At 43.9% G+C, this 144,179-nt stretch overlaps 3 protein-coding genes across 5 annotated transcripts; 1 reads left to right on the top strand and 2 right to left on the bottom strand.

Moving 5' to 3' along the window:
* Positions 1–27,318: 27,318 nt before the first annotated feature.
* Positions 27,319–29,627, top strand: LOC119727942 (tripartite motif-containing protein 45-like). The gene is made up of 2 exons (XM_038200021.1): positions 27,319–28,776; positions 29,607–29,627. The coding sequence occupies exons 1-2, from the start codon at positions 27,319–27,321 to the stop codon at positions 29,625–29,627; spliced, it is 1,479 nt and encodes a 492-aa protein (XP_038055949.1).
* Positions 29,628–32,073: 2,446 nt separating this feature from the next.
* Positions 32,074–34,281, bottom strand: LOC119727943 (retinol dehydrogenase 13-like). The gene is made up of 2 exons (XM_038200023.1): positions 33,876–34,281; positions 32,074–32,333 (listed from the first exon to the last, which is right to left on the bottom strand). The coding sequence occupies exons 1-2, from the start codon at positions 34,159–34,161 to the stop codon at positions 32,074–32,076; spliced, it is 546 nt and encodes a 181-aa protein (XP_038055951.1). The 5' UTR covers positions 34,162–34,281.
* Positions 34,282–40,196: 5,915 nt separating this feature from the next.
* LOC119728379 lies at positions 40,197–74,441 on the bottom strand. Of its 3 annotated transcripts, none has more exons than XM_038200597.1 (12): positions 74,387–74,441; positions 62,087–62,263; positions 60,384–60,653; positions 59,311–59,437; positions 56,378–56,514; positions 54,569–54,756; positions 50,545–50,719; positions 48,523–48,614; positions 46,496–46,601; positions 44,552–44,650; positions 43,247–43,395; positions 40,197–42,417 (listed from the first exon to the last, which is right to left on the bottom strand). In XM_038200597.1, the coding sequence occupies exons 2-12, from the start codon at positions 62,226–62,228 to the stop codon at positions 40,609–40,611; spliced, it is 3,294 nt and encodes a 1,097-aa protein (XP_038056525.1). In that variant the 5' UTR covers positions 62,229–62,263; positions 74,387–74,441; the 3' UTR covers positions 40,197–40,608. The 3 variants fall into 3 exon arrangements, with proteins under 3 accessions (XP_038056525.1, XP_038056524.1, XP_038056523.1); XM_038200596.1 differs by having other exon boundaries at positions 74,383–74,441; XM_038200595.1 differs by lacking the exon at positions 74,387–74,441 and adding an exon at positions 67,611–67,693.
* Positions 74,442–144,179: the final 69,738 nt, after the last annotated feature.

Here is a 144,179-nt window from a genome sequence, read left to right on the forward strand (position 1 = left end):
TCGTGTATGCTTGAGGTCAGAGGTGTCTCATGAAAAGCTATTCGTAAAAACCTGGGAGTTTCCCATATGAGAAATTGTGTTCATGAGGAGACAGTTCAACTGTGACGTCGCAATGATAGCTGTTGCAACTCAGTAACTGTGAACTTGACTGTGGTAGTGAGGCACTATACAACGGGTACAGCACGTACAGTACAGCAGTGAGCACTAGCGTAGTACATGTAGCAGTACATGTAGGGTGTGGCTGATTCTGCTGAAAGACTGTATGCGAGAAAAACTTTCAAACTGTACCCATAAAACGGCTACATTGTAGGTAAGTGGAGGATGATAATCAAGCTAGCACAGGAGAAATACAGCACCATGGGACCCTAATGGCATAAGTAATTAGCTTTTGGGGGTCTGTATCCCAGATGAAATTGATTTTTCTTTGATTCTTTCTGACTGTCCTTTCTCTATCTTCAGGCAAACTTAAATCTTTGATCCTGATTCATGGCCAAACAGTGTGGTATTATCCCATACAACATATGATCCCTATCGCACTGCACATATTGCGATATTCTACGATGCGCGCACCATTCCTGCCACAGCGCACGAACGAGTGATATGATTTACATACAACTGCTCAAGGTTCATGCTTGTAAAGTTGTACATGTATGTATGGTGAGTGTTCCAACATTACTGTGCATTAAGTTTGCTTGAAGATAACTTTGTTATTGCACTCGCGGAACACAGAAAATGCGTCTGTGTTCCCTATGCCACTATGGTCTCGAGGCGAATACAGAGGCACTACTATATTGTGTGTCTTACTCACGCCTGTTGAGTTGCATGTTGTTGATTTCTTCTGAATGGATTAAAAATTGAACATTGAAGTGAGTTGAATAAAGTGTTCATGTGCATGTAAACTGTTATAGTGGACTCACTGAACATGAGTCAATCTACATGTACATGTACATGTACATGTACTGTATGTTCACATGCATAATCCTTCAAATATTTATTTTTCATTCTTATACAGGACAACTGAGCAAGATGGCAGAGGGGGGTGTGACCGATCTAGTCTTGGATGAGACTCAGAAGGAACTTCAAGAATGTCCCATCTGTTACACTGAGTACAAGGATCCTAGGATGCTAGACTGCTCACACAGCTTCTGCCTGAAATGTCTCCAAGAACTCAAACTGACACAAAATAAGGACAACAAGAATATTGTCTGTCCGTTGTGTCGCAAGGAAACTGCCCTGACTGAAGCTGGCGTGGACATGCTACCTGGAGGATCAAAGGATGTCAATCAACAGGAACAGACTGAAGGACAGGGGTTAAAAGTCATGTGTCAAGTATGCGATGAGTTGGAGAACAAAGCTATTTCTCGATGCATGAATTGCAAGCATTATCTCTGTCAAGAATGCCAGAAAGCACACAATCGATTTGCAGCACTGAAGAGTCACAAGATTGTTGCTTTGACAGAGCTAAATGTTGAGTCAGTAGAAATAACAGAGGACACTGAACTCAAGAAAGTTCCCAAGTGTCGCAAGCATACAGGTCATGATCTCTGTCTATATTGTGACACATGTAAAGTCCTCATATGCAATGAATGCACAAACTTCGATCACAGAAAATCCATGCATTCACAGATCAGTGTTGAAGAGGCTTTTAACAAATGTAAACAAGAAGTAAAGGAATCTGTATCAAAAACAGAAAAGTACATTAAAGCATTCATTTCTGCCAACCCTGTTTCAGTAGATCATTCACGTTACAGACTTGACATGATGCTGGCAAAAACGTACAATCAAATTTCACACAAAGCAGAAAAGGAAATTGCCAAAATCAGAGAGAAAGAAAAACGCCTTAAAAAAGAGGCCAGGGACATTGCCACTAAACGAGATACAGAGTTTGCATATGCAGCAACACCACAGCAGACTGTGAGTGAAGTTAATGAAGTGATGACTACAGCAACGTGCTTTGAGATCCTGGAGTCCAAGAAGAAAATGCTGCAGGATTTGAATGAGCAGGTGGAGGTACATAAGAGTTTGGATATCAAGCATGGGAAGTCATTCCTTGGCTTTAAGGAGAGTGAAGAGGATGGTCAGCTTGGGACTCTGCTATTGGAGGAGAAATGGGAGAGAGATGAAACCTTTGCAAATATGTACAGCAGCGGCCAACTTGCAGCGTACTCCACAAGTGAAATGGTTGTGGCAGACAGTTACCGGTATTGTCTGCTCACAGTCGATCCAGAGGGGAAGGTGATATCTAGAAAGACCTACAAACCCGACCCTGATGAACCAATCAAACCAAACGAACCAAACGAACCCCATGACCCTAATGACATACAGAATGCAACAGCTCTAGCCATCAACAAGGATGATCAACTTCTGATCCTAGACAATCCTGCAGTCAAGATCTTCAATAAGGAATACCAGCTCCTTCATCAATTCCTACCGGGTAAAGAGGCCGGCGTGGACGGCATGCTGACGTGCCTGGCAGTGGACAGCAGCAATCTGATAGCAGTGGGTTACAAGGACAAGGAACAGATATCTCTACACAACCCAGATGGTTCCCTCATCAGAACACTGCCTGCTCCAAAGATTGATAGGCATTTGATCTTCAGCAACAAGCGACTTATTTACACAAACAACAAGGAGGGTTTGCTGATGGCTGTTGACTTACATGGCAACAAACTGTTTAACCACAGTTGTAGGTATCCTCATGGGCTGTGTTGTGATGATGCAGGTGATATTTACCTTCTAGGTGCCCAAGCATGCACAATTTGCCATTTCAGTGCAGATGGCAACTTGTGCACTGACTCATGGAAATATGATTCTCCTAACTACACGTATATCCCAGTATACATCACATACACACCTGCACATAAATTAGTACTTGCACCTAGGACTGGGATGTTGAGAATGTACCACTTGGTTTAGAGACATCAACCAACATAAAATTGCAAATTCAGGCCAACAAAATATTAGGCAGGCAATACAAAAGGCATTTACATGTAGGCCTATTTAATTACAAACTTAAAAGCAAAATGATTATCAACGTACACGTAGAAGTACAGTATAGATGCTCCATATGAAAATATATATACACGTACATTCATGTACAGGATGTCCGCCAAAAAAAGTAACGCACACAAACAGGGGCTAATTGGAAGAGGTTATAAATTTAGTGGCCATTATCATGATTTTACCACAAAATAGGGGCAGTTAGCTTTCCATTGATATCTTGGATGCATTCCTCTGGTCATGCATCACTGAGTTCCATTGTTTTAAAAGTTAGAATAGTAACTCTGTGTATTTGTTTTGTTATTGTTTGTAGAAATGTATAGATCTCCGAACATATCCAATAGGTTGCATTATTAGGTGTCCACAACATTGCAGCAATGTTCACAGAGTGGTAGAAACGTGTGAAAAGGTAGCAAAAACCTGTCGACTAAGTTGCAGTAATGGGTCCATAAAGTTGTAGAAATGTGCCTTTAATTAAAGTTGCAGTAACGATCCCATAAAGTTGCAATTACATGCCCACAAAGTTGCAGCAATAGGCAATTATACTACCCACAAAGTTGCAGCAACATGTCTATAGTATTACATTGTAAATTGCAATTACGTGCCCACTAAGTTGCAATTACATTCCCAGTGTAGTAACGTACCCGTAAAATAGTGAAGGGTACAACGGAAAGTGGCAAGCGTATGGTGTCATGGGGCCATGCGTGTCATTTTGATATCACATACACACCTGTACATCAATTAGTCTTCACAACAAAGCTCATACAGTGGGAGGGCATGTTCATGTATAAGGGTCATTCCATAAATAAGGGGTCCAAAGCGGGACATTGTTACGTCTGGTTGCAAAATATATTCTTTATAATATAAATTGTTCATCTTCCGACTTGATTTTCTTCTTTACATGACGCAAAACATGGTTTACCGTGTAACAGGGACACCAACATGTTACATGTAAACTTTGTGACTTATTTGTGCCATACTTCTGTTGGTTTTCATTAAAAATGTCTAAAATCATATGCAGTAAAGATACTTGTATCTGTTACATTTGACTTTTTAATGACAGGCTTACCCTTAAGAAATAGAGCGCAAATAAGTTGCTAATGTCACAAGTAACAGGGACACCATGGTGTCCCCCCAAATGTCCATTACAGTGTGAAGCAAAATTTGGCTTTCTTTGAAAATTTCTGAATTGCATTCATTTCATAAGTTAATAAATGACAGTTATTAAAACTCAGACATTTTCAGATGGATATATTGCACAAAATAGTGACTATTTCCATATTTAGAGGTCGGTGTCCCCACATGTGAAACCATGTAACTTTTATGAACCATACAATATATCTTACGCTTACATATTTCATTCAAAATGTCTGAATTTCTTTTAGAATGTAATCATACAGTGTACGTTATGAAATAAATGAATTCCAGACTTTTTTTATTGTAATCATGCAGATATATGTATTTATGACAAAACAAGACAGTGATTTAACGAGGACACCAAATTTGGTGTCCCCGTTACACATGAAACAAAGTTTGTCATCATGTTTGAAGAAGACAAATTTAATTTGTTTGATTCATGTTTTGAGTGATAAGGACAAACCATTACCATATGGAAACTGGAGTGCAGAAAATACCTATGTACAAAGTTATAAGCAGACAAATTAAAAATCACAAACAACACAGAAAATTTGTGTGTCCACGCCTCAGCCAGAAGGTTTTTATTCAAAAAATGTCCAAGTTGTTTGTTCAGAGGCTGAGACAAAAGTGACTGGCCAGCAACTTTTCCATCCCGCCTAAACTTTCTACTTCTAGAATGTAAAGAACCAACCCTACGTCTCATTGGCCCATAGCCAGGCCTTGCCAAGTGTCACAGAACAAGAATTCTTATTGGTTGGTTGCCCCTCCAAGCCTTCTCAGCAATTGGTTAAAATTTGTGGCTGTTGATTGGCTCTTCTCCTGTTTACAGGATCTCACTTTTGTCACAAATTTGTCAATAGGGTTTCATGTACAAAGTTCTTCATACGAAAGTACAGTATGAAATGCATTCACAGTGATCGAGATGTGTGTGCATGGAGTTAGCCTACATTTTGCACAACACATATAATATAACCAACAGGAGAAGATCAATGGAAATTTTGCTGCTTATAAATAATTTGATCATTTAGTGATAAAATTGATTATGCATATAAGATGTATTGGCACCTTTATTTATACCGACATATATACAAACATGCAAGCAGGCGCGGATCCAGACGGGGGCACACCCGGCCCGTGCCCCCCCCTTTTCGCAACTGTTTTTTTTTTTTTTTACGAGTCGTCTTAGGGCTGGCGGGCATTAAATACATTCGTTTTTGAGGAGTCATTATGACGGGCGGACGGGCGGTCATCAAATCAATCGCTTTGAACATAACTATCATACATAATTATAAACAAAAATATACAATGTATAAGTTTTGAAGGTAGCCTGTCAATCATTGTCTCAAAATTTATTTCAAAGCAAGAATATATTTTTATAAGACACTTTTATTTCCCGGCTGGAATTGGGGGCACATTTAATACAGCACTTGCATTTAATGCTTCATGTCAAAATATATTCCAAAATATATTCTAGAGTAGAACATGTACCGGTACACGAAATAATGTAGGCCATGTGTTTTTTTTTTATAAATGAAGAATAAAATCGTCATCCCCTTTTTTATTTTCCCGACCTCAGAGAGAGATTTACGTCGGGTTCTCTAAATATTTTTTTAAAAGCAAAATGATTAAAAAAAACCTAGCCCGTTAAAGCTTGCACTCTAAGTTAATTCTTTTGTAGATTCCAGGGGAAATTTAATACGAATTATGCTCGGTTTTTCTTATTTTTAAATGAATATATCAGGATTAACAACATCCCTCAAATAATAGCGTCAAAATATATTCCAAAATATATTCTAGAGTAAAACATTTTCACAAACTAATGTAGGCCATGCGTTTAATTTTTAAATACACGAAGAATTAATCGTCATCCCTTTTATATTGTCCCGGCCTCAGATAGAGAGAGACATCAAATAAATAGGGGTTATTTTAATACGATTTAGTATGTCTTGTTCTCTCGATTTATTTTTAAAGTAAAACGATTTCAAACACCCTAGCCCATTAAGTTCTGAACTCTCAGTTAATTCTTTTGTAGATTCCAGGGGAAATTTTAATACGAATTATGCTTAGTTTTTCCTAATTTTAAAAGGATTACGAATAAGATCATCAACAGCCCTTTGACTTCAAACTTAATTTCAAAATGTATTCCGAAATAATTATATTCTAGAGTAACATTTACAAGAATAATGTAGGCCATGCAGTTTTATTTTTTAAATAAGCGAAGAATAAAATCGTACTACGAAAAAAAGACATCGGGAGCCCTACATTTAATGAATTATTTGGACTTGGAATATCATCCCCCAATCGTTTATCTATGTGCATGTACACAACACGGAGGTGAAATTTCACGTTCAATTCAGTTTCCCACATTTTTCGCATAAAGTTTTCCCCTGTCTCTGAGAAAAAAATGCCCAAATAAAATGTCAGCTCCGAAAAGCCTTTCCAGAGAATGATTGATAGCCGCATTGTTCAAATTGATACAATGCCACTCTTGTTCGTTACAAAGCATATACATTTGGGCTCAGCTGTAGGCCACCGAACTTTAAGGCCTTTGAGAACTTGCCGTCAGTAATTGGAAGATTCTTAGATTATAAACAGTGATGATAGTATCTCAGCCAATGAAATGAGCCGGTTCCCGGCAAATAAATATGCCATTGGTTGCTTTCATCACGGACCGTCTGCTTTCATGAATATGACTTCCTTCCACGCGCAACTGGAGTGATTAGCTATCTGAGCCACAGGTGCATGGCTGCATGCCCGTCACATTCCAACCTGGTTGCTTGGAAATACTGTTGCTAGGAGGCTCCCCTGTGATGCCTGGGACTGCCGGTTGCGTAGCCAGAAATCTTGTATGTGACTATTTTGAAACCTTGTATGTGAAAGCGGCAGCTCAGGAATGCTGCCGCTTTCGGGAAATTTGTGCTGGCAAAGTTTTTTATATTTTGGAAATTGGAATTTGGATGCAGTTTGCATTTCCGTTAAATAAAAGCTGTTTTTTTTTTTTTCTTTTTAAGAAAATCGGAGCCCCCCCCCCTCAAAAAAATTACAAATAAGGCCAAAAAAAAAAAAGGCTCCGGTTTCTGGTATGGAGCTTGCCCAAAAAGTGGTGCGGCGACGCGGCTTTTTTTTTTTTTTTACCTGATTTTTTTGCTTCATATGTGTGCTAATGACTGCAAATGGTGCCCGACTAAACTTAGTGCAAATATATGGGAGTGCAGATAGGCCACATAACAACCTCGTCCCCAGTGCTTACTTTATTTCCAACCGCGTTTCCAATAGTAAACCCTGGATAGGAAACTTTCTTCCTGTATCCTGATTGGATACCGCAATTGGCTAGTAATGGATTTTTATCGTGTACTTGGTGCTATATTATATATTCACAACGTGCAGTACGTGTTTTCGCGATCATTCGTCCATGCACGCCTTCTCGAAAATACTAATTTCCTTTCCAATTTGCTCATATTAATATGAAATATGATACTGCATGTTGTCTCGATAAGATCGTAACAGTTTGATTTCAAAAATCGTGTTTTCGTAACTCACGCCGTGCTCGCGCTGCTACGAATTGACTCTGTTTTTACCCCAGACACCGCATACAAAAACAAACGCTAATGTGTAACGCATATCCAGGCACCAGACTGTTCCTCATTTGCATACGTGTGCAAAAATCTTGCACATGCAAATGATCCAATACCAGGGTGAGAGAGCAGGTAGTGGTGGGCGCGTACTGCTCGACACCCTGAGGACGAGGTTGGCCACATAAAGCTTATTCTCAACCATAACCCAATCTAAAAACACGTTAAAATTATGCAGCAGCAGGATTCCAGTCAAACCAGTGAGTTTGGCGGTTTTGAGACATCATCTTTCATTGAAAAAAAAACTTTTTCATTTTGCCGACGCGCATGGCTACGGCGACGCGCGCGCATACCGGAGACTTTTTTTTTTTGGCCTAAACGATTTTCCTCAGGCCTTGACATTTCTTGAAGTGATTCGACAACACTTGCAGAATGCAGACGATTCATTTCGTCTTAAATTATTTAGCCTGCAGACTTCAAAAGAACATGGAAAAAATGGTGGTTAAAGTGTATGCAAGTGTATATACAAATTAAGTATATATGACCGCAGTTACCACACATTATACTGGGACTCAAAAGTGAAGCCAATCACATCCGCGCGAGCTCGATTTACACCATAAACAAACCCACACACACACACACACAAACGGGATGATAATGGAGAAAATACGAATTGAACTAAAATCACCAATTACATTACATGGTAAAAGAAAGAAAATACCAGGAGAGGGGCAAAACGAAAAGGATATTATTAATGATGATGGAAGCAAAAAAAAAACCAAAAAAAAAAATGAAACGACAATAACATCAACCAAAATGGGGTGGGGTGGTGGTAGGGGCTGCTTGGGGCCAAGGGCGGATCCGGGGGGGGGGGGGGGGGGGGCGGCAGAGGGGGCCATGCCCCCCCCCCAAAAAAAAAACGAAAGCAATTTTTTTTTTTATGACATCGCAAAAAAGGCAGGCAATGAGTACACCACCATTTGTTCCTCAAAAAAACATTGGTTAAAGTGGTCAGAAATTGCCTCAGATCGCACCACAGAGCATCTAGAATCCAAAATTTTTTTGACCCACTTCTTTGGAGGACCAAATTTGTTTTTGGCCCCCCCCCAAAAAAAAAACCAAATTGTGTTCTGGATCCGCCCTTGCTTGGGGCAGGCTGTCCCCTAATGAAATTCAATTTATTTTATTTTCTTTGTTTGCAAGGCAAATTTCTGGGTAGAAATGTATGTTTTAATAGTAAACATGACTTTTTTTGTCTCGCTCGCATTTCATTTTTTTTTCACCCGGGGGCTGTCATCAGCACCTTCTAATTTTGGGGTTCATTTTCAACTAACATCAACAGTGACTTTAAATTCTATATTTGATAGAAAAAAAAGTATTATTAAAATTAAAAAATAAACATTGTGAATTTTGCTCTTAATACCTTAAAATACTCATGATGTAGGAGAGAACATCTAAAATCGTAGAGCTTCCAGTGCCCTCAACCCTGCCTGCAAGGGATTTCGCGCTTCAGTCTCGTTATGTGTGCAACGTGCACAAAGTTTTTGTGCCCCCCCTTTTTGAAAATCCTGGATCCGCCCCTGCATGCAAGTGCAACCATATGCTGGTGCAGGCAGCAGCCTGTGATGTGAAGTGGCTAAAAGTTTAAACGTTTAAATTGTGCTTAAATAGGCATGATAGATTTGCTATATGTTTCCAATTTAAATGCCAATTCCCATCCATAGTGGGCGGTGCCAAATGGATCGGTCTAGTCATCAAGGGCCAGCTCCATAAGAATGTACACATGTACCACAATACCTTGGAATGTTACAAACGGTTAAATTTCTTTTGCAACCCATGAGATCAGCTCTTCATTCTATTGGAGATCGAGAAATACTTACTTTAACAAGTTAACTTTCCAACCAAGCCCTCTTTGTATCATGGTTTTGCACAATAGTATAAATTAAATGCCCCTTTTATCTGAACTATTGTACTGCTTTGTATTATGAACACATGCATGTAAAGGACCCTTTGGTTTTAGTGGTTTGGTCTTGGGTAGTTTACCAGGCATTCAATTTGATCAGGCAGAACAAACGATGATTCTCCATTTATTTACCCAAACAGTTTGACTATTTTCTTTCCTTCTTGCTGTAGTTTGTAAAACTTTTGAACCGGCCTGCATTCAAGGACAGCGTAACATGTTTTTTTACCACTGAACAAACCTCTCATTGGCAATGATTACCACTAAAAAAACTAGCACCATAAATGGGGCCCAGATACTAGACTGCCTCTTTAAACTGAATTGGGCCTCACCGCCGCCCATGGAAACATGTGTGGACAATTTGATCTCTTCTGGCTTTGATACACACTTTCTAATGCATTACAACTTTATGGAGTTTAAAGGCACGCTTTTAACACAAACTCTTTATACCATGTGAAAAATAAAGGTGGGCTTTTCAAGAAGTATATTGTCTAATTACTGGTACTCTACATGTGCATGTACACCTTATTTCCAAAAGAAAAGTTGGAAAGTGTGAACTCTGCACTAATTTAAAATTGTGATACTGATTGGTTTTTGGTGTCTAAACTGTTTCTTGACTAAATCTGGTTCATGATCTTTTTACACTAGCAAGATGCCGTGTGAAGAGCTAGTGGAGTTGTGGCACGCGCTATACCGTAGCTGGGTGGAATCCTTAAGTTAAAACTTGACAGATTTATCAATGATGACGAATTAGGCTAATCATCGTATAACGTTGTTGTGAATCTTATCGTACAAAGGATCAGTGCGCCCTCAATTGACGTATTTTTCAGAAGGGCTCATTATACATGTACGTGTATAGTCAGGTTTTGAATATTCATATCGTAAGAATTTTAACGATCGACGGAAAAAGGGTTATGTACTAATTTGTATAACTTTGACCTCAATTTTCATGTTGACCCCAAGTGGGCGTGGTAAACCTTGGTGAAGCAATGTTGTCACATTTTTCATCATCAACGATATATTTGGAATCATAGCGTTACGTTTTAAACTGTTTTCATAGCGATAATGTTGTAAAATTTAACTTTTCAAAGAAAACCTACTTGGTCAAAAGTCCTGAGTACTGAATGCACGCATACTACTGGTACATGTACCTGCGAACAAACGTGCTTCCACCTCAGTAATATGGTTTATTCTGGTCATAGACTATTATCATGTTGCGGCCATCGGGATTTTTTCCATTCAAATCAATGTAACCGAAGCGAGGCTGGAAGGAAAAATAGCTAGTCTGGTTCCTTTTTGCTCAAAAAATTATTATTCATTACTGTTATTGGATACTGGAGACATGACTAAAATGGTGGCAGCATGATAAAGATCTATAGGATAAGTCTGTAGGGGAATTTGTTTTGTTTCCCCATTTTTTTTTTAAAGAACTACCGGTACATGTATTTTCAAATCAATTTTTGTTACTGAATGGGTTTTGACCAGTGGATGATGAATGCAAGTGAATTTTAATTGTGGAAGAGGGATTACACTAAATGGTGAAATGATTATATAACATGCACCGCATTTAACGAAGGATTTTTGATAGATGAACAGTTTAAATGGCATAAATGGAATTTGCTTTAATGCAATCGTTGTTTTGGTGTCCCGTTTAAATTAACTTTTCAATCCTCATATTGCCATTTTTTAGTACAGTTTGGCGACTTTTTGGTTTTATGCTCCGGCCAATTTCATGAGCAAAACTGTGATGTCATTCAAGGCAGAAACTTTTGTGTCACATCTGCTTCTGCTTAACCCTCCGACGCAGAAAGCCCATTTACTAACACGCTTACAGTAAGGGGTCCCTCCGGGGACCCAAATATTTAGCGCCTTGGTTTGAGGCTACACAACACTGTATCTATATGTATACAATCTCGACATGTCTGTAGACTATAAATACGGAGGTCATTGACAGGAAACAGATGTTGTATACATAGTCTGTGGTCAAGTCCTGCTCTTGGCTACCCGCAAGTGACTTTGTTTTGTGCACGTGTATATGGGCAGCCCAGGTTGTCAGGCTCAGATATGCCTGACCCGGGGTCACACACTAAAGGTGACTGCATATATCCGTAGTGGGTGTCTCTGGCTAGGATTAGATGGAAGATCACCAGAATTGGTTGGAAATTTTTTTTTTATTGAGGTAATTAACCAAATTGGGTCCCCAAAAGGGCTAGTTTCTGCGTCGGAGGGATAAACAGTCACCAGAAGTATGGGGGTTGGCTGGGGTTACTATTCTGCTTTCAGTGATTCATTTGTTATTTCAGTACATGACAGCAAGACTTTGAGAAAGCTTTACATTGCAATCAGCACAAATGTGTTCAATAAGCAGATTTTTGGGTTTACAATTTGAAGAAAAACTCTGATCTGAAGGGTGTGGGCCTAAAGGTGACATCACAACAACTGTGCCCAAGCCTGCCAACTCTCATACATAATGGTGAGACTCCCGCATTTCAGGTTATTCACACTCTCTCGCGCAGTGGCGTAGCCAGGAATTTTTCAGTGGGGGGGCAAGGGGGGGGGGCTGGAACATTTCATGGGGGGGGGATATCATGTAGATCAATGATAATTTTTTTAGAAACTCAAAATTTCAGTGGGGGGCGACGGAGGGGGGGGGGGTGGGGGGGCGACAAGGTTTCATGGGGGGTGGGGGGGGGGGGCGACAAGGTTTCATGGGGGGGGGGGCTGTCGCCCCCACGCCCCCCTGGCTACGTTACTGCTCTCGCGCCCTCGCAGGATTTCTCGCGCTTAAAAAAAATCCCTGAAAATGATAATTATCTTTTTGCTAACAAAAATTGGTTTAAGTGGTCGGAAATTGCCTCAGATCGCACCACAGATCGTCTAGAATCCAATGTTTTTTGGGCCCCTTCAGCGGGCCCCATACCCACACGGTTAGGGCTTCACACTTCGCACTTGCGCCCTATGCGCCCTCTGTTGTCAGGAAAAGCATGATCACATTTTAAATTTAAAAAGTGCACTTTGTAAAATATATTACCAAAAAAAGAAGTCTCATAGTTTGTATACAATTTTAGAAGAATGTATAATTTCCTAAAATATGCTTCAGAGTAATAATCATTTCCTGGACCCTTCAATGTTTTTATATTTCTTGAAACATTAAATACTTGAGGTGGGCCTTATTCATCACCACTTTCTAGAAATGTTACCATCATAAAGTCTTGTTTCAATTTTTTTTAACTGTAGTACACAGACCCATACATCTACACGGACAACAACAGCTGGGTATATACATACATGTGTACATCTACAATGAACTTGAAATGGGCACACACCAACAAATGTAAAAGTATGTACGGTACATATGTATGCGAGGTCAGAGGTGTCCTATAAAAAGCTTTTCATTCAATACCGGGGAAATCCCAATGAGAAATTGTATTCATGAGAAATACAGCTCAACTGTGACGTCACAACGGAAGCTTTGCTAGGAAGTGTTGGTGCATCATAGAGCTGTATGAACATAGTACATGTACGTGAGCAGAAACGTACAGTAGTGCTGTACAAGTAGGGTGTGGCTGATAATCTGCTGACAGCTAGAGTGCATACAGGAAAAGACATTCAAACTGTACCTAGAAAACATCTACAATACGTTGTACAGGTGAGTGGATACAATTATACAGTATGCGGTAGAAGAAGAAAATAAAAAACAGCACCATGGAACCCCCATGGAAATGGGCTCTGTATCCAAAAAAACATTGACTAACTGTCCAATTGACTTACCGGGAGTATCTTTACCAGCTGTTACATGTTTGTATACGCAATACACATGATGTTGATTTCATCAGCATAAAATAGAATGAAATTGCATATTTTTTTTCTTCACACTTATTTATTTTCTGAAATCGTAACGTATGTAACATGGTGTCCTGTTTGTGCTATAAACAACATTTATGAGGTTGATAACTTGTGATAGTGAAATGCGTTGGCATTAGTCAGGGAGCCCAATACTTGAAATATCGACCTATGTGGACCAGGACTTTGGATTATAGAGAAATGGCCAGTTGATTAATGTACTGAAAGACGCTGTCACAAACGTTACACAAAATGTACAGAAAACACTTCAAATTTTGCTGTTGGTAAATTTTAGTTACTAAATGTTATATTATTACAATCAATTTGTCATTTGAAGTACAGAAATGTGCTATAATATTGTACATACCATGTTGGGAGATATTTATTAAACGTTAACGGGAAAATACAACATTTGCAAACATCAAAAAATAAAACTACCAAATCATTTTGAAATACCTTGCTGGACTGTTAGTGAATGACAGTGTAAAGCATCCTGTAAAATCATGGCACCTGGTATACTGTCATTTTCAAGAAAAAAGGTATTTTTGGATCAATTTCCAACGCTGATCGGCCGATCAGCGTTGGAAAAAACTGGCTTTTAAAAAAATATTGGCCCCAATTGACCATCGCACTTGTTTGCAATCGATTACAAACCTATGTACGAGCCAGCTAGACTGGTTCCCTGACCTTACAATTCCCCAATGTATGTAAACTGCTCTGTTTCTTCTTATATGGAGTCAGGGAACCAGACTACAGGAAAATGATTGTTTTTCTTGGTTTTTATAGCATTTTCGAACCCAAAAGCTCAAAAAAGTCAGTGCAACTATATTTGCTGTATATTAAACCCCCCAATTCCATCCATTTCTGAAAATTACAGCAAAAGCAAATGATGTATATTCCCTTTAATGTCAGAATATCTAACGTACGTAACAAAAGACACCAACATCCACAAAACATGTAAAACCGCATAAAACACAGTGACTTATGGAATAGGCTAAAAATGAACATTAAAATGAAGATTCTATACATTTGCTTATAACTTAGTAATCAAAATATGATGTAAAATGAAGCCTAATTAAAAAAAAATCCCATTTAGCTGTAACATATGCAACAAGTGTCAATTGTGTGGACACCAAAGTTCATCCATGCACCTATTCTTAATTTATATTTGAATGTTTTGAATTGTGAATCGTACAAGATGTATTCATGGGTACCTTCACTTCAAATATATTTTAAAGCGAATTGTTTCAATTTGCTTCACTCTATGTAGGAGGAAAAATGAAATGTTACGTATACATGTAACAGTTGGACACCAAAATGATTTGTGTTCTTAACGTGATTTTTTTTGTACATGGAAAGCACATGAAGACGATAATTTTTATTTAATAATATGTCATAACTTCTGATGGTTGTCAACGTTGTCCTAGAAACAGATCACTGAACGCTTCAGTAATTTAGAAGTATCTCGTGTCCGTATAGTCCGTGTGTATTGTCCGGGTCGTCTTATACGTTTTTGCATGTAGATTGTAAATACTAATAAATAATGCATGTTAGCTTGTAATATTCATGTTGCCATGGTCTGGTCTTTTATGTTGTTTGGGCGTTTTTAGGTTCTTTGTTTAGCCTGATACATGTAGTCATGTGACGCGAAAGCCCCGCGTTTTAAAAAACCAAGAAAAAGGAGAAGAGCTCCAACGCCGATCGCCATCAAAATTATGGCAAAATATTATTGCAAGCTTGCATGAAAATTAATAGATCCGCCGATGACCAGGTCTTGAACCTTCGGTGGACTCCTGGAGCTAATTCTGACATCTCTGCCAGCAGACCGTAAGTTTGAGCTTATTTGTAACTATTTTCTCTAACAAATTGCGTTTGGCTTACTTGTTAATTCAATGGCAGTTATCGTAATAATCATTGCTCCTTGATAAGGTACATGTACCTTGTTTTATATAATGTACCCACAACCTTGATTTAGCCTTAATTAAGTGATTACATGTATTATTATGGTAAGCTCTTCATAGCAATGGCAGGCAATCAATTATAATTTGATCTTTAGGGGTGCATCAACTCTTAAAAATTGCTATAAATATTACAGATGGCAACTTGGCCTTACTAGAAGCCATCCCTGACCGTCCAGGCTACGCGAGACAGACAGGTCCACGACAGGCCGTATCCCTATTTGGTGAGGAGACCGTCCGTCGTGCGAGGCAGACAGGCCCCTCGACAGTACAGCCAATAGTGCTGACAGAGCTACCGGTCTCCACAGAACCACACACCTACACAGAGGTTGCGCATAATACCGGTAGCTAGGACAACGACGGTCAAGTTCAAGTGAGGATATCACAGACACCCACATTTCAGGCGGGCCCATTTAATATATTGCCGGCTTAGTTTAGGATAATTTATTGTTTATTTTATTAATAAGTTACTATAAGTTGCCTTATTAGTATTACAATGTATTAAGATTTATTAGATTAGGATTAAGTTATCATTCGATAAATTATCTAATTCCTATAAGGCCAAAATATTCGGTCTCTGGTCAGACCAAAGTTCCGGAATTGACGCGGCCACGCGGCTTTTTTTTTTTTTTTGCTTTTTTTGTATTCTTCAAGCTGGGATTGTACAGACAAGGTGGGTACTATTTTGCTTTTTTGGTGTCCTCATGTACATTGGTGTCCTCCATAATTTGCCTTGGTGCTTTCGATCATTTGCCTTGGTGCAATTTCCAATTCCTTGGTGCTCTTTGGTAAAAAAAATTGAGGAGGTGCGGAAATAGAGGGCGCTGTTGGAACTACCGCGGAACATTTTGGAAAAAAAAGATCGACGCGCATGATTAAAATTGACGCGTGCACTGACCAGAGACCGACTTATTTTTTTTTTTTGGCCTAACGTATATCGTTTCATTAAGTTTTCGTGAATTAGAATTAATTTATTGTTCCACCAATTAACCAGTTAAATTATTGTTGAAATGCTTAGTATAGGATTTATTGTGAGATCTAAGTTCTGCTAATTGATTAACTTAATTCCAGTTTAAAGACTCCACCCACATATTAATTTAGAGTTATTCGTTCTGTACATATAATTATGTAAATACCAAACAATACGTGTAAATACTCAAGAGGAAGTTGTACATATTAAATAATTTGTAAATACTTAAGATAATTCTGGACATTTAATTCTTGAAGTATTTACGAAGTTTGCGGGTGGGAAAATCAATCCCGAAATTTATTAGCCGTTTTCTGGGGCAGTTGTGACGATGGTTCACAATCACTCCACTTTCAATCAGGACTTGTCTGTTTTCAGTTGTTGTTATGCCCATGTTACGTTTGTAACATATCGGACACCAAATGTTACAAACGTTAGAGTTTTCATATTTCCTCATTTTTATCAGAATTTTCAAGTATTTTCCATAGGAAAGTCTGGTATTTATAACAAGAACCATTTATGGGGGAAAAAAAATCGGTTGTCAAAAAGAAGTAAAATAGATAACAGTTTATCAGGAAATAGAAGAGTTCTAACCCCTTATGTTGCATGTCACATTTTTGGTGTCCATTTTGTGCCCTATTTTCACACTAAATAACTGATAAAAATTAATTCCCATGTCCAGTGGTCATAAAGTTATCTCCTTTATATCTCTCACTATACAGGTATCACAAGTCCTAAGTTCCCCCCAACATTATTCTTAATTAATGAAATAGAAATGCACGATTTCAACAATATCCCAAATGCAAATGACAGAGGGCACTCTTCTGCCCATTTTGTGAAAAAATGATAGAAATCCAATCACGCATACCAACACGAAGCTCATTTGAATGAAAAAAGTGCCAATAAAAAAAGTTGCAGTAAATAGCATTGCTCCAATGTACTGGTTTGAGTGATCCTGCAAGGCAGGGTAGACTTTCATTAATTAATAACTTTACCTTACAAAAGTTTCCTTGTTTAAAAGGATGTTTAACTAAAACAAGACACAATCTTGGTAATCTAACAGATAATTATAGATCTTTTAATGCAAAGATGACAAAGAAAATGCAAATTAAATGTAACATTTTTGAAATTGGTTTTCTTGTTCTTCCTCTTTCAAGTAGAGACTCCTGTTTTTACATGGGAAATTTCAAAAATGTTACATTAATTTGCATTTTCTTTGTCATCTTTGCATTAAAAGGTCTGCAATTATCTGTTAGATTTTTAAGATTGCGTCTTGTTTTAGTTAAACATCCTTTTAAACAAGGAAACTTTTGTAAGGTAAAGTTATTAATTAATGAAAGTCTACCCTGCCTTGCAGGATCACTCAAACCAGTACATTGGAGCAATGCTATTTACTGCAACTTTTTTATTGGCACTTTTTTATTCAAATGAGCTTCGTGTTGGTATGCGTGATTGGATTTCTATCATTTTCTCACAAGATGGGCAGAAGAGTGTCCTCTGTCATTTGCATTTGGGATATTGTTGAAATCGTGCATTTCTATTTCATTAATTAAGAATAATGTTGGGGGAACTTAGGACTTGTGATACCTGTATATGCACATGAGAAAACAATAAAAAGACCAAAAGGTAACAAGAAGGTTATTTTCTCACCCCAAAGTCTCTCCAGCATCAAATACTGTGGCGGATTGCTCCTGAACCCAGTTACTTCCTCGGACCGGAGACTGACGAGCAGCCTCAAGGCTAAGGGATGCAAGTTCGTTTTGGTGGAAATATACCGCCTAAGGAATTGATTGGCTAACTCTGCTCAATAAGTCAAATAAACACAACAGGACACCTGATTTCGGACCACAATGATTTAAATATGGTTTATTGAATCAACAATTGCCTTATGAATGATTGATAATTAAATGACTTGAGTGAACTTCTTGGACTTGGGGGAACCTTTTATTATTAATTAAACTTGCTGTATGGCTTACTACTCGATGTGCAAGGCTGACTACCTCGCTGTTTGGCTTACTACAAGGCTTACAAACTACAACAGACGTTAAGTTTATTATAGAGGTTCTGAGGTAACAACTTAAGCTGCGGACGATCAACGTGGCTTACAATAGCTGCTGGGGTCGCTAGTCAGCCACACAGGGAACGCAGCCGTATGAAAGCAAGGTCAGTACACGTTCACCGCTATTCACCGTATAGGTGTACACCACAGCAGGAACACCGACACCTCTCCCGATACTTGGCACGCTCAACCACCTTGGCTGATGCTACTCCCAACGCACGGCTTACTTATGTTCTCCGCTACAACGGGGAACTAAACGCTACCGGGATAAGTGCACGCAGCTCGCCGGCAACAACCTAGCGATCTCGGCTCCCTAGTAAGCGCTACCCACGGCACAAAGCCGATCCTAGTAAACCACACACAAACCACAAACTCTACAAAGTTCGCGCTTACCTCTCACTGTTGTCTCCTCGACCGCCATGAACGCACTGACCGTCTAACCACGTGTGTACGTCTCCACAGCACACAGAACAATGCTGGGCGACGCGCAGCCAATCACATCTCTGCGCGCAGTCACGTACACTAATGCTCCACCCCGTGACATTGCTCACTGGGGGGAAATCCCTAAATTGTGCTAGTCTCCTAACCAGCCTACATGTTTTGAACACTTTCGCCACACAGGACCGGGCAAAGCCTGGAACGTCCTCGTCCAGAAAAGCTTAACAAAAATAAAGAAAGTGTCTCTAAAACTTAACTGTTTCTATAAAATTCAATGTAAAACATAAGGTTTAACCTTTCTTTTATAATACAATACAAAACATAAGGGTCTTAACTTTTCCTTATACATCAATAAGAAAGTTAAGGGGGGGGGCTGATGTTGAAACTCATTAAATATGCACAGCATCTTGTACATAGAAAAAGGCGACTTTACTTCAAGTCTAAATTTATACAATCAAAAAGTTAGGTCTACATTTATACAATCAAAATACCTTCGTGTTACTGATGTGGACTTACACATATACACTGGTTTTTTTCTCTGTAAAATACACACTTCTTGAAAAATAGATAAACTTTTTTTTATACAAAAATAACGTTTTTCCAACCTTTTAACAATTATAAAGTGGTCTCTATAACAATGAAAAACAAGTATAAATAGGAAGAACAAGTATAAATATGAAAGAACAAGTATAAATATGAAAAACAAGTATAAATATGAAAGAACAAAATCACCCTGCAAATCAAGTCAACAATAAAACATAATCGAATGATTAAACTTAGCACACTTAGAACACAGCTGCTGCCCTAGTTGTTGACCGGACTTTCCCACACTGCGTCGATCTTCGCCTGGAAAGTTCGCCGTTTTTCTTCCTGTCTGACCATCTTGGCTCCGACCCATACCTCTCGGACTATGTGCTCTTTAATTGTAGCAAGCCTTCTCTTCAGCTTCGGCCGCCTGGTTGACGATTCTTCGGGTTGTCCGTCGGACATCTCCTCTAGTGATGGCATTGAGGATGCTGTTGACGCGACCGGTGATACTGACGGATGTCCTCCCATGAACATCGACCGGGGCTTTCCAGCCAAGGGACGGACTGGTGCCTGCTGCACTGGTGGAACTGGTGCCTGCTGCACTGGAGGAACTGGGGGAGGAGTCGCTGCTCGAGGGGACTCGCTCCTCACTAGGGGTGAGATTGGACAAGGGGATAGCGACAGCGCATCTGGATCTACTGCTGCGCCTTCCTGACCCTCTCCAGGAGGTGCTGGTGCGGCTGGAGCTTCGGCGGGCCCTGTCTGGCTCCACCCTGCGCTATCTAGCGCTCTGGTTTCGGTGTGAGGTCTATCTGGCCGTTCTACCTCTGGCCGGATGGAATCGCATTCCTGCACCCAACTTGGGTGAAATCCACCGTAGTGACGTCTCAGGGTGTCGCTACGTGTTGACCTGTAAGCGCATCTCCGGCAATAGAGATACATCACTGGGCCGTGTGACTCATGGACATGTCTCCACAAGCTTTGACGTTGCCAATACCAATTCAGGCACATTGTGCATTTGAACTTTCTTGGCTTCTTCTGTCGCCTCTGGGCTTCGTTCTTCTTCATCTTAGATCTGATGGAAAAACAAACCAAAACGACATGGTTAAAATTCATCTACACACTGGCTACATCAACTAGCAATTAGGCCTACTCTACATAACGAAGGGGAAGTCGCCTATTACGCCTTGGGTTGCGCCTTGGCATTTGTCCCTCGTCTTCCAAATTTGACCTTGGCTCTTCCTCTGGAGCCTCTATCAGCTTTTCTGCTGCAGTTTCTTCTGCTGCAGTTTCTTCTGCTGCAGTTTCTTCTGCTGCAGTTTCTTCTGCTGCAGTTTCTTCTGCTGCAGTTTCTTCTGCTGCAGTTTCTTCTGCTGCAGTTTCTTCTGCTTGAACCCCCTCACTAAGGTCCTGCCCCTTAATCTTGTACTCCCAGGGTACAAGGGGTTCACCCGTGTATGGTTTCAGCCTATCACTGTGTACCACACGCGGCTTGCTTCCTGGTCGCAACTGAATGCGAAATGTCACATCTGATAAGCGGCTAACGATTAGCCATGGCCCCTCCCACCTAAGCACCAACTTGGGGGACACGCCCTTCTTTCTTGCTGGATTGAAGAGCCAAACGAATTGACCTTCTTTGAAACCTCTATGAGCCGCCCGGCGGTCATAGTTTCGCTTCTGTCTCTGGGCATTCTTCCTGAAACACTCATGGGCCCTCTGGTGTGCAGCCTGCATTTTCTTACGCAAGTTCTCTGCAAAGTCTAGCCCATGGTCGTCATCTTCTACCTCTTGACACTCTGTCAGTAAGTCAATCGGCAAACTGACTTCTCTGCCTAGCATCATCATATTTGGTGATTCACCCGTAGAATCTTGGGGTGTACACCGATATGCGAATGTGGCATACGGGAGGAACTCATCCCAGTCCCGTTGTCGTCTCTTGGGATCAATCAACACCGAAACTATGTTCACAAGCGTTTTGTTAAAACGCTCGACCAACCCGTCAGACTTCGGATTGTAGGCGGTGGTACGAGTCTTAGTGATGCCTAAGATCCGCAATACCTCGCCAAAAACCTCCGACTCAAAGTTACTGCCTTGGTCCGAGTGCAGTTCCTGAGGAACCCCGAACCTGCAGATAAACTCGTTAACCAACTTGAGAGCAACTGTAGTGGCAGTGGCATCCGGAAGCGGATAGGCCTCCATCCATTTTGTACAGTAGTCAGCGACTACAAGGATCCACCGATTCCCACTATCGCTCTTGGGCAGTGGCCCGAGCAAATCGATTGCCACCCTCTCCATGGGCACACCAACCCTATATTGCTGTAAGGGTGCCTTACCCTTCTTGGCTGGCGATTTCCGCCTAGCACACATGTCACAACTACGAATAAACGACCTGATATCGGCCGCTACGCCTGGCCAGTAGTACCTCAGCCTCACCTTGGCCTCGGTCTTTCTAACCCCAAGGTGGCCGCTGAGCAGCCCTCCATGCAGCTCTGACAAGACCTCTTTCCGATGGTCTACTGGCAGCACCAACCGCCATCGTACCACCTTCCCATCATCAGACTCCCATCTCCGATAGAGAAGTCCATTTCTCACAACCAACTGGTCCCATAACGACCAAAGTGTCTTACTACCTGCTTGGGTGCGGGACACTTCCTGCCAAGCTGGGCGACTGTCACAACTCTCTTTGGCTCTGATGAGCCAACCCATGCAATTGTCGGCCAACTGGGCCTCCCTTAACACTTCATTTGTCAAAGCCGACTGAGCCTCTATGCCCCTAGCCAGTGCCTCCTCTGGCTTGGCCTGGCTCCCAAAATCCTCATTGACCTCAGCTTTCTCAGCAGTGTCCTCACTTAGGCCACACTGCCTACAGGGCCGTCGAGACAGCCCATCAGCATTACCGTGTTTCTTTCCTGGTCTATGCTGAATCTCTACGTCGTACGCAGAAATAATCTGGATCCATCGTGCCACCTGACCTTCGGGGTTCTTAAAGTTGAGTAACCACCGAAGTGCGGCATGGTCGGTCCTCAACTTCACTTTTTGGCCGTACAAATACTGCCGAAAGTGCTTAAGGTACACGACAACTGCCAACAACTCTCGTCGTGTCACGCAATAATTGCGTTCAGCCTTGCTCAGCTTACGGCTAGCGTAAGCTAGGACTTTTTCCTCTCCATCTTGTACTTGGGACAGGACCCCACCTATGCCGTCTCCACTGGCATCTGTGTCCAAGAGAAAATCGCCCTCCGGAATTGGATAGGACAATATCGGGGCAGACTGGAGCTTAGCCTTAAGCTCATCAAATGCCACCTGGCACGCCTCGCTCCAAACAAACTCCCTCGCCTTCTCTGTAAGGGCGTGGAGCGGACTCGCAATTTCTGCGAAACCCTTGATGTACTTCCTGTAATAGGATGTGAGGCCCAAGAAACTTCTCAAAACCCTTACACATCGAGGGACTGGCCAATCGGCAACGGCTTGGACCTTCTTGGGGTCTGTTGCCACCCCGTCTGCTGAGACAATATGGCCCAAATAACTCACTGACCGTTGAAATCAATGGCATTTGCTGGGCTTCAACTTGAGCCCAGCATCTCTCAACCTACCCAACACTATTCGGAGACGCTCTTGGGTCTCCTCAACCGTTCGACCAAACACAATGATGTCGTCTAGGTAAATCAATAAGATTTCCCACTGCAGGCCTCTCATGACCTGCTCCATAAGGCGCTCAAACGTGGCTGGAGCGTTGCATAACCCAAAGGGCATGCACTTCCAGCGGTAGAGACCATTCCTCACTACAAAGGATGACTTCTGGCTGGCGTCTTCATCGAGAGCTACCTGCCAGTACCCTGACGCTAAATCTAAGGTACAGAACCATTTCGCCCCATGCAACGCATCAAATGTCTCATCAATGCGTGGCACTGGGTAAGCGTCCTTGATGGTGACAGCGTTAAGCTTCCGGTAGTCCACACAGAACCGCTTTGTCCCATCTTTCTTACCAACCAGGACAACGTTCGCAGCCCAGGGGCTATCAGAAGGCTCTATGATGCCTCGCTTCTGGAGGTCAACAACTTGCCTCTGAATCTCCTCCTGGTAACTATATGGGTGACGCCTTGGCCGTTCCTTTACCGGCCTTGCATCTCCGGTATTGATGTGGTGTCGAACCACATCAGTCCGGCCAATGTCAAACTCACCCCTCGAAAAGACATCTTGAAATTCTCTCAAACACCCTTGGACCAACCCATGGTGTTCTACATCAACGTTGGCTTTACACCGTTCGAATAGATCGACTAAGTGTTCAGGTAACTCAGGCTCTGCGGAACAAGTAGCCACTTTGCCTACCTGAATTGCACTCGACTCGACCGCGGAGATAACTCCTGCGGTTGTCCCCTTTCTAGCTGTTCTGGTCTCACGACCAGGATTGAAAACTCTCAGCGGAACGTACTCAGTCCCTGCTTCTACCAATGATCGCCCTAGCGCTAAGCCTTTCGTGGCTAACTCGCCTCCTCCCTCAAGAGGTTCAACAATTGCTGGCCCAACCAGCCCGTGACGTTTCTCAGCCACTACTCCGGGCACGACAGCTTCGTGACCAGACGGTATCTCTGTGGTCTCTGCAACCAACACTCTACCGATGAACGGTTCACCTCCACCATCGGTACATTGGATGTTCTCACCATTGAGCATCCACCTCTTGCTTAGGAAGTCCAAGTTCCCACCTGTAGTCAACAAAAAATCCATACCCAAGATGCCAGCGCATCTTATCTCTGCAAAAACTGCCTTCACCGGGGAAATAGTACGACCAATCTGAATGTCTACCCATGCCGCTCCCAGCACTTCCAGTGGTTTACCATCAACCTGCTGGACGCTAACCTCATGTGCGAGCAAGGTAGGCCTTTGCTCTCTTGGCATCTGGTAGTAGATCCTACTGCTAATCAATGTATCAGTCGACCCAGTGTCTACTAAAAATCTGCATTTTGTCTTCCTGACAATTCCTTCCACAAATAAGCCATGCTTTGGGCTCTTGACCACACTTGGGGTCACAATAAATCTCTTGTCGCGGCTTGTCGCCTGCGAACCATTTTCCCCACCAAGCTTGGGGTGCTTTACTGTTGAGGACCCTTCGGAGTCTCCAGCCTGCCCGCGGGTCCTCCGTTTGGCTGGTCTCCGTTTCCCTGCTGGAACTTCGTTTCCTTGGGTGGCTTCTTGCAACTTCTTGCAAAATGGCCTTTCCCACCACAATTGAAACACGTCAACAATTTGGGATCCTTAGGAGGTACCTGCACCGAGGCACTTCCCCTTCTACCCAAATCTGACAATCTGGCCAAGATGGCATCCAACTTTTGGCCCTGTCCACTGAGCTCAGATTGTAACTTGCCAACTTCCGACTCGACTTTACAAAAAGCCTCAGACTGTTCACCCACGGTGACTTCGAGTTTCCCAACTCGGTCATCGGTTGCTGAATCGAGAGCCCTGACTAACTTGACTGGCTTTCCCTCAAGTGCCCTCTGTCTCTCGACCTTCTCGTAATTCTCAGTCTCTAATGCGGCCTGTATGGCCTCGTCCAAGTTCTTTGGACGCGCCCTATGAATCCCTTCACGTACCGTCTGACTCGTGACGGCATCGTGGAAATGATTCTTGGCAAGTCGATCTCGTGCGTCTTCCTTTAACTCAGGATATGCTTTTACTGTAAGCTCACGCACTGCTTGCCCTAACTCTTGCAAGGACTCCTTCGGCCCTTGCCGACGATGTCGCAATTCGACTAAGTAATTCTCAGCCTGCAAGCCGGAATCAAACCTCCTCTTCAACAACTTCACCATTTCCGCATAACTATACTCATGTCCACCTGCGGATCCTTCTCCCAGTACTCTGAGAGCATTTCCCTGAAGGCTTGCAGCGAGGAATGTAGCGGCTTCCTCATCATCCCAGTGGTTAGCCTTTTTACAAGACTCAAAATGTCTGTGGTACTCTCTCCACAAGACCTTACCACTATACCTATCGGGAATGATGTTTGGACGGTGCCGCTTCCGTTCCAACTGCTTCTTCAACTCACTCTCATTACCTACCCTTGGCTCACTTTTTAATGGCCAAGGGCCTACCGACGGGACAACTTCAACCTTTCCCGATCGGTCAACACTATCGCCTACTCGGGTAGCAAAACTCATTAGTTCTGCCCTCAATTTCTCAGGGGTCAAAACCTCCTGTCCCTCTGCAAAGGGATTATTCCGTGTCGAACTTTGACCTGGTCTTACGTTACTCAGACCATCTTCTTTATACGTACCAGGCATCTTAGCCACCGGTGTTTTACCCTCTACCGATAAGTCCAATGCAGGTTTCCTAAAGGGTGTGCTCTCCCTAAAGCTCACCTCTTTCCTGCCCTCATGGACTATCTCCGGCGACATGGCCACACTCGGCATCATCGCCTTTGCCCTGAACGACTCATAGCCAGTTTCGCTTGGGACTCGAAACTCAATTTCCGGGTCAACCCGAAACCGATACCTCTCTAGCTCAGTCTCTTTTGCAGACTTTTCTAGCTGCAACAACTGATGCTCCATCCGCAAGCGACTCAATTCCTCTTCGAGTGCCTGCTCTTTGCTTCCACCTGGCGAGGCAACCGCACCACTCTGCCTGCTCATGGCAACGATATCCGACAATGGACTCTTTTTAACAACACCAAACAATTTAGTAAGCTCTCCGAAAGCTTTCGACTTATTAGCGAATTTTACTCAATCAATTCCAATCCCACTTCTGACACCATTTTGTGGCGGATTGCTCCTGAACCCAGTTACTTCCTCGGACCGGAGACTGACGAGCAGCCTCAAGGCTAAGGGATGCAAGTTCGTTTTGGTGGAAATATACCGCCTAAGGAATTGATTGGCTAACTCTGCTCAATAAGTCAAATAAACACAACAGGACACCTGATTTCGGACCACAATGATTTAAATATGGTTTATTGAATCAACAATTGCCTTATGAATGATTGATAATTAAATGACTTGAGTGAACTTCTTGGACTTGGGGGAACCTTTTATTATTAATTAAACTTGCTGTATGGCTTACTACTCGATGTGCAAGGCTGACTACCTCGCTGTTTGGCTTACTACAAGGCTTACAAACTACAACAGACGTTAAGTTTATTATAGAGGTTCTGAGGTAACAACTTAAGCTGCGGACGATCAACGTGGCTTACAATAGCTGCTGGGGTCGCTAGTCAGCCACACAGGGAACGCAGCCGTATGAAAGCAAGGTCAGTACACGTTCACCGCTATTCACCGTATAGGTGTACACCACAGCAGGAACACCGACACCTCTCCCGATACTTGGCACGCTCAACCACCTTGGCTGATGCTACTCCCAACGCACGGCTTACTTATGTTCTCCGCTACAACGGGGAACTAAACGCTACCGGGATAAGTGCACGCAGCTCGCCGGCAACAACCTAGCGATCTCGGCTCCCTAGTAAGCGCTACCCACGGCACAAAGCCGATCCTAGTAAACCACACACAAACCACAAACTCTACAAAGTTCGCGCTTACCTCTCACTGTTGTCTCCTCGACCGCCATGAACGCACTGACCGTCTAACCACGTGTGTACGTCTCCACAGCACACAGAACAATGCTGGGCGACGCGCAGCCAATCACATCTCTGCGCGCAGTCACGTACACTAATGCTCCACCCCGTGACATTGCTCACTGGGGGGAAATCCCTAAATTGTGCTAGTCTCCTAACCAGCCTACATGTTTTGAACACTTTCGCCACAATACATATGTAAACTGTTAGTGGAGTAACTGAACATCAGCCACTCCAGACCAAGTTAACATGCAAGTTAACATTTAAAAATTTGCTTTCATTCTTATAGAGTACAACTGAGATGGCAGAGGGAGGTGTGACCGATCTAGTCTTGGATGAGACTCAGAAGGAACTTCAAGAATGTCCCATCTGTTACACTGAGTACAAGGATCCTAGGATGCTAGACTGCTCACACAGCTTCTGCCTGAAATGTCTGCAAGAACTCAAACTGACACAAAATAAGGACGACAAGAATATTGTCTGTCCGTTGTGTCGAAAGGAAACTGCCATGACTGAAGCTGGCGTGGACATGCTACCTGGAGGATCAAAGGATGTCAATCAACAGGAACAGACTGAAGGTCAGGGGTTAAAAGTCATGTGTCAGGTATGTGATGAGGAAAATGAAGCCATTTCTCGATGCATGGATTGCAAGCATTATCTCTGTCAAGAATGCCAGAAGGCACACAATCGAATGGCAGTTCTGATGATGAAGGATCACAAGATTGTGGCTTTGACAGAGCTAGATGTTGAGTCTGAAGAAATAACTGAGGATACTGAACTCAAAAAAGTCCCCAAGTGTTTCAAGCATCCAGATCAAGATCTCTGTCTGTATTGTAACTCATGTGAAGTCCTCATATGCAATGAATGCACAAACATTGATCACAAAGAATCCATACATTCTCACATCAGCATCGACCAGGCGGTCAGCAGATGTAAACAAGAAGTAAACGAATCCATATCTAAAACAGAAGAGTGCATTCAAAGATTCATTTCTGCCAACCCCTCTTCAGGTCATTCACGTTTCAGACTTGACAGGATGCTGGTAAAAACGTACTCTCAAATTTCACAGAAAGCAGAGAAGGAAATTGCCAAAATCAGAGATAAAGAAAAGCAACTCAAAACGGAAGCCAGGGACATTGCCATTAAACGAGATACAGAATTTGCATACGCAGAAATGTCTGAGCAGATTGTGGGTAAAGTGAATAAAGTGATGACTACAGCAACGTGCTATGAGATCCTGGAGTCCAAGAAGAAAATGCTGCGGGATTTGAATGAGCAGGTGGAGGTGCATAAGAGTTTGGATATCAAGCATGAGAAATCATTCTTTGGCTTTAAGGAGAGTGAAGAGGTTGGTCAGCTTGGGACTATGCTCTTGGAGGAGAAATGGGAGAAAGATGAGACCTTTTCAGAAGAGGTGTTTGGCAGAGACTATCTACATACAGCAGCATACTTCACAAATGAAATTGCTGTGGTATGCAGTGATAAACTGGTTACACTGGATCCAGAGGGGAAGGTGATTTCTACAAAGACCTACAAACCTGACCCTGATAAACCAAACGAACCCCATGACCCTAATGATGTACAGAAAGCAACAGCTCTAGCCATCAACAAGGATGATCAACTTCTGATCCTAGACAATCCTGCAGTCAAGATCTTCAACAAGGAATACCAGCTCCTTCATCAGTTCCTACCGGGTAAAGAGGCCGGCGTGGACGGCACACCAACGTGTCTGGCAGTGGACAGCAGCAATCTGATAGCAGTGGGTTACAAGGACAAGGAACAGATATCTCTACACAACCCAGATGGTTCCCTCGTCAAAACACTGCCTGCTCCAAAGATTGATGCACATTTGATCTTCAGCAACAAGCGACTTATTTACACCAACAACAATGAGGGTTTGCTGATGGCTGTTGACTTACTCAGCAACAAACTGTTTAATCAAAGTTGCTCTTCTCCTGGTGGGCTGTGTTGTGATGATGCAGGTGATATTTACCTTTGTGAGTCAGGTAACATTGGCCATTTCAGTGCAGATGGCAAGCGCATCGAGTCAGTGTCCAGGTACACTACTTTTGCTTGTTTTGCTGTTACATGTACATACACACCTGCACATAAATTAGTAGTCACAGTAAAGGATTCAGGGTTAGGCATGTTAGGGAATAAAGACAAACCATATGTCATGCATGTGTATCACTTGGTTTGATGACATTAACCAACATGAATTCAGGCAATTGACACATAACTAATAGGCAAGCAATCAAATATTTATTTTATTACAAAAGTGCTATCAGGATCATTACAATTATATAGTAAGCTTTTGAATGCAACTTCACGGACAGGACAGACTTAATCATTTTTGAACCAGATTTTTTTATTGGATTGTGAGAATATGTCTAGTATAGAGTTAGTATACATGTAAATCATACATAGCATTTTGTACCTGACTACATATGGAAACGCTTGTCCGGTTTTGTCTCCAAGGGGCCTACGATATAGTCACCAACTTTTTTGATAAGAACTTACTGTACAGTACAAGCAGCTGTTGCAGAAAGCTAATAACCCTGACCAAATTACTCGCATTTTATTGAACAGTGCACAATTTCTGATGAATGATTCTGCAATTTGAGGTTGGAAAAAACATACGGTCCCCACAGACCATTCCGAGCACTATCGCTGTACATGCATGCACACTGTACTGGTACATTCACAAAGGCCCTCTTTTATGGCAAACATGGCAAAAGCATTCAACAAAGCAATTGTCCCATGACTGATAACAGTGACATTCTGAACAATAGCTGGCATAATGCTTTTGCCATTGAAGGGGCCTCTGTGTTAAAGTGCACAGTGACTGCGTGCTCAGAATAGTTTTTCGTTTGGGGAAAAATGTTGCAACCTGACGCAACTTCAGCGGTTGTGTACAAAGTCTATGGAGAGTCAAGACAATTTTTAAAGTATTTCCTAACTAAATTGGAAATGTTTCTCAGTCCCAGATTCATGTCTTATCATCATTTTTGCAAAGACTGACCTTCATTAAGATGAAGACAAAAAGTGGCGTCAGGTTGCAACATTTTTTCCTTCATTTTTACTGAGCTGGGTTCACACAAACAAAATTGAAAAACTATTATGAAGAAAGATGTGTTTAAGATTAACGACTGATGTAGCGTGTGACATAATGTACAATGTTACATTGTACATTGGTAATTTTGAGTTTAGCATGTAAAAATTACTTTAAAATTTTGTATGCAAGTAATTTGTCTGTTTAACTCAATTGTACGTACACTCTAAATGTATGCCTCTAAAAATGCTGCCTGGTTGAAATAAAAATGTAGAAGACTAGTCTATTTACATGTACATGTATCTGCTCAGTGTTGCTGGACTTTAACATGTACCTATTCACTCAGAATTGGTGTAAATGCAAAACAAGTACATGTACAATTCGGGCGATTCACAATGCCGGGCGCCACCAATAGTTTGCCACGGAGAGTTATTTTTTCCCAGTGCATTGTGGGAGATGGTCGACAAATTCGCAGCGCGGGACATTTGAAATTGTTTGTTTTTTCCGGTCATTAGTTTCGTAAGCGTGTGATTCGAGTATATGTTTGCCCTATTCTTTTCTTTGTACATGTATCAATATGGTGATTTTTGGTAAGGCGGATGAACGCTCTGCCCAAATCTGTAACAAATTAGCTCAAGTGTCTACTGACACTCATTCAAATGGGCCATATTTTGACGACCGTAAACTTGAAAAGTTGACTGTCCATGGCAAACTCTTGGTGGCGCACTGCCTTGTGAATCGCCCGAATTACAAAAAAAAAAAAAATTTAAATGTGCCCATTTGCCAGTCAACCAAGTTTAATGCAACATGAGTAAGTTAATTCATTCCTTGTTTATAGTGGGGGAGTGTACGTGGCCTAGTAGTTAGGGTTCGTGACTATCATGATCAGAGGCTAGGAGTTCGAATCCAGCTGCTGGTCATAAGCTGTGTCCTTGGGCAAGCCACTTCACCCCCATGGGTACTCACATTATACATGTAGCTTGGGAGTAACCTGTGATGGACTCATCATGGACTACATGTAGCATCCCGTCCAGGGGGAGTAGAAATATTCTCAGTCGTTTCATGCTATATGCAACCGGAGATAAACGCCGGCCTGATGGGCCACATTGGCTCAAGACAGACTTTACTTTACTTATTTCTTAGTAAGCCCATATCCAGCAAGGGGGGGGGGGGGAGTATTTTTTTTTTTTTTTAAGGAAATGAATACACAGCATCCCACCCTGAACTGCATGTTATCTACATGTACCTGTAATCCTGTATGTTTGCAATTTTTATTAATTTTTTTTAAATGGAGCCATTTTTGTTGAAACTTTTTACATTTTGCCCCATTAATTGACCGAAAACCTGGACATATTGGGGAGGCCTGGTCGCCTGGACCAGTATGAATGTAGATGTTGAGTCCATTTGTAAATGTGAAGTTGTACTCAATAAATACACCTTAAGCTTTTGCTGGAAAGTGTATGGATTTCAGTTCCACAGCACTCTTCTCTTGAAGCTAAAGTCCATCATTTGCAGCTATCCGAAAAGTAACTGGCGTAATTATTGTTGAAAAACATACTTGGTTGAAAGATAGTAAGGGGACTAAACTCCCTGTGAAATTATTCTTTCTGACAAGCTGTCATTTTGAAGTAATCAACGAAAGAAGGCATTTCCAACGGCGATTCTTAAGAAGCACCGTAGGAAAATTTAAATTAGTAGTTCGTTTTGTTATTCAGCGCAGCGCGCACAAGTATTGGAACGACGCACACGCGCGCGCGGTTGTTGTAATTCGTCGGATCAGTGCGCGACGTTGCGTCTAGCTGCAATTCAAAACAATTCAAAACATGATTCAGTAACTTTTGATTTGAAATTGAAATCTTAGAATGCTGTTTTTCTCGGAATGTACAGCTGAAGCTTAGCTGAAACTTCATCAGGTTAGTTGTTCAGTATCCTTCATTAGATTTTGAACTCTTTTGTTGCTTCAAACGAACAAAATACTCAAATTACAAATGATGGACTGTAGCTTTAAATGTGCCTACCTGCATTATTGATCAAAGTATCAATGTGCGATTCCTCCCGGGTGATTTGCTCAGCACATTTCCGCACGGATTGCAGGCTTGCAAGGTCCAGGTGACGGTACAAGATCTCGGGTCCTTGAGGTACCTTCTGCTTGATCTCGCTGATGACTTGGGCCGTCTTTTCTTCGTTCCGGCAGGCGAGAATGAGACGCGCCCCTCGACGGGCCAGACCCAGGGCGGTGGCCTTACCAATGCCAGACGAGGCTCCTGCAAAATGGAAACGTGGGTTACACTGAACTAAAATGTTGATTAGATCAATTTATTAAATTTGTTATTAATGAACTCAATCATGTCTATGGAAACTTGTAAAAAAAGAGCACCTATCATTGACATTAAAAATTTTTTTTTTAATTTTTAGATAAAAACATGAAAAATCACCCCCAAAAGCTAGAAAAAAAGTTAGTTCAAGTAACTAGGACTCTATGAATCGCCTTTTTTGACATTTGAGGATGGTCGGACTATAGTGGGGTCCTACATGTTGGATCATAAAGTAGATGGCATTACCAATAACCTTTTTTGACCATTTTTATTGTACCCCCTATCAAAATCTTTAGATTTTACCCCAAACCCCTCAAACTGTTCACATACCTTTGAGAAGAGACAACTTTCACCTTCAAATTTTCCTGAATTCAAAATAAAAGCCTCAAACAAGGCATGAGCCACAAGGATATTTCCTGAATTGAAGGTGAAACTTCTCTTTTCTTCCCAAAGGTAGGGGCGCATCAGGCAGTTTGAGGACTGTTTTGGGGGTGAAATTTGAAGATTTTGATAGGGAGTACAAGTAAAAATGGTCAAAAAAGGTTATTGGTAACCTTGATCCTAGGACCCTACTTTCGCCCGACCATCTCCAAATGTTAAAAAGGCGATTCGTAGGCCGAGTTCGGGCGGTCTGTTTTTGACCCAGATATATTGTTCTGGCACTCGAACCGTGGGAACACGACCCACAAACACTGCACTCGGAACAGGATCACACACCACCTACATTTGTATACATTTGTATTTCAGGGTTTTGCAAGAACAATATATATACCCGCGTCAAGAACAGTCCGCCCGAACTCAGCCGTAGAGTCCTAGTTACTCGGACTCGGAAAAAGCCCAATGTAGGTTGATCCTAGACTCCTAGTCCGAGTAATTAGGACTCTACGGATTGCTTTTTTAATATTTGGAGATGGTCGGGCGATACTATCGCCCGACCATCTCCAAATGTTAAACAAGCGATCCGTAGAGTCCTAGTTACTCGGACTAGGTTGATCCCCAGAGTGGCTACACAGCCAAGGAGTGAAAGTGTGTCGGGGATGGCCAAAAGAGGTCTCCTTTTATGAAATTTTTTTCCAACACTAAACAGTCAAAACAGTGCAGATTTGAATGGGGACAATACTGGCACGACTGGGGAAGATAACATTTACAGCTGGAGTGAGAATTAAGGTTTTTATATTGAGGGTGATCAACCATAACTGTAGCTGGCTACGAGCGGCCGGGGTTTCTTCAAATTTGAGCCATTTTATTTTACTCACTGAAATGTAAATTATTAATTAAATATTAAAAAAGTATTAAATCTAGCCCAGTTTTGGGGGGGTCATTTGCAGGCAATATGGCTATAAAACGCAGCATGTTTTGGAGGCCTACAACAAGTTACTTTAATTTAAACATGTACTAGAAAAAAGTATATCAGGCTGTCAAATTTTACATTGTCAACTAAAGTTGTACTCCCTGAAATTACTTCTTTCTGCCAGGCCAGACTTGTCGTACCTGTTATAATTATTGTCTTGCCTTTCATTGACACACTGCTGGAAGCGACTCGGTACCGGAGAACGAACCAGTAATAAACAAAACTCAGTAGACACATCACGGCTAAGACCGAGCCGATGACAACCAGCGCGACTGCCCAATCTTCCAGCGCCATGATGATGCTGTCACCGTTAACATGTCCCGCGTCGTCTGCTCGACCTGTCGGTCCCGGGCACGAATCTCCACTTTCACCTGTGCCTTTGTAAGCTACTCCGTGGAGTGCTTCCCGATCCTCCACACATTCCATTATTGGACAATCGATATTGTAGTTGTACAGGTACTAAAAAAACTGCTGAACAACCTTCATCGCTGCACTGTTCATTTGACTTCGTTATGTAACTTTTCTGTGTGCCGCGCAGTATGCATAATAGGCCGCGCCATGCCACCAGGCACGTGTCCCAAAGAGCGCCCTCCTTCGTTCAAGTACGTACATATGGTGGGTGGGTGGGGAACAGGCCTCAACCTTGGGAGGGGGGGGGGGTGTCTACCCTTAGGTTCCTGCATACCCCTCCCCGCCCCGCCCCGACCAACACAACCCAATCCAAAGACAGTAACCCATACAGAGAATCAATAACATTTATTTTTATTCCTCAAAGGTACACCAACAACCACTCATCCACACAACCCACCCAAATGAACTTACAAATACTTAAACAAAAGAGAAATCAAGTCAAGTAAGTCCAAAAAATATGTAAAAACTGGGACCTTTGAAAAGTAAGTGTGTAAGCAACATCCTTGGGGTGGGGAGAGGGGTTGGGTTAGGGTGGGGTGGGGTTGGGTTGGGTTTGGGTGGGGTTGGGTGGGGCAGGATGGGGTTGGGTTGGGGCAGTTGGGGCAGGTTGGGGTGGAGTGGGGTTGGGGTTACAGAATTGTTGAATGAAGTATTCCACACACAACATATAGAGCCAAGGCCTTTACTTTTAATACACACACGTACATGAATAAGAACATTAATTTGTACACCCCAAGTAATAGATATGCTCCGATAGATATACTTTTTAGAATAACTTTTACATAAACACACTTAATATTAAACAATTGGCTGTAATTTTTTACAGTATGAAATAGAATTGATATCAGATAGAAAGAGTGATTCATTAAAATCATTAGAAAATAAAACATTTCAAACAGCTGCAAACACATGTCATTAGTACAATTTCAAACAATCGCGACACAAAAAATGGGGGAAAACAAAGAAGATATAATTTCAGCATTACAATTAACCATAGATTTTTACAAGACATCTTTCTCCAAGCAAATACGATAGACATTGATTTTTTTTTTATATAAATTTAAATATTTACATATTCACAACACAAAAAAGTACATTATATATTCTGTATTCATATAATACTGTTAGAAGAATAGACTGAATATACTCCATTGTTATTTTCAGTGAAATTTTTGAAGCCAGAATATTGGTTATAAACACTATTCACAATTGTGAAGCCACCATGACAACTGCTAATAATACTCTTCTTTTGTATAGCCATATCAAGGTTCATCTTATTTACAAATATTCAGAATTCCGCAAGCATGAATTATTCTACCACTTGTTACATACGTCACATTTTCACGACAAGAAATTCTTAGCAGAATCATTGAAACTGAATGATTTTTACCGTGGGTTCTTTCTTTTTTTATGGCAATAGTAGATCATTTGCAGCTACCAAAAAAGTAACTGATGAAATTGTTGTTAAAAAGCATTCTTGGTTTAAAGATAGTAATGGCGCTCCCTGTGAAATTGTTCTTTTTGACATGCTGTCCTTTTGAAGAAAACAATTATAAAGAAGGTAAATTTCCAAAGATGCATCTGAAGTTAAAACGCATTTTGTGAAATTTTCGTTAGTAGTTTGTTTTCAACCTGGCAAACCGTGAATGGGTGCACGCAAGCGTTGACATGATGCACACATGCACGGTTGTTATCAGTTCAGTGCGTGACATTGCGTAGCACTAGCTGCTATAGGCTGAATGAGAACGTGTCCCGGATGCTGATTCTGGGTGCAATTCAAAATGTGACTCGGCAACGAATTGAAATTGAGATCCTAGAATATTGTTTTCTCGGAATATACATGCACAGCATTCTCTGAGCTAAAACATACACCGGGTTAGTTGTTAACCATCCTTCCTTAGATTTTGAGCACTTTTGTTGCTTCAAAAGAAAGAAAAATGCACAACCTACAAATGATTTACTCTACCTTTAAGCATACCCACAATGATACAATTGACAGATTTTTTGGGGTCACTGTTGTTCTGTTACATTTTGGGAGCTCAATTTATCTAAAATTACTTCAAATGTGAAAGTGAAAGCATCCATTCCAAATAGCTTTCTCACTTTCTTTTCAATTAAAAAAAGGTGTTTTTTTTATGTAGCATATTTATTTTAATTTTGTGATAATCTGCTCTTACATGTAGGAATCTGTGGAATTTTTTTGAGGAAGGCCATCAACGACATTCTGATTGTGGATCAATGCCAAAGTTGAGTAGAACTTCTACACTTGTATACAATAGGATGGCGTGGACATCAAGGAACTTCTGAAATCTATAAATCTCATTCCCAGACCCATTTTCATAAAACTGAATGGTTCTCGAGTGGGGAGCCTGGAGCCGAAGGCAAAGGGTACTACACATGGCAACCGTTGAAAATGCATGTGTTATTGAAAAGATCTTTTCATTGGCTCGGCTACACCACCCTATTGAGGGAATTCTGGGTTTTGTAAAATTGCTCTCACAATTCTTGAACTGATTCTTATACTGCCTCACTGATCACCTAAGTACAAAAACCAGAGCAATTGTACTGGACAAATAATATACAAAATGTACAAACAAATGAACAAATTGATACGTGGTATCACTCTTCATGATTTTTACATCTGCACACTTTACAAGTATGCCACAATTTGGATTTTTTTACAATAAGATTTTTCATGTTCTTTTGTATACATGTACTCTTATTTAATATTTACAATGTACAAACAAAACATGGTTTGAGGGTGGATAGTCGATATTAGTATCCTGAGATATTGAAAGTTGACAGGCAAGTTCCCCAGGCAAAGCCGAGGGAGCTACTGGTTATCTGTCAACTTCCATTATCTTCAAGTAAACTTGAATCCTCGATCCTGATTGGTCGATCCATGGCAACAGGCCGTGCTACATATAACCATGTAGCACGGCCTCGGTTCATACCGCACTCCGCGTATTCCGCTTTTCTAAGATGCGAGCGCCATTCCGTACAACACGCACGTGCAATAGGATAACTGCTGAAAAGTGCTACAGCGTGCGTGTTCCATCTTTACTGTGCGTCAAGTTTGCTTGAAGATAAATTCGTTATCACGCTCGCGCTCGTGGAACACGGAAAATGTAGTGCGCCTGTGTCCCACAAACCACTCGGCCGTATGTGGGACACAGACGCACTATTTTATTCCGTGTTCCACTCGCGCTCGCGGGATAACTTATAATACCGAGAGGAGTTAATGTCGACTATCCAATTGAAATAAACCATATTTTACTTTACTACACCTCATACATATTCACCACAATTTTGTCGAGTAATGCATCACTGCATCAGTTTTCTTGGCAAAACATTGCTGTACGTGCGTGTGCCCCTATCTTTACACAGAGCTAGGGGGATGTTTGCACATGTGCACTTCCCCCATGCATTAGTTCCATGATTGCTTTGTAGAGCACATGCATAGTACACAAGCGCACGAGTACATGGAGTAGCCCGTTTGCTAGTGTACTTTAACCTGTGCGTGAAACCTAGTGGGCGCCATTGGTAAAGTGCAAAACTAGCTATTGAGAACACGTGATGGTGAATGGACCAATGGGAAATCAGCTCCCGATCATGAATATGTATGAGGTATAAGAATATGGAATAATCCAAGTTCGCCATTGCTATATTGATTTTGGCCGCTGTTGGGATGCTACAGTGTGCAGGGCAAATCACACACACACAACACAAAATCTACTCATCTTCAAAGACATGTTTTAAACCTGACAAAAAAAGGCACACGCGGTGTCAGTTTTCTGTGATGTGCACTTGAGCACAGGAGCATCCAAAAAGAGCATCCCAAAATGGTCCCAGTGTCCCAGCAATGGCAAAATTCCAGCAATGGGAAAATTGGGTTATTCTACAAACGTCTAAATGGAGATATCTTCACAAAGGATTGTCTGAAACATTGAGTTCAATAAAAAACCTACTTGAAGAGGACAATTAAAGGGCATATACAACATTTGCCAACATCAGAAAACAAAACTACCAAATTATCACAAAATACCTTACTGGACTGTTATGACATTCTAAAAGCATCCTGTAAAATCATGGCACCTGGTGTGCTGTCAGTTTCGAGAAAAGTGGTATTTTTGTATCAATTTCCAGCGCTGGTCGGCCAACCAGCGTTGGAAAAAACTGTTTTTTTTTTTCTCTAATACTGCCCCAAATTTACCATATTTAGTTAGTCCGCATTTTGTTTGCAATCAATTACACACCTACGGTACATGTATAAACGGGTACAAAACAGGTACATTGGTTCCCTGACCTTACAATTCCTGTATACTCCATTTCATCATACTTGGGGTCAGGGAACCAGACTACAGTAACAAGACTGTTTTCTTGATTTTTTCCAGCGTCTTCAAACACAAAACTTCAAACAAGTCAGGGTAACAATATTTGCTATAAAATACTAACCCCAAACCGATCCATTTTTTGAAAACTACAGCAAAAGCAAATGTTGTATAGTCACTTTAAGCATCACATATGCCTCTTCAGATTAAGTTTCACTGAGACAATACCGTACCTCAGCTAGTTATAAAAATAGTATCATAATACGTATTGTATCATTAAAATTGCTAAGTTTACATCCCCAATATTCATACTATGTACAATTGTGTGCGTAATTCAGTGAAGAACTCATTACTAGTTGAAAATGGAGATTTTATATCCAAAATGGCATTTTTCACTTCTTAGTTATGTTTAAAGGGAATGTACATCATTGGCTTTCGCTGCAATTTTCAGAAATGAACTATTTGGGGGTTAGTATAATCGATCAAATATTGTTACACTGACATGTTTGAAGTTTTGTGTTCGAAAATGCTGTAAAACCAAGAAAACCAAAAATGTTCAAGTAGTCTGGCTCCCTGACTCCACTATAGACGAAATGGATAAAAAATGCCGGACAATTGTAAGGTAAGGGAACCAGTCTAGCTGGCCGGCACCCGTTCATGAACATGCAACCAATAGAAAACAACATTTGGTCTGAAAAAAAAAAAACCCGGTAAATTTGGATGAGTAGTTGAAAAACAGTTAGGTTTTACAAAAGTACCATTTTTCTTGAGAATGACTTCACACCAGGTGCCCTAATTTTACAGGGTGCTTTAGACTGTCATTTACCAACATCCTAGTAAGGTATTTCGTAACAACTTGGTAGTTTTATTTTTCGATGTTTGCAAATGTTGTATTTTCCCTTTAAGTAAAGAAGCCGGCGAAATTGCTTTTGGGCAGCCAGAAGAGAGCAGGATTCTTAAAGGGAACAGAATGAAGTGTATCGCATTTTGGAAATAAACTCTTCTCAACTTTTTACTCAATACACAGGGAAACTCTTCATATATTTTTGGTCAATAGACAGGGTTTACCTGAACCGTGTGTATGCATACAACAACCACAATGACAACGTTACGGCCAAAAAGAAAAATACACTGTACATGTAGGCCACCACAGCACAATGTACATGTACACCCTGGTATCTGAAGAAAAAATGGTCGATATAGATTACCTATTTTTTTTTCAATTTAAAAGATAAAGGTACATCATATGTACAGTATGTACACGTGCCTACAAATCTTATATATATGTTTTAATCTTATATACACCTGTATATAATATATTAACACGTACACTAAGAAAATATTGTGTATGGTAAAGTGGGGTCCGCTCATAAGTCCGACGCCTCATAAGTCCGACAAAATCGTATCCCCCAACCAAATAAAGGCCCATAAGTCCGACGCCTCATAGGTCTGACACCTCATAAGTCCGACACCTCATAAGTCCGACGCCTCATAAGTCCGACGCCTCATAGCTCCGACACCTCATAGCCCCGACGCCTTGAATGCTTCGTTTTTCCGACGTCGGACTTATGGGGCGTCAGACCTATGAGGCGTCGGACCTATGAGGCGGAATAAATAAATTTTATGCCTCATAAGTCCGACGCCTCATAAGTCCGAAATTTTGGACTTATGAGGCGTCGGACCTATGAGGTGTCGGACTTATGATATGGACCAGATAAAGAAACAAAAAACTTTTGAATTAAAGATACTGTCTGTGCTTTCCAACAAATTTATTCTTTTCTATGAATGCCAAGTTTCATTTTCTATTTTGGTGTGTTTAATCCTCTGAATAAAGGCATTGACTTTAACACACTAACATACACACCTAAAACTAATCTGGCCCATACATTACCAATTCTGATGGGGATGAGGTAGGAACCACTCTAGCCTGCGAGAAATGATCACCCCAGGCCGAAAATAGTTCAATATATGTGAAGCGTTTATATTCACATCTACATGTGTGTGTACAAGTAGAGGTGCCAACTTTTTTGGTTTCACGTCTCACTCAAAGGTGAACAACTTTTGTATTGCTATCAAAATAGCAATTTCATCACAAAATTCACATTCCAAACCTTTCTGTAGCTGTTACTGTTCAAGGTGCGTCCTTCGTACTGCTTTTTATCATCTCTCGCAATTGTGCCTCGGTAACATAGTCACTGTTCGTATCATGTGAGGCATCGTTCTTCAATCCATTGCACTTTGTGTTTGCCGCTTTAGGCACAGCCCACTTGGCTACCTCATCTGGGCTGACGTAACTGCCCATTTCAGAATCTATTTCACCATTGCAACTGGTATCCCCAGTGCCAGAGTCGGCCGCGCTGCTAGCTTTGGTCAGGGATTGTAGCTGGTCTGGCGTGACGTAAGGACCATCATCCACAGTTGGATTAGCACATTTGTCGCCGTTTGCGGCACTGGCTGAGGCTGGTGGAGGCAGCTGACCCACGGTGATGTAGCCCCCTTCACCGTTAGCTGTGCTGGAACCAGTACCAGGCTCCCCACCAGCAACAGCCGCCTGATTTGCCCTGCCCTCTTCATCCGATGGAGAGGAGCGTTCAGAAACGTCACTGTCATTCAACATGAGAGGCGTGCTCTCACTCAACGAATCCCCATTGCTCAGTGAGACGGAGGAACTGCAGTCGCTATCTTGACTGGGATGACTCTCACACACAGGCTGAGGTGAGGCTGCATCTGGAAGTGGATTCGCCAGCAATGGCTCAGCACTACCAGACAGAACACAGGTGTTCAAGACATATGGCTGGATGTCATCCTGTGAACTGTCTGGCGAGTCCAACGAGCTTGGCGCTTCGACACTTTGGTTTGGAGGGGACAGAAGCCGGGAGTGGCCAGGCAAACCCTGCACTGGATTCTCAGTGGGATCTGTGTCACCCCTGGGTTGTGTGGGAGAACAAGATTCCAACAGTCTTGGAGTTGTCCTGCCAGAGGGGTTAGGTCTCGGAGATCCGGACCGAGAGGACGGAAGTTTGGGAGACGGAGACAGAAACAATCCCTGCTGGACGTAATTTCCAAGGGTATTGCAAGGGTCGTCCTGAGCAGCTTCAAGAGACTTGTCATCAACAGCACAAGGATGAGAGTCACTAAGAGATTTGGGGTCATGCTGACTACCTGGCAGGTTCTGACGAGGTTGGTCCCTTAATTCCTGGCTCTCTTTCCTTTTCATATCGATGTAAGAGGAACCATGGCCGTCATTTTCAGGAAAGCCAGGATGCTGGGACAGGTTCCCAGATCCTCCTTTGACATTGCCAATACCCATGACAGTGTAGGGACATTCAGAAACATCTCGAGGTAGCTGCTCCAGGTCTGGTCTGTTGGCACCATCTTGTGGTAATGATTCTGGCCTGGTTTCCTGTGCATCCCCTAATCTATCCTTCCCCACTCTTTGGCCGTCTTCGCTGATAGGGGTTAGCCCTCCATCTGTCATGTTGGAGTAGCTGGCAGCATCTTCCTCCCTCAGATGCATGTAGCTGCCACCGCTGCGGATACTTAAAGCACTGTCTTTCCAGCCACCATAGTGGTGGGAGTAATCTCCCGACGGCTCTTCGCACTTGTCAGGCTCCACCTCCGGCAGGAATGGGTCGTCGCTGAGAAGGGCCTCTTGCTCGGTCGGAGCCAGCGAGTAGTTCTCGTTGACCAAACTGTTGGTCCTCCTAGCGCTTAGCAGCGGGTGTTTGCGCCGGTTCTCCAGGGGCTCCAGAATGGGTTCTTTGCTCAGGCCCTTGTCAATGACAAAGCCATTGGTCATGACTCCATTGCAGCAGGGATCACAGCTGTCTGACTCTGGAGTCAGATCCACGAACAGGGTAGAGTTGATCAACTCATCGTAACTCTCTTTCTCACGGATGGGGCCCCGATGGGGACCTCCATATGTGTACAAGTTGTCCGTCTGTAAACAAAAAAAGAAATTTAAAAATGTACTTTACTTCTGAGGACCCTTATTTGATGTCTTCTTTTGTTCCAGTTGTTTGGACTTTTTTTCTTGACATCTCGCACAAGTTTGTACACAAATCCCTTCTGAGGACTTGGGCTCCTATTGTCCTTCCATAGTTTATACTCAAGTTTAAAGCTATAGTCCATCATTTGCAGCTATCCAAAAAGTAACTGGCGTAATTATTGTTGAAAAACATACTTGGTTGAAAGAAAATTAGGGGACTATACTCCCTGTGAAATTATTCTTTCTGGCAAGCTGTCATTTTGAAGTAATCACAGAAAGAAGGCCTTTCCAACGGTGCTTCTTAAGATGCACCGTAGGAAATTTAAATTAGTAGTTCATTTTGTTATTCGGCAAAGCGCGCGCAAGCATTGGCTTGACGCACACGCACGCGCGGTTGCTATAATTCGTCGGATCAGTGCGAGACATCGCGTAGCTGCAATCGACTCAGTGAGAAGCTGAGCTGAAACTTCATCAGGTTAGTTGTGCAGTACCCTTCTTTAGATTTTGAGCACTCTTGTTGCTTCAAACGAGCAAAATGCACAAATTACAAATGATGGACTATAGCTTTAAGTGAAGAACTCCCACATGTTTTGTATTTTGTTTACTGGAAAGGAGGTTTGCGGTAACACAATGTGGATGATTTCTCTTTGCGAGTTGTGTGGTTCTGAGAAGAACCAGTTGGATTAACTCTACATTTTGAATTTTGTTTTTGCACGTAGCCGCCTTCTAAAAAAACCCAAAAGTGCCATCTGCGGTTTCTGCACAGAGTTCATAACTTTACCTGGATGTAGTTTGGCAGTCTGATGTCTGGGATGTGAACCATGGACTTCTTGACTCTCTGCCAGGCATAGACCAGAACGATGATACAAACAATGAAGAGGAGTGTCGCCACTATTATGCCTGCAACCACTGGGGTGGAACTTTCAACAACTGGAGCAGAAAAAAAAAGAAAAAAAAGAAGAAAAATAAACCCCTATTTGTTTAGCAAATTGCAATATTGGGTTTTGCCTTTTACCAACATAATGCTTTTCAGCATCGCACTTCTTATGAGAGTTAGTGCAAGAAAATATTTCACAAGTTTACACGGGTAGGACTAGTAGAACCCATGACCTCTTGCTTCTCAGTGCAGAGTTCTTGCTGGATCGGGTCACATTAAACAATAAAAAAATACATTTTGGGGGTTAGTTGTCCTTACTCGCAGCAGGAGTTGAATTGCGAAGGATGCAGTTACAACGCAGTTCAGCTGTGGGGGGAGTGTGGGTTTGTGACTCATGATCAGAGGGTCATGAGTTCGACTCCAGCTGCTGGCCATACGTTGTGTCTTTGGGCAAGCCACTTCACCGACAAGGAGTATAAATGGGTACCGGCATTAGCTGGAGAGTAACCTGCGATGGACTAGCAATCCGTCCGGGGGTATAGAAATATTCTTAGTCATTTCATGGTACTGAATACGGAGATTAAAAAAACCAAACAGGCAAGTTGTGGTCACAGCTGTTTTATCACTCACCCAGAGTCAAAGCATAGCTATATCAAGTTACATAAAAAGTCCCAGCCAGTCAATCCTGCTTTACATGTAAGTTGGCTGGAAATTGTTAACTGTTGAAAACAGTCACTTGATTTTGACTGCAAGGACAACTTGGCACAAAAAAAGGACAAGTTTCCACAAAATAATAATGGGTATTCATAAAGCGCACATATCCACCATTATTGGTGCTCAAGGCGCTACATCATTATTACCCTGCTCATTGGGCCAATGAAACATTCCAAAGACCATCTCAGCTCCCTGGGCAGTATACAGCTCAATGCTGCCTTTTTGGCACAAAGCAGCTAAAATCAACCACAATAACCATCTTTGCCCTCACAGGTACCCACTTACTCCTGGGTGGAGAGAAGCAATGAGTGACAAAGTGCCTTGCCCAAGGGCACACACACCATAGCCACAGGCTAGACTCAAACCCTCAACCTGCAGAATTACCCGCAGACCACAAATTCAATGCTCCAGACCACTAGGCCACAGTACTCCACAGAATGTATGTTTGCATAGGAGGGTTAATGTCAAAGGATAGAAATATTCTAATAGCTTTACCTGCAGGCATGGGATGAACTTCACAAGTATCTTCGTCTGTGGCTCCAACAGAGTTGAACCCAACAATAGAAATTTGGTAGTACTCGTATGGGTTTAGACCTGTACCCAAAACAAAACAACAAAACAATTTAAAGGATTCATTATGAAAAGCTGGGGAAAAATGCTGAATTAAAATTTTGGATTTGTTTTACACTAGTTCGAAGCAACAATCACATCAAGTTCTTGCATTGCGCATGAATAAAGTCAAACTGAATGCGCACAACACACCTATGCACACTCTGTGCCCTTGTGCTAATACAGTGGAACGTCGCTATACCGAACACCGCTATACCGAACATTCGGCTATACCGAACATCGTCCTTGGCTCCTGATTTTTGTGTACAAAACATACCAAACATGTTGTTGAAAAATATCAACAGAAGAGCAACTAGTGGTATAATTTCCCCAAGGAATAGAAGGGGAAAGCCACCCATTGCTGTAGGAAGTAAGCTCAAAAACTGTGTAATTACATAATTCAATAGTCGACACGTAGTCAAAGTCATCTTTCAGTAACAGGGCGTGCACGGTGAAGTTCTGAAGGGCGCTATTTATTGAAAAGTCAGCTTCAAATTGCTGTAATTTCTGTGGATCCCATGATGTTCGTTATAATGGCATTTCACTGTATTTGTGGCACAGAAATGCAGGACATGGTGGAGCAAGCTGGAATGTTGCACAACCTCATGCATCCATTTAAAGTTATAGTTGCAAGAACTCTGTGCACAAGTACTCCCTCAACAATTTGGGCGATTCACATTGCAGTGCGCCACCAAGAGTTTGCCATGGAGAGTCCATTTTTCAAGTTTAAGGTCCACAAAACATGACCCATTTGAATGAGTGTCAGTAGACAACTTGAGCTAATTTGTTATAGACTTGGGCATTGCATTCTGCCACCTTACAAAAAACACCATTTAAGAAAACAAAAGGGCAAGCGTATATTGGAATCATACGCTTACGAAACTGCTGACCAGAAAAACTAACAATTTCAAATGTCCCGTGCTGGTTTTTGTCGACCATTTCCCATGAAGCACTGGGAAAAATGAACTCTCCGTGGCAAATTCTTGTTGGTGCACTGCATTGTGAATCGCCCGAATTAAAAGAGAATAAGCGAGTTTGGTATTCTCACCCAAAGACCACCCCCAACGCAAAAGGTATTTCCCAAACTGAAAAATTAGCTATTTGAAAAAGGATCCCTCCACAACATAGCTAAGCAGAGCCACTTTCAGACCCAATTGCATCCGAAATGCTCAGAATTAAACGCCCGAAGTCCAGGCCAGAGGTGCAGTACCATATGTCTTCAATCCCCCACTTCCATGGCTCAGAACTATAATAATAATAATAATAATAATAATAAACAGTTCTTATGTAGCGCATAATACATTAGGCATGTTAGGTCTCTATGCGCTTGTGCAAGTGAACAGGTGAGTTTTAACAAGTTGTTTGAATTGATCCAAGGTGGGACAGGTTTTGATATGGTTAGGGAGATCATTCCATAGTTTGGGAGCCGTGAACTGAAAGGCACATTGACCGTATGACTTGGTGGTAACTGGATAAGTAAAAAGATCTTTGGAGCTAGAGCAGAGGGTTCTTGGTAGTTGATATTTGTTGATTAATTCTAGGAGGTAAATTGGGGCTAATCCATGTATGCATTTGAAAATCAGAACCAGTAGTTTGAAAGTGAGAGATACAGAATGATTTGAATGTATAACAATTATTCACGAGCTCAGCGGATGGATTTTTGGCCTTTTTACATATACATGGACTTGGTTGCAGCCCCAGCTGCCCCACATGGAACCGTGTGCGTGTACGTGGTGCCTCTCTCACTGGAGCTCTCATGACTGGCAGAAGAGCGCCCTCTACTGTTCATGCACAGAGCCCGTTACCACTGGTTCTGCTACACGTACTCACCTCTTTCCAAGTGACTGCTGGAGTTTCCTGTTGCGTTAAATAACGAGCCATTGACGTTAATGACATAATACAGAACCAATCCATTCATCTTGTACTCTGGCAGTGGCTGTAAGCAAGCAATAGACCATTATCATGTTGCGGCCATCTTGATTTTTTGTCCCATTCAAACCAGCTTAAAGGGAATGTACAACATTTGCTTGCTGCAATTTTCAGAAATAAAAATGGATTTGGAGGATTAGTATGTTATAGCAAATATTGTTACAGTGACTTGTTTCAAGTTTTGGGTAAGTAGATGCTGGAAAAACCAAGAAAACCAATCATATTCTTGTAGTCTGGTTCCCTGACCCCACTTCAGATGAAATTTATAGACTTTGGGGAATAGTAAGGTCAGAGAATTAGTCTAGCAGGCTTGTAGTCTCCGCAGGTGTATAATCAATTGCAAAGAAAATGCAGACGTTCTAAATATAAAAATTAGGAGCACTTTTTAAAAAATGCCAGTTTTCTCCAACGCTGGTCGAAAAATACAGTTTTTCTTGAAAATGTCGGCACACCAGGAGCCACAACTTTACAGGATGCTTTAGACTGTCATTCCCTAACAATCCAGTAAGATATTTCGTCATAATTTGATCATGTCGTTTATTGATGTTTGCAAATGTTGTATCTTCCCTTTAACCAAAGCGAGGCTGGAAGGAAAAATAGACTGGTTCTTTTTTGCACGGAAAACATTATCATTCAGTCCTGTTATTAGATACATGACTGAAATGGTGGCAGCGTGAAAAATTTCTGTAGACCATTAGGCCAAAAAAAAGGCCCCGGTTTCTGGTCTGCGCGCGCATCGCTGTAGCCATGAGCGTCCGCAAAATTAAAACGTTTTTTTTTCAATGTAAGATGATGTCTCAAAACCGCCAAACTCACTAGTTTGACTGGAATCCTGCTGCTGCACAATTTTAGCGTGTTTTTAGATGGGGTTATGGTCGAGTATAAGCTTTATGTGGCCTCTCTGGGCTCCGATACATTTTGCACTAAATTTAGTCGGGCACCATTTGCAGTCATCGGCCAACATTTGATGAAAAAAACAAGTAAAAAAAAAAAGCCGCATCGCCGACTTTTTTTTTGCCTCATCATGTTGCGGCCATTTTGATTTTTTTTCCCATTCAAATCAGTGTAACCAAAGCGAGGCTGGAAGGAAAAATAGTCTGGTTCCTTTTCGCACAAATCCAAAATATCATTCAGTACTGTTATTGGATACAGGGAACATGACTGAAAATAGTTGCAGCATGATAAAGGTACATGTATATGCACAACAACGTTAGTTTGACCAGGAATGAGTTGTAAATACACCACGCAGACGTGGATGATTTCCCTAAAAAGAAAACTGAAAAGACAACTACAAGCTATTCTTTTGTTTTGTCGACGAAAAACATGTTTTTTTTAAAGTGATATATGAGGCGTTCTGGCAAAATGAGACAGAACTGGGCAGAGGTCAAAATGAAGGTTTGCAGGTACTAAGAAAGAGATAGATAAATAAAAACAAATAGTATTGTTTCGGCCCTACTCTTCATGGCATTGCTTCGGCCCTGCTTTTCAAAGTACAGCCTTCCTACCTACCTGCTCTGGTCTATAACATTTGAGCAGATTCGCTGATTAATTATGCAATTCAACCACATCTTGACCTGTACATTTTGACCAATCAGCAGGGGCTTTCTATATCCGATCTTCAGTCATTCACCATTGTCGCGTCATAGACATGGAAAAAAAACCCTAGACACACCAACAAAGACTTGCGGTCAGGCGCTCTGTATTATGTTACGCGACACGCGCCCGGCTGTTGTATAACAAAACACTGCATTCGAATTGACTAATCACAGTTTTAGTCCTGATTTGGCTATGAAATGACGTCACGATTGAGTAAAGTCGACTCCGATTGGCTGTGGCACGAGATCGCACAAATCTGCATGCTTTGGCATATCAGACGTTATACAGGAGTCTTGGCTCCGTGGATAACGGGTGATACTCAGACTACCTACCTGCCAGAACAGTTGGACATCCCTCTCTACTGCAGTTGCTGTCTTGTTGACTGCTATACAAGTTAGGCCCAGGCTTACTCCGGAGAGTGGAGCTAAAAGAGAAAGGATAAACAATTTCAAGAGCCACAGAATAAACAAACCGTTAACGTCCTTAGTACTGTTTTAGTGAGAAACTTTCCCAGGTTTGCAGCATTGGTAATAATGCTAGTATCTTGGCTTTGGGTGTGATCCCTGCATGACATATCGTCCTGTCTGTGCAACAAGGTCGTATCTCCTAAATGGGAGCAGAGTTGCAATGAATCGAGTCAATGACTCGACTCGAGTCCGACTCGAGTCACATTTTTTGGTGACTCAACTCGACTCGAGTCCCTTAGGGTAAATGACTCGACTCGACTCGAGTCACTGCGAGCAACTGACTTGACTCAATTCGAGTCCCTCATCAGAAGACTCGACTCGACTCGAGCGAACGCTAATAAGACTCGAGTCCCAAAAATAAAAGCAAAACTTTGCGAAAAGTATTTGCAATGACTTACGGTGCAAAATTTATGCTCACTTCACTTTGCGAATAGCAGTCATGTATAAATATACAATGTGTCACAGACTACCACCTCATGGTTCTAGAACGCACAAAATACTATCCAGGAACCAAAACACATTTTCTAATTCGCAGTTTCATCATTGGCTTTGGGCGATTTCTTATAAAGCTCTTGGATTTGAATGCTGGTTAAACTTATGGCATCCTTTTATAAATTTTGGTATATAGTGTTCAAATATTCGTGACTCGAATTGACTCAAGCTAAATATTTGACTCGACTCGACTCGACTCGACCTTTTGACCTAATGACTCGACTCGACTTGAGTCACTTCTTTAAAATGACTCAACTCGACTTGAGTCACTTCTTTAAAATGACTTGACTCGACTCGAGTCACAAAAATCAGTGACTCGTTACAACTCTGAATGGGAGATACATAAAATGCGAGTTTCAGAAAGTCACAAGGTTGTATCTCACTTCACATGGCCTGGATGTACACACAAAGTCAATGGATGTCGAGATACGACCTTGTTGCATGGAGCGTATTCGGGCGAGATACAATTGTACATTTTTGTTGCAGAAAAGTGTTACGACCTTGTTGCACTGATGCGATGATATACGGGTTTATGGTTTCTGACTAGTACCCCTTGAGCAAAGACATGGACAAAATGGGGTGCCCGCCAACATAGGGCTGGATAGCTCAGTTGGTAGAGCACGAGAACAGTTTACGCGTTCAGTAATTTCACCAGTCGAAATGGAGGGCTCAGTTCAAATTTTAACCCTAACGTATGTACCTGATCATGAATCCTTCAAAATCCACACCCCTGTTTAGGAGGAATTCGGTGGATTCAAAAAAAGTTTGAGGGATTTTGATGGATTCAGGACTATAAGCCAATCGGTACTGCAGGATTTTGCTGGATTCAGGATACCACCATATTGCAATATTTATTGAGCAGTTGGGAGACTTTGATGGATTCAGTATTTCAACAGTTTAACTCCTTGGCTATATGTTTGCTGTTTACGAGGTATATGCACTACACTGGTGGATTCTGATGGGCTAACTGGCAGATTCTGATGGACTCAGGCCACCAACATATTTTTACATGACAAAATTGGTGGATATTGGCAGATTCAGGATACTTTCTCGTAAACGTGCTCAAGGGGTTAGGGTTAAAAGAGACAATTCCCCATTATTTCACATGACAAAGCAAAGACTCCCAATCTGAATTTTAAAGTGTAAGACTAGAATGGAACCTGTCAAGTTTTTTTCGAATAATGATGGACTGTTTAGTAGTCTGGTGTCATGTCTGTTGAGAAAAACAGTAATGAAGTTGAGACTGGGCCACCAAAATTGTCTAATGACATACTTCTGCTATGCAGTGCTAACATGGCCAACTAAAGAAGTGTTTTATTCAAGTCTTTTTGTTCTGACCTTTTTCACAGTTGCAAATTGCAGAAGAGTTCCAAATGTTTGAAAGCCTGGTTTTACCTGCTTCGCTTGTTCTTCCTAATTTGATGTTGGACCAATCACTCCAGTGCTTGGCAGATGGAGCTTTTCCTCTCAAGCTGATGCGATACAACCCGTAGGGTTGAGACAAACTGCCAAGATCGTAGCTGGGATGAATCAAGTTTTTGATGCTGCAGAATTTGCATACCTCCGCCACCTGGTAAAGAGAAGAAAAATAGAGAGGGAAAAGCAAAAATGTTATAACGGCAAAAAAACATGATCAGCAATCATGGGTATCACTCGTTGGAGGGGTGTGAGCGTGACACCCCCCCCCTCCTTCCTAGCAAATTTGTCAGCAAAATTGTTGTCTAGGAAAGATCAACGCATGGCATCATGGGTGGGTGCCAAGAGGCGTATTATTGTGGGATTAAACGCTTAGCGAATTGGCCAGCCGGCAAAGGGAAATATGCAAATGTAGTTGCTATTTGGGTTAGATTAACAAAGTAGACTACGTAATACATTCATGAATACCTTTTACCCATTCCTATTGGTCGAGAGCCTGTCACGTGGCCGGTCTTTAACTGTTGATAAAGACATGGCTGGCTGGTCTTAAACACAGGCATGCAACCGGGAAGTCACCAAAAAAGAGGAAATTCAACTCTTTCTAAGACTTTGCACAGTGTTTTTCTATTTTTAATGGCACACATGCGAAGTAAAGAAAGAGGAAATCAGCTGAAGGGCTGTGCCGAATATTCGAATATTCGGTTATTCGATCGATAATCGAATATTCGAATATTTATTTTCGAATAAGAATATTCGGTGGTGATATGCAATGAAATAAAAAGGTGGAAAAAACTTTTTTTTTAACAACAAAAGTGTATTCTCAAAGTTAAGTTTCAAGTTGCTGCCAAAAAAACCCATAAAAGTAGCTTGTATATATGTCAAGCAATAATGCCATACATATATAATATATTACTTCTGCTTTGGGAGTGCTTGCAGTAAAGCCAACCCATTTTTTTTAACGCCGGACTGCAACACCAATCGCAGATGCTTCCGACAAGATAAACAAGACATTTTGTCTTTCATGTCTTCACAAAACACTTCCTGACACCTTTTCATATCAAACTTCTAGCATGAGTAGTAACGTTTCCGTTGTCCGTATTTTGTTTGTTGTTGTCCTACTTACAACCCCTACTTTCAAAAGAAAACCGCCGCTGTTTTCCCCGATGCGATCCTGGCAAGTTTCCCCGCGCGTTGGTGTTACATGTACATGTGTGCAGCATAGGAAAATGCAGCGTGGCATTGGAGAGGAGCACGTGTTAATTTGCCCACGTGCGCAGTCGGGAGGGGCATACTGGATCGGCTATTGACATCGCGAAAATGGCATGCCAACATCGATGTAGAAGACCTCTGCAATCTCATGCAAAGAACTTGATTTCTTTTTTTCTGTGTGGGCCTTTGTATTTTCCGTTTTCATGTACTTATTTTGAGGACGTACTGCTCGCACAGGGTCGCACAAGAAGCGGTACATTACACTGATACAGCGAAGCCAATTCCCCCCAAAGTTTTCCATCGCCTGTTCAATCGTGTCGAATGCACGTGGTTATAGGGAATCGCCTTGCACGCAGTATGCTGCCCACAGCACGTGGCGGTGTTGTAGAAAACTTGTCATGAACCCCAACATTACATTAAAACGTTTTGAAAACCTTGGTTCATTTACGTTACGGACTCTGGGATTTTTCTAAAAGAATTTCTTGTTTACTTTAAGGGGTAAATTTATTATGGCTATTAGATGTTCGCCTCAATGCCTCCGTAATTATATACATGTACATGAACAAAATAATCTAGTTCTCTCAACTGATCAGAGCACCCTTTTATCGAACACATTTTCATTCGCTGTCCGTCAGCTTTGTTCGCTGGGTTAGTCTGCTAATTGCACCCAATATTTGCACAAATAAAACATACATAAACACTTCAAAAACTAGTTCAGCAATTATATTTTCAGTAATAATAGCGGGTGTTCCAAGTCGAGCAAAACGCAAGAAAAAGGGCAGACAACAGAGAGGATTTCAAACTCAAAAGAGCTCTCATTTATTTCGCCAGACAGACTTTGCGGTCAACTCACCGCACCGTACCCCTGATTCCCAGCATAGAAAACCACAGCTAGACAAAATGTATCAAAATGTTGCAAGTTGGAATATCCAAACCTTTTAGTGGCCTATTTGTTAGAAAGTTATCTCCAGAGCACGCACTTAGCCAGACAAAAGAACCGGGTCAGCGCACCTGTGCCCTAATTAGCCCGCCAACAATGCGCCCGCCGGAGCTCGGCTGGCGATTTTTGGGTTTTTTTTGCTGAAATGTCACCCTTCGTGTTTTGGGTACACAGCTTATAATACATCCCCTGTGGGCAAACAAGGAAATACTGCTTTGCACGTGTCAAGCTGGGGCGTGTGTATGCCGCGCCCACGCCCATTATTTGCATAAACTTAAATATGCATTTACAATTCAAAGACCCATATTTCATTGAATAAAGACATTAAATATCATAGGTTTTTTTCTTGGAGTTTTTGGTTGTTGAGAATAAGTTTATTTAAAATGATATAAAATCATTTCCTCAATTCTTGGTGACAAAAGTGCGAGTTATTATTATAAAAGTGATTTTTTTTTATCCTCAATACTGTGACTAGGAAGTACACCGTTTTGTAGACTTCAAGAAGCTTCCAGTAATAGATAGGCTCGGTTCCTGTTAGCGAGTTAAGGGTCGGAGAGTCACAATAGCTGACGCCACCCGCCGTGTTTGGGGTTCACGGCTTAATACGTCCCCCATGCAAACAAGGAATCCTTCACTCTAGCTTCTCTGGTTATTGTTAATCTTTAAATTACTGACGACTGAAGATCAGCTGATTGTTGTCAAATACCTGACTTACCTGTGAAGAAATCATGCATGGCATGTTGACTACATGTACATGTGTATGGCATATTTTTGCTTTTGAGGGAATTTGGAATGGCCAAATAACCGAATATTCGAATATTCGATCGATTGGAAGGTCGAATATTCGAATATTCAATTATTCGAATTGACTCAGCCCTAATCAGCTGATCCAAGGAAAAGTTGCATGCCTGTAAACACTTTTCCAGGGTCACATGAAATTTGGATTCCTATGAAATCCAGTGCCTTTTACCATTTTAATGGTTGAACATTCAAACTTCTCATGAAGGCATGTGCAATACTACCAGTGAGTCAGAATTTCATGGTCCTATATTCACAATACACCGGCACAGCTGCGTTGTGCACCGCGTGCGATGCGCACGCCAATTTCCATATAAGGAGTTGTTTACAATACTGGACATAGCTAGAGAGTTGTCCCGAAAAACATGAGGTAAAATTGTTGAACAAAATCGTTGGAAATTTATAGTTTTGGACTTGTTTTGACGTTTGGACCTAAAAGTTTGGATTATAGGCCAAAAAGGTATTTATGAATGGTAATTTATGAATGGGATATTCATGAGCAAAAGTGTGATGCCATTTTAGGCAGAACCTCACTGTTACAGCTATTTTAACATCAAAATGTGCCACAAATTTGGATAGTTTGCTGTCATATTTTTTTCTTTGGTGATTTGCTGTTGTTGATTCAGTACATGACATTAGGCCAATGAGCAAAGTTTTCCCCACAAATGTATTCAATGAGCAATTTTTGGGTTCGCAATTTTAACAGAAAACCCATACACTGAACAGTGTCTTCCTGAAATGACATCAGAACAACAGCGCCCTCATTTGTCAAGAAAAGCATGGAAAATTTGTAATGCTAAAAAGTGTAAAAAAAGTGCGCTTTCTAATCAAATTAACCAAAAAGGAAAGTCAAATAGGTTTCACACATTTCAGAGGAGTAAATTGCACAATATATGAGCCCAAGTAAAAATTCATGTCATGGGAAATTTTATCTGGGTATTTTTTTTAATAATGATTCGGTAGGTAAGTTTTTGGGATAAATACAAATGAAATCCCATTACCACAAACATCCTTGCAGATCAACCGACTCAAGATTGCGACAAAATGGGATCTCACCGTGGTTGCAGGAGAGCATTTCTGCCAGGAAGAATTGGAGTCTTTGTATTCGCACCGCAGCTGGTAATTCAAATGATTCTGGACTGCTGTGGGATAGTCGCCATAATCAACTGGTGGCTGCCACTTAATGAGCAGGGCTGACTCGGACTTGGCAGTCACAGCGGTGAGTCTTGGTGGATTAAGCACAACTAAAAAGACAAGACAACCGCCAAAAAGAATGAAGAGGTAACTAACAACTCAATAATTTATTCCGTGCACAAGCAAATTTACCTCCTCACTTGGTTATAAGACCACAAAGATTGTTCGGTTTTGTGCTCATTCAAGGGTGGATCCAGGGGGCCAACAGGGGCCATGGCCCCCCCCCCCCCAAAAAATAAAACGAACTCAATTTTTTTTTAAAGTGACGTCCCAAAAAAGGTAGGCACTGCGTACACCACAATCTTTTCCTCACAAAAAATTTGGTTAAAGTGGTCAGAAATTGCCTCAACTCGCACCACAGAGCATCTACAATGTAGAATCACAAAACTTCGGGGCCCCTAAGCGGGCCCTGAGCCAAGCCCCTTGCCGTCATTTTTTGGACCCACTTTTTGGGGGACCAAAAAATAGTTGGCCCCCCAAAATATTGTGTTCTGGATCCGCCCTCGTGCTCATTCAGGATATAATATTTGTACGTACTTCGTGCCATACGTACTCAAATCGGTGTCAAGCCCACAGAGCTCTCAGAATTGGGTCGAGCCAATTCTGTCGACCATCTCCCACAATGCACTGCGAAAAATGAACCTTCCGCTGCAACCTCTTGGTGGCACGCTGTATTTGGAGTCGCCCATATTGGATGAAAGGTCTGAATGATGCATTTCTTTCTGTACTGATCATGTTTTTCTCTCAGATTCAAAAAGTCTGAATTCAGACTTAAGTCTGAATAATCTCATGCCTGCCACAGACTTTTGCGACAAGTGAAATTTCCCCAGAGTAAGCACTTCATGAAAATGAGCTTCGCTGGGATAGAAGTTAAAATCTGGGTTCAATGCAGATTGAATTTGTTTTTCCTTGGGGGGGGGGGGGGGGGGTAGTTCAGAATTGAGGTATGCATAATCCAGGAGCAAGTTTGGACGAGGATCATTAGGCTCTCCCCCCCCCCCAAGTCTCCAGTTTCTGGTCTGCGCGCCCATCGCCGTAGCAATGCGCATCGGCAAAATTGAAAAGTTTTTTTTTCAATGTAAGATGATGTCTCAAAACCGCCAAACTCACTTGTTTGACTGGAATCCTGCTGCTGCACAAATCAATTTGTTTTTAGATGGGGCTACGATCGAGTATAACCTTTATGTGGCCTCTCTGGGCTCCCATACATTTTGCACTAAATTTAGTCGGGCACCATTTGCAGTCATCAGCCAACATTTGAAGAAAAAAAAGTAAAAAAAAAAAAAAAAAAAAAAAAGCCGCGTCGGCGCACCACTTTTGGGGCAAGCTCCATACCAGAAACCGGAGACTTTTTTTTGGGCCTTAGTGGACTAGTGGTTGATCTGTGATGTAACGTGCACATGCGCAATGGCAACCTGCGAACGCCTCTAGTCAATTCGCTAGTCAAAACGTCTCCACAAAACTTCTTGGTCCTGGCTCCCCGCTGTGCATTATGATACGCGTGGCTATTGGTAACCAGTGATGGAACCGTGCCCCGTGGTCCGGTTCTAAATAATCGACTAGAGAAGTCCCACCATCCTGCGTTCGAGCGAAGTTAGTCAAACTATGGTTAACTCGCCCAAACCTGTTCCAGGAATAACCCTGATCCTTGAGTGTCTTCCTTGTACTTACTTTCATCTCTTTTAAAGGGAATTTGGTCACTCTTAGTATGGTCCAGTGCGTTGGAAGAGTTGACCGTGAAACAAGCACTGTCCAAATCTCGCAGGTCACATACAGTCATGTTGCACGGCATAAAAACATCGTCATAACTGAGGACAAAAACAAATTACAAAGATGATCATGATTGGTCAATAAATGTCATTTCGGTTTGTACAGGGTGACCTAAGAAAATGCAACTCTAAAACATTTGCCTTTTTAAAAAAATAAGGGGATGGATTTTTATGTTTTGGGTATCAGATTAAAGTTGAGAGCTTTTTCTTTTAAATACTGAAAAAATCATGAAAATAGCACTTTGGGTTGCTGAAAAAATACCATTTATGTGAAAGTAGTGATTTTTCAACCTGTGCACAAGAACATGTACTTCAAACAGTGACACATTTTACTGTAAGCCTACCGGTACTGTCAAATTATCCTTCATTTGTGCAATTTCTTTAGGGTTTTTTGGACATATTTATGATGCTGAAAAGGTTTAAAATACGACTAAAAAGGGTGAGATACCTGTTCAGGTGAAAAATAAAAGGTATTTCCATCAAATTCATTTGTACTCTTGTCATAGTAATGTGCCGTGTTGTTTGTAAGGATTAGGACATGCACAAATAGGTACAGTGAAAATCCCTTACTGAATATATCTATATTAACATTCCTGCTTTAACTGACTAACAATAGGATTGATAAAATCCACCTTTTTTTTAAAGACGGGCCAAAAATTGTACTCGGATCAAACAAAAAAATATCACAAATGCACCTGACATCCTGTGTAACAATAGTAAGAATATCCAATCATGGTGTCAAGTTAAAGAAAAAACAGGATTCTGTTATCAGAAATGTTATTAAAATACAGGAATTCGTTGAGATCATGTCATTTCCCAAAAGGAACAACATGTCCTCAGTTTACCTGTTGACCACTAGGGGAAAAACAAAGGAAGTTTGCATGTGCATCCTGCTATTGTTAGTGTCTGGTATCGATTCAAAGATAGCTGATATTCTGTGCAAAGATTTTATCTCTATTTACTTCAATTTCCTTGATAGCATCACAACATACTGGGATATTGCGGTTTAAAGGGAAAATACAACATTTGCAAACATCAAAAAATAAAACTACCAAATCATTTTGAAATACCTTGCTGGACTGTTAGTATATGACAGTGTAAAGCATCTTGTAAAATCATGGCACCTGGTATACTGTCATTTTCAAGAAACGTGGTATTTTTGTATCAATTTCCAACGCTGGTCGGCCGACCAGCGTTGGAAAAAAATGGCTTTTTTTCAAATACTGGCCCCAATTGACCATCACACTTGTTTGCAATGGATTACACACCTATGAACGGGTACAAGCCAGCTAGACTGGTTCCCTGACCTTACAACTCCCCAATGTATGTAAACTGCTCTGTTTCTTCTTATATGGAGTCAGGGTACCAGACTACAGGAAAATGATTGTTTTTCTTGGTTTTTATAGCATTTTCGAACCCAAAACCTCAAAAAAGTCAGTGTAACTATATTTGCTATATATTTCCAACCCCCCAATTCCATCCATATCTGAAAATTACTGCAAAAGCAAATGATGTATATTCCCTTTAAAAGCCAACCTCATTCCCCCCTTGGCTGTTTGGGGCCATAAAAGGCCCCTGCAATGTAATTTTATTTTATACAATCCTTGAAAGTACACCTTTGCTACCATTTAAGGGGAATGTACATCATTGGCTTTTGCTGTAATTTTCAGAAATGAACTATTTGAGGGGTTAGTATAATAGATCAAACACTGTTACACTGACAAGTTTGAAGTTTTGTGTTCGAAAACGCTGGAAAAACCAAGACAAACAAAAATATTGAAGTAGTCTGGTTCCCTGACTCCACTAAAGATGAAATGAATCAACTTATTGATGCCCGAAAATTGTAAGGTAAGGAAACCAGTCTAGCTGGCCTGCACCCGTTCATGAACATGTAACCAATAGCAAACAAAATTTGGACTGAAAAAAAGGTAAATTTGGAGCAGTAGTTGAAAAATAGTTAGGTTTTTCCAACAGTGGTCAGCTGACCACCGTTGGAAATTTATACAAAATACCACTTTTCTTGAAAATGACTTCACACCAGGTGCCATAATTTAACAGGATGCTTTAGACTTTCATTTACCAACATCCTATTAAGGTATTTCGCAAAAATTTGGTAGTTTTGTTTTCCAATGTTTGCAAATGTTAAAGGGTATTTTGGTGCCTTTTTGGTTTGTACATAGTATGCTTATGCCAATTTTCATATTCATGATTAATCATGTTAATAGGTGTAAAGTCATTTTCAGGCAAAGACCTCAATGTTACAGTTACACTTATTTCAGCACCACAAGTGACCAGAATTTTGTAGATTTTGCCGTTGCAAATATATTTCTTTTCTTTGGTGATTCATTGTTGTGTCTGTACACAACAGCAAGCCAATGAGCAAACTTTTCTCACAAAATAATATATTCAATGAGCACATTTTTGGGTTCACAATTTGAACAGAAAACCCCTAAACTGAACAGTGTCTTCCTGTAATGACATCACAGCATCAGCGCCCTCAGTTGTCCGGAAATGCATGGACATTTTTGTTTGAATCACAAATTCTTAGATACTGTCATTATCCTCGTCCAAGATGTTTTAAATTATTTATAACGTTGCGCAGCTACGCCAAGTTTCGTGAAATGGATCCTAAGCTCATTGCGCAAACAAATTTGTTGCGTAAGTCTTACGCATGGCACAAGCTACGCTCTTTTCCATGAAATCAGCTGCCTACACTAGTTTACAGAAAATTAAAACATCAAGTTTCCCTGTCTGAAACAAAAACAATTGGGTCGACCTGAGTCGCTCAAAAGGCTATTTTGGTTCGAGGCCCTTTTGGAGCACCGCAGTACTCACCAGTACTCCTTCCATAGCAGTTGGTGTGAGGTGGGCAGGTTGGTGTCAGGTCCGTTGGTCCATGAGCAGTGCGCAGTCATGAAGTTGCGGCTGTAACAGCGCAGGTCTGTTATCTTGGCAGGTGGCACTGTTTGTTAAATAAAAAAAAAGAAACCAACAACAACAAATTAAAAAAAATTGGAATTGTGCCAACATTTGTTCAATATTAAATTTTTCGCATGAAATCCTTTTTAAAAAAAATACAGCAATTTAAACTTGTGTGATCCTCCTCGGCATGCTGGCAATATTTCTACAGTCAGTTAGTAAGCACACTTTTCAGCGTTATCTAACCAAAATCAACAATGACCTCATTTGACCCCTAGGTGACCTTTGACCTGAAATGTCTTGAAGTCATCTGAAGTCCCCCTACCCAACGATTATTGTCACCAAATTTGGTTGTGAGTGAAGTCTGACTTTTCATATGACAGCCCTTTTCAGTTTACCTAACCAAAAACAATGACCTCATTTGACCCCTAGACGACCTTTGACCTCAAATGTCTCAAGTCATAATAAGTCCCCTTACCAAAAGATTATTGTCACCAAATTTGGTTGAGATTGAAGTCTGACTTTTCACATCATAGCACTAAGGCCCCCCCCCAAAAAAGTCTCCGGTTTCTGGTATGGAGCTTGCCCAAAAAGTGGTGCGGTGACGCGGGTTTTTTTTTTTACCTGTTTTATTTGCTTCAAATGTCGGCTGATGACTGCAAATGGTGCCCGACTAAACTTAGTGCAAATATTATGGGAGACCAGAGAGGCCACATAAAGCTTATTCTCGATCATAACCCCATCTAAAAACAGGTTAAAATTGTGCAGCAGCAGGATTCCAGTCAAACCAGTGAGTTTGGCGGTTTAGAGAATCATCTTTCATTGAAATTTTTTTTTTCATTTTGCCGACGCGCATGGCTACGGCGACGCGCGCGCATACCAGAAACCGGAGACTTTTTTTTTTGGCCTTAACAGCTAACATTACCAAAAAAACCACACAACTTGTATATTTTCGGCTTATAGCTCTTGTAAGTTTGTGCTGCACTTACATCCAACTTGTATGGTGACGGTCGACGGCAGTGAGCCATCATCCAGCCTGCAAGCATAGACACCACTGTCATCAAACTGCACCCTGTCGAGTATGAGCTGTGATGAGCCAACGACCTCCACCCGGGTATTAGCCTTGGTGATTGGTTCTCCGTCTCGAGTCCATGTTATGTCGGTAGCGTTGGTTGCGGCCCGGCCGGGGTTGGTGAAGGTACAGTTGAGCTGAAGGGTGGTGTTGACTTGGACCACGCTGTGCTCCACTTGGATCGTCACTGAGGATACATACAGTGGGGACAGAGATTGTTCACGTCCTGAACCCATTTGTCCCTGTACCGCCCCAAACTGCCCCACCTATTACTCCCTGTAACACATGAAACTGCCCAAGTGCTCTATAGTTGTATAAATTCGTCAGTGAATAAATATATACAATGTTATACAATGCGGTGCTATGCTAATGGGCTTAAAGCTTCTTCACACTTAACGCGAAAGCAAAAGTGAAGCGAACTTAACGTCAGGAAAAAAGTCACAGTGAAATTTGACGGAACTAAAATGTATTCAAACTGTTGATAATTTGCAGAGCAAATATTTGCTGTGACATCACAAGTTCGCATGAATTTGCATTAGTTAGATTTCGCGCCAAATATGAACCCGCTTTAATTTATTTTAAAGCTTCTTCACGCTTCACACGAAAGCAAAAGTGAAGCAAACTTAACGTCAGGAAAAAAGTCACAGTGAAATTTGACGGAACTAAAATGTATTCAAAATGTTGATAATTTGCAGAGCAAATATTTGCTGTGACATCACATGTTCGCATGAATTTGCATTATTTTGATTTCGCGCCAAATATGAACCCGCTTTAAAGCTTCTTCACGCTTCACGCGAAAGCAAAAGTGAAGCGAACTTAACGTCAAAAAAAAAAGGCACAGTGAAATTTGACAGAACTGAAATGTATTCAAACTGTTGATAATTTGCGGAGCAAATATTTGCTGTGACATCACAAGTTTGTATGAATTTACATTATTTTGATTTCACGCCAAATATGAACCCGCTTTAATGCACTGTGAACCAGGTACATGCTCTATCTTGTCTGTGCAGTACATGGAAAGATCACGAGCAACCCCCTCAAAAAAGTCCCCAAATGCTGCTTGAACCAAGTAAATATTGTTGACTAAAAGCTAGTTCATACTTCTGGTCTAGTGAAACTGTGGGCTACTAGCCTCAGGGCTGTTCCATATTCAAATAATTTAGTATTTGATTTCTTGTGGAAGCTGCGTTTGACCGAATATTCCAAATTCAAACTCGCCAATCAAGTTGCGGGTCAAAAGTTGGACGCAAAAAGCACCGGTTAAATTGTGTGTGTGGGGATTCATATTATGGGCCAGTGGAGCGTTTTGCAGTAAGCATTTTAAAACTGTAATGGCTTTAACCTGCTAACAGGATGGGAAAATGCAATGAACCGCCTTGACAAAATGTCCCCATCGAAAAGTGGCATCTGCCAAAGGGGGGGGGGGGGGGGGGATTCAAAACCATGGTGTCATGCTGACTAGTTACAAACGCCTTAACCTTCTCAATCACCTAGCTTGCCAGGGTTGGCTGGCCATTTGAAATCTCATAAACAGAGCAGCAGGTTTCCCAATCATAGACTTGCACTAATTTTTTTTTCATTTTTACTTGAAATTTGAGCCTGAAGATGTAATGCACTTACAAGGGCCGTCCTCCAGGGCACAAGACGACCCAGCTAGGGCAAAGATCATGGCCACAATGAAGAGCAGTCCAGTCTTTGAGTCCCGGTTGAGGTTGTCTGGGGAAAGTGCCACAGCAACATGTAGTCTCCTGAAGATATCCATGCTCAGTCCATGTAGCCACGCAGCATCATTTGCCACTGTTGAAAAAAACATTTTTTTTGTTTTACTTTCCAAGTTGGAAATATTATAAGTTGATAATGTGGTGCTTATTTAAAATTAAAGCTTTATGCCAAAGTCTCCAAGTGCTTCACAATTATTACCCCTGTTCTTCAGGTCATGAGACCACTTTCCTTCAACAGCTCGAGATCTACATTGTACCCTCACAGAGGTACCCATTTATAAATACTCCTGGGTGAAGAAGGAAATTGAAGTACAGTGCTTTGCTCAATAACACCGGCACCACTTTCCCAGTCAGGGTTCGAACCCACGTACATCGCAAACGAGCTGGACATCACAGCCATTGCGGCACTCAAAACACACACAAAAATTGGCTAAGTTTATAATTTAATCAATATTGGATTGAACACAGACATTAAAACCCTAACTCATAGTAGTTTCATAGGACTACCCTGTTAAATCCAACAGAGTCCAATGGTAGTTTCCTGCTCAATCCAATTACAGAATCCAACTGTGCCTTTTTTCAGTTGCCTGCCGAATCCAACATATTGCAATCAGGAATGTACACCAGGGGTTTACTGCTCAATCTAACAGGCTCCAGCGGGTATATGATATAGTGGGATCCTGTTGGATTCAGCAGGGTTAGGGCAATGCCAACTGTAGTGGGATTTGAAACTATAAGAAGTTGGAGCTTCAGGAAAATCATGACAATATACCGGTGAAGTACCACTGGTCAGGGCTATCCAGCCCTATTGTCCAGTCCTTTGGTCAAGGCACGTTGTCAGAAACCACAAGTCATGCGGCCAGTGATCATGCATCCCTCACAGAAACAAAATCGTCTGTGAAATGAATCAGTGTTTCCAGTGCATCAATCCATGTACAAACTTACAAGTGTCACTACATGTAAGTGATCGTTCAAATGTGTCGTGCAGGTGTTGAAGTCATCCATCAAATTTCTTTAGGTCTAGCATTTGGACCTATATGTACATGGTGCTTCATGACCAGTGGTGAGAACTCTACATGTATGTGCGAGACACCAGCAGCGTCAACACTGCAATGATTAATCAGCTCCAGTGGCCCCTTCAAGAACGGCGTGCACAGGCCAATTAAGGCAGTGATGATGTTCCAAATAGTCAACAACCTGGTTGATGTCCCTTATACCTACCTGACACCAACAGTTGCCCTGAGAGATACGTTGTAACTCCCTCAGATACCGGGTACCTCATACAAACAGGACATGGTACCATTCACCAGGACAGGGGTACATGTATATCGGCAGTCATTCTTTCCATAGCATCAGAATCTGGAACACCCTTCCACAAGACCTTGTCAACTGCGCATCACTTGCAAGCTTCCAGCAGGGTATGCAGCCAGTCCAGCTGTTTTGGCCGCACCTTATGTTATTAGCTAATCACCTGCACTGTATCCTCACTTTGCATGCACACAACCACCGCAGTACATTAAAAACCAGACTGTACTTCACCAGAAGAGAGAGAGAGACACACACACACTTGCGTGTGTGCAATTAATGGTTCAAGGATTCAAAGAACGTAAGGCATGGCACATTTTTTTTTTCCGAGTGGGAACTTGTGCACAATCCTTGGACCCCTCTGGCCATTACTTATTACACAAAAATGTATTTTTGTAGACAATTGTGAAGAAAAAGTAAAAAAAAAGAAAAGAAAGAAACCAAAGTTCATAGGTGACTGGGGATCAACCCCGCCCTCTAAAGCTCTTTTCACACTAGACAAATCTCGGGGTTGACGCAGGGTTGACGCAGGGTTGAAAACATGCATCGGTTCACACTTGAAGAATTTCAACCCTGCATCAACCCCAAGATTGATTTCGCCCCGGGTTGAACTCAACCCTGCTCCAGACCAGGGTTGAGATTTTCAACCCGGGTTGAAAATCTTGCCAGGGTCCAAAACGGTAGTAACTGAGCATGATAAGCTTGATTTGCATGAAACAGTGTGAAATGATGCGGGGTTGAACGCGGGGTTGAAAAATCAAAACCTCAACCCGGGGCGGCACTGGATTCGCCCAGGGTCGAGTTCAACCCGGGTTGAGAGGCTCTAGTGTGAAAAGGGCTTATATGTACCGGTATGATACATGTAACCCTGCCTTCTAAATAACTGCTTCCAGCAATCAATATAACTCTTCTGAACATTGCGCAGTGGAATGCCTCATGCATCTCCTGCCAATGCTGGTTTTTCCAACAAAATCTAACCGGTATCCACTTTGATTTGTGAACTGTTGAAATACACAAATGCAACCTCAGTTTTCAACAAACAAACAGGGCTTACCTGACAGAGATTTGAAGCCAAGATGATGAACTAGCATTAAATTCAGGTGTTTTTATTTTAATAGTTTCCAATGATCCACCAAACGGCATGGGGAGATTTACAAATGTAGGTTAAAGCTTTCTCAACTCACAACTTGCACTTCCCACAAAAACGTGACAACTGTTCTGAAGTTGAAGGCCTCTATTCGTTTAATAAAAGCAAAGCTTTTTCACGTACAACTGCTGTCACACAGGCACATCTGTGCCTTCACAGTCAAATTTCAGAGAAGTAAATACCATGGTTGGCTGAACCCAAATTGCATTGGGACCTTTTCTCTGTTTGTTAAAAAACCATTTCGATCGGTAAAGAAATTGTGTTCACAGTCGAAAGATTGCATACAAAAGCCACACATTAAAAACAATATATACCCGGCAGTTCATGCCCACAAAAATTGGTAGTGAACCACAAACATGTATGTATGTACATTCTTGTTCTGTAACTATTTCGTGTTATTTTACCAGGGTAGCCCCATCAGTTGTCAATGAACTGTTCTCCCTGGGGGCCCAAACTATGACTGTGGGGACTACACACGAGTTGTCCCACGATACACTATGGGGACTGAAGGCACTGTAGGATAGCAGAAAGCCCCCATAACTCGGTCCTAATTTGCTTAAGGCCAAAAAAAAAAACACACACAAAAGTCGGTCTCTGGCTAGCGTGCGCGTCGATTTTGATCATGCGCATCAATCTTTTTTTTTCCATCAAATTTTCAGTGGTAGCTACAACAGCGCCCTCTACTGTGGTACCGCCTTACATTTTCCTACCAAGGAGCACAAAGAAATGGGGAGGGGCACCAAGGCAAATGATGGAGGGCACCAAGGCAAATGATAGAGGTCACAAATGTATATGAGGACACAAAAAAAGCAAAATTGTCTGCACAATCCAAGCTTGGAAAAAAAAAACCCCAAAAACCGCATCGCCGCATCAATTCCGGAACTTTTGGTCTGACCAGAGACCGACTATTGTTTTTGGGGGGCCTAACAATAAAAAGTTACCCATAACGTGGTGGCAGCCCGCCCACTATAGTACCGGCACATGTGTAGAATATGGTTAATGAACGTCATGAATGAAACACGTACATACACACATTACACGTAGTAAAGAAAAAATGGTGTACCGGTAGATACACATACGGTACATGTACACGTATACCGGTATGTACCGGTATGTAACTTTCAAACACCTAGGCCGAATTTCAAACCAGTCTTGAAGAAAAGAAAGACTTCTCACAGAAATGACAAAGATTTCAAGAGAATTGAAATCACAATTTATAGCCTCAAAGAAACAAATTACATGCCTTACCATGACTAAAGAATGGAATTTGGAAAGTTCTTATCTTCATCTTGAGTGAATCGCAGTCACATGCAATGAACGCCCCATCACCATTAACTTGTCGCTTGTCACACATTTTTTTTGTCTCTAACGCAAAACACTCTACATGTACAGTATGTGTTCCTCAATGAATGTTCAATGTAGAATTTGTAGTGCGGTCCAAACCCTTTTATGCAGTTTTCTGTCCCAAATTCCAAGGAACGCACTACTACCACGAAGGCAGGAAAAAAAAGGTTCAAACAGCCATAATTTGATTCCTTTTCCGAATATACCAATCACTAATATAAACAGGTAACTAGTAACTTGATTTTTTTTTAGATGCTGGATGTTAGAAACCTTGCCCCTGATGACCTCCAGAAATTCTCAACCACTCTTTCTGAAAGTCTTTAATCCTGTGTACACATGGTAACAGGATATCACATGTTTAATTTACTTGGTAGCAGAAGTTATGTGAACGAGGAAAAGGAAAAAAAAATCACCAGGAATAGGATACATGTACAACCTTTGGACCAATTCAGCATTCTTGGAAATACAATGCACATATACATGTACATGTATTTACATGCACACCGATTCGTCATCCGTTGACAAACTCATTAATTTTTTTTGGAAGTGATATTGGTAACTACATGTAGATGTTTGTGCAGATCTCAAGAAAAAAAAACAAAACAAAAGTGGTCACGGCTTGTCAGCAACAGACTAGATTTACATAGTCCGAGTCTCTCAAAATACCGGTACATGTACTCGTTAAAGGGAAATTGTACAACATTTGCAAACATAAAAAAACTCAAACTACCAAATTATTATGAAATACCGGTGCCTTGCTGGACTGTTAGTGAATGACAGTCTGAAGCATCCTATGATATCATGCATGTGCTGTCATTTTCAAGAAAAACTGTATTTTTCTATCAATTTGAACTGTTTTTTTTTCTTCAAGTAGGCCTATACCCCCAAAATACCACATTTTTGTTTGCAATCAATTACACACCTACCGTATGATGAACGGGTACGTACCGGTATACCGCCGGCTGGACTGGTTCTCTGACCTTACACTTCCTTGACATTTATAAATTGCTCTGTTTCATCTTACGTGAGGTCAGGGAACCAGACTACAGGAACATGATTGTTTTTCTTGGTTTTTCCAGCATCTACGACTACGAACACAAAACTTCAAACAAGTCAGTGTAACAAAATTTGCTATGAAATAATGACTCCCCAAATCCATTTCTGAAAATAACAGCAAAATCATATATTCCCTTTAAGTCCACGTACATGTGAGTTGATGAACATGTACATGACGCCTGTCAGGTAGCAAAAAACTCTATCCATTTTTATATATTGTAGCACAATAATATAAATCATCATTCAACCCTGGTATCTGAATCTAATGTACCCATAATGTACTGTATATCAGGCATGCAACTGGGAAGTCACAAAAAAAGAGGAAATTCACATCTTTCCAAGACTTTGTACAGTGTTTTTTCTATTTTCAATGGCACACATTGGAAGTGAAAAAAGAAGAAATCAGCTGACCCGAGGAAAAGTTGCATGCCTGGTATATAGTACATGTACCGGTACCACAAAAATGAACAAAATGAATGAAATTGATTTCCAATCAATAACAATTCAGAATTTGATCATACCGGTACCATCATGGTACCGTGGAGCTCTATAAAAAGATATACATACTTACACTGGGTTTTTACGGCCATAATGCAAATGGTACAGCTGTGCGTAATTCCCAGGCCCAGTCAGACAGATACACGGGACCCACTCCCGGCTAGCTGTTCAATGTGTTTGTCCGGACATGCACTGAGGAAAATCAGGAAACTTGATTTCTTCCAAAGTTAATCAACCATTTCAAAATGAGAGTATCGATAAAATAAGGCCGTGGTACATGTACATGTAAGTCAAGCTACATGTATACCATTTTTTCTCGAGTACTGCTATTCGAGTTCGAGTACTTTGATGATCGAGTACAATCTCGACATGCCGAGTACGAGTACTTCGCTGCCTGGAGTAGGAGTGCTAGCCATTTTGAGTACAAGTTCTTTGACATTCGAATACGAGTACAAGTACGCGAGTACTCTAAAAAAAAAACATTCGAGTAGCATTAGTACGAGTACCGAGTACGAGTACTACAACACTGGATTTGTTTATCAAGCACAATTATAGCACAAATTGCAGACAAGTACATGTATCGTACTGGTAGATGAGTATATTTTCCAGTTTCAAAACACTATTCTGCAACAGAAATTTTCTTCAGACTCCTTACTGTTATGCAATAGAAATCTTCAAAATTCCATCCTGATTAAAAAATACGGTAGCACTTTCGACCAGTTCTGCTACATGCATACAAATGCGGTAGTACCATCTTTGAAAAAGTACAACGACTTTCCTTTACATAATTCCCTCATTTAAAAATATCATTGAACGTACCGTACAATGAGTCTATATTTGGAAGGGGATAGCAGACATGTAGACAGTGCGTACTTTTTTGGAATGTCGACAGTAAAGCATGACTGAACACTGGGATTAAATGCACTTGATAATGGGAAACTGTACATATACTTCATGCAACAAGAAAAGACCGCCTGTAGAAAAACTAGAATGCACATTGATTGTCTCTGACAATGAATGCCCCAGCGACAGGGGCAAGCAAGCGAATCAAACACATTGTAGGAAACGAGGACAGCTGCAACCAATGGACCAACAAGGGTTGCTGTACTTTTTCCCCCCTGTGGAGCAGAACTCAATTATCACAGGAAATTGTACTTTAGTTTTTCACCAGTTTACAAAACTGGATAGATTTTGTTGTGGCAAATCGGAACAACTGACAGGGGGAATTGTCAAGGCCTCTATATTTGTAGGAGGAGAAGACGTCCATTGACAGAGACGTGTACACTGATTGATAACCCCATTCCCTTCATATCCTTAACTCTAAAAGGGCCGGGTTATTTTGACCATCTCTCAGCTGGATGGGGGGGGGGGGGGGGGGGGCGGAGGTGGATGCTGCCCCCCCCCCAAGATCTCGGCCATCTAGTAATGAAAAATTTTGAAACTTGGTACATGTACATGTATGCATAGAGCAACTCATCATGAACAACCATGTACATGTACCCAAGAAATGTCATGACTAAAGGTCAAAGGGTTTTGGAATTATGGCTAATTAATTATTCATTACGTGTACAATGTACAAATGTACATGTACCGGTATGTATTTGAGGACTTTCAGTTGCAAATTTCCATGCCCAAAGTGCTACAAATACGTGTATGTATGTAATAATTGTGGTCCCTCGTATACCAGTGCTAAATGTTAAGACAAGGTTTTCAATGTTTTTCATAATGTGTGATCTATGCAAACCTACCGGTACACGTACATGTTGTATGTATGTGTACATGTACATGAATGCTCCCATGCATTGTGCATCTCATGAGTATGCACAGCTATATTTTAATGTAAAGAATTAACAGAGTGATGGGTTGTGGGCACCTTGTTTTCCCGTTTAAGAATGAACAGCACATGCACACTGATCCCTGTAAGAGGGTAGGCCTCCGCATTATGGGGAAGTTCTTTTATGTTCATGATGTTATAGGCAAATTACATGTACATGTTTTGTAAGACTGAGTTATGGGGACTTTCTGCTGTCCCCACAGCTTTTTCGGTTCCCACACCTTATTTTCCCGTTTATGAATGAACAGCACCTGCACACTGATCCCTGTAAGAGGGTAGGCCTCCGTGTTATGGGGAAGTTCTTTTATGTTATAGGCAAATTATATGTACATGTAGGACTGAGTTATGGGGACTTTCTGCTGTCCCCACAGCTTTTTCGGTTCCCACACCTTATTTTCCCGTTTATGAATGAACAGCACCTGCACACTGATCCCTGTAAGAGGGTAGGCCTCTGTGTTATGGGGAAGTTCTTTTATGTTATAGGCAAATTACATGTAGGACCGAGTTATGGGGACTTTCTGCTGTCCCTCAGCTTTTTCGGTCCCCACAGCTTTTTCAGTCCCCACAAATACCTCGTAGCGACGAGTGTTTGTCCCCACAACTACGGAACAAGACGGGGGTCGACTCAACATACCCATATACTGGTACTTTGTACAGTGTACCGGTACGTGTGCGAATGATGACCATTGTGAACAGTGATGCTCCAGATCAACTGGCCAAAAGACATACATGTGTAACATGCACAATTTGCCAGTTTAAAGCGCGAGTCCATCATTTGCAGAGCATCCAAAAAAGTAACCGGCGTAATTATTGTTGAAAAACATACTGGTTGAAAGATAGTAAGGGGACTAAACTCCCTGCGAAATTATCCTTTCTGGCAAGCTCTCATTTTGAAGAAATCAACGAAAGAAGGCATTTCCAACGGTGCTTCTTAAGAAGCACCGTAGGAATATTTAAATTAGTTGTTCATTTTGTTATTCGGCGCAGCGCGCACAAGCATTGGAACGACGCACAGGCGCGCGCGGTTGCTATAATTCGTTGGATCAGTGCACAACATCGCGTAAAGCTGCAATTCAAAACAATTCGAAACATGATTTAGCAACTTTTGATTTTAAATTGAGATCCTAGAATGCTGTTTTTCTCGGAATATGAAGCTGAAGCTGAGCTGAAACTTCATCAAGTAAGTTGTTCAGTATCCTTCATTAGATTTTGAACACTTTTGTTGCTTCAAACGAACAAAATGCACTAATTACAAATGATGGACTATAGCTTTAAAAATATCCATTTTGGCCTAGATGCCATGCCATGCCAGGTCTTTTAAAACCATAACACCCCCCCCCCTCCAAATTTCACAACCTCAGCCCTGCCAAAAATAGACACCCAGGGTTTATTTCTGTCCCGGACTGTAAACTGTCCGGGGCCGTTTGTTCAGTCACCCACTTTCCTGTTTGGTGTTCAACATCTCAATGGGCCATGAATGCAGGGGCCTGATGAAACCGAGCCCCCCGGTAACCTGAGACTTCTCTCGCCAACCACACTGCCGGGGTTCGGATTACGGGGATCAACCCAAAAGGATGGTCTGATACTGTTTGTGAAAAAAGCCGTGAATTGACTCCCTATTCCTGCGCAAAACAACAATCTGTCTGTGTGTAGGAGAATCGTGACCATTGTGAAGTCTGACAAGCCTCTATTTTACACATGTGGCTCATGTTTGCTGCGAGCTCATGGTGCGAAATTTAAGAAAAATACACGGAACAAAAAGTACAGATGACTTTATACTGTACATTGTCCTATCCATTTCTTTGTACTGTACACTACACGTATATGTTTGTCCAACCGCATGCCTGTGCCCTGTCCCTGCAAAATGGTGTTCGTTTATAGAGGACTTTGCATTCCCCGTGCTATTTTCGAGTTTCATCTTGAAAAATAGATTCCTTTTCTAAATTGCTATTTTTCTAGCAATACAACAGTTATTCCCTTTTGTTATAATTTTGACATCAACCAGAAAAAACCCACAGGCCCATGTTTCGTTATTGAATTGTTCCTTTACAATTTGGACAGTATTAAAGTTCATTGTTGCGGGGTAGGCTGGTTCCCACCCCAGTATCGAATCAGTAGGCCCCTATAGACAGTCCGCTAGCAAAGTGGATCTGTTTGCGCCCAAAACAAAACTTTTTCAGAGGATTGCAGACATCCAAAAAAAGGGGAAAAAGAGGTTGTTTTTGTCAGAAAAAGCATACAAGTTAAACATTTATAAATATAGAAAAAAAACTTGTTACTGAGGGGTTAACAGAGCATTGTCTGTGCCCATGCTGACCCACCTGCATGTACATGTACTGTTCATGTAGTTGTATACATGTATTCATATTGTGTGGATGGTGTGTAGGCCTACATGTACCGGTATGGTGAATACATGTACCTACATTTAGAATGGTCCAGTGGTTACTGTGTTTGACTCGTACAATGGTACGTGGGTTCGAACCCCCGCCATGAGCATGGTGTTTGTGCCCTTGGGCAAGACACTTCACTACTATTACATGTACATGTACATGTACCTCTCTCCACTCAGAAGTATGATGCATGGGTACCTGTGAGGGTACCCGAATGTGAATGTGTGCCGATATCGCTGCCGCGTTGTCTCGTGGCCTGATCGATCGATGAACGGGGGAAAATTGCAAAGCGCTTTGAGATACGATATGATGGAAAGCGATGCCTCACAATTTATTATTTACATGGTGTACATGATGTTGGCACCTCTAAAGATCAACAGTGAGCACGGTTATAACTATATTTTTTCTACTATTTTTTACCTGTTTTTCAATTACCAACGTACATGGTGTATGTTTGTTCATATACAGGTATGTACATGTACATGTACCGGTATGTACGGTACATGTACATGTATGTCTATACATGTACACTATACAAACATGTGTGGGCGGACAGGCCGTCACCGCCTTATGGGAAAGTTTTTATTGTAAGGCAAATTAGGACTGAGTTATGGGGACTTTCTGCTGTCCCCACATCGTCTTCGGTCCCCATACTACATGTACCATGGGGCAACTCGTGTGTAGTCCCCACAGTCACAGAACAAGTATGTGTGTACATGTACCGGTGCCTGATTATGTTTAATTTGCATTCTGCGAGAGACTTGTATTTTGATTACTAATAATGGACTTGTGATGTGAATTAGCTTCACCTCTCTAGCAAAATTACCATATCAGTACATGTACCCGTAGATAAGGACAAAAAAAAAAGTCTCCGGTTTCTGGTATGCGCGCGCGTCGCCGTAGCCATGCGCGTCGGCAAAATGAAAAAGTTTTTTTTTCAATGAAAGATGATGTCTCAAAACCGCCAAACTCACTGAATTGACTGGAATCCTGCTGCTGCACAATTTTAACTTGTTTTTAGATGGGGTTATGATCGAGAATAAGCTTTATGTGGCCTCTCTGGTCTCCCATAATATTTGCACTAAGTTTAGTAGGGCACCATTTGCAGTCATCAGCCGACATTTGAAGCAAAAAAAACCAGGTTAAAAAAAAAAAAAGCCGCATCGCCGCACCACTTTTTGGGCAAGCTCCATACCAGAAACCAGAGACTTTTTTGGGGGGCCTAAGATCCCTCAACCTCCACTCGCTCCAGAAAATTGTCAGGCACATCTTCTTCAAATGGGCATGGGAATACTCCGGAATCCACTTGTGTATTAAATAACTTGTTGTGTAAAAATAACTTGTACAGGTATCTGAACAGATCATCTGAAGAACCCACTATATCGTTTAAACCGCGTACAATGCACATCTTCATGGACAAATCTTATATCTTGAGGCGTCTTGCAGAGCTAGCTGTGCTATCATTTGTATTTTCGGCTTGTTTCCATGGCAATTTGCGATGGTGCAGATGTGAAGTATTAGTTATCATAAATTTGTATCTCACTCAACATGAGTATCTGATTGGAAAACCATGTGCAGTATACAATGTACGTACAATGTATGAGGGGAGTACATCACTTTACATTTTATGTAGAAATGATTTTGATTTTAATTTTTATTTTATTCTTACGATGATCAAACCAGGGAAGTCTCCAGATTTAGTACACAAGTTGTACTTACTTGTAAGGTACATGTACAATTTTTATGGAAATTATTTCAAAGTCAGTATGGGATTTTGTTCTTACAGGTACATGTACAGTAGCTGTAATTTCTCGTATATGTAATATGGTCTGCTGAAAATGTGTCAAGATTCAGTACACTGGAGATCGCATCTTTCATTTCCAAAATTACTGAACTCAAAACTTTAACCCTAACCCCTTGGGTATTTTTACTAGAAAGTATCCTGAAACCGCCCAAAATCTATCAATTTTGCCATGCAAAAAAATGTTGGTGGCCAGTGAGTCCATCAGAATCCTAAAGTTAGCCGGGAGTAAATCTGTTGAGATCCTGAATCCATCAAAGTCCCCCAACTTCTCAATATGGAGGTATCCTGATTCCATCAAAATCCTGCAGTACTGCTAGGCTTACTGTCCTGAATCCATCGAAATCCCCCAACTTTTTCAATATGGAGGTATCCTGATTCCGCTGAAATCCTCCAAAACAGGGGTGTGGATTTTGATGGATTCACATACATGTACCGTAGGTACATTAGGGTTAAGGGCCTTTTCTCAGTATTTTTCTTTTTTGACATATCGACAAATATACCAGTACTAACTTTAAACAGCTCTATAACTTCTCAATGAAAATAATTGAATATTTCATTAAATCAGCACCAAAAACAAATTTGCAAATTAAATTTTTTTTTCCAACTATCCAAGCATGTTTGGCAATCCTGTGTCTGGTATCTTTTTCCACGAACTTCCATTTCGTCGTTATTGTGTTGGTCTTGTAAAATGTGTCCCGGTCCACTAAATTTTAAAAGGAACTGGCCCTGATTTTTCATGAAATTCGGCCCCTCTATTAAATAATGCGTGCATGTTATGAACCGGTACATGCAATGAATTATTGATGTCCACACTTACCTACGGTGCTAAATTTGCTGGGGGTTGATTTATCGGGCTGGAAGTTGTCATCGCTGGTAACTAGTAGTGGAAGCAAAGATGGTTCACATTCCAGAGAGGCCGAGTTCAGACATAACACTCTGTGGTTTTTCCGGGCATGGCACGGAGGCCGCTGCATCATCAAAGCCTACCCCAGCCTGCGGAGAATCCGGAGAACCAAAAATAAATAACAACTCTCATCGATTCTCATACCAAATTCGAAAGGAAGAAATTGGGGAAAGCATTTTTGTGTGGAACGCCAAAGCCGCCTTCTCTTGTTCACTTTGATTCCATTTGCCAATTTTATCATTTTATTCATCAATTCCATTATTTCATTTGGCAATTTCATCATTTTATTCATCAATTCCATTATTTCATTCGGCAATTTCATCATTTTATTTATAAATCAATTCCATTATTTCATTTGGCAATTTCATCAATCATCATTTCATTCGGCATTTTCATTGGAATGGAACGATAAAATTGCCAAATGAAATGATGAAATTGCGGAATGGAATGAAATTGAACCATAGAAGGCGGCTTTGGCATTCCATGGTTTTGTCTGTCATTGGTCATGTTCATGTATGTATGCGAGGTGTTCTGGCAAAATGAGACGGAAATAGGCACAGGCCTTATTGGAAAAAAATGCAAAAACCAAACAGGGGCAATTCTTTTTTTCGATTTTCAGATGTATTGATATTTGTACCGGTAATCTTTGATATGTCTACTACACATATTTTTAAATAAATAGTTTAAAAATCATTGAATAAAAGTGGTTTTAATGGAAAACAATTCACATTTTACATTTTCACAAATACAAAACTGGAAAATATTAACGTTTTTCTACATATAGGGCCTATGTACTTGTATCAGTATTTTACTTTTTTTGACATTATGTCGATAAATGCCAACTTTAAACAGTCATACTGGTACGGTAGCTTGTCAACGGATTGTCCGATTGAAGTGCAACAAACAGTATTGTAAGGAGATTTTCATTCTCTTTCCAAATATACTTGCAAACCCGCATTTTGACCTTTGCCCAAATCTGTCTCATTTTCTCAGAATTGCCTCCCACATGTGCTGAATCAGTGTTGCATCAGTGCAATTTCTCCACGTTAATTAGGCTTGTGTGGTATTGGATTTTGAGGGTCTACGGTGGTTTACCCTCACAAATATTGCGGTATTCGTTATTGGTACTTTTCTATTATATGTATACATGTCATTAAAATATAATTTAAGACACAGTGCAATCAGGGAATCTGCAAATATGCAACATGGGTGGAACTTCAAAGGCCTTGCTCAGTAACTAGTATTTGTAAGCATAATTTGTACTTAAATCTAGATCATGTGACTTCAAGGAATTTAGACAATTATCTGGCCAATCTATTTCTGTCACTTTTTTTAAGGGCTTTTGCACACATACATGTAACCACATTTACGGTACAAGGATACATCGTGGTAATCAAATTCTTTACCGAGGTTGTTTGTACATGTATAAATTCATTAAATTAACAACATTCGGTATCACTCGGTATCGCACAAATATTTGTCACTGTATATATACATTTGTACATGTACAGTATTTTTGAAATACAGTCCAAACCATAACACTGCAAAAAAAAAGTAAAAAAAAAAAATCACCAATTTAAGATTTATGGGACTGCATAATTTATTATCACCATCATTACATGATTCCTTTTTTCCCAGCGACGCATACTGCACATTCCTGTGTACATACATGTACAAACAAATCCTCCACATGTACATGTACAGTGCATGCCACTGTTGAACATGTACATGTTGTATAAGCGGACATTACATGTACATGTACACAATGTACTTTGCATAATGTGTAATGTATTATGGTACATACATACACTGTGCCTACACGTACGTGTACTATGCACAGTCATGCCAGGTAAAAAGTCCTCACTGTTTTCACTATTTAATTCAATTGCTGCATTAGACAAGGACTTATACAGCATCTGAGTGGCCATGGACTGACCATGGCCCAAGCCATGACTGACCAGCAAAAATTGTTCTGACCATCACTTAAGTGTTGAGGATGCACTTGCATTTCTTTCCTTGATAAGGGGAAATTGACAAGAACATTTTATGAAAACACAAAGATATTCCTTACGGCATGCAGCATTATTTTAATGTCTTGTTTTTTTTCATCTGGCTTTAAACATTAGGGCATTTTCAATTACAAATTTAAAATTATTCACTGAAGCAGACTGGAATTAATTAGGAATTAACTAGTGCTTTCATTTCTCTTCGCTGCAGTTCCAAAAATTAAGACTTTACCTCACTTTCAAGTCAATATGGCCGACTCGTGAATAAGGCCCATTATATACATGTATACATACATCAACACATACAACAGGATCTTGAGGTCTTGGTGAATGCATGGACCTCCGATTCCAGGCCTAATTGGCCTCAAGAATACCAGGCCTTAGTGTCATCGATATCATCCCATCAATATCAGTCCTTAAGACCTTTAACCAAATGTAATTAGTTGTTCATCATGGCCAAGGTTATGGAAAAACAGCCAGACACACTCTCATAAACACCCAGTCGTGTTTCACTATACGCCTGAGGACAACCTATTGTGTTTCCCTTTGTCCCTCTAATATAACACTTTCCCATAGACTAAGCACATAACCGTACGATCGAGGACCGGTTTTAACAATAGGCACCGTCGTCTGAAGATCAATGGCCCCTTTGTGCTCCTTTTGTTGTCTGTCCTCGAGTGTAATACAATACAAGAGCACACATACACATGTACGTGACCACTACCTGTACATGTAGGTTCATGTGAAATCTTGATAAGTCAAACCTCAATGGAATGACAGGTTCAAAATTGGACTGAAGCAGAGTCAGCAACTTTGGTAACTTTCTTGTCGACACTTTGGTCCCATTTTTGTTACAGGGTAAAGTCCCGGCCCGGACAGTTATGTAATGCAATTGCAAAACACTCCAGCGACCCATAGCCATCGCTGCATGCAAATTTAAACCGGCGTGCTTTGTTTGCAAGTTTTGACCAGTGCGGAAGGCAGCTGCAGCTGGCGTGTGTAAAACTTAATTGTCAAGTTTCGAATATTCGGTCAAGTGCAGTTTCAATAACCAAATCCTCGTTTCAATAAGACGAGGTCGTAACGCGATTCTGCAACAAAGTCATATCTTGCGCGAATACGCTCTGTGCAACAACGTCGTATCTTGCATATATCTCGACTTTCCGTTTCAAATAATCAAATCGTCATTTCAGTGCAACAAGGTCGTAACTCGATTCTGCAACAAAGTCGTATCTCGCGCGAATACGTTCTGTGCAACAACATCGTATCTCACGTATCTTGACGTCCATTGACTTTGTGTGTGCATCTGGATATTTTAAGCGAGATACGACTTTTTGACATTCTACAACTCGCGTTACACGTACATGACGGCATTGCTATTTTAGGAGATAAAACCTTGTTGCACGGACACGACGAAATACTACATTACTCGAAAATGGACAACCCTATTGTTTGCCCATTGACCAACTCAACTTTAAAGGTCCAATCAAATGCAGAAGCACACAAATAAAACAGACACAAGAATCTGCATAATTTAAAAAGGCCTGAATGTACATCTGTAACTTTACTTACTGGATAGCTAAATTCTTGCGTACAATACCCCGATGATCTGCCTGACTACTACCTGTATGAACGGCTGCCCCAATGACCTGTACTATGAGCGGCTGCCTGCCACTAACACGTACCAGTAAGTTGAGGAAAGGGTGAGCGTGCTGTTCTGTCACACCTGATCCTTAAACATACGAAGGTCAAAATGTTGACTCCCTTTTCCAGTGAACTTCCCCAAATCAAAATTCCAGTAATCCAGTTACACTTGTGGCTAAAACAGGTGTACATGTATGTTAGAATTGATCTTCCTGTGTGGCGTACCGGTGTACTGGTAGACAGTGTGTTCATATTAAATGGCCTGATGTCATTTTTCCAGTTAAAGGCAATACACAACATTTGCAAACATCGGAAAACACAACTATAAAATTATTATGAAATACCCTACTTGACTGTAAGTGACTATTACATGTAGTCTCAACCATCCTGTGAAATCATGGCACTTGGTGTGCTGTTATTGTCAAGAAAAGTAGAATTATTGTATCAATTTCCAACGATGGTCGGCTGACCATCGTTGGAAATTGATACAATAATTCCACTTTATTTGCTTACCATACTGTTTTTCTAATACTACCCCAAATTTTTCTAATACTACCCCAAATTAACCAAATTTAGTCTACATTTTGTTTTCAATCGGCTACACATCCTTGAACGGTTGCAAGCCAGCTAGTATTGTCCCTGACCTGACAATTCCCTGGCGTCTATAATTAAATTGCTTTTATTTCGTCTGAAGTAGGGTCAAGGAACCAGATCACATGAACAGCATCTTTTTCTTGGTTTTCCAACATCTACGAACACAAAACTTTAAACAGGTCATTGTAATATTTGCTATAAAATAGATACTATAACCCCCAAATCCATCCATATCTGAAAATCACAGCAAAAGCACATGTACGGTACCTTTAATTGTCTTTCCATGAAGTTACGGTAGGTATACATGTATTTATAAAATTATAGAACTTGAACGTTTCTTATGTTTGCCACATCTGTAGATGGGGTGCATGGATACCGGTATGTACCGTACATCTTTAGTCAGCGATCCTTTTTAAGTGGTTCCTCTACATGTAGTTGTTTTATAATGTGTCATCAGTCGGTGTTCTTCATTAATATATTGCAAAAGAAAAGAAGAAAAGTGGAGACAAACGTACATTGTACATGTGCGAACATCATGGATACCAAATTTAAAGTGTTTCTTAGAATAAGCACTATACTTTCAATTTCCTCCCAAACAGCTACCAGTACATGTGAACAAATACTGGCTAAGCAAGTACCGGTACATTTTCTGTACTCTGCAATCTTTAGCACTTACAGTTGTAGCTCTGTGAAACTTGAAACTGTAGTCATTAAAATTTGAGCGTTTTGATGAAATATAAAATGTAACTTATTGATAGCTCTAAACACAGCGTGAACCTGTCAAAAATTAATGAAGTCAAACTGAGGATGGTTAAATATTTAAGTACTGAACTGTATTTTGTAGTTTCAGCTATTTTGAGAAGCAAAACAAACAATAGCCCAGCTTGCATAAATATGTAATTGTTGCTACAGCAACCTGAATTAATAAAAGAATGTCCAGGGTAGCGATAAAAACCTGGAGGTCATTACTACATGTAGACGTGTGCGACTAATGCGACTAGTGCGACTCATTAGACTTGAAATCAAGCCGGTAATTGGCCGGGTTTAGTTCGCCCAGCTTTATCATAACGTACCACCTGAACTGGCGTGACACAGTACTGTCATGACTGTGCTGCACTTTAACCTGATGATGTGCCTGCACCCGATTTCATCAAACTCTTCGTAACTTACGATGCATCACAGCTGCGACGCATCCTGCGATCCATTTCACTAAACACATCGTTAGTGCGACGCGTCGTAGGTGTATTTATAGCACAACTCGGTGACTGTTTTATGTCTTTAGTCAGCGTACAGTAAATAGTCGTCTGATATTCAACAAAGAGTCGTCGGATCTCAGCTTGAAATTTGTTAAAACGTAAAACAAAATGGTGGCCGTGCGATGCAATTTTGAAGGAAAACAAGCTCTCATTGGACTGTATGGCTACTTTGAAATTTCAACTCTAATATTCCGGTCTAATTCATAATTATTCAATGAATTTTCTATTTACACACATTGCCTCGGTATTATAATCTCGTTAATGTAATGTTTGTGGCATAAAACTGGCTTAGAAATGACTCTTCTTATTTTGCGATGACCACTAGACACGTCATAACTTGCGACGTGTTTTAAGCCGTTGTCAAGGAATTTACGACGCGTTCAACACATCGCAACTGTAGTGAAATGGAAGATACGACGCGTCGCGAGTTGCGACGTGTTACACGTCGTAACTTGAGTTGCGACGCGTCGCAGCGCTTCGTGAAATCGGGTGCTGTTGTTTTTCTGCCCAGAATGCTTATTGCACACCCGCAGACCTTTTTTAGATGTATTGCTACAAAGGTATTACTGGATAAATAAATATATGTGTTACCGGTCGCGACTAGTCAACTAGTCACAACTTTTTATCGCAACTAGTCACGCCTACACCTAGTCAGCACTTACAGACTTGGATGAATGAGAAGGTTCACATGCTGCAAAAATACCGTACGCACGCTTACTTATTATTCAGAGGGGACCGTGTTTATGGGAAAACAACCAGAATCGCAATGAACCTGTATTTTTTTGGGGTTGCAATTCATTGGCATTTACTTTTATTCAGTGATCAGGAGATTGTGAATTCTCAAGGTGCCTTTGTATATAATTTGGATTTCAGTCAATTGACTGCACTGACCTTTACAAGATGTATGTAGATTGCAGCGTACAATGCATCTTTACACACTGAAAGTCAAATTTGTGACATTTATGCCGAGTCAGTGAACGTCGACGAGCTTGCATGATCCAATAGCTTGGACAAAATCATATGCACTGTAACTCGTACCGGTACCTAGACTAGCAGAATGTGAATGTAACGACTGTACTTAAAGGAAAGTTCAGGCAACATATTTTACTAGACCAAGGAACTGGACCAAGTCCATCAAAATCCATCAATCACCGTGCGTCCAATAAAAAACTGTACATGTATGACATAATGGAATCCACCACTGACGCACTGGTTGACATGCATCGACTTGCTAGACATGCCTTTTATCATTACATTAGCAGTACAGGAAGCTAGGCAAAATCAATCGGATACCCCTAGCACTGCTTCAGGCCATTAGGCCCAAGTCCATCATACACCATCAATATTAAGTCGCGCCAGGCCTTTTGGACCACGTCCCCCTAAATCCACAAAATAGGGGGATGGATTTTGATGGAGTTGTATAAGGGTTAATACGTACATTTGTACTTGCCAAGAACGTATTTATTCCCATTCATAATTTTTTGGTCCAAAAGTTAAAACAAGTCGTATCAAGTTACTTAAGCCCGGTTCATACTCAGCGCGAAAGCGAACGCAAACGCGATTTTGTGACGTCATGGCAAGTATTCGCGCTGCGAATTCGTAAAAGTTGAACACATTTCAACTCGGGCGAATTTCGCAGCCAATGTTTCATGACCCCAAATTCGCTTCGCATTCGCTTTCGCATGAAGTAGGAACCGGGCTTTACTCAGTCCAAGGCAGTCAATCCTGCTTTATTGTGGGCTGGGAATTCTTATTTGATTGAAAACAGTCACTTGATTGATTTTGACTGCAAGGACAACTTGGCACAGAATGTATTTTCAAATCAAACATGTTTTGAATGCACTTCTTGCATGCCTTATTGCAGTCTTCCGGAGCGATTATGACTAGCAAAGTACCTTACCCCCAAAAAGACCAAAGTGTTTGAAGTCATGATGAAAGGCAAATTTCAAAGTTCAGACGTAACACTAACACTGGGGCAGGAACAGTGTCTCACTTTGGACCCTAAATTCGGAGAAAGACAAACATTTCGAGTGCACAGTCATCAACAGACTTGCTGACATTGCTTATTTCAAGGTTGCTTTGTATCAGTCGCAGGTTGAATTGATTAAATCGGGCGTTTATTAAACATGGGATGTATGCTAATTAATTCCCCGGAGATCCCCAACAGACTCTGTTTTATCGACTCTGACATTGTCTGAGGTGGAATATTTTAGAAGAAAGGCGTACTTTTCACTTGAATACACTTGTCTACAGGAGTCTTACCTCGAAATTGTCACCCCATGAACTATGCAACTGTTTCACTCGTACCATGAATGCTCACACACATAACACTAGGTCTGGGGCCAATTTCATAGAGCTGCTTAAGCACAAAATTTGCTTCAGCACAAAAACGTCTTGCTTAATAACATGAATAAAAGCAGGTTACCGGCCAAAACTCCATGCGATTGTTATGCTAAGTAAACAACAGCTAAATACCAGTCACAAGCAATGTACATCACATGGAGTTTTGGCCGGTAACCTAATTTTACTAAGCAAGGTTTTTTCGTGCTTAAGCAAATTTTCTGCTTAAGCTGGTTAAGCAGCTATATGAAATTGGGCCCTGGTTCTCAAGGCAACCTTGTTCCCCCATTCAGTAAATCTAAATCAGGTAAACGGAAATTTGTGGTTCATGGAGCTTATTCATTCAACGCCCAACCTACAAATGTACACCTCTTAAATGCCCTTTGGCTGCTACTCTTGCCAGCTTTAAAAGCACATACAAAAACCTGTCTTTTTAATGTACTAGTGCAGTACCCATCGATAATGCGCCTGTCATAATGGGGCAAACTGCTTGGCCTCTCTTTTTGGTTGCTTGCAGCTTTTTGAGAACTGCTCATCATGCAGACAATTTATGCACAAGATTTAATATTATTCATGCAGAGTTTTATGCAGTGCATAGGTGTTTTTTTTTTTTTTTCAGTGCAATTTGTTTGGGTGTGTGTATCTGTTTTTTGTTTGTTTTTACTGAATGATCCATAATTATTTTTTATATATTATAAGTGTTTTTATGTACCCATATTTGACTATTTACTTTTTTTAGTGTTTTCTGTAAAATTTTGTAGTTTTAAATGAATTGTTCTGTATAATTGCTGGGCACCTCTGGAAAACAGTGTACCACTGAGAGGTTTCCCCAGGGTAAATAAGAAATAAAATAAATAAATAAATAAATAAATTCTGTCATCTACCAGGGTACAACACAGCAGAAGACAACAGCTACCGTAGTCCAGACTACATGCACTGTTACATCTTGCTTCCAAAGCAGATCTATGCGTACTCATTATCTGATGTAATGTACAATGCACAGGGAAATGTACATGTAGTCAATGTTTTAGGGGGAAACATCATGGCTGGTAAACCAATAAAAGGGTAAAAGGGACCAGACTTCACAGGAGTCCAAATTTCATGTGACACTGGAAAAGTGTTTAACACTAGCCATCCTTATCATCTGTTTAAGACCAGGCATGTGACAGGCTCTCGACTAATAGGAATGGGTAAACTGTCTTAGGTATTTATGAACATTATTTAATTTCTGGTATTAAATTAAACCAAGGATTCCTCAAATCGCACTAGGCACTGCAGCTCGCAAGCCTGTAGAGGAGACATTGAGAAGAAATTACAGTGTTACTGTTAGAGGTTGACAGAAAAACCCCTGAGGAATATTCTGGGGAAAACCCGCGGAATCAGGTAGGGACTGAAAAAACCCAATCCACGGCCCAGGCAGGATTCGAACCCAGGTCACAGTCGTGGAAGGCGAGGGTGTACCGCTACACCAACACGACTGTCCTGTATGTGTACACTCTACGATATTGTTCAATCCATTTTCGTTAACAGCAGCTGTCATAACTTACATAATGATGTACGTACATGTACATGTACCGGTAATAGATACATGTACATGTAGGGGGGTAAAAAGATGTACATGTACATGTACATGTAGGGGGTATACACATGTAGTAGTGCCAGTGCATGTACAATGTACTTTGTAAACAATGATATTACCATTGAATATCCAAAATATATTATCTATCATATTGATCTTCACAAGTCTTGATGGAATGAGAACTACATGTTCATTTTATGTACAACAGAATACCTTGCCATAATGCAAGTGTACATTTAACACTGACAAACAAGATTAAAAGTTATTTTTAGTACCTAAAATATGTATCATTTTACAAAAACAGGACATGTGTACAATGTACATGCATGAACATGTACGGTTAGTTCTTGATTGGCAACTATTAGGAGAGTTAACACATGTGTAGGTCATTATATAAAAATATATAAAAGTAGTCGAAGTGTGACATTAACCCTCTCCTGTAATGTACCATTCAAGTACCAGTATGTACATGACATGTACATGTGCAGGTACCGTACCATTGGGTGCGTTCGAGTAGCAGAGGGGTTATAGCCACAACAGCCGGGCTAATCGAATGCTCAACCGTGGGACATCACAATCCTCATGTTCATAGCCGTGGCCGTAGCCACTAACAAAACACTCATTTCGTGCTGGGTCTTCGTTTGAGATTTACTGCTTTTCAGTCAATTGCATAACGCAACAAAAGTTGCGCTGGAATTGTAGCCTCTAAAGTCACAATGAACATGATAATAAATTACCCTTAGACTTTAAATAAAGTTGATTTTTGGGTCCACTTGACATTTCCGCTGTCCGGCCGCCATATTTGTCCGTTTCTAGGGAATGAACAATGCATGCGTGTGACGTATTTCCACCAGTGACTCTGTTCAGCGAGCAGGGTCTGTGGTGGCTGACCCGGGTGAGCCCCGAGAATGACGTCAGATCTAATAGAATGGCACAGGGCTGACCCGTGTCGACCCGAGTGAGCTAAATGAATGCACCCATTATGAATGACTTTGAACATTTTTTTTTAATTTGTTGAATAGGTACCGGTAGTTTTCTATTCACAATCACTCTTGTACTTGCTTTTGTCTGTGGATGGAATATGAGTGACCAGTAACGGTGCCTTAGGAATATGATGATCTGACTGCTGGTGACTAGTGTAAAAGGTATAGCAGGGGAACACATTTTTGACTCTCTGTGACTGATCAAACAAAAGGTTATATTAAGGAGTGCATCAGACTTATAAAATAATAGATGTTAGATGTAACAGTCAGACAGCAACAGGAAAAAAGTTGACCCCAAATTTATTAGGGCTGTCCCGAATATACTAGACTTGACTCAAGTCGGAATTGCCTTGAGTTGGTACCGGTATCTCAAAACAAATCAAAGTTTAAAATAAATAAAAAATCACAAAAACGACATACATGTACGTGCACGTGTGCAGTTCTTTACATAAAATGTACATCTTCCAGAAGTGCGACAAGTTACACTAAAGTGCCGTTCAACAATGCGCGGAGCCGCGGACACTGTTATCAAATTCAATTTGAAAAATTCCATTCAAGGTGGGAGTAATCAGAGATTTCAAAATCCAGTTATACATGTTATAAATCTTTAAAAAAAAAACAACATTCAAAACCAAGTAACGGAAATCTGATTTCGCCGTAAGTTCCCATCCAGCTCACAGTCATACCAACAAAAACTGACGGGGGGATGGGGATGGATTTTGATGGAGTTGGGGAGGTAAGGGTTAATTCCGCCACTATTTTGTTTAGGATTTTGATGGAGTTGGGAAGGTTCTTTAATTCCGCCACTATTTTGTTTACAATTGTACCGTACCGGTACATACTAGTAGCCTGCTTATTTCCTTATATCCTGGTATCCAAAGAATCCTGATAGGAAAAAAAACCACACATGTAAACTAATTACAAAATACTGGAAATACCCTGTAAAACAAAAAACAATTGGAACTTTAAAAGTAGAGCATACATGTACAATGTACGTGTACCGGTAGATCTACTACCGGTAGTACAGAGATGTTACAAATATGGACAAAATATGTTTAGTAATACCGGTACTTTACCAACTGTGATGTGCCCATTAAAAAAATCACTTAACTTGATAAATTACCAAGGCCCGTTAATTAAAATTTGAAGTCAGGCATTTATCTCTTCGTAAAATTTGCATTGACAGTCTTTCAGAATCAAGTGGGTGTTTCCATGTGTATACAAAATGTACCTGTAATAAAACTCCTGATCAAGTCCTGAATATTTTTTTTTACCAACATCAGTGGAGTACAGTGGAGAATAGAAGTATAACAGTTTCATTTTGAATCAGATGTCAGTTTTGAAGTGTATCGGTAGTCATGTAAACCGACCAGTACTTGCGAGAGTAAAACACAAAATAACAATTTAAACAAGAAAAAAAGAAGGGAAAAAAGTATCCCACCAAACCTCAACAATTAATTCCAGTGAAATCATTTCTTCATACTCAAAACATACATATACATGTAGTTCACACTTTTTAAGGTTTGGTAAAATTTGCTTGTATTTTGTACTCCTCAACTATTTGAAAGAATGAGAGCATGTAATACAATGGTCATGATCACAACCATAAAATACCTGAATCTTTTAGAAACATGCGTACATACCGGTACCTAGTTAGTATATCAGGTTACCAAGTTGATTTGTATCATACCAGTGGGCAGACTATCCGCTCCGTTCACAAGTACCCCCTCACCGGCAAAGGAAACTTACAGTTGGGGGTGCGCGGCCACTGCGTGTACCGGTACATAGAACAAATCCCCTGGTGTACGTCACACACAAGGAACGGTGCGCGTCAACCAGCGAAATGTACCGCCCATGGGACGTCGTTGCTAGGTAAAAGGGCGCCCTCTTTTGGTAGCGCACGGAGCTCATAGGGGAAATATGTAGGGGGAATTGTGCCTTGATTGATGATACAAACTACAGCATTTGGCACACAGTTGGAATATAATTGAGAAAGATATTTGGCTATGTATAGGGCCACTGCAGACTTGTCCTTTGGAAAATACATTACACAAGTAATGTTCAAAATGTTCAAAAATGGCTGCCATTGCTTGTTATTCTTAATATTTTTCATGACGTACTCTGACTGTGTGCCAAATGATCATCAAAGGCACAATCCCATCACCTACCGGGGTATCTGCTGTACTAATCATGTTTTGGACATGTGGGTTACTGTGATTTCATCAGTCTAGAACAGCTAAGTTTCCAGTTTAAAAAAAATACTGTATTTATAAGTAAACACAGCCTTGAATATTACCTCTTGTACACCATACACATTGGATATAAATAATTCAATATATAAACCGCATTGCAATGATGACCTTGTACAGGTACATGTAAAGGCAGTTTGAATGATTTTCTACACATTTGTCTATCTGCAGGTTGGGGTAATAAAGGCTGCATGTACAAAATTATGCTTCATCTAATCATGGAGCTATAAAAAGTGTTTATAGCTCCATGATCTAACCTTCATGTACACTACAGTGCTGGTACATATTTCATAAGCTGTACATGTATGTACATGTATACACATGTACCGATACATGTACATTTTACAGACGTAACCTGTAGTCCCCATATGTTTGCTGGATTGTTTAGAGCTTAATTGATTCTTTGTGTGTATTGCTGTCTTGTAATTATTTAAACATGAGTAAAAAATACCGTTACTATCTTTGAATAAACATACCCAAAAAAACTAGTACATGTACAAATGTACGAAGTGCCTCCTTTACTTACCGCAGTACAAGATTTGACCATCACTATGCCACAGGATGTGCTCCTATATAGTCTAAGGTACATGTAGCGCCAGTAGCAGCAGCAAACCACACTAGTTGTTTATGGCATCCCTGGATCAGTTAAAAATGTCACAAATGTCAGGGCAGACCCGTACCCAGTGCACATCACACATGTCCAAACTGACTCCAATCAACGATGGGAATGACACTTGTGCCGGAGAATGAAAGCACACGGAATGTCCATCCCGGACAGTCAAACAAAATACATGTACATCCCTTTGTGATGTAAAGCGAGTGAAGCCACTGAGTGTCAGAATGGGGCAGCATCACTTACATGTACATGTACATGTACAGTGCATATAAAATGTACATGTACATACTGTACTGTACATGTACATGTACCGGTATACGTGTCTAGCTCCATGCTGTTCAGTTGGAGACCTCGGCATTGACACAGTAAGGGCTGATCACTTATTGGGCTGCCCTGGACATCTACCCTGGCTGGGGATGTGTATATTTTCAAGGTCTGTACAAATTAAAGGTCCAGTGACAGGACCTTCCTATGTACCGTACTGTATTGGTACATATACAATGTACATAATGTTATTGTTGCACATGCAAAACCAAATATAGCACCCCAATACAAAAATAGCATCCTTCAATGACTACTAACAAAAAAATATCTCAACCAGTTAGACAGTCACTATAAAACCTGAGCCTGGATATGCCTAATTATAGCCCCCCCCCCCCAGCTTCCCCAATATAAAAACAAATAAGTAAACACCCCCCCCCCCCCAAAGACTAATTCTGACCTCATTTTCTGCAGAGAATTTCCAAATACTCATTTGTACATAGTAATTTTAGAGGTGTCACTTTTTACAGACAAGATCTGTGGAATGAAAGTACCAGCTCAGCATTGTGCATGCATAGGCCTACTGGTATGTACAACATGTACATGTGTACTTTTGACCTTGTTTTTACTGATCACAACTTCCAGATGTACAAGGCATGAAAGTAAAATTTACGACATTACATTTGACACCGAATCGGAGTGGGTCACATTCGACAACAGATGTTTCCCAGAAATGAAACACCACCAAGACAACATTCTGAAAGGGGTATTTGACCTGATAAACCCACAGTGCTGGAGTGCTGTGGCCTCATGGTTTAAAGGGAAAATACAACATTGCAAACATCAAAAACTAAAACTACCAAATCATTTTGAAATACCTTGCTGGACTGTTAGTGAATGAAAGTGTAAAGCATCCTGTAAAATCATGGCACCTGGTATACTGTCATTTTCAAGAAAAGTGGTATTTTTGTATTAATTTCCAACGCTGATCGGCCGATCAGCGTTGGAAAAAAACTGGCTTTTTTTCCAAATACTGGCCCTAGTTGACCATTGCACTTGTTTGCAATCGATTACACACCTACGAACGGGTACAAGCCAGCTAGACTGGTTCCCTGACCTTACAATTCCCCAATATATGTAAACTGCTCTGTTTCTTCTTAAATGGAGTCAGGGAACCAGACTACAGGAAAATGATTGTTTTTCTTGGTTTTTATAGCATTTTCAAACCCAAAACCTCAAAAAAGTCTGTGTAACTATATTTGCTATATATTTCCAACCCCCCAATTCCATCCATTTCTGAAAATTACAGCAAAAGCAAATGATGTATATTCCCTTTAATAAGGGCATTGGATTTGTGGTCTGCGGGTAAAGCTGCAGGTTGTGGGTTTGAGTCCAGCCTGGGGTCATGGTGCGTGTGCCCTTGGGCAAGGCACTTTGTCACTCATTGCTTCTCTCCACCCAGGACTCCAGGAGTAAATGGGTACCTGTGAGGGCATAGATGGTTAGTGTGGTTGATTTAGCTGCTTTGCTCCGAAAATGGCAGCATGGAGCTGTATACTCCCCAGGGAGCTGAGATGGTGTTAGGAATGTTTCATAGGCTCAATGAGCAGGGGTAATAATGATGTAGCGCCTTGGGCACCATTCCTGGTGGATATGTACGCTTTATAACGCCCACTATTAAATACAATTTATAGTGGCTCATGAACCCATAGTGGCTCATCATAGCCACATAGTGGCTCATAGGCCCATTACATGTATAACAACAGGCCAAAGTACCGGTATGAAGAAAGATCTTACCAGATGAAGCAACTTTTCAAACGTTTGTAAACACATGATACACAGGTTGCTACTACATGTACAGGGTGGCCCTAAGCACCGTCGATATATCGATATTACTCGATTATTCGACATTATTTTATATCGATATTGCCGATAGCAATTTTTTAATATCGAAATATTGAAATTTTCTATATTGAGGAATGATATCGAAAATATCTAAGATGCATCAGATTATCATCAAAATAAATCTCCCGTTTGTGCTTTCACTTTGTGTTTAACGTTTGCTGTATGATAAAATAAAATTCTGCGGCAACTTGTGCCTCAAAATCAAAATAAAAACATTGTGGAATGCCAAGCGACTGCGGTGTGTTCGGGTGATCCACAGAATTTGAAGTTTTGTGATATCACTTCGAAAACATCCATCACAATGTCACACCATGCAAGCTGAATTCATAAGATGACCCAAACTATTCATATCATGAATGTTATTAAGAACATACATGTACGCAAAATGTATACTTACAGCTGACTATAGCTTGCTTGTAACATCAGCTGGTGCACTGTTATCTTGAAAAGCTTGTTGGCGCTTGGCACACAAATACATGTACAGTGTACATTGTCAGTGATACTGTGTAGCTGATTTACAGTTGACAAACTATTTCTAGCCGCTTGATTGGCTTGTGCAGGTTGAACGCAAAACACATGGACAAAAGAACCCCTACGGGGACGCATGGATCTATTCCAGGCATTGGATATTGTGTATGCTGCATTCAAACTACATTGTATTTGTCAAGGCTGAAGAATGGGCAGGATGCATGCACACAGAACCAGTAATTTATTGATTTTATGGGGAAGAATAATTCACAAACAGAGTGTGTGTACTGTACACGTAACCCTATCACACAGACCATCATAAAGAGCCTAGATAGATCCATAACAGATCCGAAAAAGTCAGGTTGGCGTAGCGGTACTTTCCTCGCCTTCCACCGCTGTGACCCGGGTTCGAATCTCGCCTGGGCCAACATGTGGTTTGGGTTTACAGTCCGTACCTGATTCCGTGGGTTTTCCCCAGAATATTCTTTTGGGATTTTCCTCCCACCTCTAAAACTGTAATTTCTTCTCATTGTCTTTAATTCTCTCCACAGGTTTCTTCAGGCTTGCGAGCTACAGTGCCTAGGGTGCCTTTGAGGAATCCTTGGTTTCATTACCAGAAATGATTAATAATAATAATGATAAAAAAAATCCTTTCTGGACCTGGGTCCAATACCAAGATTTAAGATTATGGGAACCCCTTTCACTCTAGCAAGAATCCAACAAGGCTTCTACTATATACACAGGCCCTGCTCTCTACAGGGGTAAAATTCAACCCTGATTGGGACCATGGTTATGAGTAAACTTTACCCAGGTAAAAAATGCCAAACCTTCAACCGACCTGTGCCATAACGGTGTATCAATTTTTGTGAACGGTATGCCTTGACTACCCTTGTTTGATTGGACCAGCTAGACTTCACTTACATTACGTTGGAGCCCCTTTTTGATTTCAACACGGGTCCAGTGGCAAGACAATGTAGTGTGAAAAGGCCTAGTATGGGGCTAGGTACGGTGTACATACAAACATGTAGTGCTCCACCCAGTTGGCCTACATGTAATTTTACATGTTAAGCCTTCATTAACCCTCCTGCTATTTAAACAGTCACAGACAGTCAAAATTTCCATCAACTTTCCCTGCTATACCGGTACTTTTAACACAGGCTAGTCACCAGCAGTCAAATCATATGTCAAGCCATGGGTGTCCATGGGTGTCCCCCCCCCCCCCCCCCCCCCGAAAAAAAAGGGAAAAAGAGGTGCGAAGCCATATTGCTGGGGGAGGGCAAATGCTCCCCTGCTCACGCTAGGAAAAATGATAAATTGAGCATATAATGAAAAAAGTTGAGGAATCTTGGGGGAAAATTTGCTTGGCCCCCCCCCCCGGAAACTATCCTGGCGACGCCCATGCAAGCAAGCACTGTGACTAGTCAAACTCAGTCTGTGTAAATGGTCCGTAGTCTACAGACCATGAACATACAAAGCAGGCAAGTTGTGTGGGCACGTACAGCTGGCTCATCAATTATCAAGTTGTACATTTTGTATGCTAAATTATTACTGTTTGCTTCCTTGATATGTATGCAGTGCATAACAGCCAACCAATGAGCAAACTATTATGTACTACATGTACATGTATGTGATTGTTACAAAACATCTAAAAATTAAAATCATTGGGAACAGCACTTAATGGTGCAAGGAAACAGCGTGGATACAATTGAAAATACATAAAGTGAAAAATAAGATTAAATTCACCTTGAAAATAATTTTAAAAAAAGAAGGGAGTTTCATCGTTTTCATTTTAAGAGGCAATGTACATACACGTACTTTATACGTAAAATTTTACCTCCCAAACACCGACTCATTACAGTAATTACTCATCTCATGCCCCTTTAAATTAAATGTGTCTTTCAGCTTGATATTCTAAGGAAGTTATATCCCCCTCGCAGATGGTACACCTATCATTCACAGGTGCACCATCTGCATAGTGGGGGAAGTGACCTATCTAAATTACACTGTACAAATCAAAAATATACACTGCCCAAAGTAATTACTCTAACCGAATAGCCACACATCAGTAGGCTCATAACTGTGTACATCTACCTAGATTATCCACCCCCGGCCCCGTGATAAATGACAATGATTGTTGATACTGAGGCATGCACTGATGCGCCACAGTTATTACCACTTGTGCACTAATGTAATAAGCCTTGCGGTTTTATCATTAATTTGTGTGTTTTTTTATTGCATCAATTTAGAGCTGACGTGGGCGACTGTTCACTTATAGTCAATTGATACAATGTACATAAATTACATTAGGAATTGAAATACTCGTACACTGCGTAGGCTACGGGAACACATAAATGTTACTTTAAAACATCATTAGCATGGGTATATTAATTTAAAGGGAATGTACATCATTGGCTTTTGCCTTTATTTTCAGAAATGAACTATTTGGGGGGTTAGTATAATAGATCAAATATTGTTACACTGACATGTTTGAATTTTTGCGTTCGAAAATGCTGGAAAAACCAAGAAAAACAAAAATATTCAAGTAGTCTGGTTCCCTGACTCCACTAAAGATGAAATGGATCAAAAATACCGGAAAATTGTAAGGTAAGGGAACTAGTCTAGCTGGCCTGCACCCATTCATGAACATGGAACCAATAGCTAGCAAAACAAAATGTACAAAAAATGGTAAATTTGGAGCAGTAATTGAAAAATAGTTAGGTTTTTCCAACAGTGGTCGGCCTACCAGCGTTGGAAATGTATACAAATATACCATTTTCTTGAAAATGGCTTCACAGGTGCCATAATTTTACAGGATGCTTTAGACTGTCATTTACCAACATCCTAGTAAGGTACCTGTATTTCATAACAACTTGGTAGTTTTATTTTTCGATGTTTGCAAATGTTGTATTTTCCCTTTAAATTTAGTGCGTGGAAATTGATTTCTGTATTGTTAACCTGCATTATGTACAATGTACGCATGTTCATCAACCCTAACTCTGCTAGGATGCAACCTCCATCCTGCAAAATCGTCTGACTGCCTCAATGTAAAACTTGCATACACTATCAGCCTCAACCCTCCGATTTATTACAGGCATGCAACTGGGAAGTCACAAAAAAGAGGAAATTCACATCTTTCCAAGATTTTGTACAGCGTTTTTCTATTTTCAATGGCACACATGGGAAATGAAAAAAGAGGAAATCAGCTGATCCGAGGAAAAGTTGCATGCCTGTGAAAGTCATCTGTTATTTCTTGATTGTGGTCCTTAGAGGGATGACCACTGCCCCAATCCTGCAAAATCCTCCAGCAATGACTGTCAATGTGTTGAGGCGGAGCACATTCTGGAGCAGTGCGGAGGATTTCAAGTAGGCCTATACATGTAATCTAGGCCTAAATGTATGCACAGCTGAACATTATAAACAAGTAAAACAACACAAGGTCTGGCCTAAGACCTTGACACAGTGCATCCTCCAAAATCAGCCACACATTGTTGACATAACCTAAATCCTGCAAAATACTCCACTTTGCAAAGATATTTTTTTGAGGATTTGGGAAGGCTAGGGTTAAAAACTTGAATATACTTTTACATGCATTTTTCCTTCGATGGTTAGGCTGTTAGACTACTACCGGTACCTTCTTTGTGTTCTAAATAGGGTTGGCGCAAGTGAATGATAACAAATAAAACAATTAATCGGTGCTTCCTTCAAATTACTTTAATAATAGGTTACGGCCTCAATCCTCCAAAATCATCCATCTTTTCTTGAATTTGTTCTGTGAATTAGATTTGACCACCACACATTTCTTCGAAATCCTCCAACAATCACTGTCTGCTTACATGTATGTACCAGTAGAGACAGTGCTGATGATATCCAGTAAATACGTACAGTATTTTTCCTAAATGTATGCATGGCTAAGCATAAAACAACAAAAGTGACAGCTTTAAACATTGACAGAGATACATTTGTACATGTACACATGTAACAGCATGTATCTGTACATTGAAGACTCCATCCTTAGTGTTTGTACCTTGCCTTACATTATATGTTGGCGGTCTCCTTCCAAATTTTTCAACGTTGTTGTTTAAAGGGTATTGTCAGTGGTCAAGTTAAAGGGGCATTGCGATTGCAGCCTACAATGCACCCAATTGGGCAACAAAATTCCTTTTTTAACGCAACTGTTTTAATTGGAAGGAGCATTTTAAGGAAGGAGTATTTTGTTTAAATTGGAAGGAGAACGAATTTCAGGGGTCACAATTTTGTCACCCTCCCCCCCCCCCAAACATCGAGCTGTTGAGGCTAGTTGCGAATCCAGCAGCACAGTGAAATCTTCGCAGTATGCGGACATGTAAGAAAACAACACTTGTGTGACACACACACAACGTGTACTGTTCATTGAATCATGGAGGAAGGAATTTAAATGCCTAAGCATGCTTATGCCACACACACACACAAATGTGTCTGATGTAAACAACCAGGGTTTTCGTCCTAATGCCAAACGGTAAGACATTAGGTTTGTTTCCTTTCAAGTTCAACCAGACCTTTGAAATAGGACTTTACATGTAAGAAAACCATCCAAATCTTGAAATTTGGGGGATTTCAGAGTTCAGACTGTAATGCCCCTTTAAACCCGAAATGAAATAATAGCTTGCTTACACATGTAGGATCACTTTCTAACTTTGTATTATAATCTGCAACGTGACAGTATGGAGATGATTTAATGACAATACCATTTTTCATCACAAGGAATAATCACAAGGAAAAGAAGAAAAAAATGGCCCGACAGTCTCACCATGAGAGAAAACAGGGGTGTGAGTGACCACTGATAAAAATTGCTGAAAACCGCTGAAAAAAGTGCAAAAAAGCTGAACATTGGAAATCTCCTATACTTTTGTACACACTCAGTGAGGGGAAAAAGCTGAAATCCAATACAAAAAAACTGAAATCAGCTTTAAAGCTGAGATTTCACACCCCTAAGAAAATGAAATGTTTGACAAGGTTTTTTTTATCAATGTACAATATGTATGAGAAAATTTTACTCATACTACATGTATGTTCTCAATGAGTACAATTTTGGGTTCACAATTTGAACCGAAACCCCTAAACCTGAACAGTGTCTTCCCGAAATGACATCACAGCAACAGCACACTCAGTTGTCCGGAAAAACACAGACAATTTTAATGTTTATAGAAGTGCACTTTTCAATAAAAATTAACCAAAAAGGGATGTCAAATAGTGTTCATACATTTAAGAGGAGCAGAAAGTTGCACAAAATATTTTCCTAAGAAAAATTCATTCCGTGAACCCTTTATAAGGATACACTTTATATTTGTTCAAGCCACTAATGACGGATGTCGACCAAGCCAGAAAGTATGTGAATTACTTCCTGTATGGTCCTCTGAAAATGAAACCACATTCAGTATTGTCTGTCAAAAGGAATACAGATCTATATTAATTAATGTTTAGATTTCAATGACACTGCAATGATTGCATGGTGTAAATTGGACAGTGTTCAGACAAGTTTTAGGTGCATGCAGATTGTCAAATGTCATGATTACATTTTCTAGTTTTGATTTTTTTTTTCATCCTCAGAGGCATACATAAAAATTCCAACTGGGATTGTATTCTGCCTAGCACTAAAAAGGAATCAAAAGATTTACAATTTTTTTAGATTTTTTTGTCCATGAAAACGTAAACCTTTAACCCTAACCAGCCCAAATCGTCCAAATCCTCTTTGCAAAATGGAGGCTACCGGCAGTGTTAGATTTTCTTTAAAAAAATTGCATAGCAAGGCTGTTGGACAATTTTGCAGTGCATTGTCACCTGTGTCCTTGTCCGTAGCAAAAATGCTTGACCTTCATTCAGATGATATAGCTTGAAATTTCCAGCTTTACAGTGGGGAGTCTGGCAAATCTCCCAAGACCATGTCAATTGTCATGAGTCCAGTAGAAAGCTAGAAATTTCAAGCTAATACTTCAATTCTAGGCCTACCTATGAAGAAAAAAGTGGCGTTCGGGTTGCAACATTCTTTACGCAGTCAGCATGGTCTCACATGTCACAGGTCATTTTGGAAATGTCACTTAAAATTGAGTGTCATTTAGTCAGCTGTTTTGGTGAGTCTTTTCAGGGAAAGATTTCCGTATACATAGTTCACTCAACACTCTGTGTACAAACCCTATGAGTGGACTGAAAAATTCTAAGTGTTTTTTAAGAAAATGCTTGTATTTTCTCACTGCTCAAATTGACTTTGATGACATGAAATTGCTATCTGGGGGCTTGTTAGTCAATACAGAGGAAAATTAGTGAACTTCGCATATGGTAATCTTGCCCTTTTCAGGAACAGGGTCTTAAGGGCGATCGTGAAGTGTAGGGCCCCTGTTTTGTTTTTTCAAACATGTCAAATTAGAGTCCAAAATGTTTTTTTATTGCTCAAAAATCACCTTTAAAGCTAGTCCGAGTAACTTGGACCCAACTTATCGCCTTTTTTAACATTTGGACATGGTCTGGCGATAGTAAGGTCCAAGCTAATAGTACCGCGACCTAGACAACACAGTCCCAAAAACCAACATTTTCCAACAAAAAACATCAGATTTCACCTTCAAAACGGCCTCCAAATTACTAGATATGCCACCTGAGGTACAAGTAGACATCGATAATTAAGATGGTTGTACTGAAGTTTACTTACGATCCGGAAAAAAGTGAAATTTTCCGTTCATTTCGGAGAGCTCCCCTCGCGATCTTGAACACGTTAAATTTCCAATCTTGTTTAATGTTTGAACGACGCGATTTCTTCTACATGCCCAGCGTACATTCGATGGTCCCCGTATCCCGAGTGCGATTCCGTTACCGAGCGCGCGATGCATCGATTATGATAATGAGTAGACTGGATCACGTTTGTAAACACATGTGCATTTCAAACGATAATAGGGAGTTGGGAACTAGCGCAGCTTTTATGGCGGTTCGAAATGCACATGTATGTGTTTACAAACGTGACTCATTATCATAATCGATGCATCACGCGCGCTCGGTAACGGAATCGCACACGGGATACTGGGACCATCGAATGTACGCTGGGCATGTAGAAGAAATCGCGTCGTTCAAACATTAAACAAGATCGGAAATTTAACGTGTTCAAGATCGCGAGGGGAGCTCTCCGAAATGAACGGAAAATTTCACTTTTTTCCGGATCGTAAGTAAACTTCAGTACAACCATCTTAATTATCGATGTCTACTTGTACCTCAGGTGGCATATCTAGTAATTTGGAGGCCATTTTGAAGGTGAAATCTGATGTTTTTTGTTGGAAAATGTTGGTTTTTGGGACTGTGTTGTCTAGGTCGCGGTATTAGCTTGGACCTTACTATCGCCAGACCATGTCCAAATGTTAAAAAAGGCGATAAGTTGGGTCCAAGTTACTCGGACTACTTTAAAGCAGACTTTTATCAATTCTAATGACACCTGTTTTGCAATTTTGAACAGATTCTTGGGGTAGACAGGTAGAAATCCTAAAAACAATCCAAAAACTCCAACAGAATGGGGAACCATGACAATACACAACTGCCTTAAATTTGTCGATTATTTCGATTGTCAAATTAATTTCGGGTTAGGGGAAAGTGCGCCATCAAGTCATCGATCGTCATTTCCAAATTAAATACAAACACTCCGTTTGCCCAGTTTCCGGACGAGGACTTTTCTGTGCACGATCTGGGCCCAAGCTTGGAGTTTTGAGGTCCCAAAGAGTGAGATTTTAATATATTGTAATATAATTCAAAAATATACATGTAGGCACTAAACAGAAAGCAAAAACTGAAAGAAAAGTTGTAGCGATTTACCTGGTCAAACGAACTGTGCTGCGCATCCATGCTCATCGGCCTCGCTCGGCATTCATCGTAGGTCCCCGCAGGTACCTAGGGTGACCGTATGGAAAAGAAACAATTCTGCTAGATGTGCTTCAAAATATGCTAGATTTAACAAAAATCTGCTATTCCAGTGCTAATTAGCTTGAGTAACTCCAGCTCTAATGCGATAGGCATTAGAGCTGGAGTTACTCAAACAAAGTACTAATCACCAATATTTACACAAAACACATTAACACTGATGATACGGACATGCAGATGTCAGAAGATTTCCTGTAAAACAAATTTTAAAAAATATAAAATTTCCTTTAAAAATTGACAAATTAAAAAATTCACTACAAAAATGGCGCTTATCTAGCCTGGCATTTATATTTATTTTCTGCAAGGTTCACCGATTTAACAGAATTATTGTTCATTCTGCTGGAGTGCTAGAGTTTCTGGCACTGGCAGATCCCATTTTGTTTAAAACAAATCTGTCAGATCTAGCCGAAAATCGGCTAAAACGGTCACCGAAACCCATGCCAGGCCGCATCGATCGCCTGCCCCCGCCCCCCCCCCCCCCCGGCCCCGGCCCCGCCCCCGCCCGTTTTATTTTCTTCATGGGGGGGGGGGGGGGGGGGGAGAAGGGAAAGGACACTATCTGACTATTGGGGGCGCTGATCAAGGAGAACGATATTATTATTGTGCACAATGATAATAGTGCTGAAAAACAACTTCGAGCATTGTTTTCTTCCGAACGATAAGTTCCTGGTTGAAATCCTTTCACAGGGTACTACATAAGACATGAGACATAAGAAAACTTTATTAATCTCCAGATGAAGAAATTACAATGCTCGCAAAGCTTATTAAAAAGGGAAGTACACTGAATACAAAATACATTAGTTACAATTTACAGATACCAGATAAAAACATTGCACGTGAAGGAGAAGCCTGTACCTGTCACCCACTGTCTAGTCATCAAAAACAAAATTCATCTTTTAAAAATGGCATTGAAGAATTTAATTCCCATTGGGGAAAAAGGATGAAGATGGCAATTGGTGCGAGCAGCCGGCAGTCTCATTCTTCCACTTCTTCTATGACCTGCAAGCTCATGCAGCGCAAAGTGTGTATTTGGTACCAGCCCTATTTTTCAATCAGACCACTAAGCTTTTTCTCATTTTATATTGATGCATATTGCATGTATAATAACCATCGTGTCTGAGGTCAAGGGCGGATCCAGAACACAATTTTTTTTTTGGGTGGGGCCCACAATTTTTTGGTCCCCCCAATTGAAAGTGGGTCAAAAAAATTACGGCGTGGGGTTCGGGGCCCGCTTAAGGCTTCTAGATGCTCTGTGGTGCGATCTGAGGCAATTTCTGACCACTTTAACCAATGTTTTTTGAGGAAAAGATGGTGGTGTACTATGTCACATACAAAACAAAAATTGGTTTCGTTTTTTTTTTTGGGGGGGGAGGCATGGCCCCCTTTGGCCCCCCCCGGATCCGCCCTTGTCTGAGGTGCGCAGGATTGCATACCGTTTGAAGCATTGAAGTTATAGTGACTTGAAGTGCTAAGTCTTCCTCTCCAGCCTTCAAAAGCTCCATCCAAAACCAACAAAAACGTCACAGCCCCTGCTAGACATTAATCCACTCTCGTCAACTTCCAGTTAAGTCTCTGGTGGACCGTTCGGGAGTTTGATCTACAAAGTACAACGTACAAGTCGGGTTGAAGATCTGTTTCTTGAGTTGTAGCTACAGGAGCATTTTCTGGGGCATTGTCCTTAAGTAAACTCTAGAAAAATGAATTTCCTTCAATTAATTCTATTCCTGGGCTCGGAGATTGAGAGGCGCGCGGGGGGGGGGGTGTCTGTTCCTTTGATGTAGGAGCGTTTTCTGGGGCAATTTCCTTAATTAAGGTCTTCACAAATAAATGTTTCCGTGCAGGACCGGGACGGCACCATGGTCAGCCATGACATGATTTTCCAAGTCTTGATTTTCGGGCAATTTGTCAATAGAAGATTCCCAATATTTTTGCATATGTGTACTTGATACTTTCTACACTCGGAAAAGTCTGCAGCCTATGGGGCCTTATGCACGAGTCGGCCTTAAGCGAAAGCCGGGAGGAAAAACATTTTTTTTTTAACTTTCGAAGAGAAATGAAAAAAAATTAATTACTTAAATTCCAGTTTGCTTCAATGAATAACTTAAGATTTGTAATTTTACAGTGCCTAATGTTTAAGGCCAGATAAAAAAAAACCAATCAAATAAGGCTACCTATGTTATCCCTGCAAAAAATAGTCAGCGCCATCACATTCAACGTGAGTTAACAATACATTTGGGGAACTCGACAAATTAATATGGCCAACTAGGCCCGCCGGCCGATCACGTTCTGGCCGTATTTATTTTTTTGTGCAGCTTTTTCCCCGCCTTTGAATGTCTGTCATTTGGGCTTTGGCCAGCAATGACATAACATAACTCAAATTTCGGGCATTTTGCCAATAAAAATTACAGGACACATTGTAGCTGGCTAGTTTCGCTACTGTGCATATTGTACCATAAATTTGAAGTCCGCAGACCAATATAACTGGAGACAAATAAATTTAAGTCCGCAGACCAATATAACTGGAGACAATAGACATAGGCCTAGCACTGAAAAATGAACTATATATAAACACATCAGAAATTCCTGACAAGTCTGAAAAGACTATGGAAAATTGCAAAGGAATATTGCAAACAAACTCTTCATCGTTCAAAAGTCGGCCAATCAGGGCTACAACATGCACAAAACAACCAAGTCTTAATTCACACCCAAGACTTTTGGAGAAAATACAAGATATAGTAACTAATTCCCGCTAGTTTCGTTTTGTGCAGTAACCCCTATAGCAGGGCCTGTCGGCGCCGTGTAGGACTGGCTCTCTATAATTATGTCAGTCACTACAATGGAATATTGCAAACAAACTCTTCATCGTTCAAAAGTCGGCTAATCAGGGCTACAACATGCACAAACAACCAAGTCTTACACTGTAAAAAATTTGCCCGTAATTTTACGGTAAAAGCACTGTCAAACGGGTTGCCAACAAAAGACCGTAAAATTACGGTCAGTTACGGGTTTCCAAAAATGACGGTGACCGTAATTTTAACGCGAATTTCCCGTAAATTTAACGGCAATTTGCCGTAAAGTAATGGAATACAAAGTGGGTGGCGTCAGAGCTGAGTGTAGGGGTAGGGAGGGGGGTAGGTTCTAGTTGCAGCAGCTGGGAGTGGGGTATGCATACGTCTTGCAGCTTGTCTTTTACACGCATAGTGGTTTTCAAATCACTTAAGGTGAAATTATCTTTAAGTTGTAATTTTCATTTACAACTTTTTACCGATCCCACAGAAAGGGGTCAACCTATTGCTGGTCAACACCGCAGGATTAGCTGCTTGACTCTTCAAATTTCGCAATACCAAAGCTTTGACGTCCCAATGATCAGCACGTAGCGAACGTTGCGTGAGTGCACACGAATCACAGCTTTAAAAACTAGGCGGTTGTGAGGGTTTGAAAGGGGAGGGGTTTTGAAAAGTTACGAATACAAACCATTGTGAATCCCAGCCTGCGTCAGGGCATCAAGTTTTACTGGAAATGCACGTAGCACGTTCTTTCTTGTGACGGTTCGAGCAATAACGGTACTAAACCGTAAACAATACGGGAAATGGACAGTGTTTTTACGGGTTTTGTTTACAGTGTAATTCACACCCAAGACTTTTGGAGAAAACCGCAGATGTAGTACCTGATGCCACTAGTTCCGTTTTTGTGTAGTAAATCCCATAGCATGGCCTGTCAGCGTCAACCCACATGGCTCTCATGTATCGTTGTCTAAAAGTACCGTAACATGGACGGTTCTAGACAAACTCTACACCGTTGGAAAGCTGTTGAATAGGCCTACATTGTGCAAAAACAACCAAGTTCAGACCCAAGACTTTTGGAGAAAATGCAAGATGTAGTAATTGAGTTTCTCGAGTTTCGTTTTGTACAGTAACTCCCATAGCAAGACCTGTCAGCACTCTGCTCAACTGGCTCTCTATATCTCGATCAAAAGCTACCTCAACATGAATTGTACAAACTTTATACTGTTGCAAAGCAGATGAAAAGGCCAACCAGCATACAAATCGGCAAGGCCCTAGACCTGAACATTTTGGTGAAAACCGCATATGTATTACCTGATGCCACTAGTTTCGTTTTTGTGCAGTAAATCCCATAGCAAGGCCTGTCAGCGCCAACCCGCATGGCTCTCATGTATCGCAGTCTAAAGGTACCTTAACATGAATGGTTCTGGACAAACTTTATACAGTTAGAAAGCGGATGAATAGGCAAACAATCATGCAAATCGGCAAGGCTCTAGATCTGAAACTGTTGGAGAAAACCGCAGATGTAGTACCTGATGCCACTAGTTCCGTTTTTGTGTAGTAAATCCCATAGCATGGCCTGTCAGCGCCAACCCACATGGCTCTCATGTATCGTTGTCTAAAGGTACCGTAACATGGACGGTTCTAGACAAACTTTATACTGTTGGAAAGCGGATATATTAGCCAACCAGCATGCAAATCGGCAAGGTTCTAGACTTGACACTTTTGGAGAAAACCGAAGATGTAGTACCTGATGCCACTACAGTTTCGTTTTTGTGCAGTAAATCCCATAGAAAGGTCTGTCAGCGCCAACCCGAATGGCTCTCATGTATCGCAGTCTAAAGGTACCTTAACATAAATGGTTCTGGACAAACTTTATACCGTTAGAAAGCGGATGAATAGGCAAACCATCATGCAAATCGGCAAGGCTCTAGATCTGAAACTGTTGGAGAAAACCGCAGATGTAGTACCTGATGCCACTAGTTCCGTTTTTGTGTAGTAAATCCCATAGCATGGCCTGTCAGCGCCAACCCACATGGCTCTCATGTATCGTTGTCTAAAAGTACCGTAACATGGACGGTTCTAGACAAACTTTATACTGTTGGAAAGCGGATGAATGGGCCAACCAGCATGCAAACCGGCAAGGCTCTAGATCTTAGACTTGACACTTTTGGAGAAAACCGAAGATGTAGTAGCTGATGCCACTAGTTTCGTTTTTGTGCAGTGAGCCCCATAGGGAGGCCTGTCAGCACCAACCCGCCTGGCTCCCATGTATTGCAGCCTAAAGGTACCTTAACGTAGATGGATCTGGACAAACTTGGTACCGTTTGGAAGCGGATGAATGGGCCAAACAGCATGCAAATCGGCAGGGCGCTAGACCTGAAACTTTTGGAGAAAAGCGCAGATGTAGTAGCTGATGCCACTAGTTTCGTTTTTGTGCAGTGAGTCCCATATGGAGGCCTGTCAGCGCCAACCCGCCTGGCTCCCATGTATCGCAGCCTAAAGGTACCTTAACGTAAATGGATCTGGACAAACTTGATACCGTTTTGAAGGCGATGAATGGGCCAACCATCATGCAAATCGCCAGGTCGCAGGTCCTGAAACTTTTGGAGAAAAGCGCAGATGTAGTAGCTGATGCCACTAGTTTCGTTTTTGTGCAGTAGGTCCCATCGGGAGGCCTGTCAGCGCCAACCCGCCTGGCTCCCATGTATCGCAGCCTAAAGGTACCTTAACGTGAATGGATCTGGACAAACTTGGTACCGTTTTGAAGCGGATGAATGGGCCAACCAGCATGCAAATTGGGAGGGCGCAGGACTTGAAACTTTTGGAGAAAAGCGAAGATGTAGTAGCTGATGACACTAGTTTCGTTTTTGTGCAGTGAGTCCCATAGGGAGGCCTATCAGCGCCAACCCGTCTTGCTCCCATGTATCGCAGATAAAGGTACCTTAACGTAAATGGATCTGGACAAACTTGGTACCGTTTTGAAGCGCATGAATGGGCCAACCAGCATGCAAATTGGGAGGGCGCAGGACTTGAAACTTTTGGAGAAAAGCGCAGATGTAGTAGCTGATGCCACTAGTTTCGTTTTTGTGCAGTGAGTCCCATAGGGAGGCCTGTCAGCGCCAACCCGCCTGGCTCCCATGTATCGCAGCCTAAAGGTATCTTAACGTAATTGGATCTGGACAAACTTTATACCGTTTTGAAGCGGATGAATGGGCCAACCAGCATGCAAATCGGCAGGGCGCTAGATCTGAAACTGTTGGAGAAAACCGCAGATGTAGTAGCTGATGCCACTAGTTTCGTTTTTGTGTAGTAAATCCCATAGCATGGCCTGTCAGCGTCAACCCACATGGCTCTCATGTATCGCAGTCTAAAAGTACCTTAACATGGACGGTTCTAGACAAACTTTATACCGTTGGAAGCGGATGAATGGGCCAACCAGCATGCAAACCGACAGGGCTAGATCTTAGACTTGAAATTTTGGAGAAAAACGCAGATGTAGTAGCTGATGCCACTAGTTTCGTTTTTGTGCAGTGAGCCCCATAGGGAGGCCTGTCAGCGCCAACCCGCCTGGCTCCCATGTATCGCAGCCTAAAGGTACCTTAACGTAAATGGATCTGGACAAACTTGGTACCGTTTTGAAGCGATGAATGGGCCAACCAGCATGCAAATCGCAGGTCGCAGGTCCTGAAACTTTTGGAGAAAAGCGCAGATGTAGTAGCTGATGCCACTAGTTTCGTTTTTGTGCAGTAGTCCCATAGGGAGGCCTGTCAGCGCCAACCCGCCTGGCTCCCATGTATCGCAGCCTAAAGGTACCTTAACGTGAATGGATCTGGACAAACTTGGTACCGTTTTGAAGCGGATGAATGGGCCAACCAGCATGCAAATCGGCAGGGCGCTAGACCTGAAACTTTTGGAGAAAAGCGCAGATGTAGTAGCTGATGCCACTAGTTTCGTTTTTGTGCAGTGAGTCCCATAGGGAGGCCTGTCAGCGCCAACCCGCCTGGCTCCCATGTATCGCAGCCTAAAGGTACCTTAACGTAAATGGATCTGGACAAACTTGGTACCGTTTTGAAGCGATGAATGGGCCAACCAGCATGCAAATCGCAGGTCGCAGACCTGAAACTTTTGGAGAAAAGCGCAGATGTAGTAGCTGATGCCACTAGTTTCGTTTTTGTGCAGTGAGTCCCATAGGGAGGCCTGTCAGCGCCAACCCGCCTGGCTCCCATGTATCGCAGCCTAAAGGTACCTTAACGTAAATGGATCTTGACAAACTTGGTACCGTTTTGAAGCGAATGAATGGGCCAACCAGCATGCAAATCGGCAGGTCGCAGGACCTAAAACTTTTGGAGAAAAGCGCAGATGTAGTAGCTGATGCCACTAGTTTCGTTTTTGTGCAGTGAGTCCCATAGGGAGGCCTGTCAGCGCCAACCCGCCTGGCTCCCATGTATCGCAGCCTAAAGGTACCTTAACGTAGATTGATCTGGACAAACTTGGTACCGTTTTGAAGCGGATGAATGGGCCAACCAGCATGCAAATCGGCAGGGCGCAGGACTTGAAACTTTTGGAGAAAAGCGCAGATGTAGTAGCTGATGCCACTAGTTTCGTTTTTGTGCAGTGAGTCCCATAGGGAGGCCTGTCAGCGCCAACCCGCCTTGCTCCCATGTATCGCAGCCTAAAGGTACCTTAACGTAAATGGATCTGGACAAACTTGGTACCGTTTTGAAGCGCATGAATGGGCCAACCAGCATGCAAATCGGCAGGGCGCAGGACTTGAAACTTTTGGAGAAAAGCGCAGATGTAGTAGCTGATGCCACTAGTTTCGTTTTTGTGCAGTGAGTCCCATAGGGAGGCCTGTCAGCGCCAACCCGCCTGGCTCCCATGTATCGCAGCCTAAAGGTACCTTAACGTAATTGGATCTGGACAAACTTGGTACCGTTTTGAAGCGGATGAATGGGCCAACCAGCATGCAAATCGGCAGGGCGCTAGACCTGAAACTTTTGGAGAAAAGCGCAGATGTAGTAGCTGATGCCACTAGTTTCGTTTTTGTGCAGTGAGTCCCATAGGGAGGCCTGTCAGCGCCAACCCACCTGGCTCCCATGTATCGCAGCCTAAAGGTACCTTAACGTAAATGGATTCTGGACAAACTTGGTACCGTTTTGAAGCGGATGAATGGGCCAACCAGCATGCAAATCGGCAGGGCGCTAGCAGACTTGAAACTTTTGGAGAAAAGCGCAGATGTAGTAGCTGATGCCACTAGTTTCGTTTTTGTGCAGTGAGTCCCATAGGGAGGCCTGTCAGCGCCAACCCGCCTGGCTCCCATGTATCGCAGCCTAAAGGTACCTTAACGTAAATGGATCTGGACAAACTTGGTACCGTTTTGAAGCGGATGAATGGGCCAAACAGCATGCAAATCGGCAGGGCGCTAGACCTGAAACTTTTGGAGAAAAGCGCAGATGTAGTAGCTGATGCCACTAGTTTCGTTTTTGTGCAGTGAGTCCCATAGGGAGGCCTGTCAGCGCCAACCCGCCTGGCTCCCATGTATCGCAGCCTAAAGGTACCTTAACGTAAATGGATCTGGACAAACTTGGTACCGTTTTGAAGCGATGAATGGGCCAACCAGCATGCAAATCGGCAGGTCGCAGGACCTGAAACTTTTGGAGAAAAGCGCAGATGTAGTAGCTGATGCCACTAGTTTCGTTTTTGTGCAGTAGAGTCCCATAGGGAGGCCTGTCAGCGCCAACCCGCCTGGCTCCCATGTATCGCAGCCTAAAGGTACCTTAACGTGAATGGATCTGGACAAACTTGGTACCGTTTTGAAGCGGATGAATGGGCCAACCAGCATGCAAATCGGCAGGGCGCTAGACCTGAAACTTTTGGAGAAAAGCGCAGATGTAGTAGCTGATGCCACTAGTTTCGTTTTTGTGCAGTGAGTCCCATAGGGAGGCCTGTCAGCGCCAACCCGCCTGGCTCCCATGTATCGCAGCCTAAAGGTACCTTAACGTAAATGGATCTGGACAAACTTGGTACCGTTTTGAAGCGGATGAATGGGCCAACCAGCATGCAAATCGGCAGGGCGCTAGACCTGAAACTTTTGGAGAAAAGCGCAGATGTAGTAGCTGATGCCACTAGTTTCGTTTTTGTGCAGTGAGTCCCATAGGGAGGCCTGTCAGCGCCAACCCGCCTTGCTCCCATGTATCGCAGCCTAAAGGTACCTTAACGTAAATGGATCTGGACAAACTTGGTACCGTTTTGAAGCGCATGAATGGGCCAACCAGCATGCAAATCGGCAGGGCGCAGGACTGAAACTTTTGGAGAAAAGCGCAGATGTAGTAGCTGATGCCACTAGTTTCGTTTTTGTGCAGTGAGTCCCATAGGGAGGCCTGTCAGCGCCAACCCGCCTGGCTCCCATGTATCGCAGCCTAAAGGTACCTTAACGTAAATGGATCTGACAAACTTGGTACCGTTTTGAAGCGGATGAATGGCCAAACAGCATGCAAATCGGCAGGGCGCAGACCTGAAACTTTTGGAGAAAAGCGCAGATGTAGTAGCTGATGCCACTAGTTTCGTTTTTGTGCAGTGAGTCCCATAGGGAGGCCTGTCAGCGCCAACCCGCCTGGCTCCCATGTATCGCAGCCTAAAGGTACCTTAACGTAGATGGATCTGGACAAACTTGGTACCGTTTTGAAGCGGATGAATGGGCCAACCAGCATGCAAATCGGCAGGGCGCTAGACCTGAAACTTTTGGAGAAAAGCGCAGATGTAGTAGCTGATGCCACTAGTTTCGTTTTTGTGCAGTGAGTCCCATAGGGAGGCCTGTCAGCGCCAACCCGCCTTGCTCCCATGTATCGCAGCCTAAAGGTACCTTAACGTGAATGGATCTGGACAAACTTGGTACCGTTTTGAAGCGGATGAATGGGCCAACCAGCATGCAAATCGGGAGGGCGCAGGACTTGAAACTTTTGGAGAAAAGCGCAGATGTAGTAGCTGATGCCACTAGTTTCGTTTTTGTGCAGTGAGTCCCATAGGGAGGCCTGTCAGCGCCAACCCGCCTTGCTCCATGTATCGCAGCCTAAAGGTACCTTAACGTAGATGGATCTGGACAAACTTGGTACCGTTTTGAAGCGATGAATGGGCCAACCAGCATGCAAATCGGCAGGGCGCTAGACCTGAAACTTTTGGAGAAAAGCGCAGATGTAGTAGCTGATGCCACTAGTTTCGTTTTTGTGCAGTAAGTCCCATAGGGAGGCCTGTCAGCGCCAACCCGCCTTGCTCCCATGTATCGCAGCCTAAAGGTATCTTAACGTAAATGGATCTGGACAAACTTGGTACCGTTTTGAAGCGGATGAATGGGCCAACCAGCATGCAAATCGGCAGGTCGCAGACCTGAAACTTTTGGAGAAAAGCGCAGATGTAGTAGCTGATGCCACTAGTTTCGTTTTTGTGCAGTAGTCCCATAGGGAGGCCTGTCAGCGCCAACCCGCCTGGCTCCCATGTATCGCAGCCTAAAGGTACCTTAACGTGAATGGATCTGGACAAACTTGGTACCGTTTTGAAGCGGATGAATGGGCCAACCAGCATGCAAATCGGCAGGGCGCTAGACCTGAAACTTTTGGAGAAAAGCGCAGATGTAGTAGCTGATGCCACTAGTTTCGTTTTTGTGCAGTGAGTCCCATAGGGAGGCCTGTCAGCGCCAACCCGCCTGGCTCCCATGTATCGCAGCCTAAAGGTACCTTAACGTAAATGGATCTTGACAAACTTGGTACCGTTTTGAAGCGGATGAATGGGCCAACCAGCATGCAAATCGGCAGGTCGCAGACCTAAACTTTTGGAGAAAAGCGCAGATGTAGTAGCTGATGCCACTAGTTTCGTTTTTGTGCAGTAAGTCCCATAGGGAGGCCTGTCAGCGCCAACCCGCCTGGCTCCCATGTATCGCAGCCTAAAGGTACCTTAACGTAGATTGATCTGGACAAACTTGGTACCGTTTTGAAGCGGATGAATGGGCCAACCAGCATGCAAATCGGCAGGGCGCTAGACCTGAAACTTTTGGAGAAAAGCGCAGATGTAGTAGCTGATGCCACTAGTTTCGTTTTTGTGCAGTGAGTCCCATAGGGAGGCCTATCAGCGCCAACCCCCTTGCTCCCATGTATCGCAGCCTAAAGGTACCTTAACGTGAATGGATCTGGACAAACTTGGTACCGTTTTGAAGCGCATGAATGGGCCAACCAGCATGCAAATCGGCAGGGCGCAGGACTTGAAACTTTTGGAGAAAAGCGCAGATGTAGTAGCTGATGCCACTAGTTTCGTTTTTGTGCAGTGAGTCCCATAGGGAGGCCTGTCAGCGCCAACCCGCCTTGCTGCCATGTATCGCAGCCTAAAGGTATCTTAACGTAAATGGATCTGGACAAACTTGGTACCGTTTTGAAGCGGATGAATGGGCCAACCAGCATGCAAATCGGCAGGGCGCTAGACCTGAAACTTTTGGAGAAAAGCGCAGATGTAGTAGCTGATGCCACTAGTTTCGTTTTTGTGCAGTGAGTCCCATAGGGGGGCCTGTCAGCGCCAACCCGCCTGGCTCCCATGTATCGCAGCCTAAAGGTACCTTAACGTAAATGGATCTGGACAAACTTGGTACCGTTTTGAAGCGGATGAATGGGCCAACCAGCATGCAAATCGGCAGGGCGCTAGACCTGAAACTTTTGGAGAAAAGCGCAGATGTAGTAGCTGATGCCACTAGTTTCGTTTTTGTGCAGTGAGTCCCATAGGGAGGCCTGTCAGCGCCAACCCGCCTGGCTCCCATGTATCGCAGCCTAAAGGTACCTTAACGTAAATGGATCTGGACAAACTTGGTACCGTTTTGAAGCGATGAATGGGCCAACCAGCATGCAAATCGGCAGGTCGCAGGACCTGAAACTTTTGGAGAAAAGCGCAGATGTAGTAGCTGATGCCACTAGTTTCGTTTTTGTGCAGTGAGTCCCATAGGGAGGCCTGTCAGCGCCAACCCGCCTGGCTCCCATGTATCGCAGCCTAAAGGTACCTTAACGTAAATGGATCTTGACAAACTTGGTACCGTTTTGAAGCGGATGAATGGGCCAAACAGCATGCAAATCGGCAGGGCGCTAGACCTGAAACTTTTGGAGAAAAGCGCAGATGTAGTAGCTGATGCCACTAGTTTCGTTTTTGTGCAGTGAGTCCCATAGGGAGGCCTGTCAGCGCCAACCCGCCTTGCTCCCATGTATCGCAGCCTAAAGGTACCTTAACGTAAATGGATCTGGACAAACTTGGTACCGTTTTGAAGCGGATGAATGGGCCAACCAGCATGCAAATCGAGGGCGCAGGACTTGAAACTTTTGGAGAAAAGCGCAGATGTAGTAGCTGATGCCACTAGTTTCGTTTTTGTGCAGTGAGTCCCATAGGGAGGCCTGTCAGCGCCACCCGCTGGCTCCCATGTATCGCAGCCTAAAGGTACCTTAACGTAAATGGATCTGGACAAACTTGGTACCGTTTTGAAGCGGATGAATGGGCCAACCAGCATGCAAATCGGCAGGGCGCTAGACCTGAAACTTTTGGAGAAAAGCGCAGATGTAGTAGCTGATGCCACTAGTTTCGTTTTTGTGCAGTGAGTCCCATAGGGAGGCCTGTCAGCGCCAACCCGCCTTGCTCCCATGTATCGCAGCCTAAAGGTATCTTAACGTAAATGGATCTGGACAAACTTGGTACCGTTTTGAAGCGGATGAATGGGCCAACCAGCATGCAAATCGGCAGGGCGCAAGACTGAAACTTTTGGAGAAAAGCGCAGATGTAGTAGCTGATGCCACTAGTTTCGTTTTTGTGCAGTGAGTCCCATAGGGGGGCCTGTCAGCGCCAACCCGCCTTGCTCCCATGTATCGCAGCCTAAAGGTACCTTAACGTAAATGGATCTGGACAAACTTGGTACCGTTTTGAAGCGGATGAATGGGCCAACCAGCATGCAAATCGGCAGGGCGCAGAACTTGAAACTTTTGGAGAAAAGCGCAGATGTAGTAGCTGATGCCACTAGTTTCGTTTTTGTGCAGTGAGTCCCATAGGGAGGCCTGTCAGCGCCAACCCGCCTGGCTCCCATGTATCGCAGCCTAAAGGTACCTTAACGTAAATGGATCTGGACAAACTTGGTACCGTTTTGAAGCGGATGAATGGGCCAACCAGCATGCAAATCGGCAGGGCGCTAGAATGAAACTTTTGGAGAAAAGCGCAGATGTAGTAGCTGATGCCACTAGTTTCGTTTTTGTGCAGTGAGTCCCATAGGGAGGCCTGTCAGCGCCAACCCGCCTGGCTCCCATGTATCGCAGCCTAAAGGTACCTTAACGTAAATGGATCTGGACAAACTTGGTACCGTTTTGAAGCGGATGAATGGGCCAACCAGCATGCAAATCGGCAGGTCGCAGGACCTGAAACTTTTGGAGAAAAGCGCAGATGTAGTAGCTGATGCCACTAGTTTCGTTTTTGTGCAGTGAGTCCCATAGGGAGGCCTGTCAGCGCCAACCCGCCTGGCTCCCATGTATCGCAGCCTAAAGGTACCTTAACGTAAATGGATCTGGACAAACTTGGTACCGTTTTGAAGCGGATGAATGGGCCAACCAGCATGCAAATCGGCAGGGCGCTAGACTGAAACTTTTGGAGAAAAGCGCAGATGTAGTAGCTGATGCCACTAGTTTCGTTTTTGTGCAGTGAGTCCCATAGGGAGGCCTGTCAGCGCCAACCCGCCTGGCTCCCATGTATCGCAGCCTAAAGGTACCTTAACGTAAATGGATCTGGACAAACTTGGTACCGTTTTGAAGCGGATGAATGGGCCAACCAGCATGCAAATCGGCAGGTCGCAGGACCTGAAACTTTTGGAGAAAAGCGCAGATGTAGTAGCTGATGCCACTAGTTTCGTTTTTGTGCAGTGAGTCCCATAGGGAGGCCTGTCAGCGCCAACCCGCCTGGCTCCCATGTATCGCAGCCTAAAGGTACCTTAACGTAAATGGATCTGGACAAACTTGGTACCGTTTTGAAGCGGATGAATGGGCCAACCAGCATGCAAATCGGCAGGGCGCTAGACTGAAACTTTTGGAGAAAAGCGCAGATGTAGTAGCTGATGCCACTAGTTTCGTTTTTGTGCAGTGAGTCCCATAGGGAGGCCTGTCAGCGCCAACCCGCCTTGCTCCCATGTATCGCAGCCTAAAGGTACCTTAACGTAAATGGATCTGGACAAACTTGGTACCGTTTTGAAGCGGATGAATGGGCCAACCAGCATGCAAATCGGCAGGGCGCAGGACTGAAACTTTTGGGAGAAAAGCGCAGATGTAGTAGCTGATGCCACTAGTTTCGTTTTTGTGCAGTGAGTCCCATAGGGAGGCCTGTCAGCGCCAACCCGCCTTGCTCCCATGTATCGCAGCCTAAAGGTATCTTAACGTAAATGGATCTGGACAAACTTGGTACCGTTTTGAAGCGGATGAATGGGCCAACCAGCATGCAAATCGGCAGGGCGCTAGACCTGAAACTTTTGGAGAAAAGCGCAGATGTAGTAGCTGATGCCACTAGTTTCGTTTTTGTGCAGTGAGTCCCATAGGGGGCCTGTCAGCGCCAACCCGCCTGGCTCCCATGTATCGCAGCCTAAAGGTACCTTAACGTAAATGGATCTGGACAAACTTGGTACCGTTTTGAAGCGGATGAATGGGCCAACCAGCATGCAAATCGGCAGGGCGCAGACTGAAACTTTTGGAGAGAAGCGCAGATGTAGTAGCTGATGCCACTAGTTTCGTTTTTGTGCAGTGAGTCCCATAGGGAGGCCTGTCAGCGCCAACCCGCCTGGCTCCCATGTATCGCAGCCTAAAGGTACCTTAACGTAAATGGATCTGGACAAACTTGGTACCGTTTTGAAGCGGATGAATGGGCCAACCAGCATGCAAATCGGCAGGTCGCAGGACCTGAAACTTTTGGAGAAAAGCGCAGATGTAGTAGCTGATGCCACTAGTTTCGTTTTTGTGCAGTAGTCCCATAGGGAGGCCTGTCAGCGCCAACCCGCCTGGCTCCCATGTATCGCAGCCTAAAGGTACCTTAACGTGAATGGATCTGGACAAACTTGGTACCGTTTTGAAGCGGATGAATGGGCCAACCAGCATGCAAATCGGCAGGGCGCAGACCTGAAACTTTTGGAGAAAAGCGCAGATGTAGTAGCTGATGCCACTAGTTTCGTTTTTGTGCAGTGAGTCCCATAGGGAGGCCTGTCAGCGCCAACCCGCCTGGCTCCCATGTATCGCAGCCTAAAGGTACCTTAACGTAAATGGATCTTGACAAACTTGGTACCGTTTTGAAGCGGATGAATGGGCCAACCAGCATGCAAATCGGCAGGGCGCTAGACCTGAAACTTTTGGAGAAAAGCGCAGATGTAGTAGCTGATGCCACTAGTTTCGTTTTTGTGCAGTGAGTCCCATAGGGAGGCCTGTCAGCGCCAACCCGCCTGGCTCCCATGTATCGCAGCCTAAAGGTACCTTAACGTAAATGGATCTGGACAAACTTGGTACCGTTTTGAAGCGGATGAATGGGCCAACCAGCATGCAAATCGGCAGGGCGCAGGACTTGAAACTTTTGGAGAAAAGCGCAGATGTAGTAGCTGATGCCACTAGTTTCGTTTTTGTGCAGTGAGTCCCATAGGGAGGCCTGTCAGCGCCAACCCGCCTGGCTCCCATGTATCGCAGCCTAAAGGTACCTTAACGTAATGGATCTGGACAAACTTGGTACCGTTTTGAAGCGGATGAATGGGCCAACCAGCATGCAAATCGGCAGGGCGCTAGACGAAACTTTTGGAGAAAAGCGCAGATGTAGTAGCTGATGCCACTAGTTTCGTTTTTGTGCAGTGAGTCCCATAGGGAGGCCTGTCAGCGCCAACCCGCCTTGCTCCCATGTATCGCAGCCTAAAGGTACCTTAACGTAAATGGATCTGGACAAACTTGGTACCGTTTTGAAGCGGATGAATGGGCCAACCAGCATGCAAATCGGCAGGGCGCTAGACTGAAACTTTTGGAGAAAAGCGCAGATGTAGTAGCTGATGCCACTAGTTTCGTTTTTGTGCAGTGAGTCCCATAGGGAGGCCTGTCAGCGCCAACCCGCCTGGCTCCCATGTATCGCAGCCTAAAGGTACCTTAACGTAAATGGATCTGGACAAACTTGGTACCGTTTTGAAGCGGATGAATGGGCCAACCAGCATGCAAATCGGCAGGGCGCAGAACTTGAAACTTTTGGAGAAAAGCGCAGATGTAGTAGCTGATGCCACTAGTTTCGTTTTTGTGCAGTGAGTCCCATAGGGAGGCCTGTCAGCGCCAACCCGCCTGGCTCCCATGTATCGCAGCCTAAAGGTACCTTAACGTAAATGGATCTGGACAAACTTGGTACCGTTTTGAAGCGGATGAATGGGCCAACCAGCATGCAAATCGGCAGGGCGCTAGACCTGAAACTTTTGGAGAAAAGCGCAGATGTAGTAGCTGATGCCACTAGTTTCGTTTTTGTGCAGTGAGTCCCATAGGGAGGCTGTCAGCGCCAACCCGCCTGGCTCCCATGTATCGCAGCCTAAAGGTACCTTAACGTAATGGATCTGGACAAACTTGGTACCGTTTTGAAGCGGATGAATGGGCCAACCAGCATGCAAATCGGCAGGGCGCAGACCTGAAACTTTTGGAGAAAGCGCAGATGTAGTAGCTGATGCCACTAGTTTCGTTTTTGTGCAGTGAGTCCCATAGGGAGGCCTGTCAGCGCCAACCCGCCTGCTCCCATGTATCGCAGCCTAAAGGTACCTTAACGTAAATGGATCTGGACAAACTTGGTACCGTTTTGAAGCGGATGAATGGGCCAACCAGCATGCAAATCGGCAGGGCGCAGACCTGAAACTTTTGGAGAAAGCGCAGATGTAGTAGCTGATGCCACTAGTTTCGTTTTTGTGCAGTGATCCCCATAGGAGGCCTGTCAGCGCCACCCGCCTTGCTCCATGTATCGCAGCCTAAAGGTATCTTAACGTAAATGGATCTGGACAAACTTGGTACCGTTTTGAAGCGGATGAATGGGCCAACCAGCATGCAAATCGGCAGGGCGCAGACCTGAAACTTTTGGAGAAAAGCGCAGATGTAGTAGCTGATGCCACTAGTTTCGTTTTTGTGCAGTGAGTCCCATAGGGAGGCCATCAGCGCCAACCCGCCTGGCTCCCATGTATCGCAGCCTAAAGGTACCTTAACGTAAATGGATCTGGACAAACTTGGTACCGTTTTGAAGCGGATGAATGGGCCACCAGCATGCAAATCGGCAGGTCGCAGACCTGAAACTTTTGGAGAAAAGCGCAGATGTAGTAGCTGATGCCACTAGTTTCGTTTTTGTGCAGTGAGTCCCATAGGGGGGCCTGTCAGCGCCAACCCGCCTGGCTCCCATGTATCGCAGCCTAAAGGTACCTTAACGTAAATGGATCTGGACAAACTTGGTACCGTTTTGAAGCGTGAATGGGCCAACCAGCATGCAAATCGGCAGGGCGCTAGACCTGAAACTTTTGGGAGAAAAGCGCAGATGTAGTAGCTGATGCCACTAGTTTCGTTTTTGTGCAGTAAGTCCCATAGGGAGGCTGTCAGCGCCAACCCGCCTTGCTCCCATGTATCGCAGCCTAAAGGTATCTTAACGTAAATGGATCTGGACAAACTTGGTACCGTTTTGAAGCGGATGAATGGGCCAACCAGCATGCAAATCGGCAGGGCGCTAGACCTGAAACTTTGGGAGAAAGCGCAGATGTAGTAGCTGATGCCACTAGTTTCGTTTTTGTGCAGTGAGTCCCATAGGGAGGCCTGTCAGCGCCAACCCGCCTGGCTCCCATGTATCGCAGCCTAAAGGTACCTTAACGTAAATGATCTGGACAAACTTGGTACCGTTTTGAAGCGGATGAATGGGCCAACAGCATGCAAATCGGCAGGGCGCAGAACTTGAAACTTTTGGAGAAAAGCGCAGATGTAGTAGCTGATGCCACTAGTTTCGTTTTGTGCAGTGAGTCCCATAGGGAGGCTGTCAGCGCCAACCCGCCTGGCTCCCATGTATCGCAGCCTAAAGGTACCTTAACGTAAATGGATCTGGACAAACTTGGTACCGTTTTGAAGCGATGAATGGGCCAACCAGCATGCAAATCGGCAGGGCGCAGACCTGAAACTTTTGGAGAAAAGCGCAGATGTAGTAGCTGATGCCACTAGTTTCGTTTTTGTGCAGTGAGTCCCATAGGGAGGCCTGTCAGCGCCAACCGCCTGGCTCCCATGTATCGCAGCCTAAAGTTACCTTAACGTAAATGGATCTGGACAAACTTGGTACCGTTTTGAAGCGGATGAATGGGCCAACCAGCATGCAAATCGGCAGGGCGCAGACTGAAACTTTTGGAGAAAAGCGCAGATGTAGTAGCTGATGCCACTAGTTTCGTTTTGTGTGCAGTGAGTCCCATAGGGAGGGCTGTCAGCGCCAACCCGCCTGGCTCCCATGTATCGCAGCCTAAGGTACCTTAACGTAAATGGATCTGGACAAACTTGGTACCGTTTTGAAGCGGATGAATGGCCCAACCAGCATGCAAATCGGCAGGGCGCAGGACTGAAACTTTTGGAGAAAAGCGCAGATGTAGTAGCTGATGCCACTAGTTTCGTTTTTGTGCAGTGAGTCCCATAGGGAGGCCTGTCAGCGCCAACCCGCCTGGCTCCCATGTATCGCAGCCTAAAGGTACTTAACGTAGATGGATCTGGACAAACTTGGTACCGTTTTGAAGCGGATGAATGGGCCAACCAGCATGCAAATCGGCAGGGCGCTAGACTTGAAACTTTTGGAGAAAAGCGCAGATGTAGTAGCTGATGCCACTAGTTTCGTTTTTGTGCAGTGAGTCCCATAGGGAGGCCTGTCAGCGCCAACCCGCCTGGCTCCCATGTATCGCAGCCTAAAGGTACCTTAACGTAAATGGATCTGGACAAACTTGGTACCGTTTTTGAAGCGGATGAATGGGCCAACCAGCATGCAAATCGGCAGGTCGCGGACCTTGAACTTTTGGAGAAAAGCGCAGATGTAGTAGCTGATGCCACTAGTTTCGTTTTGTGCAGTGAGTCCCATAGGGAGCCTGTCAGCGCCAACCCGCCTGGCTCCCATGTATCGCAGCCTAAAGGTATCTTAACGTAAATGGATCTGGACAAACTTGGTACCGTTTTGAAGCGGATGAATGGGCCAACCAGCATGCAAATCGGCAGGGCGCTAGACCTGAAACTTTTGGAGAAAAGCGCAGATGTAGTAGCTGATGCCACTAGTTTCGTTTTTGTGCAGTAAGTCCCATAGGGAGGCCTGTCAGCGCCAACCCGCCTTGCTGCCATGTATCGCAGCCTAAAGGTACCTTAACGTAAATGGATCTGGACAAACTTGGTACCGTTTTGAAGCGGATGAATGGGCCAACCAGCATGCAAATCGGCAGGGCGCAGGACTTGAAACTTTTGGAGAAAAGCGCAGATGTAGTAGCTGATGCCACTAGTTTCGTTTTTGTGCAGTGAGTCCCATAGGGGGCCTATCAGCGCCAACCGCCTTGCTCCCATGTATCGCAGCCTAAAGGTACCTTAACGTAGATGGATCTGGACAAACTTGGTACCGTTTTGAAGCGGATGAATGGGCCACCATCATGCAAATCGGCAGGGCGCAGACCTGAAACTTTTGGAGAAAAGCGCAGATGTAGTAGCTGATGCCACTAGTTTCGTTTTTGTGCAGTGAGTCCCATAGGGAGGCCTGTCAGCGCCAACCCGCCTGGCTCCCATGTATCGCAGCCTAAAGGTACCTTAACGTAAATGGATCTGGACAAACTTGGTACCGTTTTGAAGCGGATGAATGGGCCAACCAGCATGCAAATCGGCAGGGCGCTAGACATGAAACTTTTGGAGAAAAGCGCAGATGTAGTAGCTGATGCCACTAGTTTCGTTTTTGTGCAGTGAGTCCCATAGGGAGGCCTGTCAGCGCCAACCCGCCTGCTCCCATGTATCGCAGCCTAAAGGTATCTTAACGTAAATGGATCTGACAAACTTGGTACCGTTTTGAAGCGGATGAATGGGCCAACAGCATGCAAATCGGCAGGGCGCTAGACCTGAAACTTTTGGAGAAAAGCGCAGATGTAGTAGCTGATGCCACTAGTTTCGTTTTTGTGCAGTGAGTCCCATAGGGAGGCCTGTCAGCGCCAACCCGCCTTGCTCCCATGTATCGCAGCCTAAAGGTACCTTAACGTAAATGGATCTGGACAAACTTGGTACCGTTTTGAAGCGGATGAATGGGCCAACCAGCATGCAAATCGGCAGGGCGCAGACTATGAAACTTTTGGAGAAAAGCGCAGATGTAGTAGCTGATGCCACTAGTTTCGTTTTTGTGCAGTGAGTCCCATAGGGAGGCCTGTCAGCGCCAACCCGCCTGGCTCCCATGTATCGCAGCCTAAGGTACCTTAACGTAGATGGATCTGGACAAACTTGGTACCGTTTTGAAGCGGATGAATGGGCCAACCAGCATGCAAATCGGCAGGGCGCAGACCTGAAACTTTTGAGAAAAGCGCAGATGTAGTAGCTGATGCCACTAGTTTCGTTTTTGTGCAGTGAGTCCCATAGGGAGGCCTGTCAGCGCCAACCCGCCTGGCTCCCATGTATCGCAGCCTAAAGGTACCTTAACGTAATGGATCTGGACAAACTTGGTACCGTTTTGAAGCGATGAATGGGCCAACCAGCATGCAAATCGGCAGGGCGCTAGACCTGAAACTTTTGGAGAAAAGCGCAGATGTAGTAGCTGATGCCACTAGTTTCGTTTTTGTGCAGTGAGTCCCATAGGGAGGCCTGTCAGCGCCAACCCGCCGGCTCCCATGTATCGCAGCCTAAGGTACCTTAACGTAAATGGATCTGGACAAACTTGGTACCGTTTTGAAGCGGATGAATGGGCCAACCAGCATGCAAATCGGCAGGCGCTAGACTGAAACTTTTGGAGAAAAGCGCAGATGTAGTAGCTGATGCACTAGTTTCGTTTTTGTGCAGTGAGTCCCATAGGGAGGCCTGTCAGCGCCAACCCGCCTTGCTCCCATGTATCGCAGCCTAAAGGTACCTTAACGTGAATGGATCTGGACAAACTTGGTACCGTTTTGAAGCGGATGAATGAATGGCCAACCAGCATGCAATCGGCAGGGCGCTAGACCTGAAACTTTTGGAGAAAAGCGCAGATGTAGTAGCTGATGCCACTAGTTTCGTTTTTGTGCAGTGAGTCCCATAGGGAGCCTGTCAGCGCCAACCCGCCTGGCTCCCATGTATCGCAGCCTAAAGGTACCTTAACGTAAATGGATCTTGACAAACTTGGTACCGTTTTGAAGCGGATGAATGGGCCAACCCATGCAAATCGGCAGGGCGCAGGACTTGAAACTTTTGAGAAAAGCGCAGATGTAGTAGCTGATGCCACTAGTTTCGTTTTTGTGCAGTGAGTCCCATAGGGAGGCCTGTCAGCGCCAACCCGCCTGCTCCCATGTATCGCAGCCTAAAGGTACCTTAACGTAATGGATCTGGACAAACTTGGTACCGTTTTGAAGCGGATGAATGGGCCAACCAGCATGCAAATCGGCAGGGCGCTAGACTTGACCTTTTGGAGAAAAGCGCAGATGTAGTAGCTGATGCCACTAGTTTCGTTTTTGTGCAGTAAGTCCCATAGGGAGGCCTGTCAGCGCCAACCCGCCTGGCTCCCATGTATCGCAGCCTAAAGGTACCTTAACGTAAATGGATCTGGACAAACTTGGTACCGTTTTGAAGCGGATGAATGGGCCACCAGCATGCAAATCGGCAGGGCGCTAGACCTGAAACTTTTGGAGAAAAGCGCAGATGTAGTAGCTGATGCCACTAGTTTCGTTTTTGTGCAGTAGTCCCATAGGGAGGCCTGTCAGCGCCAACCCGCCTTGCTCCCATGTATCGCAGCCTAAAGGTACCTTAACGTAAATGGATCTGGACAAACTTGGTACCGTTTTGAAGCGGATGAATGGGCCAACCAGCATGCAAATCGGCAGGGCGCTAGACTGAAACTTTTGGAGAAAAGCGCAGATGTAGTAGCTGATGCCACTAGTTTCGTTTTTTTTGTGCAGTGAGTCCCATAGGGAGGCCTGTCAGCGCCAACCCGCCTGGCTCCATGTATCGCAGCCTAAAGGTACCTTAACGTAAATGGATCTGACAAACTTGGTACCGTTTTGAAGCGGATGAATGGGCCAACCAGCATGCAAATCGGCAGGGCGCTAGACCTGAAACTTTTGGAGAAAAGCGCAGATGTAGTAGCTGATGCCACTAGTTTCGTTTTTGTGCAGTGAGTCCCATAGGGAGGCCTGTCAGCGCCAACCCGCCTGCTCCCATGTATCGCAGCCTAAAGGTACCTTAACGTAAATGGATCTGACAAACTTGGTACCGTTTGAAGCGGATGAATGGGCCAACCAGCATGCAAATGGCAGGGCGCAGACTTGAAACTTTTGGAGAAAAGCGCAGATGTAGTAGCTGATGCCACTAGTTTCGTTTTTGTGCAGTGAGTCCCATAGGGAGGCCTGTCAGCGCCAACCCGCCTGGCTCCCATGTATCGCAGCCTAAAGGTACCTTAACGTAAATGGATCTGGACAAACTTGGTACCGTTTTGAAGCGGATGAATGGGCCAACCAGCATGCAAATCGGCAGGGCGCTAGACCTGAAACTTTGGAGAAAGCGCAGATGTAGTAGCTGATGCCACTAGTTTCGTTTTTGTGCAGTGAGTCCCATAGGGAGGCCTGTCAGCGCCAACCCGCCTGGCTCCCATGTATCGCAGCCTAAAGGTACCTTAACGTAATGGATCTGGACAACTTGGTACCGTTTTTTTTGAAGCGGATGAATGGGCCAACCAGCATGCAAATCGGCAGGGCGCAGACTTGAAACTTTTGGAGAAAAGCGCAGATGTAGTAGCTGATGCCACTAGTTTCGTTTTTTGTGCAGTGAGTCCCATAGGGAGGCCTGTCAGCGCCAACCCGCCTTGCTCCCATGTATCGCAGCCTAAAGGTACCTTAACGTAAATGGATCTGGACAAACTTGGTACCGTTTTGAAGCGGATGAATGGGCCAACCAGCATGCAAATCGGCAGGTCGCAGGACCTGAAACTTTTGGAGAAAAGCGCAGATGTAGTAGCTGATGCCACTAGTTTCGTTTTTGTGCAGTGAGTCCCATAGGGAGGCCTGTCAGCGCCAACCCGCCTGGCTCCCATGTATCGCAGCCTAAAGTATACCTTAACGTAATGGATCTTGACAAACTTGGTACCGTTTTGAAGCGGATGAATGGGCCAACCAGCATGCAAATCGGCAGGGCGCAGGACTGAAACTTTTGGAGAAAAGCGCAGATGTAGTAGCTGATGCCACTAGTTTCGTTTTTGTGCAGTGAGTCCCATAGGGAGGCCTGTCAGCGCCAACCCGCCTGGCTCCCATGTATCGCAGCCTAAGGTACCTTAACGTAGATGGATCTGGACAAACTTGGTACCGTTTTGAAGCGGATGAATGGGCCAACCAGCATGCAAATCGGCAGGGCGCTAGACTTGAAACTTTTGGAGAAAAGCGCAGATGTAGTAGCTGATGCCACTAGTTTCGTTTTTGTGCAGTGAGTCCCATAGGGAGGCCTGTCAGCGCCAACCCGCCTGGCTCCCATGTATCGCAGCCTAAAGGTACCTTAACGTAAATGGATCTTGACAAACTTGGTACCGTTTTGAAGCGGATGAATGGGCCAACCAGCATGCAAATCGGCAGGGCGCAGACCTGAAACTTTTGGAGAAAAGCGCAGATGTAGTAGCTGATGCCACTAGTTTCGTTTTTGTGCAGTAAGTCCATAGGGAGGCCTGTCAGCGCCAACCCGCCTGGCTCCCATGTATCGCAGCCTAAAGGTACCTTAACGTAAATGGATCTGGACAAACTTGGTACCGTTTTGAAGCGGATGAATGGGCCAACCAGCATGCAAATCGGCAGGGCGCTAGACCTGAAACTTTTGGAGAAAAGCGCAGATGTAGTAGCTGATGCCACTAGTTTCGTTTTTGTGCAGTGAGTCCCATAGGGAGGCCTGTCAGCGCCAACCCGCCTGGCTCCCATGTATCGCAGCCTAAAGGTACCTTAACGTAAATGGATCTGGACAAACTTGGTACCGTTTTGAAGCGGATGAATGGGCCAACCAGCATGCAAATCGGCAGGGCGCTAGGACCTGAAACTTTTGGAGAAAAGCGCAGATGTAGTAGCTGATGCCACTAGTTTCGTTTTTGTGCAGTGAGTCCCATAGGGAGGCCTGTCAGCGCCAACCCGCCTTGCTCCCATGTATCGCAGCCTAAAGGTACCTTAACGTAGAATGGATCTGGACAAACTTGGTACCGTTTTGAAGCGGATGAATGGGCCAACCAGCATGCAAATCGGCAGGGCGCAGGACTTGAAACTTTTGGAGAAAAGCGCAGATGTAGTAGCTGATGCCACTAGTTTCGTTTTTGTGCAGTGAGTCCCATAGGGAGGCCTGTCAGCGCCAACCCGCCTGCTCCCATGTATCGCAGCCTAAAGGTACCTTAACGTAAATGGATCTGGACAAACTTGGTACCGTTTTGAAGCGGATGAATGGGCCAACCAGCATGCAAATCGGCAGGGCGCATAGACTGAAACTTTGGAGAAAAGCGCAGATGTAGTAGCTGATGCCACTAGTTTCGTTTTTGTGCAGTGAGTCCCATAGGGAGGCCTGTCAGCGCCAACCCGCCTGGCTCCCATGTATCGCAGCCTAAAGGTATCTTAACGTAATGGATCTGGACAAACTTGGTACCGTTTTGAAGCGGATGAATGGGCCAACCAGCATGCAAATCGGCAGGGCGCTAGACCTGAAACTTTTGGAGAAAAGCGCAGATGTAGTAGCTGATGCCACTAGTTTCGTTTTTGTGCAGTGAGTCCCATAGGGAGGCCTGTCAGCGCCAACCCGCCTTGCTCCCATGTATCGCAGCCTAAAGGTACCTTAACGTAAATGGATCTGGACAAACTTGGTACCGTTTTGAAGCGGATGAATGGGCCAACCAGCATGCAAATCGGCAGGGCGCAGGACCTGAAACTTTTGGAGAAAAGCGCAGATGTAGTAGCTGATGCCACTAGTTTCGTTTTTGTGCAGTGAGTCCCATAGGGAGGCCTGTCAGCGCCAACCCGCCTGGCTCCCATGTATCGCAGCCTAAAGGTACCTTAACGTAATGGATCTGGACAAACTTGGTACCGTTTTGAAGCGGATGAATGGGCCAACCAGCATGCAAATCGGCAGGGCGCTAGACTGAAACTTTTGGAGAAAAGCGCAGATGTAGTAGCTGATGCCACTAGTTTCGTTTTTGTGCAGTAAGTCCCATAGGGAGGCCTGTCAGCGCCAACCCGCCTGGCTCCCATGTATCGCAGCCTAAAGGTACCTTAACGTAGATGGATCTGGACAAACTTGGTACCGTTTTGAAGCGGATGAATGGGCCAACCAGCATGCAAATCGGCAGGCGCAGACTTGAAACTTTTGGAGAAAAGCGCAGATGTAGTAGCTGATGCCACTAGTTTCGTTTTTGTGCAGTGAGTCCCATAGGGAGGCCTGTCAGCGCCAACCCGCCTGGCTCCCATGTATCGCAGCCTAAAGGTACCTTAACGTAAATGGATCTGGACAAACTTGGTACCGTTTTGAAGCGGATGAATGGGCCAACCAGCATGCAAATCGGCAGGGCGCTAGACCTGAAACTTTTGGAGAAAAGCGCAGATGTAGTAGCTGATGCCACTAGTTTCGTTTTTGTGCAGTGAGTCCCATAGGGAGGCCTGTCAGCGCCAACCCGCCTTGCTCCATGTATCGCAGCCTAAAGGTACCTTAACGTAAATGGATCTGGACAAACTTGGTACCGTTTTGAAGCGGATGAATGGGCCAACCAGCATGCAAATCGGCAGGGCGCTAGACCTGAAACTTTTGGAGAAAAGCGCAGATGTAGTAGCTGATGCCACTAGTTTCGTTTTTGTGCAGTGAGTCCCATAGGGAGGCCTGTCAGCGCCAACCCGCCTGGCTCCCATGTATCGCAGCCTAAAGGTACCTTAACGTAAATGGATCTGGACAAACTTGGTACCGTTTTGAAGCGGATGAATGGGCCAACCAGCATGCAAATCGGCAGGGCGCTAGACCTGAAACTTTTGGAGAAAAGCGCAGATGTAGTAGCTGATGCCACTAGTTTCGTTTTTGTGCAGTGAGTCCCATAGGGAGGCCTGTCAGCGCCAACCCGCCTGGCTCCCATGTATCGCAGCCTAAAGGTACCTTAACGTAAATGGATCTGGACAAACTTGGTACCGTTTTGAAGCGGATGAATGGGCCAACCAGCATGCAAATCGGCAGGGCGCAGGACTTGAAACTTTTGGAGAAAAGCGCAGATGTAGTAGCTGATGCCACTAGTTTCGTTTTTGTGCAGTGAGTCCCATAGGGAGGCCTGTCAGCGCCAACCCGCCTGGCTCCCATGTATCGCAGCCTAAAGGTACCTTAACGTAAATGGATCTGGACAAACTTGGTACCGTTTTGAAGCGGATGAATGGGCCAACCAGCATGCAAATCGGCAGGCGCTAGACCTGAAACTTTTGGAGAAAAGCGCAGATGTAGTAGCTGATGCCACTAGTTTCGTTTTTGTGCAGTGAGTCCCATAGGGAGGCCTGTCAGCGCCAACCCGCCTTGCTCCCATGTATCGCAGCCTAAAGGTACCTTAACGTAAATGGATCTGGACAAACTTGGTACCGTTTTGAAGCGGATGAATGGGCCAACCAGCATGCAAATCGGCAGGGCGCAGGACTTGAAACTTTTGGAGAAAAGCGCAGATGTAGTAGCTGATGCCACTAGTTTCGTTTTTGTGCAGTGAGTCCCATAGGGAGGCCTGTCAGCGCCAACCCGCCTGCTCCCATGTATCGCAGCCTAAAGGTACCTTAACGTAAATGGATCTGGACAAACTTGGTACCGTTTTGAAGCGGATGAATGGGCCAACCAGCATGCAAATCGGCAGGGCGCAGGACTTGAAACTTTTGGAGAAAAGCGCAGATGTAGTAGCTGATGCCACTAGTTTCGTTTTTGTGCAGTGAGTCCCATAGGGAGGCCTGTCAGCGCCAACCCGCCTGGCTCCCATGTATCGCAGCCTAAAGGTACCTTAACGTAAATGGATCTGGACAAACTTGGTACCGTTTTGAAGCGGATGAATGGGCCAACCAGCATGCAAATCGGCAGGGCGCTAGACCTGAAACTTTTGGAGAAAAGCGCAGATGTAGTAGCTGATGCCACTAGTTTCGTTTTTGTGCAGTGAGTCCCATAGGGAGGCCTGTCAGCGCCAACCCGCCTGGCTCCCATGTATCGCAGCCTAAAGGTATCTTAACGTAAATGGATCTGGACAAACTTGGTACCGTTTTGAAGCGGATGAATGGGCCAACCAGCATGCAAATCGGCAGGGCGCTAGACCTGAAACTTTTGGAGAAAAGCGCAGATGTAGTAGCTGATGCCACTAGTTTCGTTTTTGTGCAGTGAGTCCCATAGGGAGGCCTGTCAGCGCCAACCCGCCTTGCTCCCATGTATCGCAGCCTAAAGGTACCTTAACGTAGAATGGATCTGGACAAACTTGGTACCGTTTTGAAGCGGATGAATGGGCCAACCAGCATGCAAATCGGCAGGGCGCAGGACTTGAAACTTTTGGAGAAAAGCGCAGATGTAGTAGCTGATGCCACTAGTTTCGTTTTTGTGCAGTGAGTCCCATAGGGAGGCCTGTCAGCGCCAACCCGCCTGGCTCCCATGTATCGCAGCCTAAAGGTACCTTAACGTAATGGATCTGGACAAACTTGGTACCGTTTTGAAGCGGATGAATGGGCCAACCAGCATGCAAATCGGCAGGGCGCTAGACCTGAAACTTTTGGAGAAAAGCGCAGATGTAGTAGCTGATGCCACTAGTTTCGTTTTTGTGCAGTGAGTCCCATAGGGAGGCCTGTCAGCGCCAACCCGCCTGGCTCCCATGTATCGCAGCCTAAAGGTACCTTAACGTAAATGGATCTGGACAAACTTGGTACCGTTTTGAAGCGGATGAATGGGCCAACCAGCATGCAAATCGGCAGGGCGCAGACCTGAAACTTTTGGAGAAAAGCGCAGATGTAGTAGCTGATGCCACTAGTTTCGTTTTTGTGCAGTGAGTCCCATAGGGAGGCCTGTCAGCGCCAACCCGCCTGGCTCCCATGTATCGCAGCCTAAAGGTACCTTAACGTAAATGGATCTGGACAAACTTGGTACCGTTTTGAAGCGGATGAATGGGCCAACCAGCATGCAAATCGGCAGGGCGCTAGACCTGAAACTTTTGGAGAAAAGCGCAGATGTAGTAGCTGATGCCACTAGTTTCGTTTTTGTGCAGTGAGTCCCATAGGGAGGCCTGTCAGCGCCAACCCGCCTGCTCCCATGTATCGCAGCCTAAAGGTACCTTAACGTAAATGGATCTGGACAAACTTGGTACCGTTTTGAAGCGGATGAATGGGCCAACCAGCATGCAAATCGGCAGGGCGCAGACCTGAAACTTTTGGAGAAAAGCGCAGATGTAGTAGCTGATGCCACTAGTTTCGTTTTTGTGCAGTGAGTCCCATAGGGAGGCCTGTCAGCGCCAACCCGCCTGGCTCCCATGTATCGCAGCCTAAAGGTACCTTAACGTAAATGGATCTGGACAAACTTGGTACCGTTTTGAAGCGGATGAATGGGCCAACCAGCATGCAAATCGGCAGGGCGCAGACTTGAAACTTTTGGAGAAAAGCGCAGATGTAGTAGCTGATGCCACTAGTTTCGTTTTTGTGCAGTGAGTCCCATAGGGAGGCCTGTCAGCGCCAAACCGCCTGGCTCCCATGTATCGCAGCCTAAAGGTACCTTAACGTAAATGGATCTGGACAAACTTGGTACCGTTTTGAAGCGGATGAATGGGCCAACCAGCATGCAAATCGGCAGGGCGCAGAACTTGAAACTTTTGGAGAAAAGCGCAGATGTAGTAGCTGATGCCACTAGTTTCGTTTTTGTGCAGTGAGTCCCATAGGGAGGCCTGTCAGCGCCAACCCGCCTGGCTCCCATGTATCGCAGCCTAAAGGTACCTTAACGTAAATGGATCTGGACAAACTTGGTACCGTTTTGAAGCGGATGAATGGGCCAACCAGCATGCAAATCGGCAGGGCGCAGGACCTGAAACTTTTGGAGAAAAGCGCAGATGTAGTAGCTGATGCCACTAGTTTCGTTTTTGTGCAGTGAGTCCCATAGGGAGGCCTGTCAGCGCCAACCCGCCTGGCTCCCATGTATCGCAGCCTAAAGGTACCTTAACGTAAATGGATCTGGACAAACTTGGTACCGTTTTGAAGCGGATGAATGGGCCAACCAGCATGCAAATCGGCAGGGCGCTAGACTGAAACTTTTGGAGAAAAGCGCAGATGTAGTAGCTGATGCCACTAGTTTCGTTTTTGTGCAGTGAGTCCCATAGGGAGGCCTGTCAGCGCCAACCCGCCTGGCTCCCATGTATCGCAGCCTAAAGGTACCTTAACGTAAATGGATCTGGACAAACTTGGTACCGTTTTGAAGCGGATGAATGGGCCAACCAGCATGCAAATCGGCAGGGCGCTAGACCTGAAACTTTTGGAGAAAAGCGCAGATGTAGTAGCTGATGCCACTAGTTTCGTTTTTGTGCAGTAGTCCCATAGGGAGGCCTGTCAGCGCCAACCCGCCTGGCTCCCATGTATCGCAGCCTAAAGGTACCTTAACGTAAATGGATCTGGACAAACTTGGTACCGTTTTGAAGCGGATGAATGGGCCAACCAGCATGCAAATCGGCAGGGCGCTAGACTGAAACTTTTGGAGAAAAGCGCAGATGTAGTAGCTGATGCCACTAGTTTCGTTTTTGTGCAGTGAGTCCCATAGGGAGGCCTGTCAGCGCCAACCCGCCTTGCTCCCATGTATCGCAGCCTAAAGGTACCTTAACGTGAATGGATCTGGACAAACTTGGTACCGTTTTGAAGCGGATGAATGGGCCAACCAGCATGCAAATCGGCAGGGCGCAGGACCTGAAACTTTTGGAGAAAAGCGCAGATGTAGTAGCTGATGCCACTAGTTTCGTTTTTGTGCAGTAGTCCCATAGGGAGGCCTGTCAGCGCCAACCCGCCTGGCTCCCATGTATCGCAGCCTAAAGGTACCTTAACGTAAATGGATCTGGACAAACTTGGTACCGTTTTGAAGCGGATGAATGGGCCAACCAGCATGCAAATCGGCAGGGCGCAGGACTTGAAACTTTTGGAGAAAAGCGCAGATGTAGTAGCTGATGCCACTAGTTTCGTTTTTGTGCAGTGAGTCCCATAGGGAGGCCTGTCAGCGCCAACCCGCCTGGCTCCCATGTATCGCAGCCTAAAGGTACCTTAACGTAGATGGATCTGGACAAACTTGGTACCGTTTTGAAGCGGATGAATGGGCCAACCAGCATGCAAATCGGCAGGGCGCTAGACTTGAAACTTTTGGAGAAAAGCGCAGATGTAGTAGCTGATGCCACTAGTTTCGTTTTTGTGCAGTGAGTCCCATAGGGAGGCCTGTCAGCGCCAACCCGCCTGGCTCCCATGTATCGCAGCCTAAAGGTACCTTAACGTAAATGGATCTGGACAAACTTGGTACCGTTTTGAAGCGGATGAATGGGCCAACCAGCATGCAAATCGGCAGGGCGCTAGACCTGAAACTTTTGGAGAAAAGCGCAGATGTAGTAGCTGATGCCACTAGTTTCGTTTTTGTGCAGTAGTCCCATAGGGAGGCCTGTCAGCGCCAACCCGCCTGCTCCCATGTATCGCAGCCTAAAGGTACCTTAACGTAAATGGATCTGGACAAACTTGGTACCGTTTTGAAGCGGATGAATGGGCCAACCAGCATGCAAATCGGCAGGGCGCTAGACCTGAAACTTTTGGAGAAAAGCGCAGATGTAGTAGCTGATGCCACTAGTTTCGTTTTTGTGCAGTGAGTCCCATAGGGGGCCTGTCAGCGCCAACCCGCCTGGCTCCCATGTATCGCAGCCTAAAGGTACCTTAACGTAAATGGATCTGGACAAACTTGGTACCGTTTTGAAGCGGATGAATGGGCCAACCAGCATGCAAATCGGCAGGGCGCTAGACCTGAAACTTTTGGAGAAAAGCGCAGATGTAGTAGCTGATGCCACTAGTTTCGTTTTTGTGCAGTGAGTCCCATAGGAGGCCTGTCAGCGCCAACCCGCCTTGCTCCCATGTATCGCAGCCTAAAGGTACCTTAACGTAAATGGATCTGGACAAACTTGGTACCGTTTTGAAGCGGATGAATGGGCCAACCAGCATGCAAATCGGCAGGGCGCTAGACCTGAAACTTTTGGAGAAAAGCGCAGATGTAGTAGCTGATGCCACTAGTTTCGTTTTTGTGCAGTGAGTCCCATAGGGAGGCCTGTCAGCGCCAACCCGCCTTGCTCCCATGTATCGCAGCCTAAAGGTACCTTAACGTAGAATGGATCTGGACAAACTTGGTACCGTTTTGAAGCGGATGAATGGGCCAACCAGCATGCAAATCGGCAGGGCGCAGGACTTGAAACTTTTGGAGAAAAGCGCAGATGTAGTAGCTGATGCCACTAGTTTCGTTTTTGTGCAGTGAGTCCCATAGGGAGGCCTGTCAGCGCCAACCCGCCTGGCTCCCATGTATCGCAGCCTAAAGGTACCTTAACGTAAATGGATCTGGACAAACTTGGTACCGTTTTGAAGCGGATGAATGGGCCAACCAGCATGCAAATCGGCAGGGCGCTAGACCTGAAACTTTTGGAGAAAAGCGCAGATGTAGTAGCTGATGCCACTAGTTTCGTTTTTGTGCAGTGAGTCCCATAGGGAGGCCTGTCAGCGCCAACCCGCCTTGCTCCCATGTATCGCAGCCTAAAGGTACCTTAACGTAAATGGATCTGGACAAACTTGGTACCGTTTTGAAGCGGATGAATGGGCCAACCAGCATGCAAATCGGCAGGGCGCAGACCTGAAACTTTTGGAGAAAAGCGCAGATGTAGTAGCTGATGCCACTAGTTTCGTTTTTGTGCAGTGAGTCCCATAGGGAGGCCTGTCAGCGCCAACCCGCCTGGCTCCCATGTATCGCAGCCTAAAGGTACCTTAACGTAAATGGATCTGGACAAACTTGGTACCGTTTTGAAGCGGATGAATGGGCCAACCAGCATGCAAATCGGCAGGGCGCAGACCTGAAACTTTTGGAGAAAAGCGCAGATGTAGTAGCTGATGCCACTAGTTTCGTTTTTGTGCAGTAAGTCCCATAGGGAGGCCTGTCAGCGCCAACCCGCCTGGCTCCCATGTATCGCAGCCTAAAGGTACCTTAACGTAAATGGATCTGGACAAACTTGGTACCGTTTTGAAGCGGATGAATGGGCCAACCAGCATGCAAATCGGCAGGGCGCTAGACTTGAAACTTTTGGAGAAAAGCGCAGATGTAGTAGCTGATGCCACTAGTTTCGTTTTTGTGCAGTGAGTCCCATAGGGAGGCCTGTCAGCGCCAACCCGCCTGGCTCCCATGTATCGCAGCCTAAAGGTACCTTAACGTAAATGGATCTGGACAAACTTGGTACCGTTTTGAAGCGGATGAATGGGCCAACCAGCATGCAAATCGGCAGGGCGCTAGACCTGAAACTTTTGGAGAAAAGCGCAGATGTAGTAGCTGATGCCACTAGTTTCGTTTTTGTGCAGTGAGTCCCATAGGGAGGCCTGTCAGCGCCAACCCGCCTGCTCCCATGTATCGCAGCCTAAAGGTACCTTAACGTAAATGGATCTGGACAAACTTGGTACCGTTTTGAAGCGGATGAATGGGCCAACCAGCATGCAAATCGGCAGGGCGCTAGACTGAAACTTTTGGAGAAAAGCGCAGATGTAGTAGCTGATGCCACTAGTTTCGTTTTTGTGCAGTGAGTCCCATAGGGAGGCCTGTCAGCGCCAACCCGCCTGGCTCCCATGTATCGCAGCCTAAAGGTACCTTAACGTAAATGGATCTGGACAAACTTGGTACCGTTTTGAAGCGGATGAATGGGCCAACCAGCATGCAAATCGGCAGGGCGCAGAACTTGAAACTTTTGGAGAAAAGCGCAGATGTAGTAGCTGATGCCACTAGTTTCGTTTTTGTGCAGTGAGTCCCATAGGGAGGCCTGTCAGCGCCAACCCGCCTGGCTCCCATGTATCGCAGCCTAAAGGTACCTTAACGTAAATGGATCTTGACAAACTTGGTACCGTTTTGAAGCGGATGAATGGGCCAACCAGCATGCAAATCGGCAGGGCGCAGACATGAAACTTTTGGAGAAAAGCGCAGATGTAGTAGCTGATGCCACTAGTTTCGTTTTTGTGCAGTGAGTCCCATAGGGAGGCCTGTCAGCGCCAACCCGCCTGGCTCCCATGTATCGCAGCCTAAAGGTACCTTAACGTAAATGGATCTGGACAAACTTGGTACCGTTTTGAAGCGGATGAATGGGCCAACCAGCATGCAAATCGGCAGGGCGCTAGACCTGAAACTTTTGGAGAAAAGCGCAGATGTAGTAGCTGATGCCACTAGTTTCGTTTTTGTGCAGTGAGTCCCATAGGGAGGCCTGTCAGCGCCAACCCGCCTGGCTCCCATGTATCGCAGCCTAAAGGTACCTTAACGTAAATGGATCTGGACAAACTTGGTACCGTTTTGAAGCGGATGAATGGGCCAACCAGCATGCAAATCGGCAGGGCGCTAGACCTGAAACTTTTGGAGAAAAGCGCAGATGTAGTAGCTGATGCCACTAGTTTCGTTTTTGTGCAGTGAGTCCCATAGGGAGGCCTGTCAGCGCCAACCCGCCTGGCTCCCATGTATCGCAGCCTAAAGGTACCTTAACGTAATGGATCTGGACAAACTTGGTACCGTTTTGAAGCGGATGAATGGGCCAACCAGCATGCAAATCGGCAGGGCGCAGACTTGAAACTTTTGGAGAAAAGCGCAGATGTAGTAGCTGATGCCACTAGTTTCGTTTTTGTGCAGTGAGTCCCATAGGGAGGCCTGTCAGCGCCAACCCGCCTGGCTCCCATGTATCGCAGCCTAAAGGTACCTTAACGTAAATGGATCTGGACAAACTTGGTACCGTTTTGAAGCGGATGAATGGGCCAACCAGCATGCAAATCGGCAGGGCGCTAGACTTGAAACTTTTGGAGAAAAGCGCAGATGTAGTAGCTGATGCCACTAGTTTCGTTTTTGTGCAGTGAGTCCCATAGGGAGGCCTGTCAGCGCCAACCCGCCTGGCTCCCATGTATCGCAGCCTAAAGGTACCTTAACGTAAATGGATCTGGACAAACTTGGTACCGTTTTGAAGCGGATGAATGGGCCAACCAGCATGCAAATCGGCAGGGCGCTAGACCTGAAACTTTTGGAGAAAAGCGCAGATGTAGTAGCTGATGCCACTAGTTTCGTTTTTGTGCAGTGAGTCCCATAGGGAGGCCTGTCAGCGCCAACCCGCCTGCTCCCATGTATCGCAGCCTAAAGGTACCTTAACGTAAATGGATCTGGACAAACTTGGTACCGTTTTGAAGCGGATGAATGGGCCAACCAGCATGCAAATCGGCAGGGCGCAGACCTGAAACTTTTGGAGAAAAGCGCAGATGTAGTAGCTGATGCCACTAGTTTCGTTTTTGTGCAGTGAGTCCCATAGGGAGGCCTGTCAGCGCCAACCCGCCTGGCTCCCATGTATCGCAGCCTAAAGGTACCTTAACGTAAATGGATCTGGACAAACTTGGTACCGTTTTGAAGCGGATGAATGGGCCAACCAGCATGCAAATCGGCAGGGCGCAGGACATGAAACTTTTGGAGAAAAGCGCAGATGTAGTAGCTGATGCCACTAGTTTCGTTTTTGTGCAGTGAGTCCCATAGGGAGGCCTGTCAGCGCCAACCCGCCTGGCTCCCATGTATCGCAGCCTAAAGGTACCTTAACGTAATGGATCTGGACAAACTTGGTACCGTTTTGAAGCGGATGAATGGGCCAACCAGCATGCAAATCGGCAGGGCGCAGACTTGAAACTTTTGGAGAAAAGCGCAGATGTAGTAGCTGATGCCACTAGTTTCGTTTTTGTGCAGTGAGTCCCATAGGGAGGCCTGTCAGCGCCAACCCGCCTGGCTCCCATGTATCGCAGCCTAAAGGTACCTTAACGTAAATGGATCTGGACAAACTTGGTACCGTTTTGAAGCGGATGAATGGGCCAACCAGCATGCAAATCGGCAGGGCGCTAGACTTGAAACTTTTGGAGAAAAGCGCAGATGTAGTAGCTGATGCCACTAGTTTCGTTTTTGTGCAGTGAGTCCCATAGGGAGGCCTGTCAGCGCCAACCCGCCTGGCTCCCATGTATCGCAGCCTAAAGGTACCTTAACGTAAATGGATCTGGACAAACTTGGTACCGTTTTGAAGCGGATGAATGGGCCAACCAGCATGCAAATCGGCAGGGCGCAGACCTGAAACTTTTGGAGAAAAGCGCAGATGTAGTAGCTGATGCCACTAGTTTCGTTTTTGTGCAGTGAGTCCCATAGGGAGGCCTGTCAGCGCCAACCCGCCTGGCTCCCATGTATCGCAGCCTAAAGGTACCTTAACGTAAATGGATCTGGACAAACTTGGTACCGTTTTGAAGCGGATGAATGGGCCAACCAGCATGCAAATCGGCAGGGCGCAGGACATGAAACTTTTGGAGAAAAGCGCAGATGTAGTAGCTGATGCCACTAGTTTCGTTTTTGTGCAGTGAGTCCCATAGGGAGGCCTGTCAGCGCCAACCCGCCTGCTCCCATGTATCGCAGCCTAAAGGTACCTTAACGTAAATGGATCTGGACAAACTTGGTACCGTTTTGAAGCGGATGAATGGGCCAACCAGCATGCAAATCGGCAGGGCGCAGGACTTGAAACTTTTGGAGAAAAGCGCAGATGTAGTAGCTGATGCCACTAGTTTCGTTTTTGTGCAGTGAGTCCCATAGGGAGGCCTGTCAGCGCCAACCCGCCTGGCTCCCATGTATCGCAGCCTAAAGGTACCTTAACGTAAATGGATCTGGACAAACTTGGTACCGTTTTGAAGCGGATGAATGGGCCAACCAGCATGCAAATCGGCAGGGCGCAGGACATGAAACTTTTGGAGAAAAGCGCAGATGTAGTAGCTGATGCCACTAGTTTCGTTTTTGTGCAGTGAGTCCCATAGGGAGGCCTGTCAGCGCCAACCCGCCTGGCTCCCATGTATCGCAGCCTAAAGGTACCTTAACGTAAATGGATCTGGACAAACTTGGTACCGTTTTGAAGCGGATGAATGGGCCAACCAGCATGCAAATCGGCAGGGCGCTAGACCTGAAACTTTTGGAGAAAAGCGCAGATGTAGTAGCTGATGCCACTAGTTTCGTTTTTGTGCAGTGAGTCCCATAGGGAGGCCTGTCAGCGCCAACCCGCCTTGCTCCCATGTATCGCAGCCTAAAGGTACCTTAACGTAAATGGATCTGGACAAACTTGGTACCGTTTTGAAGCGGATGAATGGGCCAACCAGCATGCAAATCGGCAGGGCGCAGACCTGAAACTTTTGGAGAAAAGCGCAGATGTAGTAGCTGATGCCACTAGTTTCGTTTTTGTGCAGTGAGTCCCATAGGGAGGCCTGTCAGCGCCAACCCGCCTGGCTCCCATGTATCGCAGCCTAAAGGTACCTTAACGTAAATGGATCTGGACAAACTTGGTACCGTTTTGAAGCGGATGAATGGGCCAACCAGCATGCAAATCGGCAGGGCGCAGACTTGAAACTTTTGGAGAAAAGCGCAGATGTAGTAGCTGATGCCACTAGTTTCGTTTTTGTGCAGTGAGTCCCATAGGGAGGCCTGTCAGCGCCAACCCGCCTGGCTCCCATGTATCGCAGCCTAAAGGTACCTTAACGTAAATGGATCTGGACAAACTTGGTACCGTTTTGAAGCGGATGAATGGGCCAACCAGCATGCAAATCGGCAGGGCGCTAGACTTGAAACTTTTGGAGAAAAGCGCAGATGTAGTAGCTGATGCCACTAGTTTCGTTTTTGTGCAGTGAGTCCCATAGGGAGGCCTGTCAGCGCCAACCCGCCTGGCTCCCATGTATCGCAGCCTAAAGGTACCTTAACGTAAATGGATCTGGACAAACTTGGTACCGTTTTGAAGCGGATGAATGGGCCAACCAGCATGCAAATCGGCAGGGCGCAGACCTGAAACTTTTGGAGAAAAGCGCAGATGTAGTAGCTGATGCCACTAGTTTCGTTTTTGTGCAGTGAGTCCCATAGGGAGGCCTGTCAGCGCCAACCCGCCTGGCTCCCATGTATCGCAGCCTAAAGGTACCTTAACGTAAATGGATCTGGACAAACTTGGTACCGTTTTGAAGCGGATGAATGGGCCAACCAGCATGCAAATCGGCAGGGCGCAGACTGAAACTTTTGGAGAAAAGCGCAGATGTAGTAGCTGATGCCACTAGTTTCGTTTTTGTGCAGTGAGTCCCATAGGGAGGCCTGTCAGCGCCAACCCGCCTGGCTCCCATGTATCGCAGCCTAAAGGTACCTTAACGTAAATGGATCTGGACAAACTTGGTACCGTTTTGAAGCGGATGAATGGGCCAACCAGCATGCAAATCGGCAGGGCGCTAGACCTGAAACTTTTGGAGAAAAGCGCAGATGTAGTAGCTGATGCCACTAGTTTCGTTTTTGTGCAGTGAGTCCCATAGGGAGGCCTGTCAGCGCCAACCCGCCTGGCTCCCATGTATCGCAGCCTAAAGGTACCTTAACGTAAATGGATCTGGACAAACTTGGTACCGTTTTGAAGCGGATGAATGGGCCAACCAGCATGCAAATCGGCAGGGCGCAGAACTTGAAACTTTTGGAGAAAAGCGCAGATGTAGTAGCTGATGCCACTAGTTTCGTTTTTGTGCAGTGAGTCCCATAGGGAGGCCTGTCAGCGCCAACCCGCCTGGCTCCCATGTATCGCAGCCTAAAGGTACCTTAACGTAAATGGATCTGGACAAACTTGGTACCGTTTTGAAGCGGATGAATGGGCCAACCAGCATGCAAATCGGCAGGGCGCAGACCTGAAACTTTTGGAGAAAAGCGCAGATGTAGTAGCTGATGCCACTAGTTTCGTTTTTGTGCAGTGAGTCCCATAGGGAGGCCTGTCAGCGCCAACCCGCCTGGCTCCCATGTATCGCAGCCTAAAGGTACCTTAACGTAAATGGATCTGGACAAACTTGGTACCGTTTTGAAGCGGATGAATGGGCCAACCAGCATGCAAATCGGCAGGGCGCTAGACCTGAAACTTTTGGAGAAAAGCGCAGATGTAGTAGCTGATGCCACTAGTTTCGTTTTTGTGCAGTGAGTCCCATAGGGAGGCCTGTCAGCGCCAACCCGCCTGGCTCCCATGTATCGCAGCCTAAAGGTACCTTAACGTAAATGGATCTGGACAAACTTGGTACCGTTTTGAAGCGGATGAATGGGCCAACCAGCATGCAAATCGGCAGGGCGCAGACATGAAACTTTTGGAGAAAAGCGCAGATGTAGTAGCTGATGCCACTAGTTTCGTTTTTGTGCAGTGAGTCCCATAGGGAGGCCTGTCAGCGCCAACCCGCCTGGCTCCCATGTATCGCAGCCTAAAGGTACCTTAACGTAAATGGATCTGGACAAACTTGGTACCGTTTTGAAGCGGATGAATGGGCCAACCAGCATGCAAATCGGCAGGGCGCTAGACCTGAAACTTTTGGAGAAAAGCGCAGATGTAGTAGCTGATGCCACTAGTTTCGTTTTTGTGCAGTGAGTCCCATAGGGGGCCTGTCAGCGCCAACCCGCCTTGCTCCCATGTATCGCAGCCTAAAGGTACCTTAACGTAAATGGATCTGGACAAACTTGGTACCGTTTTGAAGCGGATGAATGGGCCAACCAGCATGCAAATCGGCAGGGCGCAGACTTGAAACTTTTGGAGAAAAGCGCAGATGTAGTAGCTGATGCCACTAGTTTCGTTTTTGTGCAGTGAGTCCCATAGGGAGGCCTGTCAGCGCCAACCCGCCTGGCTCCCATGTATCGCAGCCTAAAGGTACCTTAACGTAAATGGATCTGGACAAACTTGGTACCGTTTTGAAGCGGATGAATGGGCCAACCAGCATGCAAATCGGCAGGGCGCAGGACATGAAACTTTTGGAGAAAAGCGCAGATGTAGTAGCTGATGCCACTAGTTTCGTTTTTGTGCAGTGAGTCCCATAGGGAGGCCTGTCAGCGCCAACCCGCCTGGCTCCCATGTATCGCAGCCTAAAGGTACCTTAACGTAAATGGATCTGGACAAACTTGGTACCGTTTTGAAGCGGATGAATGGGCCAACCAGCATGCAAATCGGCAGGGCGCTAGACCTGAAACTTTTGGAGAAAAGCGCAGATGTAGTAGCTGATGCCACTAGTTTCGTTTTTGTGCAGTGAGTCCCATAGGGAGGCCTGTCAGCGCCAACCCGCCTGGCTCCCATGTATCGCAGCCTAAAGGTACCTTAACGTAAATGGATCTGGACAAACTTGGTACCGTTTTGAAGCGGATGAATGGGCCAACCAGCATGCAAATCGGCAGGGCGCTAGACCTGAAACTTTTGGAGAAAAGCGCAGATGTAGTAGCTGATGCCACTAGTTTCGTTTTTGTGCAGTGAGTCCCATAGGGAGGCCTGTCAGCGCCAACCCGCCTGGCTCCCATGTATCGCAGCCTAAAGGTACCTTAACGTAAATGGATCTGGACAAACTTGGTACCGTTTTGAAGCGGATGAATGGGCCAACCAGCATGCAAATCGGCAGGGCGCAGGACCTGAAACTTTTGGAGAAAAGCGCAGATGTAGTAGCTGATGCCACTAGTTTCGTTTTTGTGCAGTGAGTCCCATAGGGAGGCCTGTCAGCGCCAACCCGCCTGGCTCCCATGTATCGCAGCCTAAAGGTACCTTAACGTAAATGGATCTGGACAAACTTGGTACCGTTTTGAAGCGGATGAATGGGCCAACCAGCATGCAAATCGGCAGGGCGCTAGACCTGAAACTTTTGGAGAAAAGCGCAGATGTAGTAGCTGATGCCACTAGTTTCGTTTTTGTGCAGTGAGTCCCATAGGGGGCCTGTCAGCGCCAACCCGCCTGGCTCCCATGTATCGCAGCCTAAAGGTACCTTAACGTAAATGGATCTGGACAAACTTGGTACCGTTTTGAAGCGGATGAATGGGCCAACCAGCATGCAAATCGGCAGGGCGCAGAACTTGAAACTTTTGGAGAAAAGCGCAGATGTAGTAGCTGATGCCACTAGTTTCGTTTTTGTGCAGTGAGTCCCATAGGGAGGCCTGTCAGCGCCAACCCGCCTGGCTCCCATGTATCGCAGCCTAAAGGTACCTTAACGTAAATGGATCTGGACAAACTTGGTACCGTTTTGAAGCGGATGAATGGGCCAACCAGCATGCAAATCGGCAGGGCGCAGGACTGAAACTTTTGGAGAAAAGCGCAGATGTAGTAGCTGATGCCACTAGTTTCGTTTTTGTGCAGTGAGTCCCATAGGGAGGCCTGTCAGCGCCAACCCGCCTGGCTCCCATGTATCGCAGCCTAAAGGTACCTTAACGTAAATGGATCTGGACAAACTTGGTACCGTTTTGAAGCGGATGAATGGGCCAACCAGCATGCAAATCGGCAGGGCGCTAGACCTGAAACTTTTGGAGAAAAGCGCAGATGTAGTAGCTGATGCCACTAGTTTCGTTTTTGTGCAGTGAGTCCCATAGGGAGGCCTGTCAGCGCCAACCCGCCTGGCTCCCATGTATCGCAGCCTAAAGGTACCTTAACGTAAATGGATCTGGACAAACTTGGTACCGTTTTGAAGCGGATGAATGGGCCAACCAGCATGCAAATCGGCAGGGCGCAGACCTGAAACTTTTGGAGAAAAGCGCAGATGTAGTAGCTGATGCCACTAGTTTCGTTTTTGTGCAGTGAGTCCCATAGGGAGGCCTGTCAGCGCCAACCCGCCTGGCTCCCATGTATCGCAGCCTAAAGGTACCTTAACGTAAATGGATCTGGACAAACTTGGTACCGTTTTGAAGCGGATGAATGGGCCAACCAGCATGCAAATCGGCAGGGCGCAGACCTGAAACTTTTGGAGAAAAGCGCAGATGTAGTAGCTGATGCCACTAGTTTCGTTTTTGTGCAGTGAGTCCCATAGGGAGGCCTGTCAGCGCCAACCCGCCTGGCTCCCATGTATCGCAGCCTAAAGGTACCTTAACGTAAATGGATCTGGACAAACTTGGTACCGTTTTGAAGCGGATGAATGGGCCAACCAGCATGCAAATCGGCAGGGCGCTAGACTTGAAACTTTTGGAGAAAAGCGCAGATGTAGTAGCTGATGCCACTAGTTTCGTTTTTGTGCAGTGAGTCCCATAGGGAGGCCTGTCAGCGCCAACCCGCCTGGCTCCCATGTATCGCAGCCTAAAGGTACCTTAACGTAAATGGATCTGGACAAACTTGGTACCGTTTTGAAGCGGATGAATGGGCCAACCAGCATGCAAATCGGCAGGGCGCAGAACTTGAAACTTTTGGAGAAAAGCGCAGATGTAGTAGCTGATGCCACTAGTTTCGTTTTTGTGCAGTGAGTCCCATAGGGAGGCCTGTCAGCGCCAACCCGCCTGGCTCCCATGTATCGCAGCCTAAAGGTACCTTAACGTAAATGGATCTGGACAAACTTGGTACCGTTTTGAAGCGGATGAATGGGCCAACCAGCATGCAAATCGGCAGGGCGCTAGACCTGAAACTTTTGGAGAAAAGCGCAGATGTAGTAGCTGATGCCACTAGTTTCGTTTTTGTGCAGTGAGTCCCATAGGGAGGCCTGTCAGCGCCAACCCGCCTGGCTCCCATGTATCGCAGCCTAAAGGTACCTTAACGTAAATGGATCTGGACAAACTTGGTACCGTTTTGAAGCGGATGAATGGGCCAACCAGCATGCAAATCGGCAGGGCGCTAGACCTGAAACTTTTGGAGAAAAGCGCAGATGTAGTAGCTGATGCCACTAGTTTCGTTTTTGTGCAGTGAGTCCCATAGGGAGGCCTGTCAGCGCCAACCCGCCTGGCTCCCATGTATCGCAGCCTAAAGGTACCTTAACGTAAATGGATCTGGACAAACTTGGTACCGTTTTGAAGCGGATGAATGGGCCAACCAGCATGCAAATCGGCAGGGCGCAGACCTGAAACTTTTGGAGAAAAGCGCAGATGTAGTAGCTGATGCCACTAGTTTCGTTTTTGTGCAGTGAGTCCCATAGGGAGGCCTGTCAGCGCCAACCCGCCTGGCTCCCATGTATCGCAGCCTAAAGGTACCTTAACGTAAATGGATCTGGACAAACTTGGTACCGTTTTGAAGCGGATGAATGGGCCAACCAGCATGCAAATCGGCAGGGCGCTAGACCTGAAACTTTTGGAGAAAAGCGCAGATGTAGTAGCTGATGCCACTAGTTTCGTTTTTGTGCAGTGAGTCCCATAGGGAGGCCTGTCAGCGCCAACCCGCCTGGCTCCCATGTATCGCAGCCTAAAGGTACCTTAACGTAAATGGATCTGGACAAACTTGGTACCGTTTTGAAGCGGATGAATGGGCCAACCAGCATGCAAATCGGCAGGGCGCTAGACCTGAAACTTTTGGAGAAAAGCGCAGATGTAGTAGCTGATGCCACTAGTTTCGTTTTTGTGCAGTGAGTCCCATAGGGAGGCCTGTCAGCGCCAACCCGCCTTGCTCCCATGTATCGCAGCCTAAAGGTACCTTAACGTAAATGGATCTGGACAAACTTGGTACCGTTTTGAAGCGGATGAATGGGCCAACCAGCATGCAAATCGGCAGGGCGCAGACTTGAAACTTTTGGAGAAAAGCGCAGATGTAGTAGCTGATGCCACTAGTTTCGTTTTTGTGCAGTGAGTCCCATAGGGAGGCCTGTCAGCGCCAACCCGCCTGGCTCCCATGTATCGCAGCCTAAAGGTACCTTAACGTAAATGGATCTGGACAAACTTGGTACCGTTTTGAAGCGGATGAATGGGCCAACCAGCATGCAAATCGGCAGGGCGCTAGACCTGAAACTTTTGGAGAAAAGCGCAGATGTAGTAGCTGATGCCACTAGTTTCGTTTTTGTGCAGTGAGTCCCATAGGGAGGCCTGTCAGCGCCAACCCGCCTTGCTCCCATGTATCGCAGCCTAAAGGTACCTTAACGTAAATGGATCTGGACAAACTTGGTACCGTTTTGAAGCGGATGAATGGGCCAACCAGCATGCAAATCGGCAGGGCGCAGACTTGAAACTTTTGGAGAAAAGCGCAGATGTAGTAGCTGATGCCACTAGTTTCGTTTTTGTGCAGTGAGTCCCATAGGGAGGCCTGTCAGCGCCAACCCGCCTGGCTCCCATGTATCGCAGCCTAAAGGTACCTTAACGTAAATGGATCTGGACAAACTTGGTACCGTTTTGAAGCGGATGAATGGGCCAACCAGCATGCAAATCGGCAGGGCGCAGACCTGAAACTTTTGGAGAAAAGCGCAGATGTAGTAGCTGATGCCACTAGTTTCGTTTTTGTGCAGTGAGTCCCATAGGGAGGCCTGTCAGCGCCAACCCGCCTGGCTCCCATGTATCGCAGCCTAAAGGTACCTTAACGTAAATGGATCTGGACAAACTTGGTACCGTTTTGAAGCGGATGAATGGGCCAACCAGCATGCAAATCGGCAGGGCGCAGACCTGAAACTTTTGGAGAAAAGCGCAGATGTAGTAGCTGATGCCACTAGTTTCGTTTTTGTGCAGTGAGTCCCATAGGGAGGCCTGTCAGCGCCAACCCGCCTGGCTCCCATGTATCGCAGCCTAAAGGTACCTTAACGTAAATGGATCTGGACAAACTTGGTACCGTTTTGAAGCGGATGAATGGGCCAACCAGCATGCAAATCGGCAGGGCGCTAGACCTGAAACTTTTGGAGAAAAGCGCAGATGTAGTAGCTGATGCCACTAGTTTCGTTTTTGTGCAGTGAGTCCCATAGGGAGGCCTGTCAGCGCCAACCCGCCTTGCTCCCATGTATCGCAGCCTAAAGGTACCTTAACGTAAATGGATCTGGACAAACTTGGTACCGTTTTGAAGCGGATGAATGGGCCAACCAGCATGCAAATCGGCAGGGCGCAGAACTTGAAACTTTTGGAGAAAAGCGCAGATGTAGTAGCTGATGCCACTAGTTTCGTTTTTGTGCAGTGAGTCCCATAGGGAGGCCTGTCAGCGCCAACCCGCCTGGCTCCCATGTATCGCAGCCTAAAGGTACCTTAACGTAAATGGATCTGGACAAACTTGGTACCGTTTTGAAGCGGATGAATGGGCCAACCAGCATGCAAATCGGCAGGGCGCAGGACATGAAACTTTTGGAGAAAAGCGCAGATGTAGTAGCTGATGCCACTAGTTTCGTTTTTGTGCAGTGAGTCCCATAGGGAGGCCTGTCAGCGCCAACCCGCCTGGCTCCCATGTATCGCAGCCTAAAGGTACCTTAACGTAAATGGATCTGGACAAACTTGGTACCGTTTTGAAGCGGATGAATGGGCCAACCAGCATGCAAATCGGCAGGGCGCAGGACTGAAACTTTTGGAGAAAAGCGCAGATGTAGTAGCTGATGCCACTAGTTTCGTTTTTGTGCAGTGAGTCCCATAGGGAGGCCTGTCAGCGCCAACCCGCCTGGCTCCCATGTATCGCAGCCTAAAGGTACCTTAACGTAAATGGATCTGGACAAACTTGGTACCGTTTTGAAGCGGATGAATGGGCCAACCAGCATGCAAATCGGCAGGGCGCAGGACCTGAAACTTTTGGAGAAAAGCGCAGATGTAGTAGCTGATGCCACTAGTTTCGTTTTTGTGCAGTGAGTCCCATAGGGAGGCCTGTCAGCGCCAACCCGCCTGGCTCCCATGTATCGCAGCCTAAAGGTACCTTAACGTAAATGGATCTGGACAAACTTGGTACCGTTTTGAAGCGGATGAATGGGCCAACCAGCATGCAAATCGGCAGGGCGCAGGACATGAAACTTTTGGAGAAAAGCGCAGATGTAGTAGCTGATGCCACTAGTTTCGTTTTTGTGCAGTGAGTCCCATAGGGAGGCCTGTCAGCGCCAACCCGCCTGGCTCCCATGTATCGCAGCCTAAAGGTACCTTAACGTAAATGGATCTGGACAAACTTGGTACCGTTTTGAAGCGGATGAATGGGCCAACCAGCATGCAAATCGGCAGGGCGCTAGACCTGAAACTTTTGGAGAAAAGCGCAGATGTAGTAGCTGATGCCACTAGTTTCGTTTTTGTGCAGTGAGTCCCATAGGGAGGCCTGTCAGCGCCAACCCGCCTGGCTCCCATGTATCGCAGCCTAAAGGTACCTTAACGTAAATGGATCTGGACAAACTTGGTACCGTTTTGAAGCGGATGAATGGGCCAACCAGCATGCAAATCGGCAGGGCGCAGGACTTGAAACTTTTGGAGAAAAGCGCAGATGTAGTAGCTGATGCCACTAGTTTCGTTTTTGTGCAGTGAGTCCCATAGGGAGGCCTGTCAGCGCCAACCCGCCTGGCTCCCATGTATCGCAGCCTAAAGGTACCTTAACGTAAATGGATCTGGACAAACTTGGTACCGTTTTGAAGCGGATGAATGGGCCAACCAGCATGCAAATCGGCAGGGCGCAGGACTGAAACTTTTGGAGAAAAGCGCAGATGTAGTAGCTGATGCCACTAGTTTCGTTTTTGTGCAGTGAGTCCCATAGGGAGGCCTGTCAGCGCCAACCCGCCTGGCTCCCATGTATCGCAGCCTAAAGGTACCTTAACGTAAATGGATCTGGACAAACTTGGTACCGTTTTGAAGCGGATGAATGGGCCAACCAGCATGCAAATCGGCAGGGCGCAGACCTGAAACTTTTGGAGAAAAGCGCAGATGTAGTAGCTGATGCCACTAGTTTCGTTTTTGTGCAGTGAGTCCCATAGGGAGGCCTGTCAGCGCCAACCC

Source organism: Patiria miniata, unplaced genomic scaffold (assembly GCF_015706575.1).
Source record: "Patiria miniata isolate m_02_andy unplaced genomic scaffold, ASM1570657v1 HiC_scaffold_20, whole genome shotgun sequence".
Taxonomy (NCBI): domain Eukaryota; kingdom Metazoa; phylum Echinodermata; class Asteroidea; order Valvatida; family Asterinidae; genus Patiria; species Patiria miniata.

Coding starts and splice junctions, on each gene's coding strand:
- LOC119727943 (XM_038200023.1), bottom strand. CDS start 34,161: ATGGAATGTGTGGAGGATCGGGAAGCACTCCACGGAGTAGCTTACAAA. Junction 32,334..33,875: donor CAAGACAATAATTATAACAG/GTACGACAAGTC, acceptor TCCATTTTGCAG/GAGCCTCGTCTGGCATTGGT.
- LOC119728379 (XM_038200595.1), bottom strand. Junction 54,757..56,377: donor TCCCTTTAAAAGAGATGAAA/GTAAGTACAAGG, acceptor TTGTCTTTTTAG/TTGTGCTTAATCCACCAAGA. Junction 46,602..48,522: donor ATGTCCAACTGTTCTGGCAG/GTAGGTAGTCTG, acceptor GCTTGCTTACAG/CCACTGCCAGAGTACAAGAT.
- LOC119727942 (XM_038200021.1), top strand. CDS start 27,319: ATGGCAGAGGGAGGTGTGACCGATCTAGTCTTGGATGAGACTCAGAAG. Junction 28,777..29,606: donor ACAGCAGCAATCTGATAGCA/GTGGGTTACAAG, acceptor TTTATTGAACAG/TGCACAATTTCTGATGAATG.